Source organism: Lissotriton helveticus, chromosome 11 (genome assembly GCF_964261635.1).
Source record: "Lissotriton helveticus chromosome 11, aLisHel1.1, whole genome shotgun sequence".
NCBI classification, from domain to species: domain Eukaryota; kingdom Metazoa; phylum Chordata; class Amphibia; order Caudata; family Salamandridae; genus Lissotriton; species Lissotriton helveticus.
In genome coordinates, this window is record NC_136072.1 from 1,106,959,343 (window position 1) to 1,107,103,521 (window position 144,179).

Sequence of the window (144,179 nt, forward strand, 5' to 3'; positions counted from 1 at the left end):
ACAAAACCAAGTAGAGAAAAATCTCCTCATTACCTGTCTACACAAATTGCAATTTGCATATCAAATCCATATAAATCAAAAGTTGGCCAACACAAATTCCAAAATTCCAAAGCTACAGTAAGCGTTACTAAACTACCTTACTCTTACCAATCAAAGGGTTGTCCAAATTCTAACTGCCAAGTTCTAAATGACCTAACGGTCCTTTTTTAGAATACTCACGCCAAAAAGGTTCTCAGTCAGAAGTGACATCATGTGGAGGATCAAAATCAGGAAGATCAGAAATATACTGGGCTGCAAAGACAAAGAATCCCCAGAATCTCCGTGCACAGAGTACTTTCGTAGTAGAATCCTGTCATGTCCTCCTCAGTGGATTTCAGTCTCCTGACAAGATCACTCCTTCAGAAAGTCACTTCTCTGATGAGGCCCGCGTTGTTGGGCGCCATTTGAAGAACTGTAATCTTCATTCTCAGGGGTCTCACTAATACAAAGAACTTGGCACAGAAGCTGAAATATGAAAAGACATCTTTATTAAACTTAATTAAGTGAGACTACGTCACGCAGGAGCCTTAACAACTGAATGAGGCAGTCTAAAGAGTACAAAACACAGAGGCCTTCTATATGCTTAGGGTTACAAACTCAGCACAAAAGTAAGGGGCAGTCCTAGCTTTTGCAAGCATGCAAAAAACCTAATATGGACATACAAGATCTGCAAAATATTAGCCAATAGGAAAACATTCAGAGCAAGGCATCATATAACCAGAACGTCCCCCTTACGTCGTGTTTCTGCCCAACCCACAAGTAAATCAATTACAACCCCTGAAGGTCAATCAGTAATGGCAGGACATGTCTGTATGCAGTTAGGCCAGCTGGTGTCTGAGATTGATTTCAAAGCAAGGACAGAGGGGGGGTTTTCAACACGTTGCAGTCCAAAGGGCAGAGACACTTCATGAATAGAGCAGCCTGTGTAAAGGCAACACAAAAATGACGACAAATGTAAGATGGAGTCAAAATTAAAGAACCTCACTAGGTGTAACATTACTTGTATTATATAACTGGATGCAATGACAGCAGCAACAAAGATACCAGTCGGGTGGCACATTATGCTAAGCACAGATTTTTAGCTTAGGGGTTTTAAGCCACGCCCTTATTTTCATTGAACACCCCCTTTGGAGAGACCCCCCTAGTTTTTTAATTCCACTTAAAGCTCTCGAAACAACACCATGTCACAGTCGCCTCACGTCCAGGCACTCTGTATCATGCATGACTCATGCCTTCTACTTTTTCGGATTGCCTATGTGCAGGGGCATAGTGAACCCTCCCCCACCCCTTGCTTTAGGAACTACAGCGAGGGTGGAGTTCTCGATGGGTCTCTTCTGTCTGCAACTCTGCAGACAAAGGTTCAGCTCATAATTAATGTGAAAATGTGAGTGAGTGAGTAAGTAAGTGATGGGATGGGATGGGTGGATGGATGGATGGCTGGATGGATGAGTGAAATGATGGATGGATGGATGAGTGAAAGGTTGGATGATGGGTGAGTGAATGGGTGGATGGATGAGTGAAATGATGGATGGATTGATGAATTGATAAGCGGAAGGGTGAATGGATGGACGGATGGGTAAAAGGGTGGATGTAAGGCTGGGTGAGTGAAAGGGCGGGTAGATGGACAAAAGGATGGATAGATGAGTGAAAGGGTGGATAGATGAGAGAAAGGATGGATGAGTGATAGGTTCACTGCATGGATTTATGAGTGGATGAGTAGATGGATAGGTGGGTGGATGGAAGGATGGATGGCTAAGTGAAAGGAGGATAGAGAGAGAAAGGAAGGATGGGTGACTGGATGACTGAACTGGTGAATGGGTGGAAGGATGAGTGACTGGGTGAATGAATGAGTAAGTGAAAGGATGGCTGGACAGGTAAATGGATGAAAGGAAGGATGGGTGAATGGATGACTGAACGGGTGAATGGGTGGAAGGATGAGTGACTGGGTGAATGAATGAGTAAGTGAAAGGATGGCTGGACAGGTAAATGGATGGATGGACGAGTGTACGGATGGATAGGGTGAAAGGTTGGAATGATAATGGATGGATGAGTAAAAAGGGGGATGGAGGGATGGATGAGTGAAATCATGGATGGAAGGATACATGATGGATAGGTTTGCAAATGGTTGACTATGGACATGGATGGGCACACAGATGGAAGGACAGAATGAATGGTGAAAGACTGAATGATGGATGAAAGTATGATTACACATTGTAAGCCCCATTATCTTAAGCAACATTTCCTATGCATTGACTTTCACATTTATATGAGTCTTTGTCTCTATATAATATGTGTGTGTTGTAATGCACTCCGACACTCTGCCCTACATACTTGGGATGAGTAGCACTATGAAAGAAATTAAATACACATGAGAGAGGCTCTATGTGAAGATGAGGGGCACCATTGGAGGGTGGTAGCAAGGCTAGACTGGCCGGACCGGGCATCAGGCGTTTTCTCTGGGAGTTGGAAAGGTGGGGTGGGGCGGTTTGTTACCACAAAAAGACCTGCACATTTGCTTAAAGCTGCGCGCATACTGAAGAACCATGAAGTGCACAATTGTCTCAACCTAATATAAACGTATTTTCACTTGTACTTAAGTGGTTGTCTATTTACTTACTGCGCAACCTCCTCTGATGTGTCTGTAAAACTTACCTTTTGTCCTGAATTTTGACCTCCTGTCCTGAATTTTTACACTCACTGTCCTGAATTTGCACCCACGCCAGTTGGTCACCCTACGATGCCCATTAATGGATACAATTGGGCAGGGGGGCCCGAGCAGAAGTGGCCTCACTGCTATTCAGATATGATTTACCAATATGAAATAATCTGTGCACAGAGTCCTGGCAATATTTGCATTTTTTTTTTTAATAAATGCCTCTTTTAGAGAACCCATCGTCCTTCTTTTCATAATACTTAAAAGACTGAAGCAGGCATTTGGAAAAAAGGCCAATCCACCAAACCTGTAATAATGTGTTACAATAAAAGTAGTGAAACTATTACCAGTCAGCAGGACTGGGAAGGGTGCTGGAAGGAGGAGGGCGGAATAAAGAACTTTTTTCCCGAAACAGTCCAAATGCGGCGTCAGCTCAACGCCCTTAAACTCGTGCCTGTTTTTCCAGTTCCAAAGTCAGCAGCTCAGGCAATGAGTCCATATTATCTTTACGTTGCTCTGCAGGGTGAAGCGCGAACATTAAGGCAAAGCTGCCCAGTTGGGAACTGTGGAACCAGGTCCAAGTCTCGGCCTGTGATTCTGTGCAAATCACTTTCATTTCCTCCACCGTGCTCACAAAACTGAATGCGTCCTCTGATGCAATGTAATTGGTGTTCATGAAACCGATCCAAAACCTTGGGGTAGAGTTAGGGATGCATAAAACGGCAATAAATATATAATCACTTTTGAGTTAGAAAATTGCAGCGGCCTCCGCTGATTGTCTGCTGAAGGTGGGATGGGGCGTGGTTAGCGCGGAGGGGCGTGGCCTGACTGCCCATTGCGTCACCGGCCTCACTCTGAAGTTGTCTCAGCTGTGAAAGTGTGAATCGGTCGCTGTTCCTTCCACCTCCGCAGGGTCCGTCAGTCGCTTCCTCCGCACTACTCGCCAAGATGCTGCAGCTTTACCTGGACCTCATGTCGCAGCCCTGCCGCGCCGTCTTCATCTTCGCCAAGAAGAACAATATCGACTTCGAGCTCAAGCTGGTGGAGCTGTCTAAAGGTGAGTGAGGCCGGGCGGAGAGTCAGGGTGGCAGAGCCGCAGACCTGAGAGGGATAAATATCCGGGGTACAGCCGTGCCAGCCAAAGAAAGACCTGTGAAACAACCTCCAGATCAGGCGCGCAACACTCATTGGGCTCACGGGGCTACAGTCCCCCCCCCCAGCTTCGCGGGCTGGCGAGCATCAAATTGCAGCCGCACCCGAGTACTTAACAGGTCTTTAAAAGACCATTTATTTGTAAATGAGGCTTTTGTTGTGTGTTCACCCCTTCTTACAGCCAAGCCACTTTGTCCGTGGTTGGAAGAATTAGCCCACCTCCCGAAATATTTTCCAGCCCCCCCCCCCCCTAAATTTGGCTCTAGTTGCTCGCCTGCTCCAGATGCCACGCTCAATATGACCAGAGTATTGAAAGCTCAGATATTAAAAAAATTATTTCCATTTGCAACTCAGTATTTTTTAGTACATTCGATTGCACTGCGCTGAAAGACGTTTAATAAAATGTATAATTTCCAAACCTAAATCGACTCTGTATACCAGAAAGAATGCCGAGACTTTCATGCATGAACCCAAAAAATAGGGATTTATTTTCGTCTCTAATGTTTTCCTACGTACTCTAAACTGTATAAGCCATTGAACCACATATTAACATTTTGTGTGCAAAGTGAAGCCTGTACTGGGTGACTTTAGGTCATGGGTACTCACAAACTTTCTCTCAGGGGCCAAATTTACTGTGTGGTTTGTGGCCGAGGGCCGCACCGGTGGGGGCAGGGTGAGAGGGGCTGGGGGGCAGTGCTAAAGCAAAAAAAATTGTGACCATGAGGTTGAACACGGGTCCCTGCAGCAGACGCCTTCGTCCACTGAGCCGCCAGACCCAGCATACACACATCTCTCTCCCCCTCCCTGTCTCTCTCCCCCTCCCTGTCTCTCTCCCCCTCCCTGTCTCTCTCCCCCTCCCTGTCTCTCTCCCCCTCCCTGTCTCTCTCCCCCTCCCTGTCTCTCTCCCCCTCCCTGTCTCTCTCCCTCCCTGTCTCTCTCCCTCCCTGTCTCTCTCCATCTCTCCCTGTCTCTCCACTCTTCCCTCCCCTCTCTTCTCTCCCTCTGTCACCCTTCCTCACCCACCCTTCCTCTGTCTGTCTCAGTCCCTTCCTCTGTCTGTCTCAGTCCCTTCCTCTGTCACCCTCCCTCTGTCTCCCTCCCTTCCTCTGTCTCTCACTCTCACCATGTCTCCCTACCCATCCGTCACCTTTCCACTATCGCCCTCCAGGTCTCCCTCCCTCCAGGTCTCCCTCTCTCTCTGCCTCCCTCTCTCTCTGCCTCCCTACCTCTGTCACCCTCCCTCCCTCACCCTCCATGGCTGCCAAGGTTTCAGATTGATATGTGTGACATTTTCATAGTTTCAGTGTAATTATGAGTGACATGTCCACAAATATGAGTGACACTTTCTCGCAAACATAATCAAGCACTGAAGACGAGGGAAACATATACATATCGGACATTACACCCATTTGAACGACGAGAAACGGCAAGAAGGTCTTAAAAGTACTGCATAGCACCAAAAATGGAAGAGCACCGTGGGACCCAACTGTAATAAACAGGATGTGAGAGGCCATGCTTCCTGCAATTGAGCCATTATGCTCTGCCCACCCCACTCCAGGGCATGCCGTATCTGAATGCATGTGGGATTTTTCTGTATTATAAATACACTTGAACAAGACTCAAGCTTGGAGTTAATGTAACTTATCCTTGCTGCATGGATAATGACGAATGCAGCGCAGGAGTGTAATCCTCTGAAGCATGGTGAATGGATTCCCCGACTGTTACCACTGCGTGGGAACGACTTGTTCTATGCGTTTAGCCTGGCACCGGGACCTCATCACCCTGTTTCCTAGAGGGAGACCCTCGTCTGCAGAAAGGACGGAAGGAAAGTAATATCTGCCATTGCAGGGGAGGCAATGAGTGCAATGTGAAGAACCCACGAAGGAAGCAAGAGATCTGTGAAGGTGTACCTCTGTCATCTCAACCGTGTGTGTGTGTGTGTGTGTGTGTCAGCCCTCAGCCCGGGCTGGGACAGCTTCCTCAGCGCACACACACAGCTGTGCCCCAGTACTTCACAGGTCTGTAAAAGACCATTTAAATGTTAATGAGGCTTTGTTGTACTTCAGCTCTTAGCGCCCCTGCAGCTCCTGTCTGACAGTCACTGAAATCCCCCTCTCCGGCCCCACAGAGCAGAGTCTCTTGAGTCCGCGCTGCTGCTGCGGTATTTGCTAACACAATTTTTTTTTTTTAAACACAGGTGTCTACAAGGTCCGCGGGCTGCCCAGGAAGGCTTGCCGGGCAGCTGGCGGGCCGTACTATGAGTACCCCTGCTTTAGGTGCTTCCGCGATTCACACTTGAGGAAAATTAAACACAGTGAAGGGGAAATGGTACCCACAGACACAATCTCACAGATTGTCCAAGTTACAGAGTAGTGATATGAGCCCAGGCCCCCAGTTACGCCATCTTAAGCTCAGTCAAAGGGCAGAATTTATGTGTTTAGTGCCAATGGTCGAAGTACATTAAAACAAAAATTTTGCAATGCAACCGGTCTCACCTTTGGGACCTTACAGTTAATTTAGACATGAGAGCCGTGGACGTAAACCCACAATTAATAACCATCTTGGGGACTGGGGACTGCAATATTGAAATTACTGTACCTATATCGTAGAATATTTTAGAACAAAACTTCCTGTTCTGTAATGTCCAAATTAAATAATGAATACATCTGTTACTCTTTGAGATACGTATTTTATATTACGCCGTTTTTATTCCCTCTTGTTATACTATGTCAACTGTGAATCCTCCTATCAATGCTATGTGTTGTAGAGCGCTCTGATTCTCTCGGGTCTAGCCAGCGCTATATAAAACTCTCAACTAAATATATAAGTATATACTAACGTAAATGCAATAAGACCGCCTGAGAACATTAAGGGCTACGGGGCCAGGAACATGTAAAGAGTAATGAAACATAGGAACCCCTGTCTGAACTTCTTCCTTAACATCGTACCTCGTCAATTAATGATTCTGGTGTAAGAGGTTTAGTATCTACTCAAATCAGTATTAACATATATAATTTTTGTCACATCTCATATACCATTAGATTATAATTTACCATACATTCATTTAGTATGTAAGGCTGGATTTCAAAATTAAGTCATATAAAAGTGTTTACACACCATTCATCTCTCACTCTCAAAAACGTACTATTCCCTCATTCAAAGATCACCATTCTGACGAAAATAGAGGCAAAAAAAAGTACAGTGAAATCCTACTAATGCAGGTTTTGTTCAGGTGTAATCATTATATATTAACATAATCGGTCTGCTATAATATAGATTAAATTCTCTATTAATACCTTCACATGTGGCAAAGCAAATACTTTTGCAAAGGATACATGTCTGTGACAGTCCTCACTTGAAATGGGAGGCACATTTGTCACAAAAGTCACCCACTAGTGCTAGTCTGTCATCGCATCATTCCTCATGTCTTGAGCAATCATAAACTGAAAATTTAACTCTTTGCATTTGAAGTCCAGCAGCAGACCATCAAGGATAAGCTGAGTGAGTATCAGGGCTCGACAAATCTGAAAAATGGTACTAGTCCTGCAGGTCTAGTACTTTAGAAAAAACTCCTCGACCTAACAGTAACCTACTTGACCTCCATCTCTGAAAGCGGAGCAAATGTGACCAGATTTAAAGGCATCTTTATTGCTCATTTGCTTTGTGAGCAATACAAAGACCTTTAAATCTTGTTATCTTGTCACATTTGTGGAGGACAAAAGTTAGTAGGTTTTCCTACTCGCCAGAAAGGGCGAGTAGGACCTAAAAATAGCTCTACCTCATAAAATTTACCTAGCAAATGAGAGCGGAGAGTGGATTTGTCGAGCCCAGAGTATACTGATGTATTTGAAGCAATAGGATGTCTCAAAGGGAAAAGTATAAAGTTTCACATTGACACTTTAGCACAGCCAGTCATGCTGTGGTAGAGACGAATAATTTTCCATGTCCGAGACAAAATAGAAAAGGAAATGGAAATTCTGGAGAAAGCAGGAGTCATTGTGAGAGTAGATGTCCTAACTCATAGGTGTCTAGAGAGTAATAGCACCCAAACCTAAATATCCCAGCGAGGTCTGAATATGCATGGACATGTGGATGCCCAACAAGGTAATTAAGTGGGAGTGCCACATTAACCCATTATTCAATGATATAATTTCAAAAGTGAATGGGTTAAAGTGTTTTTCAAAGATCAAAGTTTCTCTGCTCACTTGTTCTACAGCTTCGCTTACACAACGCATCTCATTATATAAACACCTTCACCATTCATGTTGGTCTCTGGAGATCTAAGCATCTCTGCTTTTGTATTTCTTTGCTGCGGAACTATTTCAGAACTGTACGAAAGAGGTATTGTCAGGTCTCCATGACTTGCTAAACTTCAGCAATGATATCCAAGTAATTTGCTCAGATTGTTCAACAACACAAAGAGGGGGCTTTGAGCCCCACTCAACAGTAGAAAAAAGGGAGGGCGTGGCAAGGAGCCGTAGATGGTGGTTTAGTCTCCTTTGAGCTTCTGTTGTGATCTTGCTTATTCTTTGCCAACTGGATTGAGACACCTCTCCAGGCCTCAGAGAAGTGATGAGACTGCCCACCAGAGAGAAGGTTCATGCGGGGGCAACGGGTGAAAAGTGTGAGATGAATCACGAGATGGAGAGAAGTAGAGCCTGGCCGCGGCCACAGCCGACATGAAGCTTCACCAGACCCTGGATATTTCTTGCACTCCCCATTGCCCCTTGGAGGAGCAGGAGGTGAGGCGCTCCTGGAAGTGCTTGTGAGGGGTGAAAATGAGCTATACCACCGAGCCCCATTTCCCGCTTAGAGAAGGCGGCCGTAAAGCCCCAGTCTGGGAGGCAGGCGCAAGTCCTGGGGGAAGTTACTTGCACGGGGACAGAACTGGAGTGTGCTGGTCCCTGGTGGCACTGGGCCGCTACTCTCTCCCTTCCCATCTGGTGAAGAAGAGGTGAGAGGGCTTGGCCCGAGCAAAGTACATTTGTGGCCAGCCTGCATGCCCTAGAAGACCGAGGCCGCGCCTTGAACAATGATTGGGTTCTGTGGGGGGAAAAAATCTACCAAGACCTGTCAGTCGTGTAAAATGCCTGGTCCCCGCCATAGCCCTCCCTGATACAAGGAGAGGCTTGCCAAAGAGATAAAAAATGCAGGCCGAATGACCCTCCTGCTTTTACCCCCACAGGAAACCTAGGGAGGGTCTTGTGATGGAGGTGACAACGCCGCCCCACTTGACTCCCACCTCAGCACTGACATCTGCAGACCCTGTCAGCCAGGCAGGGCAAGGCGGACCACAATACCCTCCAGCAAGATACAAGATGGTGAAGTGGGGGGCACCAAAGTCCTCGCAGGGAGCTATGGACAGATTGTTAAGCATCTCTTATCGGAGAGTGCACCCTTGGCCGGGGATTCGACAACCGAATAGTACAGACAATGGGGAGATCAGTCCTCCTCAGCCATATTGCAGGCCATACATGAGTCCAGGGAAGCCCTGAAAGGTCAAGTAAATGGGATGAGACGAAAGTCTCTTTCCTTTGTCATGACCTCCAGAAGGTGATGGATTGCATGACAGAGCTTGAGACCAGAGTCTCCTCTGCTGAAGACTCGTATAGAGCCCTGAAAGCTTGCTTTGTAAAACTCTGAGATGCTTCGTTCCAGCTGAAGGAACAAGTAGAGAACACGAAGGGTAGATCTCAGCAGAACCGCTTGCGACAGGTAGGAATATCAGAGGGACTGAAAGGCACTCACCTGGAACAATTCTTTACCAGGTGGTTCTGATCCTGGACGATGTTTTCCCTTCCTACTTTGTTGTTGAATTGGCATATGGGTCTCTCGCTACACGTCCACCAGGTGGCCATCCTACACCACTCATCCTTGGCCTCCTCAACTGCACAGACAGGAACAACATCCTCTTGGTGGCCAGCAGGTGGTGCTACTGGACTCAAACCAAGTGATGATCTTCCCTGACTATATGCTGCGGGTCCTGAAAAATGAGACTGAGAAGCAGGAAAAAATACATCAATACTATATCATGATTACATGAATTAATCCTTGATCAAACTAAAAAATGCAGTTACTTCTTTTATTGAGAACATTCAGTTATATTCACATTTTTCCATACCGAAAGTGTACTACTGAATGGTGTAGTGCATCAAACATTCCAATCCTCCTATGTACATTTACAATGCAAAACGTTACAAATAGTGTCATACAAAAATCACCTTAAAAACACTCCTATCTTCCCAACAAATATATATTGAAGGCTGTGCATAGAATTCATGCACTATCACTCTGACTGATAGTCCCTTGAGTCTGTATGTATATACAAAAATGTAGATCCTTTCGTTGGTAGTAGGCCAGCGTACAGTGTACTTAATACATTTTTTAAAAACTTCGAGACTTCATAAACGTGGTGTCAACACGTTTCGGCCTTTAGCTTATAGGCCTCTTCAGGACAAACTGAAAGACGGAGCACAATGTGTGTATCGACCCACCATACAGCCAACCAAAAAGAGAATCCACAACCTCTGAGGGTCACAGATAAATTCTTGAATCAAGGATCATTCCCGGGTATAGTGAATCCACAGTGAACCATCTCTAAGCAGAAGCCAGGCAATCGGGCTCCATCAAGGTGCTCCGCTCCCAATAAGGGATAATTAGTCCCATTCTCAAACTGAGGTGGTTGGCGGCTAATAAGTAAGTCAACAGGTTCGCTTCGGGTCCAACACCAGAGGCGAACATTTGTTGTAGTGAAACTTAAACTTCAATCGATGCAGATTGAGTACATGCTTTTGTACCCAGCTTGACTTAACCCCTTCGCTGTGGCGGCTATTCCGCCGCAGCGCTAAGGGGGTGGGGCGGCGGCGCGGCGGTCACGTGCTCATGACGGAACCGCTCCGTCACGGCACGCGGGTGAGCTGTGCTTGTGACGGAACGGTTCCGTCACGGCCCCGCCCGCTCAATAGAACGCGCCGCGCAGGCGCGAAATCTGCGCCGCGGGGCCGTGACGGAACCGTTCCGTCACGAGCATGGGAGGGGTTAAGGTCATTTTCCAATGGAAATTTTTTTTTGATGATGCAAGGAAGTATGTTGAAGGGTTGAAGACCACTCTTTGCCCCCGAAAAATAAAAACACAGAAGATCAAATCCGAGAAGTGGACTCTTGGGCATGTATGAGAGGTAGGACGCACTTTCCATGTTTGCGCCACAGCGCATCTTAAAGCACCGGGTGCAAACATGGAAAGTGCGCTTTATCAGGAAGAATGCTCTGGCCACGGGGCAGCCGCAAACTCGCACTATTCTCAAGGCTAGTGCATGCAAGAGAAACACGGAGCAGCTGTTTAATAGAGATATTAAACATGGAGTCCCTACACACTTCTGGACTTGGGGGACTAACGCAGACCTAAATACATCAAAACCGGTACACAATCTAGGAACCCAAATTGTTGATAAACTCTATATGGAAGCCAAAATCAGTATTACAGCAGCAGCTTGTCATTAACTCCTTACAACCTTAAAGAAAATAGCCCCTTAATTCCCCCAACCTTATTAAAAACTGGTGATACAGGCGTCAATTCTAAGTAGACTAGACTACTGCAACTCCTTGCTACTAGGCAGTCCTGAATACCTCCTCAAACAACTCCAGAGGATCCAGGTGTTGGCAGCTAAACTAGTGCTAAATAAAGGGATAAATGACTTGGCATCCTAAACACTACTCTGGCTACCAGTAAAGGAAAAGTTCAAGTTTAAGGCACTATGCATCACCCATAGGGCAGTAAATGGCAATGGACCTAGAGCCCTTCAACAAATCACTCAACAATATAAACCCTCTAGAACTTTAGCTTCCTCCCAGACTGCCTTCTTATCTACCCCTTCCTTTAGGAAAACAAGAGTAGGTGGCAGAACCTTACAGGTACAAGTCGCAAGTCTCTGGAAAAAACTTTCTCGCTCCCTTAGAACCAAGACAAACTTGCTGAGCTTCAGGAAGGATATAAAAACTTGGCTCTACCACGTAAATAGATAAATCCATGGAAAGATAGCCCATTCCCAAAAATGCCCGATTCCTCCGTTCAATGACTTACCTGTACCAAGATGCCAGTTGTGTGTTAGTCGCACTTTATAAATTCAAAATAATAATGATAAAAGCTGTTCGGTTTACTATCTACAGGCGCCAAACCACCTGCACTTTTCAAAGGGGTTTGAGATCAGCCCCCTTGCAGGCGGGTGCAGCGAGTGACCGCACCTGCCTGCAAGGGGATGTTTGGTGGGATGTTTTCGTGGTCCATGGGACCCCTTTCATCCCTGTATTTAGATGGCGCAAAAGTGTAAAAAAGAACAATTGATGAATAGCATGCTGAAAGATGTCTACACATTCACCCCAGTGTAGAGAACTGGGCCTAAATCCATAGTTTTTTGCTCCCCATGCCATTCCAGTTTAAACCCAGCCATTTGCTAATCAGTCTTATCCCTGCTCCCCATGGGAGCAGTCCAGCATGAACTGCCAGGCCAGGTCCTCCCTGGACCAGAAACCTGCATCCTCCGCATTCTGTCCGTCAATTGCATTGTCAACCCGAGTGGGTCATGTGCTCTCCTGCCACTAGAGCAGAGGTCTTCAAACTTTTGGATGCCGAGACCCCCCTGTCAACATTTTCAAGCGTAAGGAGCCCCTCCTGACAAAAGTTTCTAAACCTCTAGGTTATGAGGAAGGTGAGGACCAAATTATGCGACCGGCTTGACTAAATTGTGTGAGTAGAAAATGTAAATAATTTTCTGTGATGCTGCGTATTTTGGGGTAGCATTGCTTTATTATTTAGAATTTTTTTAAACACAGTAATACTGAGGAAAGATTTCACCCCATCAGTACCAGTTTATAACCAAAATACAGCAATTAACATCAGAAAGATGTCTAGTCAACCTCTGTGAAGGGCCTCCCAATCCGCAGGAATACGCGCTGCAACATTAGAAGCTCACCTGGCCATGGCCGGGAGCAGCAAGGGTGCATTCAAACCGTGGTGGTCTTGTGCAGAGTTAAGCAGTTTACCCATGCCCCTTTCCTCTCACCCCCTTCCTTCCATCCCTCTCTTCTCTCCTCTCCCAACCCCGGATCCCTCTCTCACATTGCAGGCAGATGGTTATTAGCCCCAGGACACCTTTTGTTAACAGTAGTGCACTACAAATGTAAATAATAGCAGAAGCAGGGGATCCACTAGACCCGAACTTGAGGGGGGGTTAACACTCACAGCCAGGGCTTGTCCAAGCACTGGTCGCACACGGTGCAACAGTCTTTCCACCTCCTCCATGAATTCCCTCACTACCACTCACCAACAATACACCTCATCTCTCAATAGCACCTGTCTGACAAACGTTTCATTTTTTTATAGCGCTACTCATAGTTTACTCACACTCAGTTCTGTGATGTGCATGGTACATCTTCTTTGTACCAGGCACTTTAACCTTCTGCACTGTGTGGGTGACAAGAGTGCCCATGTGACTGCACGGTGAGCAATGCAACAGTGTGAGAGTAGGGTAAAAGGAGTGACTGCAGGGTGAGTGAGGTGACCATATGAATTTGGGTTCGGCTGTAAGTGCAGAGTGGGACGAATTAGTGCATGGTTAGTGATGGCCTTGTTTGAGTGAGCTACAGATTGAGCAGGAAGGGGGGTACAGGTGAGTGAAGTCTCACATGAGTGCAGGGTGAGAAGTGTGCCCGTGTGACTGCAGGGTGAGGTACAGAGTGAACAATGCAAGCAAATTTTTAGTGCAGAGTGATCACTGTGAGGGCAGGGTGAGCGGGTGAGTGTTGTGAGTGCATGGTGATCAGTGTGAGTGCATGGTGATCAGTGTGAGTGCATGGTGATCAGTGTGAGTGCATGGTGATCAGTGTGAGTACATTATGATCACTGTGAGTGCAGGGTGAGTGGGTGAATGTTGTGAGTGCATGGTGATCAGTGTGAGTGCATGGTGATCAGTGTGAGTGCATGGTGATTGCTGGGAGTGCAGGGTGAACGTGAAAGTGAAGGCGAGAATGAGAAGTGAGTAGTCTGAAATCAGGGTGCATTCCCAGAAACTTGAAGCGTAGGGTTTCAGATATAAGTTAAACTATTGCTATAATAGCATTAATCAGGGTTCGAGGGTGGATCCTGCAACAAAATTCCAGTCTAATGATTAGGGTTACCAGCTCATTATTTTGATGGCCCAGAAATAAGCAGTCACCTACAGCTGTATTTCTTGCACTTATCTGTGAATACTTGGAACAGCAAATATAAATAGCACTTTTAATTGTGTCTGGGATGCCTCAATGATCCATGACTAATAATTAAAGAGAATAAAGACAGAAAAGTCACATCACTAATAATACATTCTTTTTTATTTATAACTCAATTTAGTGTCGAGCAGGTCTCTGCAGGATCTTTAAACACATAGCAGGCATGTTTCTTTTGGCAACCCAACTTTATATTTCTTTTCATTAAATGCATTCTCACACTACAGCAGTAAGTGTAAAAATACAAATGTAAGGAATAGGCAGAGTGGGGGCGATTGAGGAAAAATTGCTGCTTCAAAAGTTTAGCAATGTGACAGTTGATCAGGAAGCATGTGGGTGTCAATGTGTAGTACGAGGGCAGCCGAAGCACATATGACTCCCGCAATATCTGAAGTGAATGGGTCTGTGGGGGGCAACAACAGGGAATTTGCTCACATAGCAGGCAAAGCTAGCATGGGTCATGGGGTTCCTGCCACATCTCGATCATTACCTGTGGCATTTGGTCCTGGGGGGGAATATCACAAATCCGGCCCCGGGAGGACTGGGGAGAGGCTGTATGGTAATTCCTACAATCCATCTGATCAGATGCTGCCCCAGCTTGCGGGACCTCCGAGACTATTACCCATTTCCCAGACCAATCCCGGAGATAGTAATAACCGCAGGGGTGGCCCTAATGTGATGAATTCTCTGAATGTTAAGTGTTCTGGAGATGTATTAGTCTTACCCCCAGCTGCATGTCCTTACGCTTTGGTCTTGGCCCCCTCATAGGCCAGATCAAACTGAATCTTGGACCCAACTGCGTAACAAAACTGTAGATTGGTTATCCAAACATAAAGGGTTTAGGATACCTATAAGTGGCAACATCATTATGGTTCGCAGAATTGGGTGGGTGGGACAATCTTCAAAGAATATCGATGGGGATTATGTGGTCATCAATGTCCTTAACCCATCGGTTGTTAAATTGATATTGAGGACCCCGGATTCCTGCTTTTAGAATTCTACCTGTATCTGGGCCTTGCCATTGGGATATTTTGATAAGCCTTCTTTAAGATTCTCGCCGTCGGTTGTTTCCCCCTTTTTCCTTGTTTAATAAGTTTCAGGCCTTTTCTGGTATGGGTCCCCAACACTGACTATCCCTCCTGTTATCTTGTATAGTTTTTCTGAAACACCGGAGAATGAAATTCCTGTTCCCATGATCAGTTTGTCAAATTCCACTATTCCTTGCTCCTCATATCAACAATCTCAGGTTATCCCAGCTAATACAGTAAAAACCAATGTTATCCCGATTATAACTGATGTCACAATGAAAGTTTTAACATGGAATATTGACGGCTTAAGGGCAAAAAAGGGGTCTCTTGGGAACTTTTTCTTGCTACACATCACATTATAGCCCTACAGGAAACATGGGAGTCTAATGACCATTTCTACCTGGATGGGTTTATATCTTTTTGTAAATTCGCTATACCTTCCAGCATGGGCAGAGCAAGGTGGGGGGTGGCTAGTATTGATGATAAATCTTAAGCTCTCTTATAACGCAAAGCTGATTGATTCTTGTTTTCCTCACATGCTAGAAGTAGAATTGTCAAGGAAGAATTTACCAACCCTTCTAGTGGTTAATTTTTACAATTCTTTCACTAGAACTCAAGAGACAGATCATCTGGCGCTGTAATGGCCTTTCTGGAAAACTATGGAGATATCTCAGAAGCACATTATGAAATACTAGTTCTGGGAGATTTTAACATTCATACTTGCCCCATTAACTGTTCAGCCAGGTTGGAGGAGGAATATGGCCCCAGGGGCTAATCCATTTTGAACATACCTCGTCTGGTATTTTTTTTTAGAAAATCTTTTATCAGCTCATAACTTGACTTGCCTCGAACAATCGTGCAGGACAGATCCCATACCTACGTATGTTGGTCATGGTCGTCAAAGTATAATCGACCATATTTTGGTATCATCTCCGTTGTTGTCGGTAATAAGTAGATTAATTGTAATAAAAAATTGCATTAGTGATCATAACCCATTAACATTGGACCTTAACATAAATGCTGTCAATAAGGGAAGGATCATGACTCAACTCACTAACGCTAATATTGCTCCTAAGGATCAAGCTCGTAGAGTGAGGTGGGAAAGGATCACCCCTGAAAGTTTTATTGACAGATTTTTTTCATTAATTGCACCAAGGAGTTTACGATCTGTTCAGACCAGGATTCCGAGCCAAGATCCGTTCTTAATGCCTTTGACTTAATTGTAAAGCAGGTTGTCTCTAACTTAACCATAGCCAGTAAACCAAGGAGCCCAAAAATTAAAAAATGGTTTGACGAAACCTGTATGACCACCCATGAGGAAATCATGCAGAAGCTTAAGCAAAAACCAAGGGTGGCATCACAGATCAAAAATGTAAGGAAGGCTTATAAACTTGCAGTAGAGAATAGGAAAAGGCAACTAAGGGAGATGGCTTGGGAGGAGCTTAGCCAAGCCAGTGTGCTGGCCAATAGTTCTAAATTCTGGTCTGTTGTAAACAGTCCTTTGTTTGACGATACACCAAACTCCAGTAAAGATTCTTTAGTTTCTGCTGAAATGTGGGTGCAACATGTTGGAAAATTTTATAGTGACACGACCTCTGGGGTTTCCACAGAGAAACCCGCTCTTGGTCTAGTAGGCTCCCCTCTTGTTTTTACAACTGATGAAGTTCATAAAGCGATTATATCAACACTTGGGTGAGCAAGCTCCAGGCCCTGATGGAGTACCGGCTGATCTTCACAAGGCAGACCCCCAGCTTTGGGCTAAGATCTTCACTCATGTTTTTAATGCAGCTTGTGTGTCTGGTTTTCCCCCGTCTTGGGCAAAGGCGGTTATGATACCAATTTTTAAAAAGGTGGCAAGGGATGATCCGGCTTGTTACAGGCCCATTTCGCTCCTTGACTCCGCAGCCAAAATTATGGGGAAAGTTGTTTCGGCACACCTAAAAGAGTGGCTTGACCAAGCAAGCATAGTTTCTGATCTCCAATATGGCTTTAGGATGGGGAAGAGGACTCTGGACCAATGCCTTAATCTCCATTTGGTGATGGGGAAATACACAGTTGCAAAGCGCGGGGATCTCCACCTGGCCTTTATGGATTTAACCTCGGCCTTTGACCTTGTTATTAGGTCAAAGCTGTGGCTGATTCTATGAAATATAGGGCTAGATGCTGACCTGATTTCATTTCTGGCTGCCATCCACGAAAACACTCTAGCGGCAGTATGTTTTAATGGAGATGTCAGCCTGACTGATTCTTGGCAGTAAAAAGAGGGGTTCGGCAGGGGTGCATATTGGCTCACCCTCTATATTAATAAACTAGGGGACTCTCTGGGTTCCTGTTGAAAAAATATACCTAGAGCTGGCACCAAAATGATTCCGGAGCTTCTGTATGCCGATGACGCTGTCTTGGTGGCCAGAACTGCAAGGGGGCTGCAACTGCTTTTAAATTGTTTTATAGATTTTATGGAGTTGATGGACTTAATCACTAATTTTAAAAAATCGCATGCCATGACCATAGGCTCAAGGAGGGCAGCGAAGGTTAAATTCTATTGCAAGGGAGTTGTTAGTAAAAGTCCCAGCTTTTCCCTCTTTAGGGGTTCTTTTTGAATACCAACGCTCATGGTGCACACACCGTGCGCATAAAAAGAACATGTTAGTTAGAGCATCAGGGGCAACTCTAGACTTAGCAAAAGGAATAGGATCAAAACCACTCCCTGCACTTATAAATATTTTTAATGCCCAGTGTGTTACCATGGCGACCTACGGCAGTTACATTTGGGGTTATACAAGTGGCCGAGAATAATTTTATGCGTAAACTGCTCTCGGTCCCTATATCCACCCCAATCTTTAATATTCATGAGGAACTGGGAGCAGGTTTTATTTCTGATCAGATCGCGGCTGCGCCTCTATTACGTTGGCTGAGAATTTGGGCCCAACCGACCCAAAACTTAAATCAACAGATCATCCAAGTCTGTCTTACCTTACAAAAGGTGTTGGCATCCCTTGGATGAAATATATTAAGGATCAGATGGAAATTCTTGGTTGCCCCGACTTATTTCTGAGTCCTATAGCATTGGGTAAACTGGCCATTAGAGACCTTAAGCAGCAGTTTTTAGCTAGACGAAAAGGATTAAGGGAGGAGAACGAACTGAAAAAAACGTTGGTGAGAAGATTTGCCACTTTGAGCTCAGGTCAACAGATGCAACCATGTCTATCTTATATAAATAAACCTTATCATATTTTTGTTCTGACACGATTTAGATTGAATATGGCTACTTGCCTTCCCTAAAAGTTACCTTAAAGAGGGAACAATAAATCCCTGCTACTGTGACAACTTCTCGGAGCAAGATACTCTTCATATGAAATTTTTCTGCGCTTATTATAATTTATTGGGCAGGAAGTTTATCCTCCCTTTGCTTAGTGGTCGTAATTTTGTTCAGGTTAGGCCAGCGTTGGTTTATTTACAAACGCTACTGTCACCTATGGTCTGCTTTGGGGTAGCCAGTTTCCTAACGGGGGTGATTAGACATAGGAGTAGGCTGTAAGCCAGCGGACACTGTTCCTAATCATGTTATGTCATTTTTATTTTAAAACAACATATTTTTACTCTCTGTACATTGCAGTCTTGTCTAATATGAATTCTTCTTATTCTAAATATGAGCAAGCGTATGTGGGGCAAATTTTATTTTGTACTCATGTCTAATTATGTCATGGTGGGCCGATCTCATTTATTTATGTTTTCTTGTCATGGTTTTTATGTCAGTTTTACATTTTGTATGAATTTTCACATTATAAGATGGTGTTTATCTTATTTTGTTGTTCCCCAAGGGGGCTGCAGACCATGAATTTCGTGTTGAGCAGGATTATATGATTGTTAATTGTCTTATTGTTTTATTGTTTACTTATTTATTTTATATATGTTTGTTTTATGGTTGTTAAAACAGTGGGACCTTAACTGACTATGGACTATATATCCATGTATTATAATGTTTGCAGAATGTCCCACTTTCTTTTTTGTTATTGTACTTTTATGGCTTTAATTAGCCGCATAAAGTTAATTTGACTGACTGATGTGACGTGTTGGAGAATCGAGCTGTTGTATAGCTCCTATATATCCTTATATCGTGTTAAGTTAGCATAGGTACATTTGAGATTTAAACGCCATTTTTCCTTTCTTGCAACTTCTGCACACGACCCTTAATTGTTGACTTAGCTTTCAACCTAGTGGTTTGCCGTGGTGTATGTGACAATAATATGTTATTGCTCTGATATCAGTCTTGTTTAATAAACCATGTCTGCACGGAGAGTGCTGAAGTTTCAGGAGCAACACGATATGGAATTGTTATGAGGTCTGATCTCCACGCTTTCATAGTCATAACACAAGTGCAGCCTTTGCCAACTTGGGCTTGAGGCGGGATTGATATTGCTTTGCACGAGAATTGTTAACACACTTGATGCGGTGCACATGCAGAGAGAGCTGGTGTATGCTGATGTGATTCCTTCATGCTAGGACACTAAGGTATGGGCCCGCCCTAAAACAACCCAAAGAGACCTTCTTAGATAATAATATAATATATGTGTTAGGGAGGGTGAGATATAAGTGTTGTTAACTCTTATTCATTACAGCATGTTAACATGCTGTCACCATTCGCTTTTTATGTCTTAGTAACTATGCTGATAATTTTGCTACTGATAATAAGTATACTTGTATTATCAAAGATACTGCGCCTGAGAAGACGGCATTAGTAAATAAACATTTCAAATGCACATGTGTCTTCTTTACTCCATGATCTGGTTTGTAATGATAATATAACGAAAGAGTGTTCATGAGTCCCACGTACCCTGAGGTACTGTAAGTTCATGTTCTGGTTTGTCTAAACATTGGGTGTTTGATATGTCCAATGAGACACTGTAGCTAGCTCGGTAAGGGGTGAGTTGGTTGCTAAGGTAAGTTTTGGGACATCCTAATTTGCCGAGGTTCCACTCCTCTGTGCACAGTTCTGTGTGAGTACAGAAACCCTGCAACATGGCGCCCAACGGTTTCGGTGGTCTTATATCATGACACTCGAGTAGTTTATCGTTCATGCCTTAACCCCTTCACATCCGTTTCCGGAAAACGGGGTGTTGGTGAAACCTACCTATTTTTTGGAATAGGTCTTTATTCAAGCTTGATTCTTACTTAAACGGTTTCTTTGAATTACTACCCAGTTGTGCTACAAAGTATTCTTTGTGTTTTCTTGTTTCCAATTCTGTAATGGCGGCAGCGGTGGCTATTGCGCAGCATAGTCGCGTAGCGGTACGCAACCATCTTCAGACGTACCAGGTCCCAGTAGATGGGATGGCTGTGATTTTCGTGGTAAGTGCAGATCCGGCGTTTCCTTACGAGTTGTTTTACTCTTGGGTTACGTTTCCGGCTGTGGACGCTAATTCTGGTTTGTACCACTCCTACACCGCCTCGGATGTCCCGGCTGAATATACGCCATACAGGGCATTGGAAATACCTATTGATCATTGGCAGCATCGAGTTTGGTTTGATGGCGCCCTCCCCCACTCTTTGTCCCGTGCGAGGTTAGGTCCACTCTCAATTCCAGGTACTAATTGGCCTGCGTTGGGTGGCTTTACCCCGCACCCGAATCACGGGGCTTGTACCCTGGCAGAAATTCGCAGGCTACATGTAGTTTCCATTTCCGTGATTCGTGCTTTAGTGCAATACATCGGTCGACATCTTCCTGGTGGTCCCCAGGGGGGTGCGGCCGCTCCCATGGAACGAGGCGGAATGCGTCTCAATCCAGTGATGGTAAATTCGGTTTTTGGTGCGCGTCCTGTTGACAACGATGACTTCCCATTCTGGCTAGCAGAGAAGTTTGATCAACTGGAAGCGGTTTTTCCGAATTCTACTCCTGCTGATAAACATAGAATGTTGACGATTACTCTCCCGAAGGATATTACTCCTGAACTTGCTGACTGTGACAGCTGGGGAAAAACATTTGCGGCAGTTTATACAAGGTGCTTCGGCACCCCGTCTATGACTGCCCTGCCTGAAATCGTTAGACGTGTTCAGAATGATCACGGTCCAGAGGCAGCAGTTGAATTGGGTATGCGCCTGTGTGGTTCTTTTGAGATTGTAAGTGATCTCATTCTCTCCAATGTTAAAGGAGATGCAGTTAACTTTCAGGTGTCGAATGCTTTGGCTGCTCTGCCCGATGCCGACAAACCCCGCCAGTTAGCAAAGATTGTGGTGGCCGCTTATAAAACGATTGGCCGCACAAGTAGAGGTCTGAAATATTTTCCGGTGAAGGAGAAAAAACAACCACAGGGGCAATCTGCGGTGACAGATGCCCAGCCAAAGTCCAAGAAACAAAATTGGCCTAAAAAACAGACACAGGGGAAGCAGACAATGCAGACTCAGGGTACTTTTCCTGCAATACAAGCTCCTGCGCCATCCGAAAAAGTTTATGATTTGCGCGACCGCGCGATGATTAAATCACCTGATCGTTTTCAGGGTTCTGATCAACGCTCTCCTCGTTCCTTTCAGGACACATCGGCCCCGAAGACCGGTGGAGGAGGAGGGGTGGACGTGGACGTGGTGGCCAACAAGAACGTGGCCAGTCCCGCCAGACGGACGGCGCAGTGAAGCAGGAGGATTCTACGCCTAGGCGTCCGCAGTTTGCGGAAAAGAAAGTCGCAGCCTTAACGGCGCATCGATATGCCACAGATAGTGAGAACGCGGCTTCGGAATCTGACGTGGGCTCTGACCTTGCTGGACAGCGCGGCGGAGATAACCATAGTCAGAGAGGCGCTGCGTCCACTACTGAGGGTGACAGCGACTGATGTCTACGTTGTGATAGAAACAGCGGATACGAGACTTGCTCCCCCTGAAAGACTATATGAAATTGTCCTGTTAATTGAAGGTGACATACAGCGTACCGTTAAAGGTGTATTTTGGGAGAATCTGTCTTCTACATATGATATTTTACTTTCGGAGGCTGACTGGCCCCCACCTTTTGTGCTCGCGGCGCCGCGAGGGGAGGAGGTAATCCTACCCAGTTTCGCGAACACTGTCTCGAAAGAGCATGCGCAGCATTTTGCAGAAGAGTGGGCTCGGGCTCTCGCGCCGGCTCTGTACCGTAACCAATGTGGTTGGGATAAATTGTCGCCTTGCCACGAAATTCAGTTGCGGTCTCAGCCGCAGCCTCAACCTCAATATCCCATTCGGCGTGAAGCAAAATCTTCCGTCGCGGAAATCCTTGAACAATTGGAATATCAGGGAGTTATTGAAACGTGTGTGTCACCGATGAATAATCCCCTTTTTACTGTGAATAAACCTGACGGATCATATCGTTTGGTTTTGGATTACCGGCATTTGAACTCGCATTGCCGTAACTGTGCTGTACAGAATACCCACGGCTCTGCCCTAGTGGATAGTCTCGTGCGTAAGCGTTTCAAGACAACGCTTGACATATCCAATGGTTTTTATGCCCACAGATTGGACAGCTTTAGCTCCCAATGGACCAGTTTTACAAGCGCTGGAGTCCAAAAGCAATTCCGGCGTCTTCCAATGGGCTACAAGAATAGTCCTGGTGTATTTACCGCTCGAATTGTCTCTATTCTGGAGGCACTCGACCCTGATGCTTTTTCGTATGTGGATGACATATATCTCACAGACGACGATATTTGGGAGCATCTGTGTCGTGTAAATTCTCTTGTTTGCAACTTCGCAGACATGGGTTACAAATTCAACTTTGCAAAATCGCACATTGCTGAACACACAGTGTTGTTTTTGGGCTATGAGCTCAACAATGAAGGTAGAGGTTTGGCTCCTCACTTCTTGGAGAAGTGCGCACAATTGCGCGCACCAACAACACTGAAAAAATTACAATCCTTACTGGGCTTTTTGAATTTCGGCAGAACTTACATTCCGGAATATGCCCAGCGTATCAAGCCTTTGTATGCTTTGATACAACCGACTTTCTCTAAATCATGCTGGCTGCCTGAGCATTCAGCCATTTTGCAATCCTTGCAGGCTGATCTGCTCGCTTCTAAATATTTACTGACTCGTGATAACCACACCAACCTGGTCATAAGAATAATTCCTGGGACGGTGGGTTTCACGTACCTCACTTTTAATGAAGGTGACACGGTACCTATTGCTTACAAGTCACACTTGTACACTTCGGCTGAGATGCGGTTTCCCACCATAGAAAAGGTTTTAACTGCTGTACAGATGGCTATTCTAAAGGAACGAGCTCTGTCACAGGGGAAACGCATGCTAGTGGTAACACCCTGTCCTCATTTGGAGGCAGTCACGAAAGCAAGTGTACCAAATTCAAAGGCTTTGCACCCTCGGTGGATTCAGTGGGCTGCGTCATTGTCATCCACGGATGTCATGTTTATTTTTGACGCTTCCTTACGGTCGCAGGAGTACTTGCAGTATGAATTCGTTCACCCTGCTCCTCTGGCGATGCGACCTTTGGAGGACTTCCATTGCATCATTTACACTGATGGGTCGGCGCAGGTTGCGCATGGCTCTAAACATGCCTACGTTTCCGCATGCGCCATTGTGGTCGGTGCTATGTTGAATGATGAGTTCATTTCCAGGGAGGTACACACGTTGCCCCTGGGCGATTGCACCGCACAATTGGCAGAGCTTCGTGCTCTCTTACTAGCTTTGGAGTACGCAGATCCAAGTGTTACTACTCTAATTGTAAGTGATTCTTACTACTGTGTCCAGTCTTACAATGAAAACTTGTTCTTTTGGATTCAAAATGATTTTCTTGATTCCAAGGGTAGCACAATAAAACATAAAATGATCTGGGTTCGAGTGGCAGAGCTTAAGGCTATGTTGCCACTCGTTTATGTGATTCATACTCTCGGTCATCAGCGCGTGGGAGTACACGCTGTTGGCAACTCGCTTGCTGATGAAGCGGCGAAATCAGCAGTATCTACATACTTAGTTGCAGCAGTTACTAGGTCTAAAACCAAGATTGATAGCGACATCTTGGCAGCGATTGCTGCCTCTGAGAAGGGAAGTAAACATCCTTCGGGATTCCCTTCGAAGTATAAATACCACTTAAGTCCCGAAAAGGTTCCTTTTGTGACAATTCCTGATGTTGGGGAACGGCTGATTCCCAACTCGGATCGCAGAACAGACTTGATTACAGCGGCTCATGAAGGTGTGGCGTCTGCGCATGCGGGCGTCTCAGCCACTGTAACGCAACTACAACAACGTTTCTGGTGGCGGGGACTGTACAAACAGACGCGTGATTATGTCCTTCTTTGTGACATATGCCAGCAGATTAAACCTTCAACTGCTACGCGTCCGCCTCAGACTCAGTTGTACATTTCTAATAAACCACTAGGCTGTGTTTATTTAGATCACTGCGGTCCATTTTCATCTGATACTGCGTATAAATACATCTTAGTAGCAGTTGACTCATGCACACGCTTTGTGTGGGTATGGCCACATCGCAGCGCTGATTCCCGGACTGTCATCAGAGATTTGCGTATCTTTATAGGGATTTTTGCCTGTGGTACCTTCCATTCGGATCAGGGTCCGGCTTTCGCCTCTAAGGCGTATAAGGATGCCATGACTTCGATGGGGGTCCAAGTCAAGTTTTCGTCACCCTACAGACCTGAGGGTAATAGTGTAGTTGAACGAATGAACCGTGATTTAAAGCAATCTTTGACAGCCCGAGTTATAGGCACTGGCAGAAACTGGCTGGCTCACCTCTATGGCGTGCAGCGTGCTCTTAATAATCTCCCTAGAAGGTCTCTGGGTGGGCGGACCCCATACGAAATGCTCTTTGGCATCAAGATGTTCGTCCCTGACCTTGACGGTCTAGACTCAGTGGTTCGCGCCACTTCCTTTGACGCAGATGAACATTGCAATGTTTTACAGAATCTACAAAAGACCAGAGACACTCTTGCAAAGGAACATTTGCCCTCCGCTTCGGATGATGCGTTGCAGATCCCGGTAGTTGGCTGGCTACCCCAAGTTGGAGAACTGGTTCGAGAGAAGATCGACAACAAGAAAGAGTTTGGTCCCTCCTATCGAGCTCCAGTCCCAGTGCTTGGAGTGAAGGGCACAAGAACAGTCATTTTACCACCACTTCGAGGTCGTAAGGAAAACAGGTTTATTTCTATTGACAATGTCAAGATACACAGAGTGGCCGATTCTTCTTAGCATGACACCGGCTGTTTCCTGTCCTTCCATTGTGAGAAATTCAATTATGCCCACTGCTTCTAATAATGAACCAGAGGTGGCCATCGAATTACCTGCTGTTTCCAGTCCATTATTGAATAATTTACCAGGAACTAACCTTGATGAGACAGACTATACATACCCCACTGATTTGTCCATGCCTGACCTGCAAGCTCGTTTAGCCACGGAATCCAGATTTTCATTTGACTCTGCTTCCCTTGCCTCGAAAAAACCCTCTAAAATTGCAGTATATGCTAGCCTGTTTAAAAAACATTTTTTGATACCTCCTTGGATATACATTTGGCTGGTCCTTTTTTCAGTTTACCTTTTTATGTCAATTGGTTTTGTGTTTTATTTTTTTCGAATTATGAATGGACACTATGTCGAGGAGAGAACTTGCATTACTCATTTAAATGGAACTTTGGCCCCACTTTCCTCTTCACATTCTACACACAGATTAAAAAGAGACTTGACTTTGGTTAACATCACAGCGTGGCCTGTTCTGGATGGAATCGCGTGGGATGCAGTTCGTTTTCAGATTCATGGCCCAACGGAAGTCGTTAATGTCCCTAATGTACTGAGAGTTAATATGGGGGATGTGGTGAAACAAAACATTCGTTCTGATGATTGGGATGTTAATGCTGTGGAAAGTTTGTTTTCTGATTTGAAATACTATGCTGCCTTTGATGCTGAGGATTTATATTTAGAATCTGCTAATTATGGTGAATTGTTCTGTTACCAACATTATGGCAATCACTTCTTACACAAGACATCTTCCCGAAGGGATGCGGTTAATTTTACTCAGTGGGAACATTGCCCAGCACCTACACAAGGGAGTTCAGAAACGTTTCTTAAAAAGTATACTTATTTCACTGACTTTAATCAGTCCAATCCCGAGTCCTTTTATTTTAAATTTCACAAACAGCCACTGTCCAAGGTTCGACTTACAAATACAAAATTGTTGTATTCGAAGGCCTTCCTGGATCAATTAGTTACTGGGGGGTATGAGCTATGGAAGGATACCATAGACCTTAAATCAGTTTGGGGCTCAAGAGCCTGGCAGGTACGAGGCACTGAGGCTTTGCACCGTGCATGTCTCATCCCAAATCATATGTGGTTTTTAAATGAAACCATTTCCCAGACAACATGCTTTGGATTGGCTACATCTAAAAGGTTAAACACCCCGTCTTTCCCGGAGTTGGAGGAATATGAGAATTGGAGTAATTTTACTAAATTGTCGATTAGAGATATACAGGCTCTGCTTCTGAATTCCTCCTTTAACATTTCCAGTATGAATCCCAAGGGTTGGCTGCTTTGGCACCGTAGTGCTGATTCTTGCCAAAAGAGATTTTTAAATATAACTGACGGTTTTAAGGCTGTTAGATCTGATCCCCGTTTTGATTTGAGTCATACTGTCACCTCTTACTCTGTGGGCAAGTTGTGTCAAGCTTGGCTGAAACATTCAACTTTACCTGCGGTTAAGTATCACCTTTCCAAACTGAATGCAGACGTGGATTTGAATGATTTCATTAAGGGCCCAGCTAGTGGCAGGTCGAAACGTTGGTTGTATGGTGTTTACAATGAAATTTGGAAACTCTCACAGATTGAGGCTGCTTCACGCCTTAGGGCTATTGATCAGGCAAATCTTGAGAAAGTTCTTGCAGTTGTTGACAATAGCATTAACGTGCTTTCCTCTAGAATTTACACATTAGATAATATTGTGTCGTCTGTTGTTGATATTGTGCATGATGAAGTATCTGTATTATACCATGGTCAAAATCAATTACGTTCGATCATGCAGTTTGCATGGACACTTCAGACTCTGAAAATGGGTACAGTTCCCTGGGGATACATGAACGTTTCCTCTTTATTTGCACCGTTTAATTTGACAGACAAACAACGCTTGCTTTCAATGCGTGATGCTTCCTTTTCTATGCTCCATATTGAAAGGTTGGAATCTTTACCTTTTTCTGTGGCAGAGGCCACTGCTGCTACGTGGCTTATCCACGGTTTAATAACGCTGCCTTTTGCTTTATATAAGTTTTCAAATTGTATGAAATATGTGCCAATAGGTCGTTTTGAACCCTTAGGTAGCGGTTTTCTTCATGAGGTCTGGTCACTCCCATACACATACAGATGTTTCAAGGATGAACAAGAGGTTTATCTAACAGGGGATGAGTGTACTGAGACGCCAGATCATTCTTTAATGTGTAGACACATACAGTTACACGGTTCATGTAACAAGGACAGACCGAATATGGCTTGCGTTTTACAGGGCACGCCGGTTCCTGCTATCATCCCCACGTTTAAATTGTTAGAGAATGGTAGTTATTTAATGCTCAATAATGAAAACTGTTGTGGTTTGATTAAAGGTATAGCTTTCATAGTAACGGTTAGTGAGCGAGTTATTTGCTGCAGAAATGTTCTTTATCCTCCCACACGTGAACATAGGGAGTCTTCCATTTGGCCACAGATACCGACCTTGGGAGCAGAATTCAGCGGCATGGCTAGAATAAGAGCTCTATTGTCCCAGAAAGAGGTGGCCTTGAGCTCGGCCCGTGAAACTTTCGTGCTTCACATTGCTAACACCCGTACGGAGGTTCAGGCTCTATTAAACACTGATTTGCCTTTGCATTTCGGAGCCATGGTCCGTTCTATCTTTAACGCATCCTCCACAACGGGCCTAGCACATTTTTTTAAAGTTGTTAGCGGTGGTCTCGTGACTTCCTTTGAGAAGATATTTGGAGTCATCCCTGCCTTCTTCCATTCTATTTTTTCATCCTTATTTGGAGGGTTCCCGTTTTTGCTTGCATTAGCGGCTGGCGCATTGGTGGTTTTCTGCCTTTTTAAATATGGATGCCCTTCCTGTGCAAGACCACGCACAGCTACTACTGACGCGGTTTCGCAACCGCATGCTTGATTACTATGGCACACTGCCGTTAGCGACTCTAAGCACGGCGTTTGGATTATCTTTTCGGTTCTCCTATTTCACCTGTGTCCAGCCTGTATTTCGCTGTCTGACCTGTGATTTCCTTTGGGCCATTGATTTGTGTCTCTGCGGACCAGCATCTTCTGACGTCGATTTTGATCAACTGATGAGTCCTATCATTGCTCACGAGTTGGTTTGTTCTGACGAAAGGATTATGGCCTTGGCGGTGGCACATGGACTAATGGGTCCCTGGGATGTGTTGTCGGCAGCGCAAAATTTCTTGGAACTAAGTTTTCTTGAGAACCCACCGAGCTGTCCTCTGATGGTTATAGAGGATCCGGTGCTGGAAGATCACGTATGTTCCTTTCATCTTTTAAATTGGATGGCTGAACTGTTTTCTGATGAGGACAGTGACTTCCTCCTGGAGGCTGTTGCAGCTTACTTTTCATATACGGTCTTATCTTAGACACTGCCTCAAATTGACATGCTGATTGATAGCATTTCCTTGACTTTATTGACTTTTGGTCAAGACATTTTATTTTTCCTTGCCTATTGGCTTGAGCCACATTATATTTGTGGGCTATTTTTTTAGCATTAATTTTTATAATTGAATCTTTATTCATGCTCGTTTATAAATGGATTCTGCTCTCATGTGATGGCACTTCTGTTACCTTATTTAGTCCGTTCTCGGATCATGGGGGGGTGTTGTATAGCTCCTATATATCCTTATATCGTGTTAAGTTAGCATAGGTACATTTGAGATTTAAACGCCATTTTTCCTTTCTTGCAACTTCTGCACACGACCCTTAATTGTTGACTTAGCTTTCAACCTAGTGGTTTGCCGTGGTGTATGTGAGAATAATATGTTATTGCTCTGATATCAGTCTTGTTTAATAAACCATGTCTGCACGGAGAGTGCTGAAGTTTCAGGAGCAACACGATATGGAATTGTTATGAGGTCTGATCTCCACGCTTTCATAGTCATAACACAAGTGCAGCCTTTGCCAACTTGGGCTTGAGGCGGGATTGATATTGCTTTGCACGAGAATTGTTAACACACTTGATGCGGTGCACATGCAGAGAGAGCTGGTGTATGCTGATGTGATTCCTTCATGCTAGGACACTAAGGTATGGGCCCGCCCTAAAACAACCCAAAGAGACCTTCTTAGATAATAATATAATATATGTGTTAGGGAGGGTGAGATATAAGTGTTGTTAACTCTTATTCATTACAGCATGTTAACATGCTGTCACCATTCGCTTTTTATGTCTTAGTAACTATGCTGATAATTTTGCTACTGATAATAAGTATACTTGTATTATCAAAGATACTGCGCCTGAGAAGACGGCATTAGTAAATAAACATTTCAAATGCACATGTGTCTTCTTTACTCCATGATCTGGTTTGTAATGATAATATAACGAAAGAGTGTTCATGAGTCCCACGTACCCTGAGGTACTGTAAGTTCATGTTCTGGTTTGTCTAAACATTGGGTGTTTGATATGTCCAATGAGACACTGTAGCTAGCTCGGTAAGGGGTGAGTTGGTTGCTAAGGTAAGTTTTGGGACATCCTAATTTGCCGAGGTTCCACTCCTCTGTGCACAGTTCTGTGTGAGTACAGAAACCCTGCAACAGAGCTATCCTGCCTGAAGAGGGGTGAACCACGAAACCGGTCCTAGGATGTTGTTTCTGGTCCAGGGAGGACCTGGCTTGGCAGTTCGGGTTGGACTGTTCCCATGAGTCACAGGGTCAAGACTGATTTGCATATGGCCAGGTCTAAACTGGGGTAGCGATGTGAACAAAATAATTATGGATTTAACCCAGATCTCTTGACTGGGGGTGACTGTTTTGATGTATTCTGCATTCCGTCAATCAATTGTGTGACTTTTGCTGTTTTGCAGGATTAGGCTTCTCGTGCATGAATGTTCAGGGCAGCTGTCGGAGGACGGCTCTTATTAGGGAGTCGACAGCTTACTATTCCACTGTCAAAAGGGGGGTGGTTGTTTTAGTCGTCACCTGGCTGCGGTTTGCGTCTCTACCCTGTTTTCAAGCGACAACAGCACATGTATATTAAGCTGAACATGTAAACTCCTGAGCAGACCCTGACCTATTTAAGCAATGCAACACCTTACTAAGCAGACAGAAACGGTGCACCACTGGGAAATAGCATTGTTTAATAGGTGGCTAGAGTGGTAGGAAAAGTCCCAGCACCTTCATATATATATATCGGGTGTTCGATTTGGGGGTCTCTAGTTGGCAGAGGAAGGTACCTTTGACCAAGTAGGGACCCTTTTGTCTAGTCAGGGTAAAGGGGTACACTCCTAAAATAACCCCTGCTCACCCCCTTGGTAGCTTGGCATGAGCAGGCAGGCGTATCTTAGAGGCAGTGTGTAAAGCATTTGTGAACACATACAGTAACCCAGTGACAACATAACAGATGGACACCATATAAGTTGTAGTATAAAAATAAGTATTTTTATATAACACAAGACCACAAATGACAAAAATGCACAATACTGTACTTTATGAATGGTAGAATTAGCTTAGTTCTCTTAAGATGTAAAATGCTACACTTTGAGTTCAATGTACCTTTGGATGCGTAACGCTATACAACGAAAGTGTTGCAGGGAAGGTGATGCGTTTGTTCCTTACACACAGAAACGGTGATGCGTCTGGTCCCTACTGATGTGTAGGGGATGCGTTGGTTCTTCTTTGCGTGGGAAGGTGATGCATGGTTTCTTACTGCGCTTCTGTGGCGATGCTGCCCGCAACGCCGTGATGCGATGAAGATCCGGTGCAATAAAACAAAGATGGTGTCTTCTCTTGAATGCAAAACAATGTGTTCACGCCCGACGGCCGTGTGGCGACTCCGCGATTCTTCTGAGCAGCGACAAGCTTCCTGGTGATGCGGCTGTGTCTGATGCGACGTCGATCCTCTTCTCCGGCGATGCATCGGCAACGATGCGACAGCTTGCAGTGGCAACACGCTTTCCCAGCGATGCGACAGCTGTGGCGGCATCTGGTGCAACGGCGATCCTCTTCTCCGGCGGCTGCGACACGATTCTCCTTCGTGAGTCGCACTTCCACCTCCTTTCGACACACAGTCCCTCAGAAAGCCCAGCAAAACTGCAGGCACTTCAAAGAACTCTTGGGGAGCTGGTGGGTGAAGTCTGTTGTCTGATACTTCAGCAGGACGCAAGCTCTTTCTCAAGCCCTTGGAGATCCATCACAAGTTGATGAAAGTACACACAAAGTTCCTCTCTCCTTTCTTTGGCAGTCAGGCAACCACTGCAGGGAAATCCCTCAAGCAGCACTTTGCTTAGGGATAGTCTCTCCCCAGTCTCTCTGGTTCCGCTCCTCAGCAAAGGTTTCTTCTCGTTTCCCACAAGTGATCTAAAGTTCTGGGTCCCCCTTTTTATACACAGTTTCTCTTTGTTCTCTGCAGGCAGAGAGGCCTTTGCCTAGTCCAAACCAGTTCTGGTCAGTCCTGGAGCACTTTGTTGACAAGACTTCTTCTTTCCTTTCACAGTGTAGGGCAGGGACATCAGATACACCACAGGAGATGGAGCCAGCATTGTGGAGGGAAGGCCAGCCCTATTCAGGTCCCAGGTGCAACTCCTCCCTCCCATCTGCATGCAGATCTCTCTAGTCAGCCATGTGCTGACTCACTCTGTCTCCTGGAATCCCCCAGCCCCTGTCACTCAAACTTTAGACAAGTAATACACAATCTAGCAGAGGTAGGCTTGGATGGTTAGACAAGAAAATACCTACTTTCTTAAAGTGGTATTTTCAAACACAGAATGTTAAAACCAACCTCACACTTTACAGGCTGCTTCTGTGGGTGGCACAACCAGTGCTGCAAGCCCACCGGCAGCATTTAATTTACAAGCCCTGGGCACAGGCAGTGCACTATACTAGGGTCTGACAAGTAAACCAAACCAGCCAATCATGGAGTCACTAATCCATACATCAATTTACAATAGGGATACCATATGCACTAGGTTGCGATATGTCTCGTCCCCAGGCTGTCTCTTTTTGTAAAACATTTTTACGTATGTTTGTTTGCACTTGTCTGTGTCATCTCCTGTGTATTATTTACAAGCCCCTTGCGCAGCCGGTGCATCACTTATAATATGTGAAAAAGTGACGTACCGTTGGCGCGAGTGGCTTGTAAATAAGCCCCCCCTCTTTATTCCACCATTTGCCTATCTTTATTTGCTTGTCTTCTTATTGGTCTAAATTCTCTGTATGCTTGTAATACGGCTCTGCACCTTGCTGAGCGCTCCTGCGACGCTGCTATTATTGCCCCGGGCGTTCATGCTGGCAGACAGACAGCGACCGACTCCTTTCAGACTGTCTCCCTCCCTCTGCTGGGACTCCCATGCTTCCTGAGGGCATTCTCCAATGTTCTCTTGCCATCCTGCGTGCAATCTTCTGTGCTCTCCTACGGGGTCTGTTCCGTACTCTGCTAACTAATATGTTCATGCTACATATGTTCTAGTTGAAGTTGTATTGAGTGCTCTGTTATTGTCATTCAATCTCCCATCATTGTATCTCGCTCCCTGCTTCCCGCACTGTCTGCCTTCTTCCGTCTTCCCTCTCCTCACGTTTCCTTCACTTTCTCCACTCTCCGTTTCTATCGTCCGTCTCTCTCGCTTGCCGTCACTCTTCCTTTTCTGTCACTCTTGCATGTTGCATTACAAATGCTATAGGTGTCACATTTGCAAAAGTTATAACTATTGGCATTGTAAATGACAAAGCTATTAATTTAAAAAACAACACATAAAATAAATGTCATTTATAAGACCAATAGTTCATCTTTCCTAATGCGAGACCTATTGCATTTCCAATGCTTGTTCTTTCTTCTGACTGCACAGCTCTTGTGTCATACATAAATGGTTTATCTTCTAGGGGACAACCACAGCCCAGAGTTCAAGAGAGTAAATCTGCTGCACAAAATCCCAGCCCTGAAGGATGGAGACTTCACCTTGGGAGAGAGGTGAGTGTTCTAGGTGTCGCATCTACATTACAGTTTTCCGCTGCCTTTCAGCCTCCCTAGGTCTATGAAAATAGATCCAGGTATTGTGGAACATGTTTTTACAAATATGTATGTATATATCAGAAAGTACACCTATCACTAAGTAATAGCGTTACTAATATAGCTCCGCACACATCTTATTTTGTGCTTTTGCCTATTGTCCTGGTACCAGGAGGTCACTCCATTTAAAATCCATTTTGTGCACAGTTTTCTTGTTTACATATGCGCCGAGTGGGGTCGCTACAAGAGACGCTGACTTGGATTTCGTTCAATTGGACCACATTTTGTGTACATATAAATTGGGATGTGCTTAATTTGGGCTTGTTTCCTTGCTGCAAATGAAGTTGGTTTAAGGGCAGCCCAACCCCTAAACAGTATCCTTCTACTTGAGCCTGAGCCTAACCCAACCAATGAGCCAAGCTGCCAAGACTAATTGTTGATCCACACCTCAGCATGAACACAAAAGCAAACCAACAACTAGGATGAACCCAACCCTTAAACATCAGTGTTAAATCTAACTCCAAGCCTAAGCCTTACTAAGCCCCTCGACTTTACACCAAATTGTAATTCTAAACCTAACAAAAATACAAATTCTAACCTCTAACAGGCTCTTGGCCAATCTGTAGCAAAAGCATATCTACACTTCCCAAACTTACCAACGCCCACACCCAGGTCCACAGCCTAAGATTCCTGGGTGAAGGAAGTGACCCGATTAGAGCCACCGGTCACTCATGACCCCCTCTCAGCCTTCCATACAAATGAAGAGCCGGTCAGAAAGTAGATAATACAATCCAGGTACACTCGAGGAGTCCAGTCTGACCAGGCTCCTGGGATTGCTGCAGAGGAACTGACTTTAGCAAACATGGTGATACATTATGTGCAATTCCGAACCAATGAAGACATGCCCGACTGGAAATTTCCAGTTGGAGGTAGCTAGACAAAGAAGGTACAGAATGATGAGTTTCGTGTTCCTGAGACCCGGGCACACGCTATCTTTAAAACATTTTTTTAATAATATTTTATTGAAACAAAAAAGCAGTCGACAATCTGATCATAAAGTGACAATAGTAGGATCAATATGGTATACATCGTACAGCAATAACATCGAACATTTCAACGTGAAGGTCCAGCTCTGTCCATGGCCATGTCGGCTGTGGGGGAACTACAAATCTCACCCCTATACTGATTCCACTGTCCCCATTTCTTGTCCCACTTTTTGGGACATCCTCTGAGTTTATACACAGTCTTCTCAGCCAGCATGCATCGATCCATCTCAGCCAGCCACCCAACCACCAAAGGCCGTGAAGGAATGCCCTAGTTCATTGCTGTGGAACGTTTGATAAGTAGGAACCCCAGAGCTACCCACCGAATTTCTATCTCAGTTAAATCTGTGACTCCCCATACGTTGAGGACACCCACCTGGGGTGACAGTGGAATAGGCTTCCCTAATGCCTCGGTCATCTTCCGGGTCGTCCCCTCCCAGAACCGCTGGATCACAGGACGATACCACAAAACATGGTAAAAAGTACTAGTCAGGCCACAACCCCGTAGACATAGATCGTCGGGACGTCTTCCTATCCTAGCTAAGAGGGGAAAGGACATGTAGGCCCTGTGTAAGACTTTCAACTGGATCAGCCGGAAGCGGCGATTAATCGCCGTTTCCTTAGGAAACATCAGTGCTGCTTGCAATTCCTCATCGTCCAAGTTTCCCACGTCCACCTGCCATTTGTCACGTAGGGCTTGGGAAGTGTAGGGGGGGGGGGGGTTATTGCACAGTTTGCGATAGGTATAGGATATTGCCTTTGTCAGGAGGGGTTCTGAAAGCAGTCTGTCGTCAAGGGGTGTGGCCTCTGGGAGGGAGGAGAGGTCAGGTAAGTTTGGGAGGATAGCATGTTTGATTGGAGATATCGAAAGGCCTCTGTTTGTGCAAGTGTGTGCTTGTGCTGTAGTTCTGCAAAAGTAAGTAGCTGCCCTTTGTATCAAATCACCCAAAGTAGATATGCCAATTGTGTCCCATTTATCAAAACCTAAGTGGCGACAGAGGGAGCCAAGTTTCTGCGATGCCCACAGTGGCGTGGCTTTGGTGAATTTATTAAGCCAACCCATACTTTTATTGGCACGATGCCACAGACTGTCTGTGCCATGGGACCTATATACCGATTCCGAGTGGATTTGCTGTAAAGGGCCCCCAAGTAACCCTCCCGTCCTGTCTGATAACGCTTTAAGTGGAAGGCTGCATTTAAAGGCGATCCGTGGACCCACTGATTTGTGGCTACCAATTGTGATGCCCAGTAGTAGAGGCGTATGTTAGGTAGGGCGATGCCCCGTCGTACCATCCCTTAGTGAGTTTGTGAAGGGCTATACGGGCTGCGCCTCCATCCCACAACAGGAGCCATAGATCGCCTTCCAATGTGTTAAAATAAGAATCAGCAATAGGAAAGGGACCGTTCTGGAGAGCATATAAGAATCTCGGGAGTGCTAGCATTTTAAATAGGGCTGCCCTACCGGTGAGGGACAGCGGCAACGATCTCCCGTGGGATATATCACTGTGTAGTCTACGCAATGGACCCAGCAGGTTACGTTCATGAAAAATGTTAGGATCCGAGGTAACAAAAATACCCAGATATTTGAAGCCTTCTGCGGCCAAGGTAATAGAGTAACCCCGGGGTAATTGGGGCGAGGGACCGTGCAACATGTACAACACTGATTTAGACGAGTTGATCGAGTAACCGGAATATTTCCCAAAGTTGGTGAGGACATGGAGTAAGCCGTTAATAAAGGACCTGGGGGAAGCGACAGACAAGGATGTCATCAGCATACAAAGATCTTGTTAATCGTATCGTCGTTCAATTTGAGTCCTCTGATGGAAGCATCTGTTCGAACCCAGTGGGCCAGGGGCTCCAGGGTCAGTACAAACAATAATGGGGACCGGGGGCAACCTTGTCTGGTTCCCCTGTGGAGCACAAATTGCCAAGATGTGTGATTGTTGACCCGCACCTGACCCAGTAAGTCTGTATACAACAGTTGTATCCACTGGATAAAGCTGGGACCAAAACCAAATCTCTCCAGGATTTCGAAGAGGTAGGACACCTCTATCGAGTCAAACGCCATTGTGGCGTCGAGGGACAGTATGACGGCATCTTCCCACATATAGGGTCGCCTGCTCATAACATTATGTACTCTTTGGAGATTCAGGGCCGTGTTACGGCCTGGGAGGAATCCCGATTGGTCATCATGGACCAGGGAGGGGAGAACGGTAAGAAGTCTGGTCGCCAAAAGCTTAGCTAGGACCTTGGCTTCAGCACTTATCAAAGAAATCGGTCTATAAGAGCCGCAGTCAGTGGATGGCTTATTTAGTTTATGAATGATGACTATGGAAGCCAACCTTTGATAGAGCGGCAGAACGCCACTGTCCCGGCTCTCTTCATGCATACTCTTCAGATGAGAAGTGATGCTGAGAGCCACGCCCTTCAGAAATTCAATGGGGACGTCATTGGGCCCCTTAGCCTTGCCCGATTTGATGGCGAAGATAGCGTTGCTTATCTCTTCAGTTGTAATATCTGCATCTAGCGCCTCTCTATCCGGCTCAGAAAGAGTCGGTAAGTGCATCTCCTCCAGGAGCTGTCTAGATTCCTCAGAGGTATATTGCGCTCTGGCAGAGTAAACCTGCTCTAGGTGGTTGGCAAAGATTTCTGCCACCTCTTGTGGATCAGTAATGCGTGCCCCATCCAGGCGGACCAAAGTCCACCACCAACTCATCAGAAAAACAAGGAAAAAATTGATCGAAGACCGAATCTCCACCCACTTACATAACAGCAAAGAACTCTTCAACATCATCAAGGAGTTCGCCCAACCTACCAGCGAGTCCACTGACATTCCACCCTCACAAGATCTCAGCGACAAACTCAGCACCTTTTTCCACCACAAAATTAAGAGCCTCTATGACAACTTCGATGAAGACAACCAACCCACTGAACCCTCACCAACCACCCCAGACACCATGAAGCCAACGATCAACAACTGGACATTCCTCACCCCGAAGACACACTGAAGACGATAAACTCCATCCACTTTGGGGCCCCCATGGACCCCTGCCCCACCACATTTTCAACAGAGCCTCCAACACCATCACACCCATGCTCTGCCACACCATCAACCACTCCATGACCACCGCATCGTTCCCCCAACTACTGGAAACAAGCCGAGATCAACCCCCTCCTCAAGAACACCTCGGCGGACCCCACTGACCTACAAAACTACAGGCCTATTTCCCTGCTCCCTTTCCCAGCTAAAGCCATTGAGAAAGCCATCAACAGCCAACTCGCCACATTCATCGAAGAGCACAACATCCTCGACCCCTCCTAATCCGTCTTCAGAAAAAAAACATAGCACGGAAACCGCCCTCCTCGCCGCAACAGACTACATCCGCACCCTACTGGACAAAGGAGAACCAGCAGCCCTCATACTCCTCGACCTCTCAGCGGCATGTGACAGTCTCTCAGCGCACCCTAATACGCAGACTCCACGACACAGGGATTCAAGACAAGGCCCTCGACTGGATCAGTTCCTTCCTCTCCAGCAGAACACAGCAAGTTAGACTCCTTACCCCTCCCCTCCTCCCCCTTTCCCCTCGGACCCCACACCAACCACCGACTGAGTCCCCAGGGGTCATCCCTCAGCCCTACGCTCTTCAACATCTACATGGCTCCGCTCGCCCCATCGTCGGAACATACAAACTCAACATTATGTCATACGCAGACGACACCCAACTCATCCTCTCCCTATCCAACTAACCCAACACCGCCAGACACAATTTTTAAGAAGCCATGGAAGCTGTCGCAAAATGAATGAAAAACAGCTGCCTTCAACTAAACCCCATCAAAACAGAGGTACTCTTCGTGGGCCCACACCCTGACGCCTGGAACGACACCTGGTGGCCCCCTGCCCTCCAAAGTCCGCCCACCCCCACGGACCATGCACGCAACCTGGGAATCATCCTGGACTCCGAATTCAAAATGGACCGCCAGATCAATGCCGTCTCATCCTCCTGCTTCCACACCCTCCACCTCCTATGCAAGACCTTCAAATGGATCTCCCCTCGAACATAGAAAGACCGTCACTCATGCCCTGGTCACCAGCAGACTCGACTACGGCAACGCACTCTACCCCGGAATAAACAAAAACCTCACACGCAAGCTACAGAACATCCAGAACGCCGCCGCAAGACTGGTCCTCAACCTGCCAAGACACTGCCACATCTCCCAGCACCTGCGCACACTCCACTGGCTCCCCATCGAAGCTAGAGTCACCATTAAGATGCTAAACCACTATCAGAAGGCCCTCCACGACACCGGACCAGCAAACCTGAACAGCTGACTCAAAGTCCAAGCACCCCAAAGAACCTACGATAAGCCCATCTCTCCTACGCCGTGGTCCCCCGCTCCAGAAAGACCAGATCAGGCGGCCTCTTCCTCGGGCCAGTTCCCAGACAGACAACATCTCTCCACATCTTCACAAGAAACCTCAAAACCTGGCTCTTCGACAGACCCCCCTCCTTGATGGACTGGAACCTGCAAAACCCCCCTCCCCAGTGCCTTGAGACCCTCACGGGTGACTAGTAGCGCTTAACAAACACGCTCATTGATTGATTGAAGGTCGTTCTTCTTGTGCCCGCCGCTTTAAAGGTGGGAGCAGGCCTCTATCTAGTGGGAAAGGTATGCGCTAATAAGAACAGTGTATTCATTAGTACAGCAAGGCCCAACCTTGGAGAAACGAAAACTACCACAGCTGCTCTCACCAGAGGCAGAGCGAAAAATTAGTCTCAATCATGGCTCAAAGTGGCGGCCGAACATAACATGGTGCCTCAAATGCTAACTTAAGACGTACAATACATAAACAGCACAGCTAAAACCTTTTTATTCCAACAAGGGGTACATCGAATTCTTCAAATCTATAATTAAAATGTTAACTGTGCCCTACAACCATCAAGCTGAGCACTTACTCCCAAACTTGAATCTGATCACCCAGAAACCGAAGGCCAACACAACTTCCCGAAGTCTATATCCCTAAACACATAAGCCTCCAAGTCTAACCTCCACTAACAAAATTACATTAGTACAATACCTAAGTCTGTAGCTCACATCAGTTTAGTCTTTTATGTTCATTTGCACAGCGCAAAGTCTTCCGTTGGTATCACATCGTAGGACTTTTGGTATCCCTGGGGCATCTTTTAAAATGGTTTTGGGTTGATATTCACAAACTGGAGTATGGTTCGGCTTGTAAAGATGCACTGCAAGTTGTGGGCACTGGTATATTCCTGTTTTACAGGAATGAGACCACTTAACAGGTGTATTTGTAGAGAACCCATTCACCCAAGGGTATCTTGGCACTGGATAACAGATGTCTGTTACGCAACACAATGATAATTATTTTATCGACCTCAGATGAAAGAAAGTCTGAGTGGGCCCATTGGGATTTGAACCTGTGACCATGAGGTCAAACACAGGCCCCTACAGTGGACGCATTAGTCCACTAAGCCATCAGACCCAGCGAGTTGTGGATGAATGCTGTTGGTGTGGCCAGATAAATAGTACGAATTAATGTTTACCTATCCTAACATAAGTATTAGTTTGCACACACTGTCTTCACATTGCGTTGCACTATTATAGTACAGTCACAAGAGCTTGTTCATTGTGGCCTTCACTCCCTTGTGTCGTCTCCTTGCAGCATTGCAATTCTCCTCTATCTGGTTCGCAAGTTCGACACCCCAGACCACTGGTACCCCACTGACCTGGAGAAACGGGCTTGTGTGGACGAGTATCTGTCCTGGCAGCACACCTCTGTACGGCCGCATGGCTCCAAGATCTTCTGGTACAAGGTAAGTAGCAGTGATGTCATGGTGTCCTTTTTCAGGGGCTTTGGAGATGCCTGGGGTGACAACCTGACTCCTGGTCATTGCTAATGCTGTCTCGGTCCTGAACGTTCCTCCTACAAATTATTACTTTATTGTGTGTTAGTTAACTAGTTCAGTGGAAGCACAATAGGACAACAACATCCAGAATGCATAAGGTGATCACACAAAGGTCCAGGCTATGGAACTGTGTCTATAATGATCCAGAGAGAGGCAAATAATAGAGGAAAGGTTCAGAAGACACCAGTGCTTCATTTCTAAACCAATAAGAGTGGGCCAAAAACTTTTGTTCAGAAGCCTGCGGCCGGCACTGTCGAATGTGGGAGTGCAAATACCAAGGCTACATAGTCTTGATTTCACCTCATGCCTTTCATCCATGACACTCTTTGCCCCTTTAGCTCACATTTACAGTTTCTTTTTCATCTCTGCTTTCATTCTTTTTTCACTGTTTTTCCATCTTTCTATTCCTTTTCCCCTTTTGTGTTTTTCTATCTCTTACTCTGGGCCAAAGTCTGATGAGGAAAAATAAGTGCCGGTTGGGCCCCCACTTGCAAACACTGGCTCAAACAAGGCACTGGTAGATACTGTGCTCTCCGGGGAACACTGAGCTGTTTGTATACTCGGGCCCAGTGCTTGGAGGATGTCCAGTAGCGAGGAGATGGGTCAGGGGGAAGGAGGGTACATTTCCTGGGATCGTTTCCAATAGACGTTGTATTTCAGTAACTCGATACAGAAGTCTTTCAAGCAGCTTGTGACTGACCTAAGGGCACTACAGCTCAGTTTCCTGCAGTCAGTTGCCTCCCAGCAATGCACTCGTGCTTTTTTATTTATTTCAAAAGTGACTTGAGTTTGTATTTTGTTGCTGTGCTGGAGAGAACAGTGTCCCACTGTATATTCATGGTGTGTGTGCGTGTATATATAACACTATTAGCGCTTCATATACCTGGTGAGGCACAGAAGCACAATAGTGAACAGTTGGCACCCTACAGTATGGGGATGTGCTTGGGTGTATGAATGTTGGATTTCCAGTGTGGGCTAGGTGGGGACTGTTTTGATTTTGTGGGTAAATAACCAATGGGGTGCTCCTGTCAGGTATTAGGTTGCTGCACCTAGGCATGCAATGGGAGGAAGAGGTGGGAGAGAGAGGGCATGCATCAGGGATTTAGATTATGTCTGATTTTGCCACTCTCTAGGTCCATGAATATGATGGAAGCACACCCACATGTTGTTAGTCAATCCTTCAGTACAATGCTCAATAGCCACATTTTGCCTGCTGACATGTTTGTACTCTGCCCCAAAGCACTTTGATGATAATTTCGAAACAACATGGAGTGCAAAGCGCACCGTTTACATGTCGCACAGCGAAGAAAACGCATTTGCGCTCCATGTTTCGAAATTATCATCAAAGTGCTTTGGGGCAGAACATAAATGTCCGCACGCAAAATGTGGCTATTCAGCATTATTCTAAAGGATTGGCTAACAACATGTGGGTGTGCATTCCATCATTTTCATGAATACATTTATAATTGTGACCCTACTGATTGGCTGCACCCAAAAAAGAACATATTGGTTTAAAGAGTATGTTAAAATATGATTTTCAGCACGAGGCAGCTTATAAAAATGTATGGGAGACACAGATTTCATGCAACTACAGAGGAACAACAGCAATCCCATCAGTGGACCTATAAATATAAAACCAATAGTCTGGTGGAATGCACATAGTTCTATTATAGGCACAAGGCCCACCCACACCACAGCAGAATAGGCATGCATGAAATAAACACACAACACAACTTTTGTTTGGAGAAAATATTGCTGCAGGTTTATTCCATACAAAAGTATGCAAATACGGTGGGTTATCTTTTGGTCGATCCAAGGGCAGGCAGCTGTAACAACCTATGCTGCCCTGCCCGCCTGATGAGCCAAGCACTGTGGTAAACCCAATCAGCGCTACCCTTATAGGGGTGATCCCCTTACTGGATCACGTGACATATTGGTCCCTTATTACTCACGCCCCTTTCAGGGCAGAGCGTAGCAAGGCAAGCCCCCGGTTGTTCAGACCCACAACCGCCCGAAGAACTAACGGGGTGCCAACGTCATTGTTCCAGGACCCTCCCCTGAGGCTCCTGAGATTTGGCTCTGGCACCCTTGTTGTGCTCTTGCAGAGGTATCCTTCTGTACCCAAGCTGCTTCCAGATCGCCCTGTAATTCCGCCTGCAACGACAAAGAAAACATTACAACGTCCTCTACAGTTTACCTGCCTGTCCCATGCCGGGTATGCGGTAGGGTGGGAGACAGCGTGCCAGGCAACAAAGAGGACCTAAAATGGAGGGGGAGGCCTAAATACCCTCCCCCACCCCACGGCATGCTGGACCTGACGTGTCTGGCGCACCCTGTAAGGGGACTCCTCTTGGAGTCCCGCGTACTGGGTAGGGAAGTGTCCAAATGGATCTAAGGGGGGCCACCCTCTCAGGTGGCCCCCTGAGGGGGCCGAGGGAAGCCGCAGTTTTCAAATGGAATGGTTTGTTTTTCTGTTTTGTCACGGGGTTGCAAGGAGGAATGTTATGAGTGATATCGTTTTATGTGGTAAGTCATTTCATTCAAAGACACAGGAAACGCTTTCTGTGTTTGTTTTTTGTGAAGTTTCACGATCACGTGGGGGATTCAAAACCATTGAGGAGGGTTGAAAAAGGTGCGACACCTGCGTAGGGTGACAAGATTCTCAAAACAAAAAACTGGGACACTTCATAGACCAGAAGTAGGACTACAGTTTGCAGTAACGCTCAACATAAAAGTAGGACTATTTGACAGGTGTCATAGACGAAGAAAAGGGACTAAAATGACAGCCACCTCCACAGACACAGATGAATTACAGACAAATCATATGTGTGACACATACTTCGCCGAGAGAGACGTCGAGGTTTCAGTGACCGTCACCCAGGTGACCCTCTAATTGCACGGTGTGATATCCTTACTTGGTGACACTCATGGCTCCCTGTGGATTGCCAAGTATGCCTCCCTGCACAGCCTGGACAACACGGCCTGGAGGCGCGGATTGAGCAGCAAACTCGAATTGACGGGACACGCAGTGGCTCACGGCCTGAGCCTGCAGCCTAGCAAGCCTTGGCAGAGTGTGTTACAGCCCAAGTAAGTTTAAGTTTTAAGCCTTGGTGCCAATGGCAGCGCGCGATCAGGCAGCTGCAGCGTTACTCAAAACGGTGAAATGGGTTGCAAGACTGGAGCCGCGTGAAGTGTGTTTTATGTTGTTGGGGCTTCTCTGACATAGGTTCCCTGTTGGGTCGGGTTACTCGCATGACGTCAGAGAGTGGCCCGAGTCCTGATGTTCTCCTGACTTCAGTTTGCTGGGAAGGAGGTGGGCACCGCAAATGCTGGCAATCTTTATGTTGATTTTTCTGCTGGCCCATCCAACAACAGTTGCCACCAGAGTGTTAGGACCTCGCACATCTTTTTTCGGCTGGGTCCCACCTTGGAGAGAGGCACAGGGTCACTCGTGACCTCCGAGGGTGGCCCGAGCCCTGATGTTTTCCTGACCTTTGTTTGTAGGGAAGTTGGGGTGGAGGGGGAGGCGGAGGCGGGGGGCCCACAAAGGCTAGAAATCTTTTGTTTCTCTGCTGGCCTATCCAATAACAGTAGCCACCAGAGTGTTGTTAGCAGGGCCTTGCACTTCCTGTTTCGGCTAGGTTCCACCTTGGAGAGAAGCCCTGGACTGAGTGATGCTCTCTGCGAAGCATCATTAATTACGAGGGAGGAACTAAAGGGTCCAGTATAAGTCAGCAAAGGTTGATGGTACAAGCCTCAAAAAACAAACAACCGCAAAAAAAACAGCTCCTGACGTAGTGTGCAGAGAGAGCCTTGATTTAATGTTGAAAGGGAGTTTCCTGATATTTGTACGATTCTAAGTATATTTACTTAGACATGAGTATAAATGAAAGTTGTTTAACCATTATGTCTTGCGCTTTGCAGCAGCTAACGTAGAGTTTCTAGTTGCTCAAATGGGTGTCATATCTGATATTTAGAAGTTTCCTTCGTTTTAATATCTTGATTTTGCTCGTAAGAAAGTGCCACTCATAGTCGTTAAAATGTCACTCATAATTACTCTGAAATTATGGAAATGTCACACATAGAAATCTGAAACCTTGGCAGCTATGCATGTAACATTACACCTACAACAAGCCAGGACTATACGCTTTGCCAGTTGTTCTTTGCTTCATAAGATAAGCAACAAACTTGGGCTTGGTTGTACATAACATTGAAAATGCTTCAGGTCTGGGGTCTCTTTGAAGGCAGTGAAGGGTGGTATTGCTGCAGCAGTAAGATTGTTTTTTAATCCTGAGGGCAAAAATGGACAGCCCAATAGAGACCTGTGTTCGCACCTGTGCTAAGTAAGCAGAGAAATATCTCGGTTTTTAAATAGTGTTTCTATAGTGTTTCAGTGCGAAGCACTGTTTAAAAACCGGGACTTTTTATTTTGAAAGGCAGGTCATATCATGTATTTGAGGGCAATCATACCTCCCACTTACGTGCGGAGTTCCACAGGGCTCCTCACTGAGTTCCACCCTTTTCAATGTATATGTGAGGCCCCTTGCAAAGCTCCTCCCATATGGAATCCATATTATAACTTATGCAATTGACACGCAATTAGTAGTGGCATTAAGCCACTCAAAGAAGATGCCAGCTGATCTAGAATCCTGCTTAGGAACAGTGGCCACGTGGATGGACCAGTCATGTCTCAAGCTTAATGGAGACAAAACGGAGCTAATGGTCCTGGGCAACGGCCAGAGAGCTTTGGCAAGCATGAGTTGGCCAAACAGTTTGGGCCCGGTGCCAAAACCTAAAAGATCAAGAGTTTGGGAGTTTGGCTGGATAGGTCGCTTAACTTTGACCACCAAGCAGTACAATTAGCAGCGCCTTGTTACAGCACCGTTAGGCAGATGCGTAAAATCCTTCCATTCCTTTCTGAATCAACATGCAGGATCATAGTCCAGGCACTGGTGTTATCCCGGCTGGATTATGGAAATTCACTTTACTTGGGGACTCCAAAGACCACTATAAGGAAAATACAAGTGGTACAGAACTGCGTAGCCAGGCTGCTGCGCAACTTTCCCAAAAGCACACACTGCCAATCCGGTCTTAAAAGAGCTTTACTGGCTACCAATCAAGGAACGCATAATGTTTAAGTCATTATGTAAAGCACATAAAACTCTCTGGGGCAGGGGCCCAAAAATCAATCTTGCACTTATAGCTTTCCATCGCCCCTCGAGACTTCTGTGCTCGGCGCATATGTTCCTGGCGACGGTGCTAAAATCAAGAGCACGTGCTGGAGGCCGAATGTTTGCCAACAACGCTGCAAAGCATTGGAATATGCTGCCCATTGATCTCCGGTAAATTACCCATCACCCTACGTTTCGGAAATATCTAAAAACGTGGCTGTTCCAGACCTGAGCATAAACTGTGCTAGACTGCCTGCTGTCATTAGCGCTGGGATGCCTAAGAGTAGCCATGCGCTCTATCAAATGTTAATTAATAATAATAATGACATGAAGCAATGTGGCAACAATGGGATGGAGGCATGGGTATCTAGGAATCTCTCTGCGTCCATGTCTATATTGCCCTTGTGCGTGGAGTGGGTATCCCATTCTTGCAGAAATGCTGCAGAGTCCCCTGTACTTAATAGAATGTGCCAATGGATGAGTGCTTGGCCAGGGACACTTATTCAATGGAGGGTGGCCGTTCCTTAAACGTGTGGGTGTTCAAACAGCACTTTCATGCCATCCTATCACTGCTTGGGGCACTCTAACATATAGAGAGCATGCAGAAACACAGAGCTGCCAGGCTGCGCATTCTGCTTCTTCTGTGTATTTAGCCAACATTGCCTTCTAGAACCTGATGTTTTGCTTTTAATAATAAAACAAAAACTAAATATACAGTCTTAAAAGACTAGCTGAAGTTTTTGTGTGTAATATGTGGCCACATGGCATATATGGAAGCAGCAAAGCAAATGCAATAGAGTGAGCATTGTGCCCTGCAATTTGTATGCCGAGGGATGAAAAGGTGTGAAAGCTGATAAGCAGAAATGCCCTCTTGTTATCTACGTGGCCAATTAATGCCCAGGATCGACATCTCGGTGGGAGAGTGAGAGCAGGCTTCAGCCTTTTGAATCCCATGCTGAATGCAATGCTGTGAATCTTGTCTCATTACGATAGAGTCCATAAAGCAAACTTTTTTGGGTGCATATGGACTTGTGGATCTTAATCCCTTACCAGTTTTGAGAATCCTCTAGAGAAGAACTGGTAGTTGCTGTGATGGTACAGAGAGAGAAAGATACTCCTGTGGTGCAAGTGGCTACATATGGGACTTAATCCCAGTGTGCCTTTGGATGAGAGTGCTAATGAAAGGTATCGCCAAGAATTCAAACCAGCAAACAAATGAGCATTCCTGCCTATAGGGCAAGTAACTGGAAATGCTAAACCTGTATTTGCTATCCTTTTGAAGGCCTTGCGTGACTCTCAATTTATGCTAAGGGCCACAGCAAACCGCATTAGTTCAGTGGTTTACTTCCTTAGAGTCCAACAGTTTAGAGGGTGATCTCTGTACTCCTGAATCCCTCCGCCACAGTGTCTCTGGGAGAAGGTGGAAGCAGCCAGTGTCCACCGACTTCTTGGTTCAATCTCTTAAGCAAAACCTTAGAGGTCATGTTCAGTAGCGAGGTGGGGGTGCCAATAGTTCTTTTATAAAAAAAAGTATTTGCGTATAGAATTTCCTTTTGCTTCATTTTGAGGCAAGAACGTCCATTTGTTGCAGCCGAGAGGGTGGGTATTTGGCTCAAAAGAGCTTTTTCCCACTCTCCTTTGTATTAGAGAAGCTAGAATGTATTGAGGGCTGCAGGGAGTAGTTCCTGGCTACTCATTGGCTCGACTGTCATCGTTAACCAGGCCAAAAGCTTGCTTTCAGTTTTGATAAATGTTTTCCCTAAAAACCTTTGGAGATACTTGAAGGCAAAGGGGTGTTTGCTTCGTTAGCTGGGTTAGGTTTGAGCCTCTCATACCCAGCATTATTTTGTTGTAGCTGCTCATCTATTGCAGATAGTTTGTAATCTTCTATCCTCAATCGGAAGTGGAATCTAACACCTCTTCCTCAACAGTTAATATGTTTTAATCTCCTTCACTCACCTGAGATTGTAATTTATTAGCGTTTTAAGATGGCTCAACCCTTGTTCGCCACACTGTGCATTAGGATCTACTCCAGAAATACAACAATGTTGTTCAACAAATTAATTTAAAAATCTAAAAAATAGTTACAATTTCTGGACTTCTGATTCTTTGCACCGACAAACTTAGTAACGTTATTTTTTTTTTCTTTTACATACAATTGTTTTGCAAAAGAGTGTGTTCTACTTTCAGAATTTCTCTGAATAGTAGTTGCCCTCACATGGCAATGGGTAGCTGTAGCGGAGGGCCATTGCCTACCTCTTCCTTATCTCTGCTCACATGTAGCCCCACCTTCCTCAGTAACAGAGGGCCATGTCCTCACTTCTGTACAATAATGGGGCAGTCCCCTTCGACCACACCCAAGCCTTTGAACAAAGATGAAACTCATCACTGCCCCCCCGCCCCCGCACTCCTCCCACTTCTCTGCAGCCGAGGCCTGGCCTACACCCTGCTTCCCCAATAGTGGTAGGTAGCAGCGTCATCCTCCCTACAAGTGATGTGCCATAGTCTCTACCTCTTCCTCAGCAGTGATAGATTGTAGCCCACACTCTTCCTCTCCTGCGGTATGCCTCCTTCTGTAGCAATGGGTCTCATCCTGCTCATTCTTTGTACTTGCTTATCTGTTGTCTTGAGGGGGAATCAGTAACTCACTATTTTTACCAGTCTACAAAATGGAGTCCCTTCTCCAGCTCATTAAATTATTGTAGGTAATGAAGTTCTATTCTTTCTGCAGTGCCTGACACCGTTAATTCTGGGTAAGGAAATGGAACCTGAGAAGATGGAAGCTGCCTTGAAGGAACTGCACACCATCCTGGATCAGTTTGAGGAGAAGTTCCTACAGGACAAGCACTTCATTGTTGGGGACGAGATCTCCTTGGCTGACCTCGTGGCCATCGTGGAGATCATGCAGGTGAGAGTCTGACCAATGGATAAAGAAGGGAGAGAGGGATGTGGAGGTATGAAGTTGAACTTTGAAAGGAAGGCCAAGCCCACTAGATAACTGGCATTCTGGCCTTATGGACATAAACTCCATATTAGTTGGGTATGTGTTTTTCCAGCATAGTTTTCGGACGGGGCTCTGTGTTCGTCACTTGTATCTCTTTCTGTTGGGCCCACTTTTGACTCCGAGACCACCGGAAGAAACCTTCTTGGTGATTGTTTTGTTTTTTACAAAGCGACAATCAGCAGACATCTGCCTTTTTCGACGCCTCACCATTGGGCCTTCTTCGTGGCTTTGTACGCCTTGTCTCGAGGACTTTGTCACCAAGAATGTGTGAACCGTGATGGAAAGGACACCCTTTCAGTATTGCCTCAGTGCCTCTCCAAATGTCCGTGGACTGACCACCCACAGTCCTTCAATGTCTTCCTCTCCCCTGATGACCATGCATGCGAGGACTGCCTTACCTTCTGGTCCAAGAAGACCCTTCGGTACGGACGTTCATGGGTAAAGCAATATGAATCAACTCGGTCTGGGATATTTCTATATGCTTTTCAGCCTCTCCCGCTACTTCCACCTGTGGCGTGGAAGATGCGGCAAACCCTATTCCACCTGGGCCAGGCAGCCATGACATTCATTAAGCCCTACTAGAGATGTCGATTAGCCCCAGAGAAAAGCTTCCAAACAGGCAGGACATGGTCCCCAGGTCAGGCACCATAGCCCAAGCAACTCAATCTGGCACCTGATGGCTTAACATTTGGTTACTTTGGGCCTCCAATCATGAATGCATATATATCCTCTGTGGGTCTGTTAGACCGACCAAATGGGCATGTTATGCTTTGAAGTTGAAAGCATTGTTCACTACTGCATCACAAAAAAGATAGACCCTCTAAGATCTGGTGTCCAAGACATCATCAGCTCCCTGCTCCTTGTCCAGAAGTCGGGCCTAGCCTACACTTCAGTACGACTTCACTCAGCGGCTGTGGCCGTATACATGCAAATCAGGGAGCATGTCTCCTTCTTCCACATCCCTGTAATCAAGGTGTTCATGAAAGGCCTCAAGAGTTTTTACTACAAGTGTTCTGCCACTGCCAGTGTGGAACTTTATATTGTACATAACAGGCACCCCAATCGGGCTCCTTAGTGGAAAGAGCACTCTAGATGTTAAGCTTGCCCTCATGTACTACATTAACAGAATTAAACAATTTTGCAAGGCAGACAAAATTTTCGTGGCCTTTGCAAAGCCTCACAACCCATCTTATGCAGAGATTGTTAAATGCATAGTTAAGTGTATGCAGACCTGCAATCACAGAGCCTAGACACTCTCCCTGTTACCCCTAGGGCTCACTCTACTCAAACAAAATTTGCAACCATGGCCTTCTTAGGGAGCCTTTCCCTAGCCGACATACACAAAGTGGCTATATGGTCAACTCCGCACACATTTTCAAAGCACTATTGTGTGGATGTTTTAGTCCGACAACAGGCAATGGTTGGCCAGACAGTCATAAGGATCTTATTCCAGACATCTGCTTCATCCACACGCCGACAACCTCTTATATGATGGGACTGCTTTACAGTCTATGCAGAGCATGGGTATCTCTACCAGCACATGCTATGAAAGGAAAATGTTACCCTGTTAGCATCTGTCCATAGGGTGTAGTGCTGTAGATTCATATGTGTCCACCCTCCTCCTAGGGCACTTATGGCTCTGTTCACAGATCTCTTTTTTCCGTAAGTTATGACCCTCTTCATGCAGTACACATGTGCATCATAGTGTTCAGTCACCATTCTATACTACTCACACCCGCTGCGCAGAGATTCTAGCATGGATTTCAGGCCCGTCCACAATGCTAACTAAGTGACAAATACGACAATGTGGGACTCGAAAGACTTCGTCGAACAAGGACAACTTGCAAATGTCCAAGCCCAGCATGTGAATCTATGACACTATCTATACACATACGTTTCCATGGAAGTAACGTTTTCCTTGTGCCGATTTGGTAATAACTCTTTTTTTTAAAAAAATTTTTATTCCTCAAGATATTATTGTATACCCATCTTGTAAAAGTAGGGAATAAAACATTCCCACTCAAAAACCCTAATGAAGCCTGTGTGAAGGCCATGCTCAGAGTTCATGTCAATAAATAGGAACTCAGAGTTGTCTTGACAGCATTTGTAAGATGCAGATCTATTGGCTCGTTTGTGTTTGGATATGGATGCAACTCTCAAAATGCACTGGCATACTTGTGGGGTCATTGTGAAATTGCTCAGTGTTGGACCTGGCCCTTTAGGCAGGTTCACCCCGAAACTTTTTTTTGGTGCTTTTTCCTAGCCTGTTTCTGGAACCTGGGTTGGTGATTTTAGGCCTCTGCGCACTTTTTTACTGTGGTACAGTGTAAAGTGCGTGTGCTCTCTGTGTATGTGTGGTGAGTGACCTGCCCTCCCATAGGAATGAATGGGGAATATGCATGCCCATGGTAGTTCCTGATGTGTGGGGAGTGCAGGGTCGAGTTTGATATGTGCGAACTCGTGAGATTGAATGCTGCGTAATGGTGTATGCGGCATGGTTGTGTCTAGTCTAGAAGTGCTACCTTGAGAAGTTGGCATATTTGTATAATTTGTGCCTGGCGTGTGATTGGCTGGTGAGCCTGGCCCAGAGTGCCTGGGCCTGCTTGTGGATTGACTGTCTGGTTTGAGTGTGACAGGGGCTGCAGAGCCCCCAGGAGGTTGTCCGAGTCAGCCCGTGGATGAAAGGCAGCATCTGCTGCCAGGGAAGTGGGTGGAGATCGCACCTGATAGTGAGTGAGGCTGTGCCTGCCTGCCACAATGCTGGCTCCACCCCCCCGCTGGGTGACTGTCACCTCTGTCCCTGATACTGACAGGACTTCCCTATAACCAGTTCTAGCTGGTTCTCACACTGCCTGCACAAAGACTTCAAAGACTTTTCTGTGAATAAGAAGGGGCTGTGTCAGGGGCGTGCTGCTGCTTGGGCCCAGGGGAATCCCTGGACACCTGATGGACTTTCCCTGGGGACCTTTGCCTGGGGTCCCCTGCTGCAGACTTCTGGGAACTTTCTCTTGCTTTTGCCAAGGCTTGTTATAGCCTAAAGTGCCTGGAAGGACTTTGCTGCAGCCCCTGAAGAACTTCTGTGGACCCTTCTTGCTGTAGGGGTCATTTCTAGGGGCCTGTGGGTGCTGCCAGTGCCCCCAGCGCGATGGAAGCGCTTTATTTTGACTCCTAGCGCTTGAGCGCTTTATTTTGGACCCGTAGCGAGCGTGTCGCTATCACGCATTTTGTGTGAGGTTTTGCAGGTGCCACCCTGCTTTATGCCCGATATTGTTATATTTTTATTTACGGGTGCCACCCCGTTTTTATTTAATTATTGGAGTAGTGGGCAGCTGCACCGTTTAGGTCTTGGTATGTTCCCAGGTGCTCAGCAAGTAGTGGGCACCTGCACCGTTTAGGCCCCTGACATTGAGACTCAGGGCGTCCTAGCCCCAACAAGGCCAGTTGGCCTAGGGACTGCCACAGGTGGTGGCTTATGTAAGGTTTTGCGCAATTGTGTGGTTTTTCCCTGCACCTCTGAATGTTTTAGGCATCATGTGTCTTTGCGCTATTTAGTTGTGTCTTTCTTTCCCTGCGCTGCACCTCTGAATGTTTTAGGCGTCATGTGTCTCCTAGCGCTGCACCTCTGAATGTGTTTGTGATGCATCATGTGCTTTGTTCTTAACACCGCTGAATGTGTAGGTTTATGCATCATGTGTTTCCCTTAACTACTCCTCTGAATGTATATTTATGCATCATGGGTAATGTGTTCTTTCCTAGACCCCTAAATGCTGTGTGATACTTAGGTGGTTGTTCTTTTTAGTACAGGTGGTCCTAGTGAGGTCCTGGTCCCCTGCGTGACATTCTCCTAAGGTGTTTAGGGTTGCGTAGGTGGTACTTACCTGTTCCCGGTAGTTACTGGATGTGATTTATAACTGTTATTTTGTGCTATACTTATTCTAATTTCTGACAGTATTTCTATTTCTAAAAGTGTTGATTCTGACTGTGGCCCTGTCCTGTAAATAATCCCTTATGAATATTGCCCGTGCCAGTTGGCACAATGTACATGTGTGATTTCTATCTGATATGTTTTGACAATACAAAAGTTATTTTAATATAACCTTGTGTGGACTTCCTTTTGTGGTGTGCCTAGGATGTTGTTGCTGTTGTTTTTTTTTACAAGATATTATTCGTGCGTATTCACAAGAGATTGATCAGGTCTCTTAGAACAGCCGCTCTTTTAGCAGCATTAATGTACTAGCAGCTTCCGACTCAACTAGTCTAACTAATCCTGCCTAACCTTTAGCTAGTCCCTAACCATACCTCTGCTTACCAGAAAACTGATAGAGCGCGCGAGGTCACCCAGCCAATGATTCCGCCGTTTCCGGCTTCAGGGCCCATATACTTTCAATTCACACTATTCATTGACCAGGCGACTTCACGGGCTGCTATCAATTGTGTGTGTTCCCTACTTGTTATGACTCAGTGTACCCGACTTACCATCCACCGACACGGGTACCTATGACTTCAATGGATCAGGGGCCTAGCTGTAAAAGGAAAGGCAGCAAATGCAAATTTCAAATAACATTTAATATTGTTTAAATGACCACGGACAACTGGAAGTTTTAAAATGTTTATCTAAAGTTCGTTATCATCAAGCATTAGATACACAAGAATGAAGCAATCAATAACCAAGATAATGTAAATGATATAACTATAGAGAAATAACGACAGGGTAACCATTCAAATGTAATATGGAATGCAAATGGGAAAAATACTAAAACCTCAAATGTTTAAGCCTGGACAGACTATGCATGGGTTACTATAGGAGGGCCTATAAAGAGTAACACGCTAAACTTAAAGTAAAGGGACCTTTAAACAGTCTAGGTAAGGAGGTTCTAGACCATATCAGAAAATGACAAACAGCAATGCAAAATATAATCTCTAAAAGATTGAGAGACATGGGAACATATCATGAAAAATATGCGAATGACTTTCGTTCAATAGTTTGCGGTAAAAGCATGGAAAATCAACATATGCAAAGGTGTCACTTTATTATAGCAAAAGGTAGAAATATAGAAAGATGCAAGTTTAAAGAACTTAGAGCAGTATTTACCTAGACTGGTGTGGAAACCAAACCCTGGCCACGGGTCAGTTAAGGACAGGAAACCCTCAAGGAAGGATACCCCTCAAAGGACAGCAGGTGCAGAATGGACACCCCGAACCGGACAGGATACCCTCAGATTAGGAATCAGGACAGGACCTCAGGACAGGACAGCAAACCCTCAGGACAGGACCGCTCAGGACAGGACCGCACCCGCAGTTTGGAAGCAACGCCTGCGTTCCACCCTCTCTGCAGCTATCGATCAAGACCCCGATTGGGTCAACGAACTCCCAGCAAAGTGCTTTGCCAGCACTTTAAGGTTCAGTAAAACCTTAGTCTATGGTCAATTTCGGACAGAGTGCTCCGCAGCTCTCTGTATCTTCAGTCACCTATTGAGTACGATGGGTCAGTGACAGGTCAGCTAAACCAGACAAGTCGGACAATTCCCTAGGTAAACCCAGGGTAGATATACTCTTTTGGGACGGTGTACCACCCCCCAATGTTGCAAAGTGTCAGAATCCCTCAATTTGGATTGGTCCTAAAGTAGGATTTGGGTAACACACCAATCAGAACACGCTAATTTGAGCCTATATTAGCATACTTGGGTACCGCCTAGAGAGATTGGGGTTCTCATGAGAAACTGTGCAGAAATACGAGTGAAAATTAACATTGTAACACATGAGGAGCAACATTCGCCGTTCTCGTAGCGCAGAGGTGGCTTTCCCAGGCGCATCTTGACTGTGGCTGCCAGCTGGCTGAGTTCCACTGTCCAAAGTGGCCACCTTTCAATGCTCCCTGGTCATGCGCAGAAGAGACCGTCAATATGGCTCCCAATCAGTTTGGACCCCCATTCCCCGCGGTACATGAAAAGTAAGCGAGAACAAATTAATACACAGAAATAACGTTATGAAATCACATTCACAGGGTTGTACTTTCAACTTATCATCACAACATATACTTATGCAGTCTAAATGTTAGCTACATGGAAACAGGCACAAGAGCAGTGGCACGAGCAGTACCACATGATGGGCACAGCTATGTATTACGCATGCGCATAATTTTCCCTCCAACTCTGCAGACGCGTCAGGACACGTGAGTGTGGCTGACGCATGCGCAGTAACTAAATACAAGCGGCAGCCATTTTAAGTGACTCGAGTAAATTATTTTAGTAAAACATATAGGCAAGCGTCTTAATCTTTATTTAAACTAAATATAAACGTTAGTAAGACTTACACTTATTACTTTGTTACACATAAACGAGGTTCATGACTTCGGCAAGATCGCAAAATATGCGAAGCTTTGCTTCATCAATCCCCTCTTTGATGATATTTACTATCATCACAAAATAAATGGAACCAGATGCCAACTTTCTTTCACACTTTATACAATTCTATCTCTTCCAGCAAGCGTTCCAATTTCTCTCTTTCAGTTTTGGTAGGGTGAGAAGTCTTCACCTTTTTGTATATCTGATCATTCACTTCTTCCAATTCAATCTCATCCACACTTCGTTTCACACCTCTGGCATTCACTTCATGCTTTCCGGTGCGCTTGCGGCATTTGCAGCAGACAAATATGAAAAATAGGATGAGACCTATAATTCCAATTGGCATCAGTACTTTGAGCAATAAGCCTTTACCTATACTAGCGAACCAATGACCTACATTTGAGAGACCATCTACCAGTCTCTTCCAGGCACTATCAACCTCGAGTGGTCTGAGTTCCTTTGCCAAATTAGTAATATTTTTCACATATCTTTTGATCTGTACACTTTTATCCGGAATATAAGTGCAACAATGTTGCGCCTTCAACATCCGGCAGACTCCGCCCTCTTTCGCTAATAAGGTGTCAAGAGCAAGTCGATTCTGCAAAACCATTGATCTGATCGCAACCATTTCGGTGTTGACCAGCAGAAATCCATGAGCTGTCTCAGTAGACAATACATCCACTATAGTAGACAATTTACAAATTCTGTGAGTGTTCAGAACCACTCCCACTCCAGGTATCAGTGCACTGAAAATACTACCCATTATTTCACCTATGCTTTCTCTTTTACTACGCACTAAGCCATTAGTATTTTCACTGCTTCCAGCGCCTCCATTCACATGGTATATTTTCGGGAAGACAATGCCAAAATAGCAACTTCCATACCAGTGATCCGGCAATTTGAAATAAGCCTTGTCCCCACAAATATAATAAATTCCAGGAAACACAGGCTCTGACCCATTTTTGAAACCCCAACCTCCAATTACCTTGTAATTATGTTCGCATTCACTGGAACCAATGAAAATGTTATTATAATAGCTAGTCTTCTCGCGGTGAAGACATAGCTTGCCTTTCTTTTCAAAATCCAGCAACAGAGCAGGACCCGCCCCACCAGTTGAGGTGCCTTCCATGTTCTCTGCCCACTTTGGCTGTTTCTGACTTTCGTCATTAGCCTTCTTTTGTATTTTAATTCTCCTTTTCTCTGCCATGTTTAGGAACATCTTTTCCTGCTCATGCAAAGAACAAGTCAAGTTATCTCTGTGTGCGTCCGCTATGTCAATGTTACCTATAGTCAGGAAATAATCTCCCATGTATCGTATTGCGTCACTTTTGGTATGTACAGGATTCAAGTTCCCACGTATAGGAAGTTCGGAAAAGATCACGTCATTGTTAGAGTAATAGTACTGTAACGGTCCTCTTTTGTAAAATAAGCTAGCTAAAATGCTACAGGAAATTCCGTATGTCAGTGGCAAGTGATGGTATGTCACGCCTTCAGCCACAGAAGTAGGTAGCTTCATGCAGACATAGCAATCTTCAATTTCCATAGTCTCTACATAGTGTATTAACAAGTTTGCGAAAACATTTAAGCGTGTCCTGTTTTTGATTCTATGATAATGTAGTTCCTCATCTGATGCTTCTAAGTCTCGTTTTGTTTGTCTCAGTGCTCTTTCATGTATAGCTAAACTCTGTGTTGTCAGCTCTTCACTGTCAGTATTTACAATTTCAGTAGGGACAATGTTGGTATCTTTACTCACAGCAAAGGGTATAAAAATTGTTAGTCCTATCCAAAGTAATATCAGGACAACTACACTACAGACACATACCTTGCAGCAAGTTTTGCAACAGCTGCGACTAGGTCTACCACTCACGGTTGAATCAGACATTATGGCTCAGAAATAGTTTCTCGACCCCTCTTTGTGACCTTACACGAGTATCTTACTTTGTGTAAATTCACGGTGGCTCTTCTTCCTCTTCGTCAGAGTACTCAGGGACGGGCTCTCCGTCGCTTACGTCAGTGATGTCGAGATCTTCAAGCTCTTCTAACACAAGTGTCCATTCAGGTGACTTGTACTTTTTGTTTTGTCTCTTTATTCGATCACTCCTTCTTTTGGAAGAGTCTTCTGGTTGTTCTGCTATACGAGCACTTCTCCTTTCTTCTGCACGTTTTTCTTCTACTGTTTTTATTCTCAATCTCAATTTCTTTATGTATTTAGGCTCAAGATGCTTTCTTTTCTTAAGTCTCTTGGTTGGTACTTGGACTTCGTTTCCTTCTCTTGCCCTCTTATTCTCATTAGCTTGTGGTAATTCTGCTTCAGTTTCTTCTTCTTCTATCTGACTAATTCCAGGGCTAGTATCTGTTTCTTCTGCCTGGGTACTAATCTGGCCTGGTTCAGGTATACCGTGTGTTTGCTCTTCAAGTGTCTCTGATTCTATTTCCTGAACACTTTCTCCTAATCCTATCTGATCCTGTTCAAGCTCTTCGATCTCTTGTTTTTTTTCTGCTCGAACTATTACACTATGTCTAGTCTGTCCCTTCCCGATATCAGGTGTCAGTGGTGGAGTATCAATCACTTGTTCTGTATTCCTCTCTTGTTCAAGATCCTTCACTTGTTCAGTATCGGGCACTTGTTCAGTCTTATTCACTTGTTCTGTATCAATCACGTGCTCTGTCCCTGTCTGACCTTCTCCTTCCTCAGTTTTGATGTGAATCTCAAGATTCTGAGGCTCTTCGCCTATGCCTTGCTTTTCCTGACTAGTCCACTCTCTACCTTCCCAAAGTCTTTCATTTGTTCGAATAGGGTCTTCAGTGAGGTCAATCAATGGAATCCACTCTTCTGGCCATATGCTTGGCAGCTCGTCTTCAGCTACTTCTGGCTCAGCTTCTTGGACCCCTTCAGCAGGCTGGACTCCTGGTAGTTCGTTGTCAACTATTCTTGGGCCAACGTCTGCTGATTCTGCAGCTTGACTGGTACTGGGCTGTACGCTGTCAGCTACTTCTGGTCTGGCTCCTGCAGAGTCCTCTGCTGGACGTCCTTCAGCTTCAGGCACTTCGTCTGGTGGTACCTTCTGGGTGTGGCTGGCGTGTATCCAACGCGGAACCCCAGCACACTTGACTGCTGTGGTAGTAACCAGAATCACCTGACGTTTTTCTCCCCACCTGGGCTCCAAGCAGGTCTTCCGAGTGTGCTTCTTTATCTTCACCCAGTCCCCCGGGACCAGTTTGTGGAGAGGAGTCGTTGGATTGAGGATGGCGTCTTCTCCGATCTGGCGAGAGATAGAACGCACTTGGTCACCCAATCTCTTGCAGTATTCAAATACCAAATCATCAGTAATACTCAACAGTTTGCTTCCTGGTACCCATGCTTGTCTCATTATTCTTCCCATAATTATTTCATGGGGACTTAGGCCTGTTTTGCGATCAGGAATACTTCTGAGTCCCATTAGGACCAAGGGCAGGGCCTTCACCCAGTTCAATTTAGTTGCATCACACAGTTTTGCTAGTCTGTTTTTGATAGTTCCATTTATTTGTTCCACCACTCCAGAAGCCTCTGGACGGTAGGCACAGTGTAGCTTTTGTGCAATTCCAAAGGCCTTACAGAGTTCATCGATGACGTCATTATGAAAATGTGAGCCTTGATCTGATTCAATAGTGACTGGCACCCCGAATCTAGGTATCAGTTCTTTTAATAAACATTTAGCTACTGTTTTTGCGTCATTTTGGGGAGTAGGGAAAGCTTCCACCCACTTTGAAAATAAACAGACCATGACAAGGACATATCGCTTCCCTTCACAACGGGGCATGGTGATGAAATCAACCTGTATTCTCACAAAGGGACCCCCGGACCTCCCAATTTTCCCCAGGTCCACTACAGTCTTCTTCCCTGGGTTCATCTTTTGACATGACCGGCACCTCTGGCAGAGGGACTCTGCTACTTTCCTGAACTTCTTACTGTACCAAGTCTGTTGGAACACTAGAATCATGGCGTCCCTACCAATGTGTGATCCTTCATGTATCAACCTCGCCATTGCGCTAAGTAGGTGTCTAGGTAACACAGGCATACCAGTTGGACCTATAATGACACCATCCACACGTCTTGGTCTACATCCATCTTCCTTCCACTTCTCTCTTTCTTGCCAAGGTGCCGCCTGCTGCCACTCTTTCACCTCATCCCATGTAGGCACTTCCTCAAACACCTGAAGTTGGCAGCTGGTTCCTGGCCCCCCTCGTTTTGGATTCACGATATACCAATCTCTTGCGCACCATTGGGCCACTCGATCAGCATAATCGTTCCCCAGTGATACCTTGTCCATGCTCTTTTTATGAGCAGCACATTTTACCACTGCCAGTTCCTTTGGTAACTGGATTGCCTCTAAAAGGTCTTGAATAACTTTTCCATTTCGAATAGGAGTACCCGATGAAGTCAGGAACTCCCTCTGTAGCCATAACTGGCCAAAGTCATGCACAACCCCATAACAGTACTGACTGTCTGTATACACTGTTATGCGTATGTTCTTCCCAATTTGGCAAGCTTTTATCATAGCAATCAATTCGGCTACTTGTGCAGACTTGATGTGATATAGATAACCTGCTTCCTCAATTTTCTCTAAGGACACTACTGCATAGGCAGCACTCAGGCCTCTTTGTTCATGCCTTAGACATGAACCATCTACAAATAATTCTTTGTCATGCTCAGGCAAGGGCGTTTCTTTTATGTCTGGGCGTGGCTTGGTATTGAATTCTGTTAGGTCAATACAATCGTGTTCATCATCCACCCCCCTTCCATATCCTTTGGGTCGGGGAGTAAGGTGGCTGGGTTCAGAATACTGCACCTAACAATGTTTACATTTGCAGCACCCACAAGAATCCTCTCATATTTAGTCAGCCGACTAGGGGTGAGATACTGTGTTTTTGTTCTGGTCAACAAAATTACCACTCCATGCGGAACATACACAGTTACCGGATGTCCCATGACAATTGACTCACTCTGTTCTAAACTGGCACAGGTAGCAGCTACTGCTTTCAGACAACCTGGTAATCCAGCAGCCACTGGATCCAAGGTGGCAGAGAAGTATGCCACAGGCCTTCTCGTTGTGCCATGTTCTTGAGTTAGGACTGACAATGCGCAATTATCGCGAGTGTCACAGAACAGGGCAAATTCTTTGGAATAGTCTGGCATCCCCAATGCAGGAGCAGTACACAGACAATCTCGTAGTTTGGTGAAGGCTGTTAAGCTTTCATCATCCCATTCTACAATCTCGGGTGTTCCTCTCTTAGTCATTTTTATCAAGGGCCTGGCTAGGACTGCAAATCCCAGAATCCACTGCCTGCAGTATCCTATCACACCCAGGAACATTCTGATCTCTTTTTGAGTACGGGGTAACTGCATCTTTTGAATTATCCTCACTCTTTCCGATGTCACTTTTCTGACACCTTTTTCTATCTGGTGCCCCAGATATTTCACTGATTTTGCACAAAACTGTAACTTGTCAGGGGACACTTATGTCCCTTTTCACACAGATGATTCAGTAGGGCAATGGTGTCAATCACACAATCCTTATGACTTTTAGACGCCACCAAGAGGTCGTCTATGTATTGCACTAAGACAGAGTTCCCAGGTAAGACCAAAATTTCCAAACATTTTTTCAAGATCTGATTAAAGATAGAGGGGCTCTCTGTATACCCTTGAGGGACCCGGTTCCAGCAATACACGTGACCTTCGAAGGCAAATGAGAAAAGAAATTTGCTATCTGGATGCAAAGGAATGGAAAAGAATGCATGACACAAGTCTATCACTGTGAACCACTCAGCATCCCAGGGAATCTGATACAGAATCACTGCTGGGTTCGGGACAATAGGGCAACAGGGAACTACTATTTTGTTAACTTTTCGCAAATCCTGCACTACTCTGTACTTGCCACTAGGTTTCTTAATGCCCATAATCGGAGAGTTACATGGGCTACTCATCACCTCCTGTATGATGTTTCCTTCTAACAATTTCTTGATTTCCACAGCAACACCAGCTTTCACTTCTGCATTCATCCTGTAGGGTTTAGTATTGGGGTATACCGCATTGTCCTTTATTGCTATCTGTATGGGGTCCACATTTTTCATCAACCCTACATCTTTCCCAGTAAAGTCCCATACCTCTGGCTTCACTGCTTCTTGGAGTTCTTGGGGTAAATCCTGCATGGTCATTCGTTTAATTTCCGAGTCAGGGCGGACCAGCATTAATTTATAAATGCCGTCTTCATCTGGGGTCTGAATTTCAACACCCTTTGGTGTGCAAAAGATGGTACAGTTCATTTTGCACAGCAAGTCACGTCCCAGTAAGTTTACTGGACTGGTGTCGCAAACGACAAATCTATGCATTTCCTTAAAGTTTCCAATTGAGATCTCCATGGGCTTGGTAACAGGAGTACTAATCAATTGATTAGATACACCCACTACTTGGATGGCTTCTCCCGAGAGGGGTAGGTTTGGAACGTCCACTGTTCTCACAGTAGAACGGGTAGCGCCAGTGTCCAACAGAAAGGTGACATCGTTTCCGTCAACCTTTCCTTCAATGTATGGTCCGGACTGGTCTACCAGCAAGGAGGTGCCAAGTACGCACTCCTCGTCCTCCCCTCTCAGGCCCCGTCAGTACTGGTCATCACAAAGGAAGGTATCATTTAAAAGATACTGCGAAGTTGCTGCATTTCTGTTCTCATTGCTTTCCCAGACTTCTATCTCATCTCCCTCTGCCTGTTTTCCCCTGTATACTTGCTTTGGTGCTCGGGGCACCTGAACTGTTTTTACCTGTGGTTGAGTCTTTCTCGGTCTCTCTTTCTGCGTCTGTGGAGTTAAATCAGGAGTTTTGGAGTTATCTTCGGGCAAGTAAGGACACTCGTTACGCCAATGTCCAATTTCGCCGCACTGATGGCAGGGAAATTTCTTCATAGCCTCCTCCCTGCTCATTTTGGGCCGGGGCTTGCCTCCTCCCCCTCCCCCAGGGCCTTCATTCTTAGCATTTTTGACCATGTTACTCAACTGCTTTTCCTGCTGCTCTGCGAGCTTCACCTGAGCCCACATCACTTTTTCCTTTAGAGCCTTTTTCTTTTCTGCCATCTCGTCCTCGCAGTACTTTGCGTACCGCAGGACCTCATCTACCTTCTTGGAGTGCCAACAGATTTTGTTATCTTTTATCCACTGACAAATCTCAGGTCTTAAACCATTTACAAACCTGTAAATGAAGTGCATCATGTCCTTCATCTCGATGTTATCTATACCACTGTATGTTTTAAACACCTGTAACAGCCTTTCATAATAGAAGTGCACTGTCTCTTCTCTTTCCTGCGTTGTTCTATCTATCCTGGTCCAATCAGTTTCCTTTGCTGGGACCTTTAGTTTCAGATGCTGAATTACCTGCTCATATTTTCTCATCACTTCTTTCGATGGTTCCCCAGTTTTTTCATCTCTCGGGTATTCCTCACTAGGCCAGGCTATAGCTATTTTACACTCGGTCCATAGATCGACTGGGACCACAATGTCGAAAAACCCATCCAGGTCTTTCCACAGGCATTTCTGTACCTTTACAAACCTTTCCACTTGCCGGTACCATTCAACTGGCTTCTCCCGCAATTTTGGGAAATCGTTAGTAAAGGACACAATATCCTGTCTGGACCACGGAACGTGCACATACCTCCCACCGGGTACTTCGCGCATGGGGCATAAAGTTTCGGGCTTGTCTACTTCTCTCAGAGGGAACTCAGGGGTAGCTTGTCTGGAGCGGGCCTCCTCTTTCTTATGAGCCCACCTCGTTTTCCATTTTTCCACGTCTCCCCATTTTTGCAAGACTGCAAGCAACTCTTTAATCTGCAATTTTCTTCCTGACACATTCAGACTTTCTAAATCTTTGTCGGAAAACTCAGCTCGGTATGGTTTCTGCAAGGGCTTCGATCTTGATATATCTATCCCCATACTAGCTGCAGTGTCGGTCAGTTTTTCATGGAGCACCCTAGTACTCCGGGTAAGACTTTTGCACATAAACAGCAACTCTTCTTCAGAATAGGTATTCAATCTGTCTAACCCCACATTTCCTGCCATTAATTCCTCTATTTCTACTCTCAGTTTGTAGAGGTCTAAAGGTTTCGTTTGCGGAGCCTGTTTTTCTAATTCAAGACTCCAATTTTCAATTTCTTCCGGCGTTACCAAAGAGACACTCCTGGTACCTGTTGCTGACTCTAATTTAATTTCTTTCGTATCAAAAGGATTATGCTTCTTCTGCACTCCCTTTCCGGTCTGTTTGTTTGGCAGATCCAAGAACACAACTTCAGACTCACACTCACTGGACTGATCGTCTATTAGTAAGGGCTCTTGCCTCGGCGGGGCCATTATCGGGTTCATAACTGGAGGGTTCAGACCTCCTTGATTATTCCCGTACAACGGAACCACTGGTCCGATTGTTACCGGAATAGTCAAAGCTTCAGGACTGGTATTTAACTGGGAAATTTTCTGAATTATTTCTGACCTCTGTTTAGCTATGGCCTCTTGCTCCCTTTCATCTAACACTCTTCCTAATGTTCGGTCAGGTATCATCTGTGGGGTCAGTTGAGGCGTAAAACTCGGGGCAGTAGGATGCGTCTCACTTGGTCCCCCACCATAATTTGGTTTCGGGAACAAAGTTCCCGTGCCAAATGACCTACGCTCTTCCCCATATGGAGGCTGCAAAAAGGGTACTCCTGAACTTAATGGTTTCTCTTCGTTTTCATAAAGAGGTCTGGGGTAAAAGAGCTTTTCACGGGAATATTTTTCCTCCTGGTTCACGGGCATACTGGGATATATATTTCGTACCTCTGGGGGCTCGGGCTTCTCAAAATAGGGCAATACCTGGCCCCCTCCCCCCCTACATAGGGATCTGTCCTCCTCCTTAATAGATGGACGCTGGTGGTTCTCTCCTGTACTGGAAGGTCGGGCTCCCTCATTATAAGGTGGCGGACTTCTCGTAAAAATGTCATCTAAAAATTCATCGTCTGACTCCCCAGGAGCTCCCCAATGCTTACTCTTTTCTGTCCTTTTCTCTCCCCCAGAAGGGTTACCTGCTGGCATCATGGGAAACAGACCCTCAACAATCATGCTCTGCCTCCACTGTTTCATCCTCTTATCCCTGGTCTCTTGTTTCAGCCTGGGGTACCATTTAGTCAGACCTTTGTCCATTCGGGGTTTCTCTCTTTCAAAAGCCTCAATCTCCCATTCTTCTAATGCCTCATACTGCGTTAGTCTCGGTCTGGGATGTAATTCATTCATGCGGGTTCTCAGATTGAATAAAATTCTACCATTAAAAGTACCGTCTAACGGAAAAGCCAATACTCCGTCATCTTTTGTGTACCTCACCCAATTCTCCAACCACACACAGGTGTTGTACCCTCGGTCAAACATCATGAATGAGGCAGGAGTATTCGGTGGCGGGACAACTACGCCTTCCCTAGATTTAATCGGTTTGTCCGTTTTGAAATAATTCTTTACCCTACTTACAAGGGACATCTTTCTCTTTCCTCCGTACATAATATCGTATCTATTGGCTTTCCACTGATCCCTTTCAAACCCTTGGTTTCTCGGATCGGGTCTAGTCTCTGGACAATACGAGTGCCACATACGATTTCTACGCTTAACTTTGTTTACAAAGCTACCTCCAATCAGAACGCGCCTTGCAATTCTGTGCGACCAATGAGGTGCACGCGTTCAAAATAGTTTTGGCCAATGGGTGCGCGGCCCCTTTGTGAGACAGTCCTCACTCTTCGGCGCTTCACCCCTCCTTTACAATTCCAGCCCCGCTACCCGCCCGCTGTTTCTACCAATCCCAGCGCGGCACGGAGTGACGTCAGAGACGCTTCGCGACTGACTCCCTCCCTTCACAAGGTAACGGAAACTTTCTTTCCTTTAAAGTGCTCAGTGCTTGGTTATTTTACAACAAATACACATTCGCCACAGTGCTCAAGTGTCTAGACAGTATAGCTTTGTTTCGCTGCAAGTAAACTACTTCCATTTACTTTTCACGCGCTGCGGGCAGATCTCTTCCGCCTACCCTTCACTCTAGCATCAGTGAACCTGTTATTCCCCTAAACTCATCCACTTCTTTCCGGGATATGTTCCGAGTCTAAGGTTTCTCAGCGGACGCCTTTGCTTTCACCCAAGCTCCGAGGAACCTGCTACTTTTCCGATGTGACCCTTACTAGGTTACGCCACTATGGGAATTTTGCCAATGAACCTCGTTACCGACATTTATTCACACATGTATTCAGAAAACCCTAGTTAGTGCTTCCCGGTTATCCTAACCTGCACCTAACTTTCCTTTAAGCCTGTGACCTCAGGACAATGGATTCTATTCACCACTTGCCCTTTCAATTCCCCGGGGAGTTCGGACAACACGAAACAATACGGTTTACGAACGCATGGATTAATACATATAACAATATAAGAACAAGAATAATAATACAGCAATTCATGAATTGTTTTTTTTTTACAAGATATTATTCGTGCGTATTCACAAGAGATTGATCAGGTCTCTTAGAACAGCCGCTCTTTTAGCAGCATTAATTTACTAGCAGCTTCCGACTCAACTAGTCTAACTAATCCTGCCTAACCTTTAGCTAGTCCCTAACCATACCTCTGCTTACCAGAAAACTGATAGAGCGCGCGAGGTCACCCAGCCAATGATTCCGCCGTTTCCGGCTTCAGGGCCCATTTACTTTCAATTCACACTATTCATTGACCAGGCGACTTCACGGGCTGCTATCAATTGTGTGTGTTCCCTACTTGTTATGACTCAGTGTACCCGACTTACCATCCACCGACACGGGTACCTATGACTTCAATGGATCAGGGGCCTAGCTGTAAAAGGAAAGGCAGCAAATGCAAATTTCAAATAACATTTAATATTGTTTAAATGACCACGGACAACTGGAAGTTTTAAAATGTTTATCTAAAGTTCGTTATCATCAAGCATTAGATACACAAGAATGAAGCAATCAATAACCAAGATAATGTAAATGATATAATTATAGAGAAATAACGACAGGGTAACCATTCAAATGTAATATGGAATGCAAATGGGAAAAATACTAAAACCTCAGAAATGTTTAAGCCTGGACAGACTATGCATGGGTTACTATAGGAGGGCCTATAAAGAGTAACACGCTAAACTTAAAGTAAAGGGACCTTTAAACAGTCTAGGTAAGGAGGTTCTAGACCATATCAGAAAATGACAAACAGCAATGCAAAATATAATCTCTAAAAGATTGAGAGACATGGGAACATATCATGAAAAATATGCGAATGACTTTCGTTCAATAGTTTGCGGTAAAAGCATGGAAAATCAACATATGCAAAGGTGTCACTTTATTATAGCAAAAGGTAGAAATATAGAAAGATGCAAGTTTAAAGAACTTAGAGCAGTATTTACCTAGACTGGTGTGGAAACCAAACCCTGGCCACGGGTCAGTTAAGGACAGGAAACCCTCAAGGAAGGATACCCCTCAAAGGACAGCAGGTGCAGAATGGACACCCCGAACCGGACAGGATACCCTCAGATTAGGAATCAGGACAGGACCTCAGGACAGGACAGCAAACCCTCAGGACAGGACCGCACCCGCAGTTTGGAAGCAACGCCTGCGTTCCACCCTCTCTGCAGCTATCGATCAAGACCCCGATTGGGTCAACGAACTCCCAGCAAAGTGCTTTGCCAGCACTTTAAGGTTCAGTAAAACCTTAGTCTATGGTCAATTTCGGACAGAGTGCTCCGCAGCTCTCTGTATCTTCAGTCACCTATTGAGTACGATGGGTCAGTGACAGGTCAGCTAAACCAGACAAGTCGGACAATTCCCTAGGTAAACCCAGGGTAGATATACTCTTTTGGGACGGTGTACCACCCCCCAATGTTGCAAAGTGTCAGAATCCCTCAATTTGGATTGGTCCTAAAGTAGGATTTGGGTAACACACCAATCAGAACACGCTAATTTGAGCCTATATTAGCATACTTGGGTACCGCCTAGAGAGATTGGGGTTCTCATGAGAAACTGTGCAGAAATACGAGTGAAAATTAACATTGTAACACATGAGGAGCAACATTCGCCGTTCTCGTAGCGCAGAGGTGGCTTTCCCAGGCGCAACTTGACTGTGGCTGCCAGCTGGCTGAGTTCCACTGTCCAAAGTGGCCACCTTTCAATGCTCCCTGGTCATGCGCAGAAGAGACCGTCAATATGGCTCCCAATCAGTTTGGACCCCCATTCCCCGCGGTACATGAAAAGTAAGCGAGAACAAATTAATACACAGAAATAACGTTATGAAATCACATTCACAGGGTTGTACTTTCAACTTATCATCACAACATATACTTATGCAGTCTAAATGTTAGCTACATGGAAACAGGCACAAGAGCAGTGGCACGAGCAGTACCACATGATGGGCACAGCTATGTATTACGCATGCGCATAATTTTCCCTCCAACTCTGCAGACGCGTCAGGACACGTGAGTGTGGCTGACGCATGCGCAGTAACTAAATACAAGCGGCAGCCATTTTAAGTGACTCGAGTAAATTATTTTAGTAAAACATATAGGCAAGCGTCTTAATCTTTATTTAAACTAAATATAAACGTTAGTAAGACTTACACTTATTACTTTGTTACACATAAACGAGGTTCATGACTTCGGCAAGATCGCAAAATATGCGAAGCTTTGCTTCATCAGCTTGAGCGCTTTATTTTGGACCCGTAGCGAGCGTGTCGCTATCACGCATTTTGTGTGAGGTTTTGCAGGTGCCACCCTGCTTTATGCCCGATATTGTTATATTTTTATTTACGGGTGCCACCCCGTTTTTATTTAATTATTGGAGTAGTGGGCAGCTGCACCGTTTAGGTCTTGGTATGTTCCCAGGTGCTCAGCAAGTAGTGGGCACCTGCACCGTTTAGGCCCCTGACATTGAGACTCAGGGCGTCCTAGCCCCAACAAGGCCAGTTGGCCTAGGGACTGCCACAGGTGGTGGCTTATGTAAGGTTTTGCGCAATTGTGTGGTTTTTCCCTGCACCTCTGAATGTTTTAGGCATCATGTGTCTTTGCGCTATTTAGTTGTGTCTTTCTTTCCCTGCGCTGCACCTCTGAATGTTTTAGGCGTCATGTGTCTCCTAGCGCTGCACCTCTGAATGTGTTTGTGATGCATCATGTGCTTTGTTCTTAACACCGCTGAATGTGTAGGTTTATGCATCATGTGTTTCCCTTTACTACTCCTCTGAATGTATATTTATGCATCATGGGTAATGTGTTCTTTCCTAGACCCCTAAATGCTGTGTGATACTTAGGTGGTTGTTCTTTTTAGTACAGGTGGTCCTAGTGAGGTCCTGGTCCCCTGCGTGACATTCTCCTAAGGTGTTTAGGGTTGCGTAGGTGGTACTTACCTGTTCCCAGTAGTTACTGGATGTGATTTATAACTGTTATTTTGTGCTATACTTATTCTAATTTCTGACAGTATTTCTATTTCTAAAAGTGTTGATTCTGACTGTGGCCCTGTCCTGTAAATAATCCCTTATGAATATTGCCCGTGCCAGTTGGCACAATGTACATGTGTGATTTCTATCTGATATGTTTTGACAATACAAAAGTTATTTTAATATAACCTTGTGTGGACTTCCTTTTGTGGTGTGCCTAGGATGTTGTTGCTGTTGTGCGCTGACGCAAATGCTTTACACATTGCCTCCGAGTTTAGCCTCACTGATCGTGCCAAGCTACCAAGGGGGTGATCAGGGGTTATCTTGGCGTGTGACTCCCTCGCCCTGACTAGAATGGTGGTTTCTGCCTGGCTTTGGCGTCAGCCTTAGCCTACCAGAAATAGCCAGTTCTAACACTCAGACTGGTTTAATGCAGCTGCGTGGCCTTAAAATACCATTTGGCAAAAGCTTTGTACAACTCCTTTAAATTGTACAGTCATTCCCTTCCAGTGCTAGGCCCTTTTGGGTCAACGTCTCTACCAGATAGCACAGCTATCTGGTTGTGAAGGACTAATTGGGGACATTCTGAAAGATGAACTTGGAATGTATTCCGCCCATTGCTTACCCATTGCTTACCATTGGCTTTGCCATTTGGATTTGTTTTCTTTCTATCTATTGGCAGGCTTTAGTTGTATTAGCCCCTCCAGCTTGTTCATCCCTGGAGTGGGGCATAGCCTCTTTACTATATATCTGTTCAGCTGCTCCTATTCTGTTAGGGCTTCTCACTTTTGAGGGAGCTACTTTTTCCTTTTCCATGAAGCATTACATGAGGGTGCATGTTTCCTGCTCTCATGTATGCTTCTCTCCCCTCCCCACCTCCATATGCCATGCTGCTCTTTCGTGAAATGTTTGTGTGCACCTCTGCGCTTTCAAGTTGCTGTCTCGCCACCCATATTGGTTTCTCTCGTTCATGTGGGAGAGGTGTGGCACAGTGGCCAAAGTGGCTGACTCCGGATTGCGGGCTCCCGGTTCGATCTCTGGCAGCATCTCTGCATCATGTGACTCTGGGCAATTGCTCACTTACTCTCCCCGACGGCCCCCAGTGCCGTGAAACCTTGAGGGACACTGCTTGTCTTCCTATCTATATGTGCAGGGTTTGACTGAGCTGTTGGTGTAGTAGTTCCTTTAGCAGATTGTTGTGTTCTGGGATCTGTTGTGGAGCAGTGTCCCTCGTTCACAATCACATCATGCTAGCCCCAGTAAGCAGAGAGCGTGTATGGTGTCATGCTCTGGAAAATACCATACACAGCCGAGAAGTGCCCGTGAAGCATTGCATGAGGAGCCTACTGCATTGTATTTATTGGTAACAGCCTACAGCTGGTATTGTGTTGCGTTCTCCCTGCCTTCGGGGCTTTTGGACGTCCGCAGGAAGGTTGATGGTCTGATCGTAGCAGCCATAGCTGGAATGTGTGAGCGGTCAGTTATGGCTGCTGTGTGTGTTTACTCTGGCTACTGTAATAAGAGATTGTGTTTGCATAATCTGGGTGCCATACTGGGTTTTGTGGTGTCCTGTAGTAAGTACTGTGTGCACATTAAATGCAGTAGTAGCGCCCGCATTGGTATTTTTATGTGTGTGCACACACCCTAGCTGCCGTACTAGTAGTGTATAGCAAGTAGCTTACCACTCCAAAAGCTGAAAATACCCTGCCTACCCCCACAGTAGCGCACTGCATTAAACTTGCAGCGTACTTCCAAGATCAAGTCTTTGTTATTTACAGCAGACTAAAAAAGCCTTGTCTTTCCCGCCGGATACACCTGCTTTGTACAAGGAGAGGACCTGTATCTCAAACTTCCTCCTCCTGTCACAATGGAGTCTCTTCAAGCATTATTTAGTTAAGTTAAATCGGGATCCCCTTTGGACCCAGCATCACTACACCTGCTACAAGGAGCACACAAAATGTTCCCACACTTTTGGATCTCTTGAATCTATCCCTTTCCACTGGAGTAGTTCCCCACGCTTGGAAACTTGCAGTGTTCAGGTCTCTGCTAAAGAAATCCAGCCTTGACCCAGCATGTTCCGGCAACTACAGACCTATCTCCTTGCTTCCAGCCACAATGAAGATACTAGAAAAACATATCAATCAAAACCTTTCTCTATTCCTTGAGGAGAATCTCTTCTTAACTCCACTCATACCAGTTTCCATCCTCAATATAGTATATAATCTGCATTATTAGCAAGAAGGAGTTGAAAATACTGCTGGACAAAGGAGGTTCCAAGACCATTATACTTCTCGACCTCAGTGCAGCGTTCGCCACAGTTGACCATGAGACCCTAGTGCTCAGGACGAGTGAAATAGGATTAAAAAATGGTGCTCTGAACCAGCTTTCCTCATTCCGAAAACAAAGATCCTTTAACATTTGCCAATCCCCTCCTATTTAGATGTCTTCCATTTGAAGTGTGGGGTACCGCAGGGCTCCACATTGATCCCCACACTGTGTAACATTTATCAGCACCCATTGGCAGACATCGTCAAGGAATTTGGAGTGCTGATTGCCTTCTATGCCGATGACACCCAACTTGTTGTCTCTTGTTCCCCAGGGACAGGTTCACAACTGGCACACTGTCTAGAGAGCGTTGCACGATGGATGGCTAACTGCTCACTTAAATTGAAATTAGTTAAAATCGAGCTGATGACTTAACACAGCAAGGAACCCTCGGATGGCCAGAGAACCTAGGAACTCCACAAACCCCTTCTTCATGTGGTTGGATAACTCTTTATCTGTGATGCCAAAGTAAAAAAAAGCATTAGAAATGCAATAGGTCTCACATTCGCGAGAGTTAGAGCGATTGGCGTTTGAACTTTTTTTTACTTGTGTTGTGAAAGTTAGTTTGCTTGAGGGTACCGTTTACATCATTCCCCATCTCACGTTCCAGTGTCTTTAACTCTCCTTCTGAGCGCTGCAAATATTGTCTTATATCTTGTAAGATTCCGAAGCTCGCGTCTATGCAGAAACCTCGCATTGTGACATTGTGGCATTGAAGGCTTCCCATACTGTGCCTATATGTGTGACTGAGCCCACATTTCTTTGAAAAAAGTCTGTGATTTCTTGTCCCAATTCGGACTGGAAAGCAGTGTCTAACAATGCTTCTGGAGTGAGTTTCCAGCTCCTAGGGGTCGTATTCAGTGCCGGCGGGGACATTGTCAAGCAGACTGGCGCATGGTCAGGATATGTCCTGGCTAGATGTTCTGCCAAAACTATCCATGGCCCAACACCACTGGTCACCACCCAAAAGTCCAGCCTGGCCAATGTTGAATGCATCACTGTATAGTGTGTTCCCTCCTTTTTATCCGGGTGAATATACCTCCATGCATCCAAAAGGCAATTGTCAGCAAACATATCAGACTATATACCGTGGGTGTAGTGGTGTGGGAGACGGTTAGATCTATAATTGGCTGTGTTTAATACCGTGTTGAAATCTCCTCCCCATATTAAATGTGTAGAGCCTAGTTCAAGAATTTTTCCCCAAATTGTAGTGTAAAATTCTGGGTCATCCTCATTTGGGCCATAGCAGCACACCAAAGTTGCAGAGTGCGATACCAATCTACTCCACTCAATGCACATTTGTCCCTTTTGAGTCATAGTTCACTCCATCTGGAATGAATGGAGAGTTTTTTTTTTTTTATAAGAATCGCCGTGCCCCTGGAATCTGAGGAAAACACTCTGTGCAGCCCATTTGCTAGCAAACACGGGGGTGTCTCGGATCGAAGTGTGTGTCCTGAAGCATGGCAATGTGAATATGGTGCCTATCTAGATATGCCAATATCTGTCTACGTTTACGTGGGTCTCCCAGACCCCTGACATTCCATGTCAATATTTGTATTTTCAATGTTTCGGTGTCCTGAGCCATGAAGTAAGCATTACTTGAGTGCTACAGAATTTTCCAGACCTACCGCTGTCTATGTCCCTTTGTGCATGTATCAACAAACCTCCCAGCCTGTTGTATATCTTACTTGTATATGAAACAACATTCCCCATCCCCCCACAACAGCAACCCAACTATGCTGGTATTTCTCTGCCCACCAACCTCCCAAACATAACCCATTATGCAACTATTGAAAGACCCAAATTATATGGGGGATCGCCCTTGGGGGTACAACAGGGGGCACACGAGGTTCTTTCCCCACCTATTCATGGAGTGTCCAACCCTAATCTGGGAGGGGGAAGAGGGTTGCCTGGTATAGTTTTTGTTATTGTCCCATTACCTTTTCTCCCTCTACCTCCCTATCACCCAATCCACTTATCGGAGTACAGTGCTGTAGCAATGTCTTCCCAGCATAGTATACGCTGGAACACTCAGTCTGGCAGGCAATCTTTAGGCGAAGTGACAGTCCCCCTTGTTAATAGGAGTGGCAAGAGTATTCCACCACCTCCGCAGCACGATGATGGTGCCGAAGGTTCGGGCTTTTACCTTAAAGCTTAGTCCGATGTGGGAGACCTTGACCTGGATGGGGTTTCCTGCGTTGCGTGAGGAGAGGTTTGTTGCTTAAAACGTTTAACCAAGTCTTCCACCTGTTGTGTGTTGATAAAGAAGTATTGTTTGCCCTGTTGCATAACTCGCAAACGTGCTGGATACATAAAAGCATAGTCAATGTGTGCCTGATGCAGTTTTTGCTTGACTGAAATGAATTTGCATCTCGCCTCCTGCACTGCAGCTGTGAAGTCGGGGTGTATGGTGAATTCATTGTCTTCAAAGTTCAGATGTCTTTTTTCCCGGGCAAGTTTCAAAGCCATATCACGGTCTCGAAAATTAAGTAAGTGTGCAATAATCGGTTGTGGATTGCTTCCTGGGGGAGGTGTAGGGCCCACTGAAGGATGCTCTCTTTTGTCATTTGCAGCGATCCGTTTCGCGCACCAGGCGTTCAGTGAATTCCTACATTAGACAAGTATTTGTACTTTCTGGAATTCCAATGATGCGTGTATTGTTATGCCAACTGCGCGCTTCTAAATCCTCATTTTTTTGCAGCTATTACTTTAAGGATCTTATTCATTTGGGCAATTGGATTTTGCATTTGAGTTGTGGTATCTTTGTTGCCTGATATGCACCTCTTTGCCTCCACGATCTGCTCTTCATGCTCGTCTAGTTTATGAACAATGGAATCCCTTCGAGTTGTCATTGAGTCCATTTTGGTCTCTATGGAGGTGAGGCTGTGCTGCATTGCGAGCAGTGGACTTTTAACATCATCCTCCTGGGAAGTTGCTGGTTCTTGTGCACGTTCTGTACCTTCGTAGTCTGGTTCATTGGCACTTGAACACATGGTGGTTTTTCCGGCTTGGAAGTGTGATTTTGACTGCTTGCCGTCTGTTTTCCCCATGGTAGGCCCAGCGTAGTGCTGCTGTGTCCAGACCGATCAAAAGGTGCGTGTGTTGAGTCATTTATTTGTTTTTTGTTGTGTATGAAACTGAGTTTTTCCTGCCTTAGAGTAAAAAGCACTGTCCTGTCCCTACTATTGACTCTGCCAGTGAGGTATGTCTTTACCTGCCGTCGCAAACCTGTCTCACCGGAACTGAGGGGGGGCCAAAAATCTGCAGTGATCGCGGTCTTGAGGTTAGAAATTGGACTCAAAGCAGCAAGGATTTAGTGTACCGGTGCCACGCCACTATGTTCACTCTAGCCAATGTATTTGCATGCATCCTATCAACTTTATCCAGGCATTTATTATGGGAGCCACTGTGTGCACAATCCACCAGTATGTAGAGAACATGCACGCTGCATTTGCTAAGCCAGAAGTAGTCCTTTAGCCTATGGGCTCTTCACTTTACTGTTTCAAGCCCCAAACAGTAGTTGTCTCCACTGGGCTGCAGCAGGGTAGTTCCCTTGATAGGAATGATGTGTGTGGATTGGTACTATATGAAGTACAGGATGACCCTTTACGTTGCAGGTGCAGCAGCCCCCATACCTATTTCTATTTGGTACATAAAGAGAGAGGTCCCAGTACGTGATATCAAATTTACACAAAGCTTAATACAAATAGTGAAATAAAATGCATGAGAAATACCAAATTACCAGTGTGTCTTAGACTGCATATATCATTTTCGGCAATACAAATGCATTAGTGCCCCAGGAATTGGAAGGGTGTGTAGAGGTGTTAAGTGAGACAATAGGGATGTGCAGAATCGAGCATAGTGCAAGAAATAAGTTCAGAACATGGATATACATAAATAAAACATCACTCTGGCTTCAACAAAGAGCCAGTTTACGAAAGAAAGCAATCAATGCTCATCAAATAATTGTCAAAAGCCATGCTATCAGCGCTTATGTTACTATTCTGAATGTTGCGCCCGGCACTGGATGGTGCTGGGAGTAGAGACTGCAGCGGAGCAGGTGCAGGTTGTTACCAGAGAGATTGCCGCACTCAGAGCTGAAATCACTGGGGATAGCACCCTCTCAAAGGCCAAAGACTCATTAAACAACCTTGCCTCCACTCTAAAGGATTTTGACGTAAGAACACAAAGTAAGAAACTTGGAAAGTTGGCACTTGACGTACGACTTTTTGATAAAAAGAACGTCTACCCATACTTAGATTGATTACTACAAGCAGGACAACCAAGGCCGTTTCACGAATCGAGGAAGAGGAGGCTACAGAGGAAGGCGTAACTTCACCACCTTTTCCGAATCGTCGTACAGCTCGGGAAGTGACTCTGAACCACCAGGTCCCAGCTCAGCCTATAACCATCAGTACCAGGATTTTGGATATCCACCACAGCCTTTTTTAGGCCAAGGTCCGGGTCAATGGAGACCTCCATGGGGACGCAGCAACAACTGGGCCCGGGGACAACAACCAAATACCACAAATTGGGATGGAGGAAGGGGCAGGGCCCAGAAGCAAGTCACCTTCCGACCAGAGAATCATGGAGAGATAGCCACCAGGAGGAAAGTTTACCGATGGTAACCAATCCAGCTACAATCCTTCCAACAAATCAGACGGTGAGCCCACCGATGACAACCAACTTAGCCACAATCATCCCAACCAACTCGGTGGTCAATCTATCCAAGTACTATTTGCAAGATAATGAGATTAAAGTTCTCAGTAGGGGCCTCTCCTATGTACCCAGGGCACCACCCAATAAATTTGCACTGAAGACAGAATTGTACAGTTTCTTCAGGAAGATCCGCTTGCGGTATTACTTCAGGAATTCCACAACCCAACAGAGAACATCGGTGACAGGACTTCTAGAACCCTCCACATTTTTTCCTCCCACATATGCGATGAGTAACAAAATTCTAGCATATGAGAATGTAGTCGCACGTGATGTGGACAAACTTCTGAATGAACCCAAATACACCAGATTCAATCTCAGCAGAGCGGAAAAGGCAGCCCTCTGTAGTGTAGTTCCTATATTCCCAATAGGCTCTGCGCATTGGAATAATATAAACAGCAGTTTAGACGTAGGACTGAGGTCCTCTAGGTCTCTACTGGCTATATTAGACTTAATTAGTTTTGCCAGCTAGCTCAGAGGTCACTAGAAACTTTCTCGAATAAACAAGGAGGAGTTTAACTTCCCTGGAAAGACAAGAAGGGATTAGCTTCTGACAACCATAAAACATGACAACTTTGCTCCCTCAGAATAAGAGTGTATCTCTAGAGTCGTGTGAAAACAATAGACGGCTATTTCACTCAGTCAAGTGTGCATACTTAGTTTCACCAGAGTGCAGAGAATAGAGAGACGGGCTTTTTCAATAAAAAGGTGTTGTTTATTGAGCAGTCTTCTTTCTCATGCAAGAGAAATGAATTGCCACAATTGCAATACTTATAGTAAATTAAAGTGCGTACAGTAAAAGTATTATGAAATAATACTGTAAAAGCATTGATATGGTTTCTTAGCCGTATGATACTTTAAAATAGATTAAAATATATACATACATATATACATTGACTAACGTACTCAACTGGTGCTTCTAAATACGCCTACCCCGGTGTACCTGACCTAAGCCTAATATGTGGGAAGGAGTAGGTAAGTAGCAGTTTAAGTTAAGTTGGTTTTGCCAAGAATCTGAATCAAGAATTCTCTTTTAAGGGTTTAGTCAGCTCCGTACCTGGGTAATAGAAAGCAGGAGGTCTGGTATCTCTCTCTCAGGACTCGATATCCCAGCAACCCGCAAGGGCGGCTGAGAACACCGGAGCTGGATTTCTCGGCAGGAGAAAAGACAGCGTCTCTCTCAGTGTGTCAAAAGGGAGGGGCGGCGTCCGTGGGCTCTCGGGCAAGTAGATAGCCACTCTGCTACAAAAACCGTATGTTTGCTTAAGGCAACGTTGGTATATTTCTACCTGAAAGGTGCCGGGTTTGACGTAAGGTTGGACATAAGACGTCAATAAAAATGTCACTAAGAACTGGCCGTTCTTACAGTGCTCGCAGGAGTTCTAGGACAAACCAAAACCGAAGCCATGGGGATTTCCCAGGTTGCTGGAGTTTTGTTTAGAGAACTCGCTGTACTTTCTAGGAGTCCGGGGAAGTCGCCTTGCTTAATGTGGACTGCATGGGCTACGACTAAATATGGATATGATTCTTATGCCTTTACAAGGATATTATTTATTGTAACCATATATGGGCATAAATCAGGAATATCGAATTAGGGTCCTAGATAGAAATACAATACCCACTTCACGATCTAATGTCCATCATTACTAAAACTAAGCAATAGTAAACATATAATGGTGCATGTGTTTTGCAACCCACCCCAAAATACATAATTTGCATTTGAAATGGTATATGGTAAATACACGAAAATGATTGGTACTGTACGCTTATCAAGCAGTGGTTTCATTCAGTTAAAAATGCATATATATATATCAGCTGAATGAATTGCGAAAATTACACATGAAATGGCTCTGAATACAGAAAAGAAGGTCGAGACCATTTCATCACATATTTATACAGATTCTGTACAATGCTAGAGGCTGAGGTAATATATTGAATCTAGAGTTCCAAAAATAGAAGCTCTGTTCTCTAAGAATAGTTCTACTTGAAGCAGAGTACATGTGCCAGAAAAATTGTAAATATTTTGGAAGGGGAAAAAAAAGAATTTCGCTTTCAGGGGAAAAAAATAGTTCCAAATATTTTCAGTAGCTTTTGTTCATCAAAGCTGAAGGCCGAATTCAGAGTTGAGGGAATGCTGTGTGCTCGTTGCTTAAAAAGTTATTCTTTCTGTTCAGGGGAGAACATTTCAGACAGACTCGCAAAAAATTGGTCTACGACATCAGGTGAAAGTTCGACCAAGTTTGAAAATGCCGCAACAGTGCAGTCGTGAGAATGATTGCTATCATCGATGTCAGGATCAGCAATGCTCACAGAAGGTTGTACCTGGGTGATGCTGCTCTCATCTTGTACTCCACTGCCACATACTCGTAGTGGTGAAGTCTCAACGAATGCCGTCATCAGAATGGGTAGCCGTTGGGAACAACACGATGCATGAGCCGTTTCAGGACCTAGCAAAGTATCTGTATTCATTGGTACTGCTGATGGTAGTGTAAGACAGACGTCCAACACGCATTCTTCTCCGCATAGCATACATCGAAGCACAGGTAAGATGCAATTTTGCCAGATAGGTCTGAATGAAAGAAACCAGGTCATATTCAGATCTCTTAACCGGGCTAATCCGAGGACTTTAGTTATGCGGTCCCGATAGCGTATGGCTAGGATTGTTTCTTCCATCGTTGCTGGAGTCTTGTCTGCGACTTGGCTTGCCATATCGGAGCAGAAGGATCAAAAATAAAATTCCTGCTACGAGTCCCAAAAGTAGTGGTAGGCCGCCAAAGACAGAATGGACAAAATTGGGAAAAATGCCCAGAACTGTTTCGAAGGGTGTCAGTCCCGAAAAAATTGTCTTAAATACATGTGAGATGCCACTGGTATCTGACATATTTAAGATTTGGCTTAGCATTTCTACGAAATGCACGGGGCAATTTGTTGATAAAAGGGAATGTATCTCTGCCGTCGTCCTTGCAACTTGCAGATCATACGTTTCTTTTGATGACGTTAAAGGCACAGTTGTCTGTAAAAGAACAGACTTCATTCTGCTTCAAGTATCAATTCAAATAGAAGAGATATTCAAAGAAGGCCAAATTGTCGCCTCCGTATCTGGAGTGCTGTTTGGATACAATATTTGCATACAGCAAGTGACCATGGAACTTACGCTCACGAGATAGGCTTTCCCTGGCACCATGCCACAACAGCTGTGGTCTTTAATTAAAATATAACTCCCGTTAGAAAGTTGTCTAAAGAATGGCTCTATCTGTGTTGCAGGAGTGCCGTGCAGGTGACATGAAAGGTTATTTGAAGACCCTTCGCAGGCCCCATGCAAGTTAATGCCTTGACAAAGAAGTGTACCGCTCAGTGATCTTATACAATTATTACCACTAAGAAATACATTCCTTTTCTTTTCACTATAACATGTGTGTGTATAAGGTAATTTCCATGTTGACTTGATGTACCCTTTACCCAACCTTTCATACTGGCCCGCTGGTATATACTCTTGGCAGTATTTAAATTGGAAAGTTGTTATCGGAATTGTAATTATTCCGTGTATTATCCATTCAATGACAGGTCTTTCTGACATTGTCAATGGTAATCTCTCAAGTTTTTCAATGCTCAGAATCGTATAGTCTGCTCCTTTTTGTGCAAAACTGATTTGTTTATCAGTAAGGTTAAAGATAGAGAATAATGACGTTGTGTTGATTAAACGCCATGGTACGTAGCCTGAAAGCAGATTTTGCAACGTCCAGCCAAGCTGTACAATAGAACGTAATTGGGACTGACCGTGTTGTAACATTAGTAAGTCCTGCTCTATTATATCAATAGCAGATGATGCAATACTGTCCAGTGAATATATTCTGGAGGACAGAGTCACTGGGGAGAGGTGTGGCGCCGCGGCCAGGGCGACTGACGTTGGAATCTGGGGATCAGGGTTCGATCCCCGGCTCCGGCGGCAGGTTAGCCCAGCACCATGTGACTCTGGGCAATAGCTTGCTTAATCTTCCCGACGGCCCCCAGCGCCTAGAGACCCTTACGGGTGATTGTGCGCTTTAGAAATGTGGATTATTATTATTATTATTATTAACCCATTGTCCACAACAGAAATTGATTTTTCCAAATTAATACGATCAATTTCTCGTATTTTCTCTGCTGTTTCAATTTCATTACTTTCCAAGCTTCGTTGTACGCAGCGTATATACCGGCCGCTATGCAACGTTTTTGACGCTGTTTGCGTGGTCCCAATATGAAATCACGCAAGTCAGCACCGTCTTTAAGTAAAGTCAAGTGTTGCTTAATTTCTGCCAGTGTGGATTTTTGTAGCCATTCGAGGCATAGTTTCCCTACACTGAATGTTGTCACTATCCCTGGATGTTGTCTCTGGAAGTATCTAGAGTCTGGCCTGGTCATTTTGAACCCCTGTATTTTGTTCAGGAATCTATCTTGACAGTTATTTGTGTCTGTGGGCCAGATAAACCATTTTGTCCAATCAGGATGTGTTCTGTTTTGGTGTAAAATATGGGATACGTCTATTTCAACCTCTGTAGTGCTATTACTGTCAGGTGTTGGCTTTGGAATAGACGGTTTGTTTAAATCTTTTATATTAGCTAGGCCAAGACAAGTAGTCTGTTGAATGGTATCATTCAAGAATATTATTTGTTCTGGGATCATGCAGGCTCTAAATAATGCTCCTAAACCTTGGACCTGCCATTCTTTTGTTCCCCAGATGGTTTTTGTTTCAATGTTGTTTTTCCAGAATTCAAAACCAAATGTAATCATTTTTTCATAAAATGTTTCAGAATAGATCAATTTAGTATTTGTCAGCATTGTTTTCATGCCTGTCTTATTTACCATTTTCAAATAAAACGTTTCTGCATCACTTGTGTTAAACCCTGAGAAGTATGGGAATTTCTCATAAAATGTTTTTGAGCTGCTTTTAGGTGGAGTTGCACAATGTTCCCATTGATTATAATTAAAAACATTTCTAGGTTGAGCAGGTTTATGCAAATAATGATGACCAAAGTGATTATATTAATACATTTCTTCATAATTTGATGAACCCTGTAAATAATAATGTTCTGTAAATTTTGCTGACATTACTAAATCTGACATCATATCATTAATACTTTCAAAGTCCCAATCATCAGAGAATGTACTCGGTTTTACAAAGTCACTTAATGAAACCTTGAACTGATGTGGATTTTTCAAGAGCTCAATCGGGCCATAGATTTCATAATCCGTTTTGTCCCATGCTACCCCACCGGGTATTGGATTGGCTGTGACATTCACTGATAGTTCTCTTTTCTCGATGTGAGATGACTTGTGTGGCTTTAGGACCAAGTTGATGTTCTGACTTGCTGTGTCCATTGTACTCTATTTTCCTTCAATGAATTTTCCCAAACAAAGAACCATGATGAGCCAAAGCAGGAGGAAAAGTACACCTAACACAATCCAAAATTCAATCCATGGAGAAATCAGATAGGTTTCTTTGAGTTGATGAAAGAGTTCAGTTACTTTGTCTTTAAAAGTTTTTGTTGCTGGCGTTTCTTCAGGTTCGCTTGGATCTTCAGAAAAGTTATCGAAATTGATAAAGTAGCCAGATGCAGTTCTGTCAATTGTTGGAATCGCTTTCGGATTTTCATTTGCTTTTAGATTTGTCGTCTCATTAGCATAGTCTGAGGCTACATCGTTGTAGACAGGTGTTTCTTGACGAACTGTTGCAATTTGGGTTTCAAGAGGCATAAGTTCCATGGCTTTGTTGCATAGTCCTTTTTTATTCACTGCAGGTTTATCAAATGTGATTAGTCTCTCAGTTTGAACCTCTTGTATTGTAGCAAACTTTGGTACTCTGCTACTTCTTGGGAGTCCACTGGGCCTACTACTTATTATTGGCCACATGATTGTGGGTTTACCAGGTCGATGGATACAACTCGGTTCTCCTTTTTACCAGCAAGGGGCGGTAGTACTACTGATCTTGTTCTGCTGACAGCTAAGACAGGTACTGCTTTCCTGTAAGAAGGCCCAAATTCCTTCTTTACCGCGATCTTCTCTCTGACCAGATCCCCAATCTTTGGAATCCAGACATGTCTTGCTGGGACAGGTGGTTTATCTTCAGTGGCTGTTGGCTGCTGTTTTAACTTTACGTTGCTCAGGCCTTTTCTTGTTTCATTTAAATCCTGTAAAAAAGCCAAACGGTCTTTGATATCAAAGCATTTTTCTTCTACCACTGAAGTCTGACTATCAAGGTCCTGAATATGCATTCTAGTAACGAACAATAGTTCGTACGGACTGAAACCTTTTAGAGAATTTCTTGGCAGATTATTAAGACTACGTTGGACACTTGTTAAATGTTGGACCCACCCATCACCCGAACCGAATACCCTCGCCGTTATAGATTGCTTTATGTCCCGGTTTTTTCTTTCCACTACCGCATTTCCCTCAGGATGGAAGGGACAAGAGTACCGCAATGCAATGCCCCTGCTGGTCATGGCCTCCTTATAAGCCCTAGAGCTAAAAGCAGGACCCTGGTCAGAATGTAGCATGCCAAGTGCGTATGTGCCGATATGGACTCGCAAATCTTTGTATAACAGTTCTGGCGTCAGCCGAGTGCCGGTGTCTGTATTTTTAAGTGAATCTAGTCTTTAATGGGACGCATTTTTCCTGCTGGATTTTTGCGTATAGATAGCCTTATGCTAACGAAAAGAAGGGTCCTGGCAATACTCCGGTCGGTTCGCCACTGCGATCTCTGTTGCAGTTTGGACAGCTCATTGCAAATTTGTAGTGTTGCAGGCTCATCCCCGGCCACCAGTATTCTGATTGTAATTCTTTCAGAGATTCCTTGATCTCTTGATGCCTTAGACCCAATCCCATGTGTGCATCAGCTATTAAAGACTCTCCTGTTCGTGTTTGGAATTACTCTATCCCCATTCCAGGGATTTGAGCAAAAGGAACAGAGTTTGCATCAATTATGTATGTATAATTGAGTGGATAGTTCACTGGTAATGCTGCACAGGCGCCTTTTGAAGACTTTTTTACCGCCAGCATGGTTTCCCCGTCTATGTATTTTTCTGAACGCTTTTTTGTGGCTACGGAAGCCGGATTAGTTGCTTCCGCTGTGGCTGTGTCAGCCAATGAATTCCCTGCAACGTGAACGCCATCACGTTGATGACTCAGTGTATGTATCACGTGAGTCTTTCGTAGTTCTTTCTGCAAAAGAACTACCTGTTCCCAAAGCCTCCTATGCTTTATTGTGGCACCTGGGTCATCTTTGTAATCGTTTTGAACCCAGTTCTGCATGTCATTATTGTAAGACTTGACGCAGAAATGCGAATCGCACACTATTAGTGTGGGGAATTAGCGATCGGCATTTTCAAGCGCCATCTTTAAAGATCTTATTTCAGCTCGCTGAGTTGAGCAGTTTCTGAGTGATTCAGTTTTGGTAATTAATGGTCTGAATTTACCAAAGCGCCAGCGACCTTTAACAATCGCGCACTCAGCGTTGTAGGATTTTTTTCTCTACATCGTAATGTTGTGCAAATCTGTCCATGTAGATTACACATGTGTACTGTTCGAGAGGCAGAATTTCAATTGGCAGAGGATATTCTTCTTCATATGTTAGATCTTTCAGTGTTTTCATTTACGGGTCAATATGGTATTTCACGTCTTCTGCAGCAAGAGAATTTTCCCGTTGTATCCATTTTGGATCTAATGCCACAGCAGTCAAATTGCGTGGGCTTGTTAATGCCTCGAAGGCTGATTCTGCTGTTAACAGTTATCCTTCTGCCTTGGGCTCTTTCTTTCATTTCAGCTTTTGTGTACAGATGTGATTTGTAAGCTATTGGTACCGTTTCTCCCTCATTAGAGGTCAGGTACGTGAATCTGCATCTTCCTGGGATGACTCGGATTACAAGGTTGCGTATGTTTTCGCGAGTTTGCAATTTCGTTTTAGCTAGCATGTCTGTTTGCAATGATCTCAAAATTTTTGTGTGTTTTTGAGTCCAATTGATTGGTTTGAAATCAGGTTTTATTAATTCATAGAGAGGTTTAACCCTCTCTGCATAATTTAGAATGTTTGTTCTTCCGAAATTCAGGAAACCTAGTATTGATTGTAAGTTGTCAGCGTTTTTGGTGCTTGGAGTACAGCGCACTTCTCTAAGAAGTTGTCTGCTAGGCTCTTGCCTTCACTTGATAATTCATATCCTAAAAATAGGACTGTTAGATGGGCAATTTGTGACTTTTTAAAGTTGAATTTGTAACCCTCAGCTGCAAACCCAAGTATTATGGTGTTCACTCTTTTCAAGTGTGTCTCCAGGTTATCATCTGTGAGATAGATGTCATCGACATAAGATAATGCTTAATCATCATATATTTGTAGTAACTCTGTTACCCTTGCTGAGAATAATCCTGGGCTATTCTTGAATCCCTGTGGGAGTCGACAGAAATTTTTTTGTGACCCCATTATTGAGAAAGCGGTCAAATACCTGCGTTCAGGTGCTATGTTTTGACAAAAGAACCCATTACAGATGTCTAATGTCGTTTTGTATTTTTTGCGCACAATGTTATTCATTAGTGCTGCACTGTGTGAGTTTTGTACTGCAAATGTTTTGCAACATGAGTTAAGGTGTCTGTAGTCCAATACTAGACGATATGAATCGTCTGGTTTGGAGACAGGAAACAAATGATTGTTAATTTGTGAGGTGTATGTTTCAATCACCCCTTGGTATTCAAGTTGATCTAAGATCTCCCTGACTTGTTTTTTTAGCTTCTTGCTTAATTGGGTACTGCCTTTGTGCAGTGGGTTGACATTTTAACTGGATTTTGTGAGGAGAGTCCTCATCCCATCCTACATGATTTTTATATAATGCAGGAGCTTGGGCTACTGCCCATTTTCTTGCAAGTGTATATTTTCAATGAATTGGAATATGATTTGAGAAGGCAGGCATAATCATTTCTTCGCCATGAGGGCACTCCCTGACAAACTCTGGTGGCCAGTCTTTCTCAGCTAAAAGGATGTCATAGCCTTTCGAAAGGTTATCCCAAAAGAGACCCCTTACTTTCCTAGTCTTATCTCCCTCTATACGTAATGTTATTTAGTATATTTTATGAGGTTTGCTAACTCTGGTATCTGCAGTTTCCACTTGAATGTATTCATTCGTGTCCACTGTCTCCAGAAGATTCATCAGGATCTTGCGAGCTATGGTCACTTCTGCTGCGCTGTCTAGCATTGTCTGGGCCCACTCTCCGTTTTTCAGCTGTGTCCTCAGAATCCTTCTTTCTTGGAAATTGTAATTTTTTACTTTGATGAGCAGGTTCCTTGTCTTTGGACTTGACGTGCTCTTCCCTGTGTTCTGACCGTCCTCTTCTTTCTGATTTCTGCGAGGAAGTCTGAAAAGATCGAGAGGGACGTGTATCAATATCTTGATATCTATCAGGTTTTTTCAGATTATCCCTATTTCTAAGGTTATATCTTTTCTCAGAGGGCTCCCTCTGGGGAGACTTGTTTCCTCGGTCAGGAGATCTTTCTCTTCGTTGAGGAGACCTTTCTCTGGACTGGAATCTTTTTTCTTTGGGAGTGGGTTGTTTATTACCATCCCAACTCTTTTTTGGAGTGTTTAGATTATTTTGAATAAATATTTTTTCAGGATTTTCAGTTAGTTGGGGTTTTACTGGTTTCCCACCCAAACTATCTCTTCCTAGTTCTTCATAGGATTTTTCTATGATTCTGGCAAGTTCAAATGGTGGTTCTGCTATATCGGTTTCTTTTAATTTCTGGAGGTAAGTTATATCCTCCGCTGCCAATTGAACTAACTCTCTATATATGCCTTTGTTAATTCTTTTATTTTAACTAAGAGTTCTTTGCTTGACATTTTATTAGTGTCTGGATGTGGTGTGTAGCTGGCTAGAACCGGCCACGTCGATCCTGGTCTACCTAGTGGACCGAGCCTGGTGATGTGATTTTGATGTTTTAGGGCGCCTTTAAACCAGAGCAGGTGCTCTTGGTAATTTAATGGGATTTCAACATCCTCGAAAGGAGTGTATACATCCGGAGGTTCCTCTATTTTGTAATAGTGGAATTCGTGTTACAGCGTTTGCTGCTGGAAAGTTTATCCATGAATAGAATACCTCTGTCTGCCGATATTCATGGGCCTCTACCACAAATGACTGTATCACCTCGTGATGTCAGTCCATTTTCTATAAGTTTTAAGAGTTATAGTTTTTCTTATGTTGACCGGAATGAGTATAGCATTCGGGTCATTCTGTTGGAGACTTGTGTCATCCGCTAGGAGTTGAGCTGCTATTCTAGCTTCCTCCCTTTCGTCTTCACTTTCCATCATTTTTACTAACAGAAAGGTTTTTGTTGCAGATCAAGTTTCAAGGAAACGAAGATTAGGTGCACAATATTTTGGAACACTGTATCCTTCAACGTTGATTAAACCAAAAACTATACATAGGAATCTCTTCCTACTAAGTTCCGGCGGATTTTAACCTTTTACCCACTCCAGACGTCTATTGGAGTTTTTACGGGAAAAGGGTCTGTGTGAAAAAGCACGACTGAGTTACTCTAACGTCTTGCATTAGATTTATCGCCTTACCAAACGTTGGGCGCCATGTAGTGTAGTTCCTATATTCCCAATAGGCTCTGCGCATTGCAATAATATAAACATCAGTTTAGACGTAGGACTGAGGTCCTCTAGGTCTCTACTGACTATATTAGACTTAATTAGTTTTGCCAGCTAGCTCAGAGGTCACTAGAAACTTTCGCGAATAAACAAGGAGGAGTTTAACTTCCCTGGATAGACAAGAAGGGATTAGCTTCTGACCACCATAAAACATGACCACTTTGCTCCCTCAGAATAAGAGTGTATCTCTAGAGTTGTGTGAAAACAATAGACCGCTATTTCACTTAGTCAAGTGTGCATACTTAGTTTCACCAGAGTGCAGAGAATAGAGAGACGGGCGTTTTCAATAAAAAGGTGTTTATTGAGCAGTCTTCTTTCTCATGCAAGAGAAATGAATTGCCACAATTGCAATACTTATAGTAAAGTAAAGTGCGTACAGTAAAAGGAGTATTATGAAATAATACTGTAAAAGCATTGATATGGTTTCTTAGCCATATGATACTTTAAAATAGATAAAATATATACATACATGTATACATTGACTATCGTACTCAACTGGTGCTTCTAAATACGCCTACCCCGGTGTACCTGACCTAAGCCTAATACGTGGGAAGGAGTAGGTAAGTAGCAGTTTAAGTTAAGTTGGTTTTGCCAAGAATCTGAATCAAGAATTCTCTTAAGGGTTTAGTCAGCTCCGTACCTGAGTAATAGAAAGCAGGATGTCTGGTATCTCTCTCTCAGGACTCGATATCCCAGCCACCCGCAAGGGCGGCTGAGAACACCGGAGCTGGATTTCTCGGCAGGAGAAAAGACAGCGTCTCTCTCAGTGCGTCAAAAGGGAGGGGCAGCGTCCGTGGGCTCTCGGGCAAGTAGATAGCCGCTCTGCTCCAAAAACCACCGTGTGTTTGCTTAAGGCAATGTTGGTATATTTATACCTGAAAGATGCTGGGTTTGATGTAAGGTTTGACATAAGACGTCAATAAAGATGTCACTAAGAACTGGCCGTTCTTACAGTGCTCGCAGGAGTTCTAGGACAAATCAAAACAGAAGCCATGGGGATTTCCCAGGTTGCTGGAGGTTTCTTTTTTATAGAGAACTCGTTGTACTTTCTAGGAGTCCGGGAAAGTAGCCTTGCTTAATGTGGACTGCATGGGCAACGACTAAATATGGATATGATTCTTATGCCTTTACAAGGATATTATTTATTATAACCATATAAGGACATAAATCAGGAATATCGAAGTAGGGTCCTAGATAGAAATACAATACCTCAATGCCCTTAGAAACAACAAGGACGTAGTAATTAGACCTGCTGACAAGGGAGGTGCTATCGTGGTACAGTAAGTAGGGAAATACAAAGAAGAAATCTATAGACAGCTGACGGATGGGGTTAGCTACCAAAAACTTTGGATTGATCCATCTAAAATGCTGGCTCTGGAGATTTTACAGGTTACCCAGAAAGGTCACGACCAAGGCTTTATCTCTGAAGAATTCAGATTTCTTAATCAGTCATCCGCGACTTCCCACGTTTTACACGCTGCCAAAGGTACATAAAGACATGGCCAACCCCCGGGACAACCGATTGTTTCAGGTTGTGGGTCGATGCTCGAACCCCTGTGCGAATATATAGACTACTTTCTGAAACCAATTGCCGAACACCAGAGCTTACCTACGGGACACGACCCAAACAATTAATCTGGTGGATGAGCGACCGTTTGATCCGACACAATAGTTATTTGTGACATGCGACATTGTGTCGCTCTACACAAGTATCCTGCAACTTGATGCTCTGGAAGTCATTGAGAGAGCCCTCAACCAAAGTATTGTTCCAGTACTGTTGCAACCCACTTGATGATAAACCTTTTAAGAATCGCCATGATGAAGAATTTCTTTATGTTCCAAGAGGAATTTTTTCTTCAAACGAAGGGAGTGGCGATGGGGGCAACTTTGGCCCCAGATCTGGCAATTATCTTTATAGATGATTTTGAGAGGCAATTCATCTTTAGCGATCTAAATCTATACTGTGATAATCTAGACCTATGGGTCCGTTACATAGACGATGTCCTCTGTATCTGGAATGGAAACACAACCGATCTTGCATGTTTTCACACTTGGCTCAATCAAAGGAGTCCAGATATCCAATTCACATTACAATCCAGCAAGGAATGGATAGACTTTCTTTATCACGATCTTTGCAGACAACAACTCGCTGCAACTACTCTATACAGGAAGCCAGCGGAACGTAACTCCCTCCTGCAGTATAACAGCCACCATCCCAGGGGATTGAGAGACAATTTACCAGTAGGGCAGTTTCTGCGCATCTGTAAGAACTCCTTGAAGAAACAAGATTACATGACAGAGTCTCAAGATCTGACTAACCGCCTTCTGGAACGTGGGTACCCAGTAAGACTCGTCAAACGAGCGCATAAGAGCTTGGTACAATCCACGTGAAAGCCTCCTTCAACCACAGGATAGTAGCAACTCTAGCCTCGAGCACATGATTTGTGTGACAACTTTTTCTACGAGAAGTAATGATATAAAAAAGATCATTAACAAATACTGGGGCCTGATGCAGAGGATATCAAGCAGAATGCCTTGCCTCTGCATTCCTTTAGGAGAGCCAAGAACATCAGAGACATGGTGGTTCACTCCTTTCTTGAATCAGCTAAACCACAGACTATTCTATCCATGTGGAATCTACCCCCTATCCTGGGTCATCATAGATGCGGGTCTTGTGCAGCATGTAGCACTACGATACAAACAAAGGTATTCACTCACAATGAAAACTTTCACTCTGAAATTCTACACAAACTGTAACACGACAAACGTGATTTACGTGATCCGATGTCCATGGAACCAGGTGTACGTTGGTCAGACACAAAAAAAAGTAAAACCCAGGATCTTGCAACATGGGAGCAGGATCCGTTGTGAGGTGCCACCCTAAAAGACTTGGCCACACTCCTGATATTTTTAAATGGATTGTCCTTGAAAAGGTTACACTCGGCCCTAGGGGTGGTGACATAACCTCGATTCTGAATACTCGTGAGTCCAAATGGATGGCAATTTTGGACTGAATGAGTTCGACAGCAGCCATGCCCAACTGGCACTATTGGGACGTTAATTCACTACACACCCTTGAGATCTAGTCTTTGGTCTTTTTTACCTAACCCAATGAAGTCCACTCTATTGGGGTATTAAGCCCACCTAACTTTAGTCTTCCACACCTAGCACTGACTACTAGACTTGAGGGAATCCCTAGTACAATGTCAGCCCTCTTTGTGTTTTACTGAATGTTTTAACAATTGCTTTATCAATTGTGTGAATAATCTGGTGAACTCTCGCCTTCACCCTCTTGTCCGAGAGGTGCGCAACATCGTTACTGTTGCTGTTATTGTTATATTCTGCCAATTTTGTCCTTTTCATCCCGTTAGGTTTGTTGTGTAGCCATAATCCCAACACATGGCTGAACCTGTTTGGATTAATCATGTTTATCGTGCACAAGTTTGGCAAAGAAATTAAACTGATAACGCCTTCACCCTCCTGTTAGAGAGGTGCGCGTTTTTCAATCGTGGAATCTAACAATTTTGCATATTTGAATTTAGAGCAATTTGTACTGTCTTGTATGGGCAAACTTTAGCTAGAGGTACGCCTTTTCAGTGTGGGTTTTAGTTTTAATCTTGTCTGGATATCCCAAAATTCCCTGGAAGACACGTAGTCTTTCCACTATGGCCTCTCCCGCAACGCGCGTCAGACCACGTCAGCACACGTCAGCACGTGCCCGCTCTTCAACGCTTGTGGGCGGCAGCTTGGGTAACTGCTGAACAACTTGGTTGTCACAAAGGACCCCGGAGGTATCCCTGGCCCTTTTTTCCTAAGGTAGGCATTTGGCGACTGACACTCTATGCTTCATAGTGAGTCAATGTGGCCACATACGCGGTGACTACAGACTCCAATCGGTTACATTTTTTACCTTTTAGGAATACCCTGACCGCGGCTGCGGCTCTTTTCCTTGACGCACGGCTCTGATGGACCCGTTAGTGCATGTGAGTAAACATCTATGCAGTTTTACTAATGTAGCACTTCCTCCTCCGATTTTCCTATAATACCAAATCCTCTGGTTTATATATCCTTTGCAGTAGTTTACTGACGGTGATGGCGGCATTTGACAGAAGTGATTCCAATGCGTTTGACGATTTATTGAGCTCAGTTTCAAGTGAGTCATTGATCGCACAGTACAAAGTCTAGATGGCCATTAATTGCACAGACTTGTATAATTTTGAGTTAATTAGATATTCACCCTGTTTCTACAGGTTGTTCTGGTTCTCCATTCCACCTTGGAGCCGGCAGGCCCTATTTTCCATGGTAATTTGATTTATGGCGCTTTCAGTGCAATTCTGATTTTACTACTCTCTTCACTGTATAATACTCACTGCACTCCATTCTTACAGAATAACCTGCCCCGCTACATCCCTTATGTTATGATGAAGACCCCGTTTTAAGGTTCCACGTGTACCTAATCCTTTGTCTTGGGATTGAAGCGTCAACAGATCACGTACTGGGACCTCTCTCTTTATGTACCAAATAAAAATAGGCACCAGCATCTGTTTGCTGCGTATACAGATATATAAAGAGAAAACAAACGCTCCTCCGCTCCCTTGCATCAGAACCCAAGCCATCCACTTCTTTTTCGGGAGTCACGGCACTGGGTAAGATGGCTGGGGTCGCGGTTCCGCATAGGTGTGTCCATCCTTGTCTCCCGACCCTGTCCCACTACCCCAGCAAGCCATTCCTGTGATATCCAGAAGCGTGGAAGTGTGTGCATTGGGGGGGTTGGTCACCAGCCTTACTTGTGGGGCGTGTGCATCTCCTTATCAGCGATTCTTACGAAGCGGTCTAGTTACCGTGTGTGCGCCGGGGGGGCTCAATTAGCTACAGATGCTGAATCCCTTTCCAGCAGTTTACGCTGTGATCTCCGTGTTGCCAGAACCGTGAGCGGCGCCACGGTTGAGGTGGGCTTGATCACGTTGAAAGGCATCAATAGGAGGTAGAAGGTATCACAGGTACTCGACCCATATCTAGTGTTGATTCTTTTGCTTGTGGGCAGGATATCGGGTCGGATTGTGCCGCCGGGAAGCAAGAGTCTCCCTTCAGTGCGGCCATCTTGGACGTGCGCCATCTAGCGCTGCAGCGTTTGTGGATTGATATGTGGTATAGATTGTTTTTTTGGGGGGGGTGTATTTATGTTGTGGTGAGTGTTAATATGTAGAATTGAATCATGTGGTGAGTGGTATTATGTGTAGTGTAATTATGCTGAGTGGTTTTGAAATTAGTGCTGGTGAATTCTGGTGGTGTGTGTTACAGTAAACATCAAGTTGTAATTTGGGCTCCTGGTTTTATGGTGTTTAATTTTTAGGTCTCGCCTATCCCATTCCGCAAGGAATGGATAGGGGAGAATTTTAGTAGGCAAAATAAGTTCTCAAACCATCGGCTGATTTCAAACAGTTCACATGAACACAAGCACGCGCTTGCCATTTGCTCCCGCCCGCCTCCGAGAGCTTCACTTGAAAGGCATCCGCACCCCCGCACCCTGCTTCACACTTCACGGCCGCCAGGCCGTGTCTCGGATTTCTCCTCCCCCCCCCCCCCCCTCCCCACAGCAATGCCAAGAGCTTGTTGAGAATGTGTGTTACGGTCTTGTTTGTCTTGTCTTTATGTTCATTAGGAAGCCTTCCATCCATGAACGATTCTAGCGTTACAAACCCATCTTTACCAATATCAATGTCTGTGAGTTTGCGGCTCTGCAGAGTATTGCTTTTAACCACTTGGCTGCTAAGGCCCCTCTTGCCCCTCAATGTAATTTCCATTGAAATCAATGGAAACTCCATGACGAGTTACCCTTGTCATTAGCACTGAAGGGGTTAATGGGTAGACACTTAATGGCCGCCAGGCCGTGTCTCGCATTTCTCCTCCCCACAGCCATGCCAAGAGCTTGTTGAGAATGTGTTACGGTCTTGTTTGTCTTGTCTTTATGTTCGTTAGGAAGCCTTCCATCCATGAACGATTCTAGCGTTACAAAACCCATCTTTACCAATATCGATGTCTGTGAGTTTGCGTCTCTGCAGAGTATTGCTTTTAGTGGGTAGTTTTGAAGACTTTGTCAACGTTATAGTAATTGGAATACTTACCTTATGATGACCGTACTGCCACCGCTTCCGCGATAATAGCGTTTCTAGCATAACTTAAAAGTAGACGCGACATTCTATGTTGGTTTCAGGACTCCCTTCGCTCCCACCCATACCGGTGCCAAGTAAGCTGGCGCAGATGCCGAGGCTCGAATCCGTTGCCTTGTCTACCGAGGCTCCGGCGGACGAGCTTTATGAATGTTTGACATAAATCACCTCATCTCCCTATGGCTCCCTCCTCCCGCACTGCGCTACCGCTCCGACAGAGGAAAACAAAATGTATGTGGCCTTTGCATTGGGAATCACTTATTTTACAATGTGTGGCTGGTGGAAATATTTGCACGCCCTGTTTTAATGCGAAGCACTGTCAGCATAAGTACCTTCTTTTTGAAGTCTGTATTTTAAAATTTGACAACAATCCTATGGAAACGAAAATGGCTTAGCGTCTTAGCAGCAGAGTTACTATTCCAATCACTCCGAAGGCAAGGGTTCGAGTAGGACAGCTGCCAGCTAATTTTATTCTACTACATTGTCCCATAGTATTTTGATGATGTTTAGGGCATCTTTATTTTAAAGATATTCGGATCTGGTCTCTTCATCACTAAATATTTTTATTTAAAATACTAGGTTCTGGTCTCTTCTTTAAGAAACTACATTACATAAACATTGCTACTATTGTTAACAATAGCAAATGCATAACGAAATCTGGTTTGGGCGTGCCGAGTTAAAGATATTTGACTAACACCATGTTTCCGGTCACCTCCCAAGATCAGCACATTTTTAAGTATCTCATGTTGACACACTCAAGTGTCAAAAACATAATTTATAGATTCAGTCAGCAAATGGGTAAAGTCCATGGTGAATGCGGCACAGGAGAAATAAAATTGTGAGCAATATGTGATTCTGCGATTTAGCCGGATTTAGAATCATGCCTAAAGCAGCTTGAGGACATGAGCAGTTCTGAGTTGCAGACAGCTAAAACTAAATTAGTAATGTTTTTTAATCAACATGATTTAAATATTTACTTGTGCACACTCTAACCTCAGTGGCCAGTACAAGTCTGCATCTGAGGCTGAGTGACTGAAAACCACAGACCGACGAGGAGTCTCCAGCAGCCTGGATCAGTCACATGGTTTCATGATTAGAGGCACAGATGGGGGTGCAAGCAACGGCAGACACCAAACTAAATTGCGAACTTCCACCCGGTAGCACCGCCCACTCAGCTGACTTAAATTCGGTCCCTCATTTGTGTTGGCCTGTTTTTCTCCCCATTGCCTTCCAGCGCCCTCAGTCTTCTGTCTCCCCCACCTGCACCATCTGTGTTTATTTACAATAACCCCTATGTTGCTGCCACGTCTGTCCTGTCCTCCTATGCTCCTTCAGTGTCCTCCTTCCCTGTGTTCCTCCCCCCTTGTTTCTTCTACACCCCTTGCATCTTTTTTTTCCGCTATCTTTCTCGTCCCACCCGTCTTTTTCTATTTTTATGTTCACCTGGTTCCTGTTTACTTTCTAACGCTTTCCAATCCCTTTAGATATCATCCCTTCTCTGTTCGCTTCGTGCTACCTACTCAGTTCTCATTTCTTCCACCCCTTTATTCTTTTCTTTAATTTCAGTTTCTTCCTCTCTCCCTTTTCCCCTTCCTTCCTTCTTTTCCCACTCTATATCTCCCTATGCCACCTTCACCCATCATCAATTCCTTTCTTTCCTGCTGCTTCTCTCTTGTGTCTCACCATTTCCTCTTTCTTTACCTGTTTCTGTGCCGTCACCTTCACTCCCAAATTCCCCATCTCTTGTTCAGTCCCTCTATCTTTCTGCTCTCTCCTGTCTGCTTGTGTCTCTTCACCTCCTTCCCTCCCTTCCTTTCGTCCCTTTCCATCCTCCCTTCTGTTCCTTCACCGGTCTCTACTACTCTTGACATTTTTTTCCACCTGTGTTTCTCTCCAACTATTTATACTTCTCATCACCTCACTTCATCCATTCTCTCATTCTATTTTGTTCTATGTCTGTTTATCTGTTTGCTTACTACTGTATTTCTCTTTTCCTTCCTTTCTTTTTATACCGTTTCACACTTTAAATCCCATGTTCTAGTTCTGTTTCTTGTGCCCCTCCTGTGTCCCCCCTTTCTCACCTAATTCCCTTCTCGTTCACTTATTCCTAGCACGCACCCTTTACTGCACCCATCTGTAAAGCGCGCCCCTTGCCCCCACCCACACGCTTGCTTTTGTCTTTCTTCCTTTGTGAAGCAGAAGCCACAGGGGGCAGGGAGAGATTGGGGAGGGGACATGCAGAATGGGGGAGGGGGTTAATTGCAATCAATAATGTTCCTGTGCTTTCTTCCCTCCCGTGGGATGCCACACTGAGAGGCTCTTCCTCACCAGGGACTTAATTAACACCCTCTGCCTGTCTGGCACTAACTGTGCACTCTCTTCTCCCAGCACACAGCTCCGATCGAATGCGTGTTCGACCCTCATCCCTTCTTGGTCTGCACCCACCTCAGCTGCATTCACTAGTATCCACCGTGCCCCAGACATCCCATATCTTCCCAAATTTCTGGGGCATCCCCAGCCTTTGTACACCCAGTTTTTCCAGGGATCGACACCTCTAAGTTTCCTTTGCCCAGCCGTGCACTCTTGGTCTGTCAGTATTTCCCCAGTTCCGCACAATTTCTCTTTTGGCCAGTAGGTATCCCAGGTCACACACACACACAACCAAAGACTCACACAACCACACAACAACCCCCACACACACAACCCCCACACACACAACCCCCCCACACACAACCCCCCCACACACACAACCCCCCCACACACAACCCCCCCCACACACAACCCCCCCCACACACAACCCCCCCCACACACAACCCCCCCCCACACACAACCCCCCACACACAACCCCCCCCACACAACCCCCCCACACAACCCCCCCCACACAACCCCCCCCACACAACCCCCCACACACAACCCCCCACACACAACCCCCCACACACCACCCCCCACACACCACCCCCCCGCACACCACCCCCCCGCACACCAGACCCCCCGCACACCAGACCCCCCGCACACCAGACCCCCCCGCACACCAGACCCCCCGCACACCAGACCCCCCGCACACCAGACCCCCCGCACACCAGACCCCCCGCACACCAGACCCCCCACACACCAGACCCCCCACACACCAGACCCCCCACACACCAGACCCCCCACACACCAGACCCCCCACACACCAGACCCCCCACACACCAGACCCCCCCACACCAGACCCCCCCACACCAGACCCCCCCACACCAGACCCCCCCACACCAGACCCCCCCACACCAGACCCCCCCACTCCAGACCCCCCCCCACACACCAGACCCCCCCCCCACACCAGACCCCCCCCCACACCAGACCCCCCCCCACACCAGACCCCCACCACACACCAGACCCCCACCACACACCAGACCCCCACCACACACCAGACCCCCACCACACACCAGACCCCCACCACACACCAGACCCCCACCACACACCAGACCCACCACACTCCAGACCCCCCACACTCCAGACCCCCCACACTCCAGACCCCCCCACACACACACAACACACACAACCCCACACACCAGACCCCCCACACAACCCCCCACACACCAGACCCACACCACACACCCAGACCCCCACACACCCAGACCCCCACACACCCAGACCCCCACACACCCAGGCCCCCACACACAGCCCCGCACAACCATCTATCTTTTCAAGCTTTATTACAAATGTCACAAAAAAAGTTAACATTTCACTTCTATTCTTGGATTTTCGTCACAATAAAATACACTGAACCTAATCTTCACAAAAGTTATTTACAAAAGTTTAAGCTATTGCCATAAATTACAATAACTTTTATTTAAGTATTAATTATAAAAAAAAATTAAAAGCCATTGTTATTTGTAATATCAATACATCTGTCACGTAAATACAACACATATGGCATTACAAATGCCATAGGTGTCACATTTGCGAAAGTTAAAACTATTGCCATTGTAAATGACAAAGCTATTAATTTAGCTATTTTCAAAACCAACACATAAATAAAAATGTCATTTACAAAACCAGCTCAAACTTTCCTAATGCGAGATCTATTGCAGCGCTTCTGAGGACGGCTTTTTCTGAAACAAAAAAGGAGTTCCTGAAATGGTCACTTGATGGGAAGTGTGGATGGGTACTAGTACTTGGTCCAAGAGCAGCAGGAGCCTTCCCAGTTGCAGTCTCTGTTCCCAAAGCGAAGTCTAAAGTACCCAGATGGTTGAAGATGAAGTGGTCCTGGATCTGAATCTTGTCCCACACCGAATCGCAAGAGCCACCCACAGGTAAGCCCTTAAGTACCCCAAGGAAAGGGTTTGATTGATTCAGGGGTCCCTCCCAGACAAGGGGCTGGCTAGTGGGGAGGATACTCTCATGTCCTTTGTCCAGTTTTGCATCAGTTCAGGAGCCAACCGCTCCCTGAGCTGATTCCACCTGGAGTAAGCAAGGAGGGCAACAAGTGTGCCCTTCAAAGTACCCCCACTCTGACCGAATACACTTAAGTCCTGTCTGAGAGGTGATCACACATCCCTGTGACAGGTAACCTATTTTCCTGCCTTCCCCTGCTCGAGCTTGGCTCAGCAGCAGGAGGGCAGAATCGGGTCTCTGGTCGGCAGCAACCATCATTTTAGACCTCCTACCAACACGGTCTAGGAGAATAGTGGTCCAAGACCTGATTCTTTCCTGCTGGGAAGTGTCTGTATATGGGATTCCCCAAATGCATCATTAAGAGACTCCAGTTCGTACAAAATGCGGCAACAAGGACTATCCTCCAGCTACCCAAACACACCTCAGCAAAAAGTGCACTGGCTTCCGGTGGAGCAGAGGATAAAGTTGAAGGCATTTTATCTGGCTCCTAGGGAAATCAACCATAAAGGATCCTCTTTGATAAGGGCCCCTCTGGTACCTTACAGCCCTAGCAGGAACTAAAGGTCCTCCAATGCACGACTACTAAAGATACACCTAATTCAAAGGAGCAGATGGGGAGGTAGATCCTTTTTGCATTTGATCCCTAACCTATGGAAAGCAATGTTCTCTGAGCTCAGAACCGAATTGAAAGAAACACTTTTCAGAAAAATGCTTAAAATATGGATATATCCCTACTTGCCCTTGATACTTACCGCCTCAGAACCCACTAGTGTATGCTATGACTCACTCAGCACTGAGAAGCCTTCAGCTAGCTACTCGCTTTAATAAATCGGCATAGATTATGCCGCCGGTAGTTATAGCAGTGTGCATGTGCACCCCAACTGTAGCACCTGCTTGCATCGTTACTGCACTCAGTGGATGTGTTTCCTGGCCGTGGTGTAGCTGTTTGCTTGTAAAGATATGGGACTAGCAGCACCTACTGACTGTTCGACTTGCAGTGTGTCGTTCGCTACCAGCACAGTACATATGCCATTTCGGTATTACTAGTTGCTTGCAGGCATGGCTGCAGTGTGCAAGTAATTTTATTTTCAAGTCTGGCTCCTCATAGCCTTGGATAGTTTGCAAGCTGTGGTTCTATTCTTCAAAGACAGCTTGATATTAATTGTATTCCTGCAGACAGGGTGGACTTTCCTCTGGGGAGGCCAGTTCTTGCTCAGCCTTGCTGTATCGGGGCAGTATCTGTTTGGAAGGGAGGAACTTTTCCTGGCTTCTCATTCGCTTTTTCCTTAGAGACGGGAATTCTGATGTTATGGCTGTGTTTCCCTGGCATGCATGGCACATCTTGATCACAAAGCTGCAGGAAAGATTAGCTAGGGGTGGGTCCCCATTTTACATAATAGTAATTCATCTCAGTGGCAGTGACTCAATTCCCCAGGAAGCTGCGCACTAAGGCAATGAAGTCTACCATGGGTGAGATCAGCAACTTCCTTGGGCACTATGCGTTATGGTGGTATGAGATAATCCTGTGCAGGGTATGGCATGGAGACCAGTCTGGGGATGCCATTGAACATTCTCAAGGAAGGGGAAATAGCGCCATGTGCAAGTTCGCAGAGGAGCTTTTTTTTCCTTAAGCTTTGGCCTAAAAGCAATGCAGGGTACTTCAGTAAGGACGGAATACACCTGTCTGAGGTTGGTATATACTTGTCCCTCTTGGACCTGCAAGAAGCACAGGAAACTGCAGATTGCAGGTGACTATGGAGCCTGCCAGGGTGGGGGATCCCTGTATGTGACGTCTGCTATATCCAAGGCATTGGTGGAGATACAGGATGATCTGGAGGCAGTTTGGCACATAAGGATACCATCTTGTGGAGCACAACAGAGATCTGTTCTGTGCCAAACTCTGAGAGTCTTTACTGCAGGTCCCTGGGATGCCGGCAACAACACCCCATTAGTACCTCGGGCGGTTGCAAACCTGGGCAACCGAGGGCTTGTCTGGTGACACTACGCTCTCAAAAGGCGTGAGTTCTACTCCTGGACTGGTGGTCAGCAGTCTTTAAGTGAGGAAAATTCCCAGATGGAATTGTGGCACCGAATGTGGTTGGCCTACAGTGCCATTTGGTTTATCACCCGTAAGTTAACCCACCATGTAGGCATATTTCATTTCTGAAATAAAGCTGTAGCAAACTGTTTTTCCACCAAACCATGTGTTGTCTGGTTTATTTAATTCCTTGTGTGCTAAGTAGTCATTTACCAATGTTTGCTAGGGAGGGTTGCCTATATCAGAACTATGGCCAGGATCTGTCTGGAACAGAGGAACATTTCCTGGCTTCTCATTGGCTTTGTCTTAAGAGGAGGGGGCACTCCTAAAGGAACTTGTTAGAACAAGTGGTGGGATCCAGACAGGCCACACCACCCAGGATGCTTACCAAACTTGATCCAAAATAGTGCAGCCATACCTTAAGAGAAGTTCTGTTAGATCACCTGCGTGTTGGCTGCTCTGTTTATTAGTAAGTGTAGGGCCACTGGATGGCATGAGATTGAGCTTAGAAGCTAAAGAGCAGTCTTCATTTGGATGGGAATTTGAGAAATGCAAACATTTCAAATATAATGACAGACGGTGACATTGAGGAAGCAATGGTTGCGTTCCGTGCTTCAAAGACTTCACTGTGTTGAAAACTAGCTCTATCTTCATGCAGTGGATGTTTAATGTGCAGTGGTGGCTGGTGACCTTTAAAAGTGGTGAGTGTAATCCTTGGTTCGAAATCCAGTGAGCTTCTTCTTGCAGGGTTCCCTGACACTTTCTTATTCGAAGAGCCTCATTTTTAAAGATTTGGCATTGGGTAGCACCACAAGTCTTTCTGTTGCACTGCCCTATGCCAAATCCAAAGGGCAGGTTATCTACGAGATACAGTGCATTCCCGTCCTTTCATCCAGCGCTCATGCATGTTCTGCGTTGTTGGCAGCATTCATTTTGGTGCAGGAAAGGACACCTTCCTGCACAAAAACAATCTATGGAGCCTTTGTTCTCGTACTATGTGTGCTGAATAATGCATCACACATGGAAAGAGGAAAAAACTAGGAGAAATGAAAACATTTCTCCTCGTTACGCCTACCCTGGAGAGGCGCAAGGTTTTGGTGTTGCCCCAGGTTTACATGACTTTGTAAATCTGGGGCAGCATCAAAATCCATGGAACTCTTCATTGATACAGAGTATGGCATGCAGTGCTTTGCACTGCTTTATTTATTTCTTTATTTGAGTTTTATATAGCGCTGGCTAGACCCGAGGGTATCAGAGCTTTACAACACATAGCATTCATAGAACGATTCACATTTGACATAGTTTCACAAGAGGGGATGAAAACCGCATAATCTAAAATACCTATCTCAAAGAGAAACCAGAAGAGTTATTTTTCTAAAATCATGTATGACATACCGGTCAGTCCCCAGTCCCTGAGATGGTTATTAATTGTGGACTTAAGTCCACTGCTTACCAGTAAGGTCCCAAAGGCGAGACTGATTGCATTGCAAATGCTTGTTTTAATATACTTCGACCACTGACACTGAACAAATAAATTCTACCCCTTGACTAAGCTGCAGGTGGCGTAACTGGACACCTTGGCTCATATCCCTACTTTCTTTGCAACTTGGACAATCTGTGTGTCTGTGGGAAGCATTTTCCCTGAACTGTTTCATTTTGCTCAAGTACAAATTGCGGGAGCACTTACAAGTCACTCAGAACAGACTGTTCTCTGTACACACAAAGGTTCATTTGTGTTTGTCCTACTCCATATCTGAGGCCATGCAAACCAACACTGGGTTTCTTTGCGCCGCCTCATAGATGTGATTGAGAGGCCTATGCTACCAGCGCGTCTAAAAAAGTGATGCTCCGGTGGCATAGGGCTCTTGTAAATAATCCCCTAAGTTTACTGTCTCACTTTGACTCACTCAGTCTCACTAATTCACAAAGTATCACTCCTTCTACTGTGACGCACTCATTCTGTATTACTCAGTCTTACGCTGCCCCACACACAGTAACACTCAGTTACACTTAGTCATCCTCACTCATATTCATTCTCACACATACTCATCCGTACTGTCACTCATTCTCACTCGCTCTTACTCCTTCACTGACTCTTTCTTTAACTCGCATACAGTTACACAGACATGCTGACAGTGTTGGGATGGCGCAGGTACCTTCATGCATCTGTCAGCAATCAAACCATGTTGCTAGCTACCTCAGTTTGTTGCTGGACTCGAAATGGATCAGCACTTTATATTTTTTGTACCAAGGGTGACTCTTGATACAGTAAAATGGACCGTAAAACAAGGAGGGTGTAATGTAGCTGTGGAGCCCATAAAGGAGAGCCGCCACTGGTCCAGGGACACCAATCCATCCACTCAATTCTCCATCCTTTCACTTATCCACCCCATTCATGCATCCATCCATCCTTTCAGTTATCCATCTATCCTTTTGCATACCCATCCACCCTTTCTATCATCCTTTCACTCCAGCCATCCATCTATCCACCCTTTCATTAAGCCATCCATCCTTACACCCATCCATTCACCCTTCGTCCCATCCATCTATCCATTTATGCAGTGCCAGGATGCCCGTATGGTTACAGTGCGCTCTATAAATGTTAAATACATACATACAAACATTTATACGTTCCTCCATTTATTTATCCACTCAGCCATCTCTCCTTTCACACACCTATCCATCAATTCAGCCTTTCACTTATCCATCCTTTAATCCAGACATAAATCTGCCTTGCCTTTCCCTCATCCATCCATTGTTTTACTCCTCCATCTTTAAATACATCCGTTCACTCATACATCATTTAGCTCATCCATGCATATTTTAACTCCTCTGTTCATCCACCCTTTAACACTTACAATCTTCCATGCTTTCATCCATTCTTTCATTGATCCATCTTTTTTCTCCTCATCCATTGATCCACCCTTTCCTCTTTTCCTCCAGCCAGTCACCTTTTCACGAATAATCCATCCATCCACTCTCTCCCTTCCACCCACTCTCTCTCCCTTCCACCCTTCCAATCTTACATCCATCCTTTCAGTCATTCATGCATCTATCCATCCATCATTCCATTCATCCATCCTTCCTTTCACTCATTCACCCTCCCAAGTTCATTTTGAGCCTTTTGTCTGCCGAGCTGCAGACAGAAGAGGCCCATCAAGAGTCCTACTCCCTCTATCGCTGCTAGGCAGGCAAAAGCAGGGAGGGGGGTGGGTGCATGGGTGGGGCAGGTGACGATGCCCCTGAGACACACTTACATCTTAGTCCACTAGTGCAGTTGTCAGCAGCTGGCGAGAAGGTGTACTCTGTGTGCTCAGCTCCATAATGCTTTTTTTCAAAATGAAAACAAATGCTGTACTAAACACATGTTACTGTCGGAAGAGAAGCCCCCTGCACCCCACCTACAGTCTGCCCCTCTGTGATAATCAACAAATTGTTGCCACTCCACTCACTCCCTCCTTCTCCTCATCGGTCTGCCCCATCCACTGATGCGTAACTCCTCCTAGGGCCACTGTTCATGCGCCCCAAAAGAATCCATGACGTTCTAATTCAGCACCCCCTGTGCAGCAGGACATCTGTAAAGTTTACTATAGTTCGCCCAGGAGATTCAGCACACTGCCTCTTAGCAGTAAATTATTTTTAGCTGCTCTGTTTATTTTCCCTGTTCTTGCTTCTTCTCCGAGGGTGGCAGGGCAACGCCCCTTTTGCCCATGAACACCAGTGGCTCCTGGTCAGCAATCAATCACTGTCACTAGCTGCCTCAGTTTGTTGCTGAACCTGAAGCAGGACTGCACTTTATTTTTACTGTACCAAGAGTGAATAATTATTACCTCTTGATGCAATAAAAATAGACCAGACAACCAGGAGCGTGTGGTGTAGCTGTGGAGCCCATAAAGGAGAGCTACCACTGGTCCAGGGACATCCATCCATTAAACTAATCCATCCACTCAATCCTCCATCCTTTAACTTAACCACCCCTTTCATCCAACCATCCATTCATTCATCCTTCCAATCATCTTTCAATCTTTTCACTTATACATCCACCCTTCGCTCTATCTGTCATCCTTTCACTCCATCCATCATTCTCCCTTTGGCTCATCCATCTAGCCACCCTTTCACTCAGCCATCCATCTGCGTATGATCCATTCATCCATCCACTCATACATCCCTCCATTTACCCTTTCACTCAGCCATCCATGCTTTCACTCACTCATCCATCAATCCATCTATTCATCCATCAATTCACCTTTTCACTCATCCATCCTTTCATCCAGACATAATCTACCCTGCCTTTCCCTCATCTATCCTTGTTTTTACTCATCAATCTTTACATACATCCTTTCACTAATCCATTTATCCACTCGTTTACACATCCACTCATCTATCCTTTCAGTCATTCATCCATCCTTTCTCACTGTTGAGATAAGGAGCTCTCTGTTTGCTCAGTTCCATAATGTTTTTTTCCAACGTGAAACCAAATGCATTACTAAACATGTTACTGCCAGGAGAGCAGCCCCTGCATCACACCTACTGCCTTCCCCTCTGTGATAATCAACCCCACCCATTCCCACCTTGTCGTCATCGGCCTGCCCCACCCCCATCCTTGAAGTGCATGACGTTTCGTGACTCCTCCCAGGGCCACTGCTCATGCGCCCCAAAGCACCCGGATCCATGGCTTTCTAATGCAGCACTCCCTCTCATGTGATGTCATTGTTGTCCCTTGTGCCTGCAGGTCGAGGAAAACATCACCTGGCTGGGGCTCGTGCAGTAGGACATCTGCAAAGTTCACCAGAGTTCACCCAGGAGATTCAATACACCGCTGATTCAGCTGCTCTGTGTTTAATTTCCCTGTTTTTGCCTCTTCCCCGGAGGATGGCAGGGCAATGCCCCTTTTGCCCATGAAGAACTGTTGCCCCTGCTAATGTGTGTGACACGGTAGTTGGTACAATCCGTTTGCAGCACAATCTTATTTAACAGGCACTTATTTATTGATGGAGGCAATCCTTGCATTGTTTGGATTTAGGTACCGGGTTTGTAACCACAAACTACACTCGTTCTCTGGTGGGAACATGATATAGGGGTTGGTCGATTCAAACCAGCAGGTTACCTGTTCATAGAGGTAAGAGGATAGGTACGATTAAATATAATGAGGTCACCAGATCCAACAGAATGGATGTTTTAAGCGTTTGAACAACTTTATTCAGGTGGAGTGCACACCCTCATCTCTGTTACTGGCCAGGCACAGGTGTGAACGTGGGCAGATCTGTGTGATAACACAGTGAGGACTCTGAATTAGAAGCACCTTTTGTTACATGAAGAAACACAAATGGGAAATTGAGACCAACTTGCAGAAGCAAGTCGATAGTCTGCTCTCATTTCTGAGGTACTTATTTTTTTAAACAGCTAAGTATTTATCCATATTTATTTCTGTTAATTGTATCGATACTTATCTACATTTATTTTTCATGGGAGAAAAGAAGCTAAAACTAGTTTTTTACCATTTTTATTTAAGGAGAAAACCTACCCTTGCATTCAGTTTAATTAAGCTGCTCGGAGACCTGGTAGCTCTCATGCAAACTCCCCACGTTCTAAAAAATATGTGCCTCGCCTTTACAGAGAAAATGCATATTCATATCAATAACATAGGATATTCATCAAGACATTCTGTCTCTCAGCCCGCAAGTCTAAAAATGACCCATCAAAAATGATTTTAACTTTGCTGTGGTTTGGTTGGGACAAACATGTTCTTTCAAGCACTCAGCTTGTCATTGGAATTAAATTCGTCCACCATTAGCCCCATCAGTTAGAACTCGCTTGAATCAAGGAACCTGCCAAGAAGAGCTGGAAGGACTGCCAGGAGAAGTACTGCCCCTTTGCTGTTTTGTTCCTTTGCAGGGTTTACCTGCTTCTTACTTGGGCAGTGAAAGGACTGGACTGAACTTTCTCAACTTGTTATGGAGTATCTCGAAGGGCTTGAAGTGGAGCTTACCTCCTGTTCTGAAGTCTCAAGGACTGCAAATAATTCACTGACCTCTCAGTACCACTTCTGGAACCGTGGTTTCAGTTGACACAGAGGGAGGAAAGCAACTTACTCCGCCGCCGTCCTTAAGGCACCGCAGAGGGCCCAGCTGCAACTTGCACCGCGACCCTGGTTTCACAGACGACGACTGCTGCCTGTTGACTTTGACACTCATGACCGCACCTTGACGTTGTGGTACCACTTGTAAGTCTAGCGACCCATCACCCAGTCCACCACTGCTGTCTGGACTGACAGAAGCCAGTTCCCAGCACCCGGCTCTGTCGCCTACACTGTAATCCGCAACAAGCACCTCCTTCACTCCACACGGCAGCCCTGGTCTCACTGACGCCGCTGGGCGACCGCGATGAGCCGCTGCGTGTACCGCGCCTTGAGTGCACTGCATGCCACACCGCTATGCTTCACATTGCAACCGTGACGTTTACCACAACCGACCCGCACAAACGTGACTGGGCGCAACGAAAAGTTAACGAGTCTGCTGAGACCATGAACGACTCAGTCGGACTAAACTGTTGGATTCTGTTGTTTTCAGCACTGTGGTAGGACCGGAAGGAGCTACCGCCTTCAAGGAACTGCATTTTTATGGTTATTCTTGCAAAGTGCATATTTGTAATTACTGTATATCGGATTTATATTGTTTTTGTTTTGTATATATATAAAGTATTGGATATTTTTCTAAACTTGTGTGGTGTCCTTTTGTAGCGTTTTCACTGTGTTACTGTTGGTTATGGGCAAATGCTTTACACACTGCTTTGAGATAAGCCTGACTGATAGTGCCAAGCTACCAAGGGGGTGAGCAGGGGTTATTTCATTAGTGTATCCCATTTATCCTGACTAGGAAGAAGGGTTCCTACTTGGACAAAGGTGCAAACCATTTCCCAACTAGAAATCCCCATTTCTAAAAAGGCTCCTATTCCGCTCTGATTGCTGCTGGCCTCCAGAACTGCCAATTCTTTGTGACTCAATAGGTAGCTGGCAATGATGCAGAATCCTGTGGCTCACACGAAGATACCACTTACATATTTTTTGTCTCTGTGGTACTGCTTCAAAGCCTTGGCCTAGTTTGTTGCTTGCGTGGCAAAGATGTTGACCTTATTAGGGATATTATTTCGCATCCGCTGCTGTTTTATTGCAGGCTGGACCTATTTGCTCCGAAGTAATTTTGCTAGATCGGAAAAATGTCTTTGGATTTGTATGCGTAAAAATGATTAATTTTTGCAATTCATGATATATCCTGATAAAGTTTTCTTCCTAAAGTGTGTAGGGTTTCTTGAAACAGTTTGTCAACTGGAAATGACTGCATTGGAAGTCTAGCAAAATAAAGGTGGTGGAGGGAGGTGTTTCTAGCGGCTAGCATGGTGCTATTCTCCAGATCCAAACTGCTATATCTTAGCAGCAGTGGGGGTTTTAGAATACAGTAATGGCTATTTATTTTAGTAATAATTATTACAACTCCCCATTACATAGAGTGCACACAGCAACCTGTTGTCCTTGGATGGATAAATAATCCATATTATTGTTCGCCCAATGGTGCTCATTTTATCAACCTAAAAGAATGAGAACCTGAGTTAAATCCATCTGATTGCAAGCTGTTCTTCAGTTTATGCTTGTAATTTGGCAACATTGAGTTAACCTGCAGGTCGGAACCAGAATTGATGCCCACTTGTTATTGCAGGTTATTGGTGCTGGTGTGGACATCTTTAAAGACCGCCCGAAGCTGGATGCCTGGCATGAGCGGGTGGAATCAACCCTGGGCACAGACCTCTTCCAGGAGGCGCACAAGAACCTGCTGGGCTTTAGGACTCTGAAGAAGGAACCGATGAACCCCCAAATAGCTGAAGCAATGAAGGCCAGACTCCTCCTCTTTAAGTAAAGAACTGTTGTTTATAAAGAAGGAATCGTCCAATTCAGCGCAGGATGGCTAGAGAAGGCTGGCAATGCTGATGGAGTCCCAAACCTCACTTGAGCTCATTGAAGCATTGCAGAAAAGCACGAAAGAGACGAGACTTGCACAACACACGCTCTCTTTGTTATGCATTTATAAATCAAAAAATATATATCCCCACTTGTTCAAATGCATCCTTAACAACACACATTAAGGAGGCTGATTGTAGAGTTCTGCATAGAACAGACTAGCTTACTGGTCCAGATAGAGGTAACGCCCATTGACCTTATCTTCTCCAGGCTGGTCCTTCTAACGAGGTACAAAGATGTTTTAGAGAATGGTAACTCCTCCCGTCCCAGACCCAAATTCTAGTGGTTGTGGGTGAGCATCCTCTCTGATGCTTTGAGACACAACTCCTGGACTCCATCCTGAGCTTTCCTTTTTAATTCTATTCTTATGGTTCAAGTGGTTTAATTGCGTTCAGCACACACCACAGTTCCAAGGATTGTTTAGTTGGCATGGGGTAGGTCCAGGAAGGGAAACATGAACATAAGTTGCTGCCATAAATACTTGTTGCTTTCTCCAATGTGCCATTGTTTGACCAACTACAATCTGATGAGTAAGGCTCCCAGTTTACCATTTCTACTGATTTTTACAGCTAAATACAGTCGGAAAACCATTTAGTTTCCTGTATTTATTTTTAAATATGGATAATCTACGATTATTTAGGAGGCATTTGTGAACCGCCTGCAGAAACTGAAAGTGATGGCTCGGATGAGGAATGAGGGGTGGAGGGAGGTCGGGGAGGCGGGAAGGTTACTGTCAAATAATTGGAAGACTAGACTTTGTATTTGTTTTGTAGAAATATACAGTGATGTGTTAAGAACTGTTCCTAAACTGCCGTATATAGTATTGATACAACGTGCTGATGTGGTGAAAACAATAAAAAAAAAAAAAATGGATAATTTGATTCTCTTTTTGTCTGATTCTAATGTCGTGACTGCTTGGCCAAAAGCTTTCCGGATTGACAGAAAAGGAGTTAAAAAAAGAAAGGAATTTTAGTAAAGAGGCTTGAACAACAGTAGATATGTAAAACTTTGATACTAAAATGTTCATGTTTTCATATATGTGCATTGATTCATCAACAGTGGTTGTTGACATCATTGAAACCTATTGGGTGTTCGGGCATGAAAGCATATTAATCAGGTACATAAATGTGTAAATATACAACTTCATTTTTTCACAAAACCCAAAGTAAATAAGGGTAAGTACACTAGCAAACAATTAATATAGATAAATACTGACTGAAATGTAAAAAAATAAATACCATAAAACCAGGAGCCCTACTTAGGAGTCGCTTTAAACCGCTCTGTGTATATTAGAGATGTAAGAAATAGAAAGATTCAAAATGTGTAGGCTTTTGTGCCTTATCACTCAATTGCAATTACTAGTTTTAGTGGTGAGTGAACTACTATGTAGCAATTGATTTGGTTGTTATTGAATACTATTAAGTGATAAAAATCCAAAAACTGTTAAAATACCTATTGCTCTCAGTTGTTTTTTCCTAGGTGATATTTTTTGATTCATAAAGTTTTGGTCTTCCCAGAATAGATATTTTGTGTATTCTTAGATGTCTGTAGTTTTTGCTCTGAGTGTTTAGAATGTTATGATAATGTCTACTATTGGGTTGTTTGACTGGAAACTGAAGAATCGAAATTTGCCCAGCGGATGTAACGGTAAGTTTCAATTCTATTAAGGACATGGAGGCGAGGATTATGCTTTTCATTCTTCACTGTTTATTGCATACAAAAACTCACAGCAGCCTCGGAAAAGCATTTAGTCAGTGTTTACAGATCCAAATAGTAAAACATTAATCAAAACCTCATGTCATTGGGTAACCTCCGGTCCTGCCATAGAATGATGCAGTTAAGTTAAAATGTGTACATAAGGTCATTAACATTAGCCAAAAGAGGTCAGCAAAAACATTAAATACTGTCTTCCCTCCTGTTTTCCAGTGCACACAAGGATAAGAGGCAGCAACACTGTGTCCATTCACAAAACATGGTTCCCTAGGTTTGTCTTTGAAGCAAACCACCATAATAAGCTCTTCTTCAGTCAAATCAGAGTGGGTTTAGTTGGACAAAGAGACCATTTTAATGAAGAATGGACGGTCTATAGATATTATTACACTGCGCATCAAGTTGGCCTTTAAATTAGTTAAAATGCTGTTAAAAATGAAACCTTAAACTGCCACCTCTTTGCTGCTAAATGTTTGGACCTTTGATACACCTGTTCTTTAAGCAGCAACTCTATTCTCACAACTCCTTTGCTATTAGTGTAGAAAGCAGTGCCCCAACCCAGCAGACTCCCCAGTGCAGGGCCGCTGCTGCCTGCTCTGAAGGAAGATGGGGAAAGGAGGGCTCAGCAGGTAGCGCAGGAAGGAGGCGGTGTCTGCACTGCTGCTGCAGCACTTATGGAGCCCCCTGCGCCACCTCAGCAGTGCTGTCCTGTTTACCACTGGGGCAATGGGACCATTCGGTGAACGGTGTCAGGGGGCTTCCCACCCTGACCATCCTGCGGCGTGGGCTCCTGCGGTGCCCACTGTAAATATGCACACTCCGGAACCACAAAAAGCACACTTGTTTTATAAAAAATGCTCCTTCGCCACAGACGCCCCGCTGAAGGGGGGCAGGGAGCAGAGGAAGTGCAGCGGCTATGTAGCGGACGCTGTGAGGGAAAACCTAAAGTGACTATGGCCACACCATAAAAAACGTGGCATCTATGAAAGGGGCCCGCGCTGAGCCATGCAAAAAGTGCAGGAACACAAAGGGAACAAGGACAAACAAGCAGCGATAGGCGGTGTTGGTGGGTTGGTGGCAGATTACATTCAGTAGGCATCGTGTGTGCTGTAGATGCAATAATTCGACAGATGTGCTTCATAACTGAGCCTACAATTTATTTTTAGGCACATACGATTTACCTCCATAGCAAAACATACATGCTGGTTGGAATATGTCATTAGTTCTCCTTAAAATAGTCTTCCAACTCTAATGATGTTAGGTTAAATATTTAAAATGATGTTCTAAGTGCACTGTTTATTTTATTTTTTTCAGATTTTAATTTTATTTTAATAAACAAATTCTTAGGATAAGAACTTTCTCTCGCCTCTGTGGTGAGGCCAAGCTTGATTACTATACAAGCTCTCTCGGGGGTAATGTATGGCAGGTATGGTTATTTTAGGGATGGGTTACATTGCCAGTCTGTAGTAAGCAAGAATACTGCAAAATGTTTTCAGTGGTCAGGACATTTTTTATTTTGCCTATGGGGCCATGCCCATACATAGAAACAGTCACTTGTCAGACCGTTTGCTGTTTATAGACACCTTATGTAAGTGTCGGACCTGCTGATCAAAATTATGTACATGTTTTAATGTATGTATTGGAGCGACCTAGGCATACTTGTTACCATTCCTTCCAGAAAAGAAGAAAAATTGCACTACACAATGCTCTCATAATTGTAGCTGGACATGGTGTGTGGATCTTCATAAACATGCGGTTTTCCATCCTGGAGAAAGCCTTCCAACCATATTACTCCACTAAAGCACACTAACAAGCATTAGAATAATCTTTATCTGTTCGAGGTATGTGTGCTGTAGATACACATGCTTTGCTTACTCCTGCCATCTAGTGTAGAGTCCGGATGTTTGCAAGATGTTTTTCTTCAAAGAAGTATTTTCCAGTCACGAGGTAAGGTGACTCCTCCTTTTAGTGATAGTGCACATGGGCATCAATTCCATTGTTAGATTGATTTTTTTTTTTCCACCATCGGCCCGGACTTGCATTGCTGCGCTCTGATTCAAACCCATCAGTAGGGATCCCTTTGGTTCACAATTCCCTCTACCTTCGTTGGTATTGTTTTCGATCACATTAAAATCTTCTGCATGTCAAACATCTTCGGAAAACTATCATTATCCATTAAAAAACATTGACCACGGCCTTCGGGCCTAGATCTTCTCCGGTTTCCACTCAAAGATCCTACATCCAGTCTTCCGCGGATGGAATGGACGCCATTCCAATATTGTCCCAGGTACCATTCTGAATACCCGTGCACTAATCTTCATGAAGTCTGTAACCTTTGTCTCTCACCGGAGCATAAAGAGGAAGACTGTGACGCATGTAGGTCGTTCTGTTTGAAAAAGACTCTCGGAGACCGCCGCACTCGATGCAGAGAAATGCAGTGACAGTCTATCGAAGAAACTCCCGATATCTTTGCGAAGAGGCTGAACAAGAAGAGATGGAGGTGGAGGCCGTAGAAGAGGAAGAGGCCTTTTCTGTTCGGGACTCTGATTCGGAGTTGGAGATCGTACTCTCGTCCCATGATGTTCCATCTGGACAGAGTGCCGGGAGTACCAAAGCCCCTTTGCCCATGAAGCCCACTCAATCAAGCCAAAAGCTTCTGGGCCGCCACTGCCATCAGGCAATGGTCGGCACCAAGACTCTGATTCCAAATACCCAGCCTGCTGGCTCCGCAGTGAAACAGAAAGTCAATCCTTCTGGTTCGGGCTCGAACAGTACGAATACCCCCTCGATGCCAAAACATTTGGCATAGAAAGATAAAAAAGGTAAATCCAGCTTGGCACCAAACATTTCAGCACCGAAAGATAAAGATGCTCTTTTGAAGCCACTGGAGCCAATTCTGGGGAAAATGCAGCACAAGCTGGATCCCAAACAGAAGATAGTCCACATTAACCCAAAAACTGGACACATTACCACTACACCAGTGATACCACCTTCAAAAAGGAAGATAGACACTGTGTATAGAATACCTCTGAAGAAGAAAATGGACAACGCCACTATTCCCATTTGTATTCCTCAATCACTCCAGCTCTCTCCACCACTACCGGTCATACCATCATCAGACCCATTGCACATTGCACTGCCACGGTCTCCAGACATGGATCCAGATATAGCTGATAATCAAGACGATGATTTTCAGCTACCTGACCCATGGATGAAGACAACATTGATTTACCGGGAGAGACAGATCCTGATCTGTATCCAGCCAAACCTTCCCCTCCTGATGATGACTCATCTAGAGTTCATTGCCAAAGCTGCCACTTATCATGGCGTAACATAAAGAAGACCTAGAAGAAGATTTTCTGTTTGAAACTCTAGGAAATACACACAGATCATCTCTGGGTGGGCCCATGTTAAAGGGAATGATGACGAAATGTTTAAAGATCCTATTAGGTCACGTATCCTCATGACTAGAGTTGATAAAAAATACAAAGCTCCTCCACTTGATCTTGTATTTATTAAAAGTCAGTTGCCTTTGAGTTCCTTAGTAGTTTCAAACGCAAGTAAAAGAGCAAATTCTCCAAGCGCAGGTGAAGCACCTCCTCCTGATAAGGAGTCAAAGTTAATAGATGCCTCTGGAAAGAGAGTAGCTTCTCAATCAGCCAATTATTGGAGAATATCCAACACTCAAGGGCTTTTAGCTAGGTATGACAGAGGACATTGGGATGAAATGGATGAATTATTACAATATCTTTCAGAAGAACACAATAAAATAGGCCAGGATATAGTGCAGGAAGGCACGCCTATTTCTAATTCATCTGTTAGATGCTGCAAATACTGCAGTAGAGGACTCAATACCAGCATTTTTTTTAAGGAAGTGTGTATGGCTCCAAATTTCTTCTTTTAAACCAGAGGTTGAACAGACTATTAATGCACCATTAGACAAAGAACACCTTTTCGGACCTCAAATTGACTAATCACTAGAAAAGATGAAAAAGGACACAGAAGTGGCGAAACCAATGGGTGCGCTTCAGTCTTCATCAAATAGAGGTTCCTTTCGTCGCTCCTTCTACCGAGTGGGCTCCAAAATAGTACCACAGATTGCTCTGCATCTTCATATAAAGCACGGGCAGTCTCCTTCCTCTATAGGATTTTATAGAGGTGGATACAGAGGTAACAACTTCAAAGGCAGAGATAGAAGTACAACATCATGTACCCCACCCGCTGATAACAGTGGCTTGATATCGGCTCCCCCCGAACATTCATCAAGATTACATCAGTTTCTACCCATTTGGCAGTTAATAGCAACAGACAAATGGGTGTTGGATATTATCCAACATGGTTACTGCCTGGAACGCCCAGCAACCTTCCCAACATCCCCCCTTGTGTTCACAAACCGACTTTAGAACACAAACATCTATTCAAACAGGAAGTACAAGCTTTCTAACAAAAGGAGCTATAGAACTCGCCCCATTACAAAAACAAGGAACAGGAGTATAGTCACTATACTTACTAATTCACAAAAAAAGACGGTTCACTAACACCAATATTGGATCTCAAACTGCTAAACTTATACATATTGTCAGAACACTTCCACATGGTCACACTGCAACAAGTACTTATATTTTTGCAACAAAGTGACTTCATGTCAACGCTAGACTTAAAGGACGCATACTTTCATATACCCATTCAATCAATTGTAATTGTAATTGTTTTTCTATAGCGCATGGCTACTCGGAAGCATCCCAGCGCTTGATATTAAACAGAGGAAAAGAGATCAGGAACCTAAAGTACAAAGGACCTACTTATCTAAATCTTAGGGAACAGTGCTGTTTTTAACTTCTTGCGAAATGCGAGCAGGTTAGGCTCTTGACGGAGTGGTAAGGGAAGAGCATTCCACAACTTAGCCGCATTTCGCGAAAAGAGACGGCCCCCTGTTCGGGTCCTGTTGGTCCTGGGGATTATTAGAAGGTTTTGCTGGTTTAAACGAAGATCCCTAGATGGTTTATATGGTCTGACCATGTCATTTAGAATGGGAGGGCCCTTCCCATAAAGAGTTTTATGGACCAGACAAAGGGTCTTGAAGTGGACCCGCTCCTGTATTGGAAGCCAATGCAGGGTCCTTAACGAAGGTGCAGCTGATGCGCGGCGGCTGGTACCAGTAAGTAACCTTGCTGCGGAGTTCTGGGCAATCTGGAGTTGTCGAGTGACTGAAGTGGGGGCTCCTAGATAAAGCGCATTCCCATAGTCCAGCCTTGATAGAATAAGGGACTGGACTATGGTTTTCTTGGCGGCTTCGGGTAACTGGGGAAGGATTTTACGAATTGTCTTCAGTAGGCCAAAACAGGTAGCCACTGTCTTTCTTGCCTGGGTTTTAAAAGACAGTTCCGTATCAAGCCAGAAGCCGAGGCTTTTTATCTCGGACTTTGGGGTGGGCCTGAGCCCCATGCAGGAGGGCCACAAGGTTGAGTTATTAAAAGTGGCTTTTTTCCCAAGTAGCATCAGCTCGGTTTTCCCCCCATTCAACTTCAGATGGGACGCATCCATCCACTTTGCAACCGCCTCCAGGCAGCTGCAAAGATTGGCCGGAAGGGGTTCCACCTGATTTAAGGAGACCACTAGCTGAGTATCATCAGCGTAGCTTACCAACTGGATACCAAAGGGGGCTACTACCTTTGCTAAGGGTGCCATGTACACATTAAACAGTGTGGGGCTAAGGGAAGAACCCTGTGGTACCCCACACTGTAATGGCACTGAGAGGGAGCAGCTGGTTTCTAAGAAAACCTTAAAAGCTCTGTCGCTGAGAAAAGATCCGAGCCACTTAAGGGCCTTGCCCGTGACTCCGATCCTCTCCAGGCGAGCTAGAAGGACACAGTGGTTAACCGTGTCGAAGGCGGCGCTGAGGTCCAGGAGGATAATGGCCGCGCTGCAACCTGCGTTCAAAATCCTCCTGGAGACCTCAACCACCCTCAGCAGGGCTGTTTCGGTTCCCTGTCCCTTCCGGAATCCTGTTTGAGTGGGGTGCAGCAAATCATAGGTCTCCAAATAAGATGCTAGCTGTTTATTCACCCATTTTTCGGTAAGCTTACTGATGCCGGGAAGAAGGGAAATGGGGCGGTAGTTGGAAAAATCATCAGGATTAAGATTTGTTTTTTTAACAGGGCTTTTACCATGGCTAACTTCCAGTCTTGTGGTACTATACCAGATTCCAGCGAGGTGTTAACTAGGTTAGTAATGTGCTTGCTGACATGGGGTAAAGCCAGTCTCAATATGGTCATGGGAGCAGGGTCAAGTGGGGAACCGCTTTTTATGGAGTTGAACAGAGGGGGTAGAAGTTCGGCACTAAGTGGAGAGAAAAATGAGAGACAAGGTGAGATAGAATCAATATCACCTATCTGAGAAGGGTTTGATTCGACCACCGGTAGGGGAGGAAGAGAGAAAATGATATTTTGGATTTTTGTGGCAAAAAAACTTGCTAGTTTATTGCAGCGAACACCAGATTCCTCAGGTGATAGTTCAGATGATGGCGGATCAGGGGCTTTTACCAGAGTTTTTACTATCTTGAACATCTCTCTAGGGGCATTAGCAGATTTCTCAATTTTTTCAGCATAAAAGGTAGATTTGGCTATATTGAGGGCAGATTTATATTTCTTTATGGTAGATCTGTATTTATTTTTCTTCTCCTCGTCGAAGTGTTTTCGCCACTGCCTTTCCTCCCGTTTGCATTCCTGTTTGAGGGACCTTAGGTCTGAATTAAACCAGGGCTGTTTATTAGGACCTTTTTTATTTGTAATACATTTTTTTGGGAGCACACTATCCAGTGATTGCTCGATCCATCGGTTGAATTCTGTGTTCGCCTTATCGAAGTTCTGATTGGCCAGAGGTTCGTTCTGCTTTAATGATTCTATCCAATCATTGGATTCTAATTTCGTCCAGCGCCTACCTAAGGCTTTATGGGAGGGTTTAATGGAGCTGGATCTATTTGTTTTCCATAAAAAAGGGATTACCATATGGTCTGACCAAGGAATTGGGTATGGTTCAGCTGTGGTCAATTCTGCGACGTTGGAAAATATGGGGTCTAAGAGATTCCCTTTGGAGTGGGTAGGATGCCGGACAATCAAGTGTAGTTCGCAGGCAGCTAAATCTTTCGTTAATTCCAGTGCAATGGTATCCAAAGGATTGTTAAAATGGAGGTTCAGGTCTCCTAACACTATAAAGTTAGAGACCGTACTGGCTAGCTCCAGAGTGGTTTCAATTAGCCCTTCTACAAATTGACCTATCGGGCCAGGTGGACGGTAAATTAGGAGACCAGAGAGTGATAGTTCTGAAGATAGTGTAATGGAGAATTGTGTATTCTCGCAGTCTGGGATGGCACTGTCAGTCAAGCGACAAATTAGGTGTTCCCTATATAAAATAGCGATCCCTCCACCAACCTTCAGTCCTCTATCCCTGTGTTGGATCAGATAACCAGAGGGTAGGGCTCGGACAATGTCAGGGCCGGAAGTCGATCCAAGCCACGTTTCTGTTAGAAAAAGAATGTCCACGTCCAGGTCTTCGATTAGTAAGGAGATTTCAGTGGCATGTTTTGGTAGAGAGCGGCAGTTAACCAATGCCATTTTTAAGATGACCTCAGCTTTACTTTTTCTAGGACCCTGTGTTGTTTTAATGGTAGCCTCAGTTGCCCTAAAGGAACAGTATTTGCAAGAGAGGCAGCCAAGCGCAAAGTCCACAGAGTGGCTACAGGGAGATGGAAGTACCCCTTTTAAAGTAAGGAGTGCCAAGCGTGAATATGTTAGTGGAAGTGGGGTTGGTGTTTCAGGGATCCGGGACCGTGGGCCCGCCTGGGCACGAACGGGCAGGACTCTGGCACGACTCCGGCGCAGGTCCGGCGCGTCCGCAGTACGCGTCCGCTGCGCGGAGTCATGACCGTTCTTTTTATAGCGCTGCTAGAGCGCGCGATTCGCCTGGCCCACAACCAATATAGCCGCCAAGATCGAATCCCAGCGCTCGGCGTCGATGCTCGGCCGAGGGCGGTCCGGGGTAGGGGAGGGGGGGGAAGAGCACAGAGCGCTTAGGAGCGCTGAGGGGGTCTCTAATCTCTGGCGCTTTTTATTCAAGCGCTATCGAGCACGCTAGTAAAATGCACAATTTAAAAATGCTTTTTAGTCAAGCACGAGCAACAAACAAAGTAAAACACAGATTCTAAGGTGCCAAGTAAAGTGAAAGAAAGAGACCTCCCGGCTTCCGCCTCAGGAGGGAAAGAATTCTTCTGTTGGTTATCGCTGGAAGAACAGTCCCTAATTCCTTTTTATAGTGCTGCTAGAGCGCGCGATTCGCCTGGCCCACAACCAATATGGCCGCCAAGATCGAATCCCAGCCCTCGGCGTCTATGCTCGGCCGAGGGCGGTCCGGGGTAGGGGAGGGGGGGAAGAGCACAGAGCGCTTAGGAGCGCTGAGGGGGTCTCTAATTTCGGGCGCTTTATATTCAAGCGCTATCGAGCACGCTAGTAAAATGCACAATTTAAAAATGCTTTTTAGTCAAGCACGAGCAACAAACAAAGTAAAACACAGATTCTAAGGTGCCAAGTAAAGTGAAAGAAAGAGACCTCCCGGCTTCCGCCTCAGGAGGGAAAGAATTCTTCTGTTGGTTAACAGCTTTATTCGATTTCAGGAAATAAAATCATAAAAGCATATACATATAAAAACAAATTCATCTAAAAACATCTATATCGGTCTTCCAAATTACGATAATTGTTTCAGACATTACATCCCATCAAATAAATCATGCTAACAAGCAGCCAGTCCCCGAAATTCAATAATTATTTACCATCCTGTTTTTCATCACATTCTTTAAAAACCCTGCCATAGAACTTATACAATAGAAGCTATCCAACATCTGCAAGTAAATGAAGGCAGGCCGACATTGTCTCCATCCAAAGCGCGCTCTCGCAGAGAGTACTATAGTTGTAGTTTCAGCCGACAACGAGAGATGGGGAGACAAGAGCTGGCCACGCGCACCATTAAGAAGCATGGCAGAGTCGGATTCTATTACAGGACCGGAGGCTTCGGATTATGCTTCTCTTTCTTATATTTGCCACTCACAGCAGCCAATGAAAAACGTTTTGTATGCAATAAAAACTACATTTCCCATGATGCTTGTACATACATCACATCCTGTATAGCCCCATAAGAGCTGCTGCATTCTGTGTCTCCTCCTCTTTCTTTGCTGCTCACGCAGCCAGTTAAGTGCTCTCTACTTTATGATATGATTAATGTCTTGGTTGACTAACTGATTTATTTGAGGTTAATGCCAGTAGTTTGCGCTCATTGCGCACTGTATTACATGCCTTGCGTTTAGTTCGCTTGATGTTGCAATGCTTTGCGCTTATATCGCGCTATGTTTCATGCTTGTGGCGTGATTGTGGTTTGTGGGAGCTGGAAGCGCACGTGTTACGTGCAGTCAGGGTGCTTAACGAACGGCGCTCCCTAAGTTCAAGACTGCTTGCTGGCGGCGCTCTGGATATACCACAGTATCGATGTTGTCCTCAAATTGCAAAGGGTCCTAGGGGTCTGTGTTGTTGATTTACGCTGCATTTCATGCTTTTCTTGCGTTAGCGCTCGCGGGCGCCATGGGTTGTTTTTACCGCCTTGGAGGGCGGAGCGGCTCCCGCTGGGAGCAGCGTACTCGAGGACGCTTTTATTTGTTACATGGCCTGCGGGCATTACCGCGTTCTTGCAGGGGCTGTGTGCGGCGCCGGATGTGGCGCCTCCTCCTGCAGCGGAGTCTGGCACTTTACCGCTACATCTCCGCAGAGCTTCAGGGCTCGCCTCGATAAAGGCAGGCGCGCGTCGCCTCCTTGCCACGTCCTGGGACTGTGGGTACGGTGATGTTTCCTCTACGCGGGGGGCCCCCCCTTTTTTTGAAAGGCGCTCTGTGCTCCCGCTGATCAGCGCATGCCGCGCTTCCCTGCCGGGGTCTTCAGGTTTGATCAGCTTCGTGTGGATCGGTCTACACGTGGCCTCGGGGCAAGGTCTGCTGCCTTTGATTTCCATGGTGCAGGGTTCGATCCCGGGTGCCCCGAGTCATGTCCGTTTTTTCTATAATGTTATAATTTGTGTTTTCTCACGATTCCAGTTTACTATTCTCCTGGGATATGTTTCGCTGTTTATACTGGACGGCAGTATGCACTTGGCAGTTTTTTGGTAGCGCTGATGCAACTTTCAATGGCTCCTGCGGGAGTGGTGAGGTCGCTCTGCTTATGCCGGCGAGATTAATCCTCATGAGGGGCCTAGACTGCCGCAAACTGAATCAAACACTCCTCCTGGAGCTGGAATTCGGCGCTAGAGTGCGCCATGATGTATTAGGTGAATGTGTTTGTGTCTTGATTTGTTGCTCCTGGATGAGGGGCCTAGACTGCCGCAAACTGAATCAAACACTCCTCCTGGAACTGGAATTCGGCGCTAGAGTGCGCCATGATGTATTAGGTGAATGTGTTTGTGTCTTGATTTGTTGCTCCTGGATTACATTCCAACGGTGCTCTTTTACACGTTGCGTAAGTTTCCGGTCACTTCCATGGGGTTGTTTGAATTATTGCGCGGTCACGCGCTGTCTCCGCCAAAGGCTTTCCCTAGTAGCCGAGTGCGGTTATGGAGTCATAACGCTCCGGTGTGCGTAACCCATTTGGGCACAATTTGGGCTTACTTTGGGCACTTTGGCCTACGCACGTCGCAGGCGTCCCTTGTTTGTTTGGTTTGAGGTCTCAGTGCCTCCTGCTTACCTGGGCAGATTCCTGGTAGCCGCCAGGCTTTAACAATTGGCTGGCCCTCGGAGTGCGCACACGCTCCTTGTATTTTCCGAAGACTCCCGACGCCCTCTGGGCTGGTATAATGACTACAGCTTTGCTGAGGAGCCGATGCATTATTCATTTCTCTGTTTTAGTGTGCACAGGGTTGGCTCCCCCTCGACTCCTCCATTGCACTGTGCCTTGCACTTCATATATATAGAACACAGATGTCCCTTGAGGATGATGTTGGAATATATGTATGTATATATATATATTTCTATATTGGAGGATGACGACTACTGATAGGAGCGCGAGAGCCTCCTGAACGGATTATGTTGACACCCAGGTTCTTCCCGTTCTTGTGTGGTCAACAGGGCCTCATGTCTGACGTTACCTACCTCAGGGTGACAGGGCTTGGTTGACGCCCATTTTGGTCTGCTACCACAATACCTTCAAGAGCCCAAGTAGCGCATGCGTTCGTTTTTGTCTAGTTACTTATTATTTTTACGTTGTTAGTTATTGTCTTTATTCTTTTCCATAGTGTTTCCGCAGTTCCTGGCATATAGCGTTCAGGAGAGAGTCTGGTTCTCTCCTTCCCGGCAAGGGCAGTTGTTCCGATGGTGGTACTAAGGGTTGATGCGAGGGATAGGCTATCCCTCCTCAGTTCCCTCTTACCGTCCGAGTGCCGTGTTGTGCTCTCTCAGGTTCATTGGTTACTTAGAAGTATGGTTGATCTATCCTGGCAGGCCTTGGCCTCCCAGTTCCAGACATCGGCGGATGGATGTGTTGGGATTGCTCGGTTATAACCTTCATGCATTTGGGCCTTTAATTTAGGTTCCGAGTTTATCTTACTCCTATGCGGCTCAGTGGCTTTATCCCCACTTTACAATGCGAGGATGAATTTCCGATGGTATTAGTACGAGAGTTTCCCTTTGGGTGGATGCCTCGGTAGTGGTGTGTTGGGCACCGTCATGCTGTCAGTTTTTCCGACCCCTCCAGTTATTCGGGCTCTTTGTCGTGCACGCCTCTGGTGGCTTGCTGTTCAGCATGCACAATGTCTCAACTGCGAGTACGATCAGCGGATATGGGCATATAAGTCATCTTCATAGTGGAATAATTTCAGGACTCAGGTCGTCTTGCCGACGATTTTCATATTCAGATTGTTGTGGTATAACTCCTTAGCCGACATGGCAGTAAAGGTTGGTTCCATCTGGTTTCCTGGTATTCTGACGACTGGTCGCATCTTTCGTGCAAGGAGGACTCCATTTTGGAATCCCAATGCCCCTGGGTCGGCGGAGGACGGCTCGTTCTCCCGCCTTTTCTTGCAATTTTCTCCTTTTTCTAATGTAGTGACACTCAAGTAAATCAAGGCAAATGCCTTATGGTTCACCAGAGAGCTACGGCCCGCAGATTCATCGTTGCCATTTAGTAGGCGGGTCCGGGTTGACACATGGCAATGTGGTACGAACAGTTTTTCCCTAGGTGTATGTATTCCGTCTTTGCTTTATTGCGATCAAGTTTACGGTATCTACGTTACCTTCTTGGTTCTTGAACGCGTTCTTTTCGTATTTCTGGACCTTTCATTCCCTGCAGACGTTTCGGTGATAGAGGATAGCTTGTGGATATGTCCGCCATTGGCGGCTTTGTGAGGACTGATTTCTTCTGGTGGATTGCTTTCCAAATGTGTACGGGGACTTCAGTAACGTTCTCCTTATAACGTCCATTTGGCCGTTTTCCTGCGGCTCTTCTCGGTTCAGGGCAGGTTGCTGACCTTGAGTCGGGTTTCTTTCCAATTCTTTTGGTGGCCTGCGTTTACAAACGGGACGTTTACTATTGTCAGGCTGTGTTACGAAGTATTCCACCTTCGGGGGTTCCTATGGCGAGGCAAGCCCGCGTTTTACAGGTATAGTATGTACTATTAATTGCCCTGTCGGCGAGGTCTGACATGCATGCGGTCAGGGCCTTGTCACACGACTTTGCACTTTATGGGTGTTTCTTCCGATGCCTCATGGCTTACGACGATGGTTCTCGGAATTGCAATCTGATATGATTTTTCGACGATATGTTCATATGATTGTTGATGATTGTTATCATTTTCTCTGTGAGTACGAGGCTATTACAGCCGATGGTTGAGGGCCTTTGGCCGGAATGGGTGTTGGAACACTGGTGATGCGCAGTTTGCTCAAGTACAATACTTATCATTCTTGTTTGGATAATTCTCATTGTTGTGCAAGTTTTAACTTTTCTGATGGAGTTTCTCAGACTCTATTTAAACTGTATTATGTACCGGTGGGAGATTTAAGACTGTAGTTGTGTTACTAAGCGTTAAACTAGCATAATCCGAAGCCTCCGGTCCTGTAATAGAATCAAAAATTAGCTAGCATTCGCGCCAAGAATTTTCAATTCTATTAAGGACACGGAGGCGAGGATTATCCCACCCGGTTTATTACAGTATTGGTAATAATTACCCACCCGAATGTACTTGATATTCTGTATCAGCAGAAGTTACGGGTTTTTCCTGTCTCATTCCTTTCAGCTTCGAGTAAAGATGAAGGAGCAGGTGTTCTTCTGGCTTAAAAGACGTGATTCGTCCAGTTGACGATGGTTCGCCATGTTGAAGGATGTTTCTTGAGATTCATATCCGTGAAAAGGACTGGATTTATTAATGTTTGTTCTCCATGTTGAAGGATGTTTATTGTGACTCTTATTCCGTAAAATGGACTGGATTTATTAATGTGTGGACTGTATATGTTCGAGCAAAGAAAGAGGAGGAGACACAGAATGCAGCAGCTCTTATGGGGCTATACAGGATGTGATGTATGTACAAGCATCATGGGAAATGTAGTTTTTATTGCATACAAAACGTTTTTCATTGGCTGCTGTGAGTGGCAAATATAAGAAAGAGAAGCATAATCCTCGCCTCCGTGTCCTTAATAGAATTGAAAATTCTTGGCGCGAATGCTAGCTAATTTTTGATTCTGACAGGCGCCTTGGGATTGGGTCGCGCGCGTCGGAATCCGACTCTGCCATGCGCCGTAAGTTTCAGTTTCATTAGCGGGGGATTTTCGCTAGTGACGCACAGTTCTGCCGAGGTGTCCACTCGCTCTGTCGAATTTATTTCATGCGACTAATTGTGTTACCTCTGCATCGAAGGAGGCATTTCAAGTAACAGATAAATCCAAGACGGATCCGAAATCCTTCCTCTCTAGGAATCCAATGTATTTTTTTCAAACGGCTATTTTTTTAAGTGGTTTCCTAATACGATGAACTTGAGTTTTTTTGCTTACCACGTTGATAATTGCACCTGGGAATGCGCGAGACCATGACGCCTGCGACTCGTGCAGCTGTTTGTCTTCTCTGGAATCGCCAGTGGTGTTCTAGCGGCAAAGGGCTGGCTGCATGACAGGGGTTTACCATTCTCTCTATCAGCCAACTCCTTAGTACAGGACCTAAGTGAGGTATGGGCGAAATGAGCCGCAAAAATGATGCGAGTTGTTAGGGACTGTTTGAAATCTCTGCGACATCGGCCCGCGTCGGACATTGGGTAAGTGCAACCCTTCGAGCGTTGGGCCTGCTGCTGGCCAGTCAGTCTTGCAATTATTTCGAATATTTCATTTAATATTGGTGACCTCTCTTCCATAGGAATATAATTGTAAAACTTCGTGTGCGCACAGATATGCGGAGAGTAGTATATTTTTTTTTAATTGAGTGTGGGGAGGGGTAATAACATAATAGGGGTGTAGCATAGAAAGGCGCTTAGTGTGATATTAAATCATATTGAATGAGTTTTGTATTAGCAATTGTTTTCTTTTGAAAAATGCTGATAACATTGACCTGGGAAGCAGTAAGCAGTGTTTTCCCTCCACGTCATGCTGCACAATGGTGATAGCATGAACCTAGACCTTTTTCACGATAATCAGGGCCACTGGATGTAGGTGATTGTGCGGCCGAGTATTTTTTTGTATAAAATTGTCGTTTTTACCTCATTTGCCACATAATCCATCATCTGATGCATAATCGGCAGATTTTAGCAAAACACATTTTGTTTGTAGCCCAAATGTTCAAAAGTTACTAAATACTCAGCAACGCATGTTGCTGCGTAGTGGGAGGACCTTTGCAAAAATTGACTGGTGACTGTTGCTTTTTCTGTATTTTGGTGTTAAACTGCTACTAATGAGGTGCACACATTGCCCAGACAGTGTTAACAAATGTAAAACTGACAAAATAATGATGTAATACTATCAGCAAATGCGTCCCATTATGCAGCACAATTTGCCTTTTCTTTCTGCATAATTTACACAATACTGCTGCATACTTTGGCCCTCCACTGCTGCATAATTTCAGTATCTCCGACTACAATGCTAAAGGTGTAATAGTGCAATGGTTTCAAATAACTTTTTATTTGGGTAACCTTTACTTTTGGTTACCTGGGACAAATCATTTTTCTTTCTTTTTATGGGGGTTTCTATACATCAGGGACCTTGAGGTCACACCATTGGAAAAAATGTAGACAGCACCGCTATGCATTTTTAGTTTGCAGGTGCCACATAATACAGTCTGTGAGCAGAGTTGCATACAATTAACTTGATTGACATGATTTGAAAGATTCAAGCACCGGCGATGTGTCCTGACTTGGCAAATAATGCACGAATGGAAGGTATCTCACACGTTTTACTTTCTTCGTCAACATAGTACAACTGGTAAGAGACATGTAGCCTTGAATTGTGCAGGTTAACAGACATCCTGTAGAGCTGTGCTTATAAACTGTGTTTCTTGCGCATATTAAATCAAATATACCACATGGACAATGCAAACAAAAGCCACGTTCACACCAGGTTCCTGCAAAATAAACAGTCCTTGAAGCGCTGGCTTGAAATCACTATTTTTAGCTGCCAAGTCTGTTTGAGTATGTACCTTTTCTTCCTGGAAATGTGCTGATGTTTCCATTAGGTTATTGTTAATTGGGCATCCAGTAGGCATAATTTACCATTAGCATCGCAGCACATCACCTTTTAGTTGCCTGGGGTGTCACTTTCTGAATGGTTCCATTGCAGAAAGGGTTGAAGGGACTAGAGCAGGTATGTCACTTTAAGAAGTCATTAGCGTTTTTGTAAGGCTGTAGGACTGCACCAAACTGCTTATATATTTCCTCAGTTTGGTAGGGGTGCCCGTTGACTGACATAAGTATATGCGTGGTTTCAGAATGGGGGTTATAAATTTCGGAAAGGTTACCACTACCAACTAAGTGAATCCACTCTGGTAAGGTCAAAATATAGTTCTGAGAGAATCTGTCAGCCCCTGGTTGTTAAGGGTCAAACACTAGCCATCATCAGACAACTGCCTACTAAGCTCAAGCAGTAACAACAATTTTATAGTAAAGAACATAACAGAATTCTAAAACCAATTTTGTAAAATAATAGAAAAATGTATTGAGCAAATAGACGAGCATTGGTATAGGTTAAGGTTAATATCAATACATCTAAGTCACGTAAATACAACTCATATTGCATTACAAATGCTATAAGTGACACATTTGCAAAAGTTATAACTATTGGCATTGTCATACACAATGCCAATAACTCAAACTTTAATGCTGCGAGACCTATTGCATTGTAAATGCTTGTTAGTAAAGGTTTTAACCACCTATGCCTCTCAATAAGATCAAATTTACAAAATAGCACCACATGAATCGTACTTTGTTGCGATACGTTAATACACTGACAGTGGCATAATTTTCTTGACCAATCATTGATGTTTGGGTATGAAACCAGATGATGAAGAATTCCAAATCTTTCGTATATGCTCGATACGTATTGCAAATAAGGTTGGATGCTACATGTAATTATAATTTTGCTGATGGTTAATCACAGTTGGTTTGTTCAAGGCAAGGACTAGCCTATTATCTTCTAAGTGTGCCATGATGATCCCTTTAAACTCTTTGCGTTTGATAACCTGTAGGGATTCAGGCACAGAAAAATATTCGGGGTGACAGATGTCCTACATAAAATCTTCCACATATTTTAACCATGGAATTTTACGGGTATTGTCTAGCTTCATAGCATCCCTCATTATTTCCCTATTTAATGTAGCATTCTCCGTGGTCCAGATTCTGTGCCATAGGAAAATTGGCTGGGCCCTAATCAAATCAGAAATGTAAGTAACTCCCAGCTCAGAATGGCAGTTAAATACAGGTGCACTGTTTGGGACGCTCAATAAAGACCTCAAAAAGGCATTTTCAGTACGCTGAATTGGGATACAATCTTGAAAGCCCCAAATTCCTGCCCCATAGAGAGCTATACTCGCGCATTTAGCGTGGTAAATCCTCAACATAATTTCCAAGGGCCTTTTCCCCAGTTTTTTAGAAAAATTAAAAAGGGCTGCTATAGACTTCATGTATAAAAGGTTCCTTGCCTTAACCGCTGATGCCCAACAACTTGTCCTCTCGAAAAGAACGCCCAAATAGTTAAATGAATTAGCGGGGTTCCAACTTCACTTCCCCCTGCCTGGAATTTTCTTTGAGTGTTCTTAATTGAACCACAAGACATAATAAAACTTTTCTTGCCGTTTAATCTTAGGCCAAGCCTATCCATAAAAGAGGAGTAAAAGGAAAGAGCCCTCTGTAAACCAATTTGACTGCGGGCCATAAGGACCGCATCATCTGTGTAAAGAAGGGATACGATAGGACGAGAATTTACGTAAGGCGGGTCCCTGGTGTGTGGCACCAACTCCCGCTCTAGAGCATTAGTATACAGGGAGAACAGGAGTGGTGCCGACACACATCCCTGCCTTACACCTTGTTCAACCTTAATTGTAGCAGTGCACTCTCCCATGCTGCCATAGCGAACTTTAGCCCTAGCTCCGGTGTTCGAATACTTTAAAAATGGAATTAAAACAGGGTCGACCTTTAGTCCCTCTAGCATCCCCCCATAACTTTTCATGAACTAAACAGTCGAAAGCTGCTGAAAGATCTACAAAGGCCAAATAAAACTGCTCCGATTTTGCCTTAGTATATTTACTAATTAAAATACTTACATTTAAAATCTGCTCGTTTGTGCCTAAGCCTGACCTAAAACCATATTGGAGATCACTTAGGATGTCATTTTCTTCGGTCCATCCCTGTAAACGGTCTACAATGATCCTGCCTGCCACATTCATCAAAGAGTCCAGCAGAGATATCGGACGGTAGCAGGCCGGGTCATTTCGGTCTCCCTTTTTAAAAATAGGGACAATAATTGATTCGAACTAAGTTTTAATGAATCCTTTCTCACAACATCCTCGTAGTACTCTTGTTAAAATGGGGCCCCAGATCTGAAAGTTTGCTTTATAGAGGTCTATAGGTATCCCGTCAGGGCCGGCCGCCTTCCCACCTTTACTAGCTTTTACTGCAGCATTGACATCCTGCAACGAGATGTCGAGTTTAATAGGGACGAAGGGTTGTTCCATGTTCTGGGACTTTAACCTCTCCGACGTGCCCTCATTAGGTTTCTGTATTGAGTACACACTGGATAAAAAATTGATCCAAGTCTGTTCATTGATCGCTATCTCAATGGATGGTACATCCATTGAGCTTGCGAGAAAGGGAGCATTTATCGACACCCAAAACTTAGCACTGTCCCTGGACTCTGCGTCATCGATTAAATCCTTCCAGGCTGCATCTTTCAGCTCTTTGATCCTGTGATTCCTGGCTTCTTTGTACGTTTTCCTGTATGCTCTGATCACAGTCATACATTTTTCCTGGCACTTTAAGGCAGTCTTTACATTTTTAAGGCAGAGTGTACAGTTCTTATCGAACCAACCTTTCTTGTTGGTGAGCGGGCCTTTAGATTTTTTAGACAAAATGTCTCTGACGGCCTCTGTAATACTATTAAAAGCAGTTAAAACCTCATCGTGCATTGGGCTGTCACTTAAGCAGATTAAGATAGGACCTAATGCCTTAGCCACTATTACAGTACTTAACTTCACTGGGTCTCTAGTCCCCCAACGCACAGCATACCCGTTCTTCCTACCCAGAGCAATGTCTTGTAACCATACTAACTTATCACCATTTCTCTTCAACATCCCACTGGGGACTGTTATGTTCACGCTCTGGGCCAATTGCTCACTCATCTCTGTAGGATGGATTTCCAGCGCTTAGAGGCCCCGGTGGCTATAACGCGCGATACAAATCAAATAAATAAATAAATAAATAAATTTCGTGGGTTTTCACAAGGCCTGCAAATCTATTTGGAAATATAACAAAATCTATGGTCGTATTGACTCCTCTCCCTATGAAGGTATGCCCAAAGTCCATAGCGGGTGTTCCCATACGATTTGAGAAGCCCAGGTCGTTCCTAAACATAGCTTCGTTTAGGAGTTCGCCCATAATGGAATGTTGAAAGTGGAATGGTGGATCATCACCTTCCAGGGTTAGTCCACAGTTCTCAGTCCCCGCTGCCTGGCACAGGTTAGTATTAAAATCCCCTCCCCAGATAGGTATTATTTCTAAATTGGTCTCTGACCCTGAACAAGAAATATCTTTACTCAGCTTCTCTATTAAAACCCCCAGATTGGTCAATTCGATATTATTACAAAAATGTATCAATTGCAGGGCATAATTATTCTCCAGCTGTACTAAGACACTCTGAAAAAATATTTCTGAACGGACCATCTTACTCCTGTGTGTAATAAACACACACAACCCTCCTTTAGACCTAGCGCTGGTTGATTCGATGGCAGGAGTATGGAAAGTCTTGTAACCATTTACATGGACACTATAAATCGCCCAGGTCTCTTGGAGACACAGGACGTCAAAGTTCTTAACAAAGGTCAGCCATACTTGATCAATAACCTTATCCTTTAGGCCTGCCACATTCCAAAAAAGAATTCTACATAAATCGGTTTGAATTGTGATTGGGGTCGTAGTACCACCTCCATGGATATGAAAATTACTGGGAATGTCTATACTACCTTCCATCCGTGTCTCTAAAAGTGGAGACTGTAAGATAGTATCTACCGCAATGTCCACATTATAGGTGTTAACATGAGGACATTTACTCCCATTGATTAGATGTAAATCATTGTTATCTAGAGAGGAAGGGGAGCAAAACTATTTGACACGGGCAGTCTAAAACCTAACCCTTCTTGACTACATCCCAATTCCCCCTGTGGCCTTGTATTGTTTACAAAATATTGTTTATAGTAAAAGCCTAATGACCGCACTTGAATGCCAGAGTTAGAAATAATGATGTTATTCAACCGTGAGAAAACTTCTGACTAATTGTGGTGAGCCCAAGGATAAGACTATACAATCTTGTTTCTTAATGCAGGCCAATTTTCAACCGTTGCATTTGTGAGTAATGGGACTTTGACCAGAACAATAGTGTAAGGTGTCGCTTCCGGGGGTAGGTTTAAGGTTTGGACATCAAAATTTTCACTGTGACCATATTTGCCTCCCTTACTGCAATTAACTCTTCCCCTTTCCCGATTCACCAAGCACATCATAAATACCTCAGATTTGTGATAGGCCAAAATCATTATCAGTTCAAAGAACTTCCGTTTGGAGTGACAACTGCACCCAGAGTGTTCACCAAGTGCCTAGCAGTAGTAGCGGCACATCTGAGAAGACAACAAATACATGACTTCCCATACTTAGACGATTGGCTCATAAAAGCAAACTCGCATTTCAAATGTGTGCATCACACTCAGATTACCTTATATCTTCTACATCAGTTGGGATTCACAGTCAATATACAGAAATCCCATCTTCAACCCAATCAGACACAACCATATCTAGGACCCATTCAAAACACTCACATGGCTCTAGCATATCCCAATGCAGCCAGGATTCAGAGTTTACAAGCACTGTTACAACTGTTTGAAGTCAACCAGTACCTCACAGCCAGAACATTCATGCAGTTACTAGGGATGATAGCATCATGCATCTCGATAGTGCCTCATGCAAGACTGAACTTGCGCCTTCTACAACAATGCTTAGCACGTCAGTGGAATCCAGCACAAGGTCAGCTGACAGATCTAGTGTTGGTAGACAGCCGTTCTCATCGGTCTCTGCACTGTTGGAACGCACAACATTTGTCAAAAGGGAGGCCGTTCATCAACGCTATTCCACAAGTCGTGCTAACAGGCGCATCTCTCACAGTGCGGGGGCACACTTACATCAGTTAACAGTTCATGGTCTTTGGATCTCCAAACAGCAGAACTATCACATCAACTACCTAGAGCTGCAAGAAGCAGTTCAACTAGCGTTGAAAGCTTTTCTACCTCACCTGGTAAAGAAAGTTGTCTTAATCCGGACGTACAATATGAAAACAATGTACTATATACAAAAACAGGGGAAGGGGGCTCACTCTCTACAACTGTCACGCCTCTCAGACCATTTGGCGTTGGGCAATTCATCACAAAATTCATATATTAGTAGAGCACCTTCCAGGCACAGACAACATTTTTGCCGAAATCCTCAGCAGAAGGAAACAACAAATACACGAATGGGAAGTTCACCCACAAGTTCTCCTTCCATACTTTAAAAAAATCAGGATTTTCACAAATAGACTTCTTTGCCACAGCACAGAACTCAAAATGCCTAGACTTCGCCTCCAGATTCCCACACCCTGTATCCAAAGGCAATGCTCAATGGGTGAATTGGTCAGGGATATTTGCTTACGCTGTTCCGCCTCTCCCTCTCTTTCCAATTTGGAAACTCAGGCAAACATCTCGCACTGATACTCGTAGCTCCCACATGGGCCTCGTCAACCATGGTTCTTCACACTGAACTATCAGTGGTTCCACATCAGAAGTTTCACATAACATCATATTTTCTCACACAGAACCATGGAGAAATCAGACATCCAAATTCCAAAGACCTCAACCTTGCGATTTGGCGGGCTCCTGAAGTGATAAAGTTTGGTTATCTAAACTTACCAACAAAGTGTATGACAATTATTAAAGAAGCACGAAGACCTAGCACTAGAGCATGCTATGCAGCAAAGTGGAAAGATGTCATATATTGTAATAATATTAATAATTCAATTGATCCACTAGATGCATCTATACAAACATTATTTGTTATCTTTTGCATTTACAATTTTCAGGTTTATCCTATACATCTGTTCGACTACACCTTTCAGCAGTAGCAGCATATCTTCAGAAGAGGAAACATTTATCTTTATTGAAAGTACCTGGGATCAAAGCTTTTATGGAAGGTCTTATAAGAATAATACTACCCAGAGTACCACCTGCACCTGTCTGGAACCTAAACGTTGTTCTTACAAGACTTATGGGCCCATCGTTTGCACCATTACACAATTGTTCTTTACAATTTCTTTCATAGAAAATTGCCTTCTTAAGAGCTAGTACTTCACTAAGACGAGTTAGTGAGTTAGAGGCATTAACCTTAGAAGAACTCTTCTTTCAATTGCATAAAGATAGGATTGTCCTTCGCACAATTCAAACATTCCTTCCAAAAATTGTCTCTGCTTTTCACATCAACCAGTCAGTTGAGCTACCTGTATTGTTTCCTCAACCTGATTCCGTAGCAGAGAGAGAGCTCTACACACACTTGATGTTAAAAGAGCATTATTGTACTACATTGATAGGACAAAAGATTTTCGCAAAACAAAACAACTTTTTGTTGCTTTTGCTCCACCTTATAAAGGGAAGTACATCTCAAAATCCGTCATTTCACGATGGATTGGCAAATGTTTTCAAACTTGCTATATTAAATCTAAAAGAACTTTAATAGTCCCTCCTAGAGCACATTCTACTTGCAAAACAGGAACATCTATGGCCTTTGAAAAGTAGTATTGCCCAGTCCATTTAAAGAACAGAATGTATAGTACACAATTTTGCTATTGAAAGGAATGCTCCAGCATTATAAGAGGAAGGCCCAATCTTAATACTACGCGGAACTTCTACGCTGCAATCATTGAAAATGATAAGAGGAGTGCATCGCTTTATACATTTTGTGAGCAAAGTGCAAGCCAATGAAACAAGCATTTGCAATACAATAGGTCTCGCATTAGGAAAGTTTGAGTTATTGGTATTGTAAATGAATTTTTTTTATTTTTGTGTTTGTTTTGAAACTAGTGAAATTAATAGCTTTGTCATTTACAATGCCAATACGTCCAACTTGCGCAAATGTGACACCTATAACATTTGTAATGCAATATGTGTTGTATTTACGTGACTTAGATATATTGATGTTACAAATAACAATGGCTTCTAATTTATTTTAATAATTAATACTTACTTATTGTAATTTATAATGGCAATAGCTTAAATTTTTTCAAAGAACTTTTGTGAAGATTATATTCAGTGTATTTTATTGTGACGAAAGACCAAGAACAGAAGTGAAATATTAACATCTTTTTTATGACATTTGTAATAAAGCTTGAAACATTGATAGAACATATTAGAACCAGTTGTTGTTGAATGGTTGCACAGATTGATGCTGTGGTGGAGCAGAGTGAGGGTGTGGCGTTTAGTGATGCTTTGATAGTGCATAGTGATGTTGTGGTACCCCTGAGTGATGCTGTGGTGGTGCTGAGTGATGCTGTGGTGATGCGATAGATAGAGTGAGTGCGATAGATAGATAGAGTGAGGGCGATAGATAGAGGGAGGGCGATAGATAGATAGATAGCTAGAGTGAGGGAGATAGATAGATAGATAGAGTGAGGGCGATAGATAGACAGAGTGAGTGCGATAGATAGATAAATAGATAGATAGACGGATGGCGATAGATAGATTGAGGGCGATAGATAGAGTGAGGGCGATAGATAGATAGATAGATGGCGATAGATAGAGGGCAATAGATAGATTGAGGGCGATAGATAGATAGATAGAGTGAGGGCGATAGATAGATCGAGTGAGGGCGATAGATAGAGTGAGGGCGATAGAGTGAGGGCGATAGATAGATCGAGTGAGGGCGATAGATAGATAGAGTGAGGGCGATAGATAGATAGATAGAGTGAGGGTGATGGATAGGTAGAGTGAGGGCGATAGAGAGATAGAGTGAGGGTGATAGATAGGTAGAGTAAGGGCGATAGATAGAGTGAGGGCGATATATAGATAGATAGATAGAGTGAGGGCGATAGATAGAGTGAGGGCGATAGAGGGAGGGCGATTGATAGCTAGAGTGAGGGCGATAGACAGAGTGAGGGCGATAGATAGATAGAGTGAGGGAGATAGGTTGAGGGAGATAGATAGATAGATAGATAGATAGAGGGAGATAGATAGATAGAGTGGCAGAAAATAAGCCCCCACTGACCCTATAGTTTGCAAGTGGGGGGGTTCAAATTTAGTTGTGCCACTGCAGGGAGCAGGATGAGGTGGTGTTTTAAAAGCAGGGAGGCTTGTTTAAAACCATGTTGGCAAGCGGGTCAGGGGCTAGTGGGTTAACACAACGAATGCATGGCTAAGGTAGAGCTGCTGACCCTAGAAATGGGTTCAACTCTCGGCGTTGCCTCGATATGGCGTGATCCTGGGAAATCACTTAATCCCCCCAGTGTAATTGAAAACAAGGTAAATGAAGCACAATGAACGAAAGTGAATTAAACATGTGAATACATAAAACAGGGCTGAAAACGAACAGAGCCCAGTTGGAGGGTTGCCTACCTGTGTGGCTGACACTGCTGAGTTGCTCCTGGGTCCCTAACGCTGTGGTCTCGCCGCTACCGCACTCCACCTCGCGGCTCGAGACTACAGCTCCCAGAGAGCTTTGAGGCCACTTTCCACTTCCGGCCACAGTGCGCCCGGAGGCGCTACTTGAACAGGACGCTCCCTCCGCGTCACGGGACGCGTGCGGGCGGGCGCCGGGCAAAGGGCGGGCCCTCTGTGGCCCTCAGAGGCCTGAAGAGACTGGACTGGGCCAGGGACTTTGGTCCAATTGAACTGACCCCCATTTTTCATTTACATTCTAATCATTTAATCATCAAAAGTAAGACATTTTAATACTTGGTGTTTTTCTCTTTATTTTTTGTGTTATTATTGCCATATAGAGATAGACCTAGGTCCTTTTAGAGACACAGGATGTCTAAATGCAAAAATGATAAAACTGTTTCTGGTCAAAGTGTCATTGATAACTATATGGTTAAAAAGGTTTCCCAGATCAACAGCGAACGTAGGGCTTCCCTAGGGAAAGGAAGCACAATACCTTGCTTGGCTGACCAGCCGCTGGCTACAGGGGATGTTGTGTTGGCAGCTAATAATGATTGTTTAATTAGCATAGAGCCCCCAATACCCACTGTGGTCAGGGCAGAGGTACACCCAGAACATATAGAGCAACATGCTATATCTACTGAAGAGAGGGATGAGGATCCTCCCGCCGCAAGGCCGGTAAGGATGTGCAGGAAAATACTGACAAAAAAAGGGGGGAAGCAGAATAGAACTGGAGGTGCCATTAATCCGAAATTTAATACTGGCCCAGGAACTAATCCCTTTGTGTTTACGGGGGATAAGGAAGGCAGCTCTAACTTAAGTATTAATATTGAACAGTACTACTCTTATTAAAAACTTGGAGTCTAAACTGGAGACAAAGCTAGAGGAGGCACTTAGACCTCTGGTGGCCAGAATAGACACTTTGGTCAAAGAAGTGGACAGGCTTGGAGGCCTGGTCTCCCCCCAACAAAGGGCTTGGGCAGGTATGAGGGCCCAATCTGAGGAAGTTAGGGAGATAGCGGTTTCACAGGGCAAAAAGCAGCAGAATACCAGTAAAGCTGATGTAGCATCTAGCATCGTGAGTAGTAGGCCTCAAATACCACCAGTTATTCAATCCCAGCCTAAAAAATCAAACTTGCAGTCGCAATCAAATCCAACTATAAGCAATAAAGTTGCTCCTAGATGCCATAGATATAACCACTATCTCAATCTACCACCAGACTGCGCGCCTTTTGTGGTGGTTCTGACTAATGTCCCACCTGTTGGTACTCATCCTGCTTCACCACATGGAGAGTCACACACCTCACTTAAAAACAAAACAGTGTCATGGTTAAATAAAAACTGTGGTTTTCCCATTGGGTATTCAGACCAGGTAATGGCGGTCAGGAGGGTGAACTGGGTGGGTCCATCTAAAAAAGTGGGTAGTGGGGATTGTATCATGGTGAACTTTAAACACCCACAACATGTGGCCACTGTCCTCTTGAGAGCATCTTCTCTAATATATAATGAGGACAGCATATGTGTACGCCCATTAGGGTATTTTTATGCTCACTTGTGTAATAATCCCCCCCAACAAAGACTTATGACACCATTGTATGATACCCAGACCCCATCCAATGACATGCGATTTATGTACAATGTTGTTAATTCAGGTAGAGCGGGAAATGTTGTTAACACGCATAATAGACTCAATGACAGTGGTCAACATCAGCAGGGCTTTAATGTCAACACACACAACAGATATGAGCTTTTATCAGGTCTGGAAATGTGTGATTGACATGAAATACCTGTGGGTCATGGTATGACAATCATTGAAGATCTGATACCCACTATTAACTCACAGGATAGAAGTGGATATAGGAATGTTATCTCATGGAATGTTGCGGGGCTGGCAGCAAAGATGGCAGACGAAAATTGGGTCACTTACATTAAGCAATTCAAGGTGATCTGTCTTCAAGAAACATGGGATGTAGAGTGTGACTTGTTTTTAGAAGGCTACAAGGCTTTTTATGTACCGGCCACACCATCAATCAGAGGCAGGCCAAAGGGTGGCCTGGTGATATTTGTTTCCATTCTGGTCACTTCAACAATCCATAGTATTGATGTACATCAAGCCTGTGTGCAGGGTGTAGTACTAAGGGGAAAGAACAATAGGGTTGGTCTGGTGAATTTTTACAATGCTATTAATGGTACCGCAGCATCTAATCAACTATCTGTACTTCATGTTTTTATTACCACTTCTATGAAGGAGTACAGTCACAATTTAATGATTATGGGAGATTTTAATGTGCATCTGTGTGGCGATCCGTTGAAGAAATGCATAGGGGACCTGCAATGCGAACGAATTAATGGCTTAAACTTGGAACACACAGTAGATGGGGAATTGTGCAATACCCTACTAGAAAGTCTGGATCTCTCTATGGGTATCACTATCAGGGACCCGCAAAGAAGCTTTGAAATTCCTACATTCAAGGGGCATGGCAGTGGCACTTTCATTGACCATATGTTATTTTCACAGACTATGTTGCCCTTCCTAGAATCGTTTGATATTGATAACAGTGAGTTTAGTGACCACAACCCTCTTGTGATTCATCTAAGGGGATTTGGGATCACTGAAGGAAAGCAAACCCGTAGTGAAGGAAGGCTGAGCACTACAGATGGGAGGAGGCGACTAAAATGGTCAATGGTAACCCCTGATCTTCTGTATAAGAACATTGAGGAAAATTTTTCAGAAGACATCACTAATTGTATTAGGAAAGGAGCAGATCCGCAGGAGGTGCTAACTGCCTATCAAGACCTGTCGGGGAAGGTGTCAGAGCTGTTGACGGTTCCAGTTAAAAATAGTGTGGAGAGATGTGGACCAAGGTGGTTTAACCACGATTGCTCCAAAGCGGCTAGTAATCTTAGACTAGCTTTGTCAGCTTCTCCGAGAATTCAGGAGAATATTAGAGCTTGTCGGAAAAACTACAAGACTGTCCTTAAAACTCATAAGGAGTTTTTGAGAGCAGATGCATGGTGTGAGATATTAGACCCATCCACCCTTAACTGCAGCTCCAGATTTTGGGCGCTAGTCAAAAAACCATTTCTGGTAGAAGAACCAGGGGACGGGCTTGAGTGCTGTATAGCTAAAGAGGATTGGGAGCGGCATTTTAAAACTTTGTATTGCTCAGAGGATAGCGTAAGCGTGGGGCTGGTCACTGGTGAGAGTGGAGGAACTATTAAGTTTGACAATAGGGAGGTGATTGAGGCCATAGAAGGATTGACAGCAAACAAGGCACCAGGCCCAGATGGGATTCCCCCAGTCCTGTTTAAGTCAAAGCCGATTTTTTGGGCACCAATTCTAGTGGCAGTCTTTAATGCTGCTGCCAGTACAGGTTGTCCTGCGGCCTGGGGACTGTCGACTATTGTGCCGGTATTTAAAAAGGGAGATAGGGGTAGCCCCCATTGTTATCGGCCAATTTCTTTAATTGACTCGATGGTCAAAATCATGGGGAGAATTCTTCTGCGGAGAATTACATGCTGGGCGAATGATAATGACATCATGTCTATCTCCCAGTATGGGTTTTGTGTGGGGCGTTCCACCATAACCCAGTGTCTTAATTTGTTTCTCATTCTTAGTAAATACACGGTGGCGCAGAAAGGAACGGTCCATCTCGCCTTCATGGATCTGTCATCAGCCTTCGACTGTGTCAACAGGGGAAGGCTGTGGCAGTACATGAGGGAGTGGGGAGTTGACACAGGGATTGTTGACTTCCTGGTGGACATGCACAATCACACCAGCGCTAACGTTAGATACTCTGCAAATGGTGACACCACTGATAAGTTTGCCATGAAGAAGGGAGTACGCCAGGGAGGTTTTCTTGCCCCTTTTCTTTTTAATTTCTATATAAATGAATTGGATGCTGATTTACAGAAGGTACAGTCAGACTGTCCGAGAGTGGGCAGGCGGGGTATTCCTGTTCTTTTATACGCAGACGATGCGGTTTTAATTTCAACGACGGAGAAGGGGCTTCAGTTGCTTTTAAATGCTTTTAATGCTTTTATGACCGACAGGGACCTACTGGTCAACAACTCTAAATCGTATATTATGCATGTTGGCCGGCAGCCAAAAAGGAAATTTGTTTTTAAACTTGATGATGTGCCTATCCCGGTTACAGAAACATTTTCATATCTTGGTGTTTTATTTGCCTCTAAACTTAGCTGGGGCCCTCATTTGGCTAAAAAAAAGGGGGAAATGTTGAGGGTCAACGCATCAATTTTTAATCTTGCAACAAAACTGGGGAAGAAACCAGTTAGTGCAATGGTCAAATTGTACAATGCCAAATCAGTTGCTACTGCAGTGTATGGCAGCGAACTTTGGGGCTATGTATCAGGAGAACAGTTACAGGTCTCTGAAAATACTTTCCTTAAACGTCTTCTATGTGCCCCCACCAGTACCTCTAATTTTGTAGTTCATGAGGAACTAGGTACACAGTATTTATGTGACAACTTTGCTCTAAGGCCACTGACTTGTTGGGTTAACCTGTGGTTAAATGAAGAAATACCTCTTACCCACCAGATTGTGAGAGATCTTGTATCTCAGGATAACTCTATGTGCATACCCTGGTTAAAATACTTGAAATCCGGTTTTGAAAGGTTGGGGCTTTTAGATCTGTTTACTCGTCCCAGCGGGATTGTAAAGGGGGATGTATCAGCAATTAAAACTGCATTTTGTAAGTATCAGCTGGCCGATAGAGAAAGTGTGGAATTGTTGAAGTCAAGTGTCAGGAAATATGTTATGCTAAAGACATGTGATAGCATAGAGCCCTACCTGGCAGGATCATTTAGTACACACGAAACATTTCTGTTGTCGAGGTTCAGATTCAACATCTTTCATCATCTTTTAATTAGACCCAAGTCGGACATTTTTAGCAAATGTGCAGCTCCCTGTGGCTGCGACGGGAAGTCTCCACAGGATATGCTGCATTTTATGTTTTTATGTAGGTTTTATGAATATCCCCGCCGTCGTTATCTTGTTGCCTTACTAAGAAAACTTGATTTTAAACAAATCAGACCAGCTCTTATTTACCTACAGCTTCTGCATCAGGACAGTGTTCTCCAAATAATATAATTTTTAAAAGTAGCCGTTAGAATGAGAACCTGTTTGGATCAATGACCCTATAAATTTTATCTGTCTAACTGGCAAACTCATTGGACCTTTTTAATTACGCCTTTTTTGCATCCTATCAAGCACTGTTTGCACTTTATAACTATCCTGTCTGTATATCGATAGTGGGACAAAGGAAACATGTATTGTATAATGATTTTATATATGGTAATAATGTGTGTAATGTTTTTAAACTGTTGTATATATGTGTACTTTTATGGTTTGAAATATAACCAAAATAAAGTCTCTTTTGATTTGTATTACTTAGACAAATATACAATAAGCCTTAGCAGTTTTCATTATTACATGCACGCTATTGCCTCACGAGCTAGCTTAAATTCTTAACAAAGCAAAACTGTAAGTCCGATAAATGTATTAACAAAGCTGTGAAGGTTAAATGTTTAAGACTTAATAATGCAGCCAAAATTGCACCTTGAATACATATTAATCTTTATGAGCGTATTCACAAGTTAACCACAGTGTTTGTAAGAAGAGAACGCACTAATACCTGAACATTAAGAATGCCAGTGGCAACATAATACAGAGCTGTTATGCTATTGTTTGATAGGAGGCCTGCTAGAATAATGCGAAGGGCAGAGTGGTGTAGTTCTTATAAGAGTTGTGTTAAAAGTAAAACTGCAGCTACGTGGTTGTAGCCTGATAGGAGGTATACTAACAATAGAGCAGACCGAAATGGATTGTAGTTTGATAGTAGATTGGAGGTGACTAGAGCGGAGAGGCACGGGGTACTACCTTAATAGGAATGATGAGAAGAGTAGAACTGTGAGGCTTAGCATTGCAGTTTGATAGCAGAGTTGACGGGGATAGAGCACACGGCACGGAGCTGTAGTTTAATAAGGAGCATGGCGGAGTAAAGTACAGGGTGCAGAGGTGTAGTTTGGTAGAGGGCATAGCGGAGTAAACTAAAGGGTACGGAGGTGTACTTTGATGGGCATATAGCGAGGATAGAGCAGAGGAGCACAGAGTTGCAGTTTCATAGGGGGCCTGACGAGGGTAGAAGTGTGAGGCTTGACAGAGGTAAAGTGTGAGGCTTGACATTGCAGTTTGGCATAGCAGAGGTAAAGCGGAGGGGCACAGAGTTGTAGTTTGCCGGGGGCACTGGTGGGGGGGGACAGCTGAAGGTTTTGTAGTGTTTGTTAATAGAAATAAAAAAAAAGCAAAATTAACTGGTAAGGTAGCTCAGAGGGTTCTGCTAAGCACCGCAGAGATCAACGTGTAACTATATGGCACGGATTTAAATGTCAGACTAATGCTCAACTAATGAAATGAGCTCCACTGATGTAGGTTAGAACCTCTGAGATGCCAGAGTTGCTGTTTGCGGCCTGTATGCTTTTTAGATGCTCATTGGTATATTACTGAATCAAAAAAATCACAGTGTTCGGTAATACAATTAAGGGTCTGCACATGCTTGTGTAAAGTTGTTTTATGCAATTATTGCAAAATGGATGGTGAATTCAGTAACCTTGTAATCTACAGCTTTCTATCATTTAACTAAAGCACAGCTGTCAGGAGCATGCCTAGAACCGCATGTGCAGCGTTTTATGACGGCATTCATATCACATTTTGTACCAAGAGTAGATTATCAACATTTACAGCAAACAAAAACAGCAAAAACTTGCGGTTCAAAGGCTAAAGGTCAGCTAGACTCCGTCTAGGTTGGTGTCTGCTGCGCTCCACTCCTCATTCTGAAACATGTTCCCTCTTTGGTTCAAGCATTTCTCATGTCAATAGTCAGCCTCTAAGGGCTGCCAGAGAGAAGCCGGACAGAACAAGTGAATGAAGTGATGTAATAATGAGCACACCATGTGAGAAGTTGGCCTGGTGTATGATGTTCACTATTCTAGTGAGCACCTTGCACCAGTCCAAACAACCCTTATGGTGATGGTTGTAAAGTCAACCTTATAGACCAGCTATCCTAGTGGTAGCATGGACAAAAGCAGTCTTAGGCTGAACTCAAGAGGGCATGTGAAGCCAGCTGTTTTACCATATGCAAACCTTTTAATACCAAATGAAAGGACACCACACAGGTTATATATTCAAAATATATATGTATTTATTACTAAATAAATCCCCTTAACTCTGTATGAGCACAGGAGCACAAGCGTATAACAGGAAACTTAATATAGCATACAAAAGTTGCACAAATATGGATAGGCCCTGGTGGCCCCTAAAACCATATACTAAAATAGTGGTATAAGTACCACGTCACGAACAATGGTAAGGCCTAGGGCCTTGGGAATCGCTGGGGCTACACTGGACTAACAGTTGTTAGGGAGCAGGAGGCCCACAGGATGCGGGTGCAGTGTCTAAATGCACACCCGTGCACCAATAGAAGTCAATGGGTGCGTAAAGTTACTAGACCACTTAAAACTAGGACACTAGGGATGTAAATCTCTACAGGAGCAGCGTAGTACTCTCGTTACCTCACCCACAGGAAGCGGGTGCATAGGTGTCAAAGTGTGTCGGGTTTCGTCATGGAGTTCTATTGAGCCTTGGAGAAAAGATGCTGCAGGCGACCAGGAGAGAAGAGTCCGGTTGGATCCAAGGGTGGATCGAAGATGTAGAGTACCTGAAAGCAGAGAGGGACAGAGTCTGGGTCACTAGCCAGTGACCAGGAAGGACCAGGAAGGAACCAGGCGATGTCGGGTTGCGATCAGGTGATGTCGTGAAGCTTGTCTCCACTGCCACGTGGACCAGGAGGTGTCGACGACAACCAGGTGGTAGACATGGACTGTCCCACGAAGGCTCTTGCTGTCGGCGGTGTTGGTTCTCGATTCGGAGTCAACAGGCCTTGGCAAATGCAACCCACGCAGGAATCGAAGATGGCTTCTGGATCAGACCAGCAAGGTCTGATGGACTTCTCCTTTTCAGGAGAGCAAGTGCCAGTCTGGAGCAACCAGACCAGCATTAAAAATTCATAGGTTCATCGTCACAGAGGCCACTAGCCAACGGGCAAGTGACCGGACAGACACATCGAGCAGGAAAATGCAAAAGGGCCCCACGCAGCACTCGGTGAGTGTGGAGAGGTGATCTTTGGTGCAAAAGCTGCTCGGGGCTGGGGCTTCTCAATCCCCAATGCACAGCTTCGAGGGTGCCTCGGGAGCTGCACGGGAAGCACTTCGCTGGCTTTCCAAGGTGGCCGTCCCATGTCTCACGTCGCCTCCACGGGTCTCAGCTTTGCTGTGGCTGTGGATCGGGCTGTTGGATGTCTGGAAGTCCGGGTCTTGTCGATTTCTGTCGTTCGAGCTCCGGCGGGAGCAACAGCAAAGCAGACCTTTGAGTGCTTGATGGTGCCTGCTTGCACAGGGTGGTCACTCCTTGACCACAAGGGAGATTCTTCAGTCTTCTAAGTCGAGTAGGATGTCGAAGGGTCCAGAGCTCCGTTTCAAAGTTTCAGTCAGGATTATCTAAAGTCTATGGACACAGCTCATACCTTTATTCCAATTCAAGGGGCTGGATTACCTGCTAGGTCCCTCCTGTGGGTGGGACCCAGGAAGGGGGTGGTTACACCCCTTTCCCTTTGTCCAGTTTCGCGCCAGAGCTGGGGCTGGAGTGCCCCAGCACCGGTTTGAACTGGGCTATGCATGGGACACCTTGTGTGCCCCAGGCAGTGTCTGGTTTCATTCAGCCCTCCCTGCCCCAATCCACTATCTCCTGTATGGGGTGGTTCTAGCACCTCCCTGTGACAGGAAACCTATTATCCAGGCCTCCCCTGCCGGAGGTTCGGCCAGCAGCAAGAGGCCAGACTTGTGTCTGTGGCAGCAGCATCCATTTTGTGATGCTGAGGCTCTGGTTAACTTTAACCGGGATTAAGGTTAGTAACATGTCTTCTCCCTCTAGAAGGGTGGAATGCTACCCCCGTCACCAGAACTTGTGAGGGGGTAGTATTCCAAAGCGTATGACACTTTACACGACATGTTTTGATAAAGCCAAACCAAAGATAGCATCTAACCACGAGGATTATAATGCACTTAAGAGTACATAGTATGGCAGTATCCCAGAACAGCTATAAGGACATGGTTCCGAAAGCTGCAGACTGGCTCAGCTCATGCTAGAGCACCATCTCACATAAAACCAAGCACTCTGCCTCCAGGATTGTTAAGGCCTGCCATAGGAGTGACTAATAGGTGTATATGTCCTCAGATATAGATTTAGACATAGGTATACTAAATCTAAGCAAGGGTTGATTACACGACCTTGCCCCAGTGATCACCAAGTTGTGTCAGTTTGGATGGCCAGCCAGGGGTGGCAAAAGATATGCTGCAGCCCCTGGTAGGCCTTGGATGCACCTATGCCCTGGGTACCTATATTACACTGTACAGGGGCTCATAAGGTGACCCAATCCCAATTGGTGATGTACCTAAAGTACATGGTTGTGAATTTGCAGAGAGAACAGCAGGGCTGTGGGTCTTATTAGCAGACCCACAGCCACATTAAGTCGAAAACCAGTGAAGCAAAAAGCAAAAAATGGGGTGACCATAGGATAGCAGACCCTACTCTCCTACACACCATCTCATCCACACCGATCCACTGGCATGCCTCGAAAACTGAGGACATGGAGCTTTCATTTTTCTTTGCTGATCCGATTTGGATCGGTAACAAAACAAGCGAAGTTTAATTATTCTCCTTACAAAGAGCCATATGAACCTTGCACCACTTGATTGGCCGTTGCCATTTAAAATCACGTAAATCTGTGCTCTGAAAATGGTTCCAGCAACACTTCTCAGGGCTGTTTACCCTATCCACACCCACTTCTATTCCTGTAGGAACCTCTTTTAACACCCTCAAAATAAGGCAGTGCAAGGCAGCACCTCCCCGTCTTGCCCGAGGATCGAGAGGCATTGGCTGTCGCAGACACACAAAAAGTACCAGCAGTTGGTACAGCACTGGAAGGATTGCCTGCGAGAGGAAGTAAATGCTGTGCTATTGGTGCCCCTCATATCCCAAGCACTCGTGGGGTCTAGTGCAAGGACAACGGTCTGCCTTGGGGCGGTTACCCTGGATGCTGGTCTTTTGAGACATGCTGATGGTAAAGCTCTGACCAGGAAATGTACAGCCGGCTGAACGTCACTGCTCCGCGACGCTGTTGCCCGGCAACTTGCAGCCAAGAGGACTCTTACTAGGGTATTGGTGGTACTTGATGACATCATACACAGGGACTCTTGCCAGATCAAAATATGTAGAGAGAACTGCATGCTGTTCTCAGCAGGAGAGATAATCGTTCAGCGGTGAGAGCTACTGACTCGGGAGCTGCAGACCAGTGTTAGAGCCTCGTGGTCGGCTCAATGTAATTATTAGCAAATACTTTAATTAAATGAATAAGTAAACAGAATTACTATTAATAAAAATGAACACATAAATGGACGCAATTAGCAAATACTTTAAATTAACAGCTTTCCTCCACAATCGGCACATGCTCAAAAGTCGGCAATTACAAAACAAACACAGGCTACAACCTCGCAGCGTCAAAAGTCTCCAATTACAAAGGCAGGCTACAGCTGAAGAACAGATGCGCACCTCAATTAAAAGAAGTGCAAGCAGAGCGAACTAACACTGTAGTTAGGCCCCACTGTATGGGGACTACACAGAAGTTAGCAAGTGACCAACAGCCAACAGAAAGGGATATAACAACAATGGTACTACAAGTAAGCCAATAGAAAGCGGAAAGACAGATTACATTAAGTTTAAGCCAACATACAGATTACTTTAGTCTCGCTGAGACAGCGCAAGCGCTGCCTTACACGAGACCTAAAAAGATGACTCTTTGACCGAATCAGCTAAAAAGATGATGCAAGCTGCCAGGATTCTCATCACACAAAACAATGTTTGGTAGTCTGACAGCTGACAAATAGGTTCTGGTAAATATGTATAACTAGATGACAGAGTGGTAGGTTGGTGGGAGACTGTAGAGACTATCTTCTCGCTTGTTAGTACTTTAAGTGGAAATGATTTCTCGGGTTGACATTAGATGTGTCCGTGTAAATATCACTGGTACAAAAATTATTATTGAGTTCCGATGCTTATTCCCTGTCAAAAGTTTAGCACACCTTGAAGACCACAAACAATTGGGTGGACTGGCTACAACTGGCAGCTCATATGAATACATCAATGCTACAAAGTGCAGCTTCCGGGACAGCTAAACTGCTGTTTTATTATGATGCCGTTTCTTCTCGACAAAAGAGCCCTTTGCACTTAGAATACAGAAAATTATCTATTGGGCCACATGTGGCATGTAGTCCACATAATGGATACCACAGGTCTTGGTCTTAAAAAGAGTGGGGGGAGCACCATGGCAAAGGGAGGCTTTAAAGAAAAAAGGATTAAGGCA

At 44.8% G+C, this 144,179-nt stretch overlaps 1 protein-coding gene across 1 annotated transcript; it reads left to right on the forward strand.

Annotated features, from left to right (window-relative positions):
• The first annotated feature begins 3,544 nt into the window (after positions 1 to 3,544).
• On the forward strand, positions 3,545 to 107,422 carry LOC144792654 (glutathione S-transferase theta-1-like). Its single transcript, XM_078667802.1, has 5 exons — positions 3,545 to 3,749; positions 33,169 to 33,256; positions 40,022 to 40,172; positions 48,168 to 48,344; positions 106,248 to 107,422. Exons 1-5 carry the CDS (start codon positions 3,641 to 3,643, stop codon positions 106,443 to 106,445), a joined length of 723 nt encoding a protein of 240 aa, XP_078523928.1. The 5' UTR covers positions 3,545 to 3,640; the 3' UTR covers positions 106,446 to 107,422.
• The last annotated feature ends 36,757 nt before the right edge of the window (positions 107,423 to 144,179 follow it).

Excerpts from the sequence above, each read along its gene's own strand:
- LOC144792654 (XM_078667802.1), top strand. The coding sequence starts at position 3,641 with ATGCTGCAGCTTTACCTGGACCTCATGTCGCAGCCCTGCCGCGCCGTC. Across the intron at positions 3,750-33,168 it reads GCTGGTGGAGCTGTCTAAAG|GGGACAACCACAGCCCAGAG; the intron begins GTGAGTGAGGCC and ends TTTATCTTCTAG. Across the intron at positions 40,173-48,167 it reads CCAAGATCTTCTGGTACAAG|TGCCTGACACCGTTAATTCT; the intron begins GTAAGTAGCAGT and ends TTCTTTCTGCAG.